General features: G+C 43.2%; 6 protein-coding genes across 14 annotated transcripts in view; all 6 read left to right on the forward strand.

The window, feature by feature from the left end:
- The first annotated feature begins 12,265 nt into the window (after positions 1-12,265).
- On the forward strand, positions 12,266-39,055 carry SLC30A5 (solute carrier family 30 member 5). 3 transcript variants are annotated; one of them, XM_068422858.1, is made up of 16 exons: positions 12,266-12,502; positions 12,779-12,901; positions 19,259-19,325; positions 23,276-23,361; positions 24,782-24,869; positions 26,611-26,698; positions 27,956-28,032; positions 28,877-29,047; positions 29,653-29,941; positions 30,304-30,512; positions 31,609-31,766; positions 32,415-32,544; positions 34,022-34,247; positions 35,659-35,885; positions 37,522-37,650; positions 38,270-39,055. In XM_068422858.1, exons 1-16 carry the CDS (start codon positions 12,429-12,431, stop codon positions 38,438-38,440), a joined length of 2,313 nt encoding a protein of 770 aa, XP_068278959.1. In that variant the 5' UTR covers positions 12,266-12,428; the 3' UTR covers positions 38,441-39,055. The 3 variants fall into 3 exon arrangements, with proteins under 3 accessions (XP_068278959.1, XP_068278960.1, XP_068278961.1); XM_068422859.1 differs by lacking the exons at positions 26,611-26,698; positions 27,956-28,032; XM_068422860.1 differs by lacking the exons at positions 23,276-23,361; positions 24,782-24,869; positions 26,611-26,698; positions 27,956-28,032.
- A 2,205-nt stretch (positions 39,056-41,260) lies between these two features.
- CCNB1 (cyclin B1) lies at positions 41,261-45,166 on the forward strand. Its single transcript, XM_068422218.1, is given in 9 exon segments — positions 41,261-41,354; positions 41,863-42,272; positions 42,502-42,667; positions 43,048-43,208; positions 43,591-43,843; positions 44,259-44,398; positions 44,677-44,696; positions 44,698-44,785; positions 45,056-45,166. Coding segments are annotated over 9 exon segments (1,443 nt in total).
- Positions 45,167-46,017: 851 nt separating this feature from the next.
- CENPH (centromere protein H) lies at positions 46,018-53,647 on the forward strand. Its single transcript, XM_068423620.1, has 9 exons — positions 46,018-46,134; positions 46,254-46,309; positions 47,094-47,142; positions 47,570-47,644; positions 48,298-48,354; positions 49,405-49,468; positions 49,759-49,810; positions 50,956-51,119; positions 52,720-53,647. The coding sequence occupies exons 1-9, from the start codon at positions 46,052-46,054 to the stop codon at positions 52,810-52,812; spliced, it is 693 nt and encodes a 230-aa protein (XP_068279721.1). The 5' UTR covers positions 46,018-46,051; the 3' UTR covers positions 52,813-53,647.
- Positions 53,648-53,751: 104 nt separating this feature from the next.
- Positions 53,752-58,066, forward strand: KGD4 (alpha-ketoglutarate dehydrogenase subunit 4). Its single transcript, XM_068423356.1, has 4 exons — positions 53,752-53,858; positions 54,685-54,748; positions 56,521-56,723; positions 57,976-58,066. Exons 1-4 carry the CDS (start codon positions 53,820-53,822, stop codon positions 57,991-57,993), a joined length of 324 nt encoding a protein of 107 aa, XP_068279457.1. The 5' UTR covers positions 53,752-53,819; the 3' UTR covers positions 57,994-58,066.
- An 866-nt stretch (positions 58,067-58,932) lies between these two features.
- On the forward strand, positions 58,933-90,428 carry CDK7 (cyclin dependent kinase 7). Of its 4 annotated transcripts, XM_068422748.1 has the most exons (12): positions 58,933-59,003; positions 59,464-59,523; positions 60,945-60,978; positions 62,836-62,903; positions 64,859-64,927; positions 66,522-66,632; positions 67,405-67,523; positions 68,586-68,685; positions 70,528-70,614; positions 77,661-77,810; positions 86,492-86,639; positions 90,210-90,428. In XM_068422748.1, the coding sequence occupies exons 1-12, from the start codon at positions 58,944-58,946 to the stop codon at positions 90,233-90,235; spliced, it is 1,032 nt and encodes a 343-aa protein (XP_068278849.1). In that variant the 5' UTR covers positions 58,933-58,943; the 3' UTR covers positions 90,236-90,428. The 4 variants fall into 4 exon arrangements, with proteins under 4 accessions (XP_068278849.1, XP_068278850.1, XP_068278851.1 ...); XM_068422749.1 differs by lacking the exon at positions 70,528-70,614; XM_068422750.1 differs by lacking the exons at positions 58,933-59,003; positions 62,836-62,903 and having other exon boundaries at positions 59,483-59,523.
- A 9,732-nt stretch (positions 90,429-100,160) lies between these two features.
- The window catches only part of SERINC5 (serine incorporator 5), a 42,653-nt gene continuing 1,406 nt past the window's right edge, over positions 100,161-141,407 (forward strand). The window contains exons 1-14 of one of the 4 annotated variants that reach the window (XR_011050090.1): positions 100,161-100,318; positions 110,064-110,207; positions 113,565-113,732; positions 120,717-120,895; positions 121,192-121,274; positions 124,201-124,294; positions 125,886-126,097; positions 126,930-127,025; positions 129,998-130,124; positions 131,757-131,823; positions 134,948-134,987; positions 135,623-135,770; positions 136,082-138,202; positions 139,894-141,407. The exon at positions 139,894-141,407 is cut by the window's right edge and continues 1,406 nt beyond it. Coding sequence is in view for 2 of the 4 variants with exons in the window: in XM_068423371.1 (XP_068279472.1) it covers positions 110,139-110,207; positions 113,565-113,732; positions 120,717-120,895; positions 121,192-121,274; positions 124,201-124,294; positions 125,886-126,097; positions 126,930-127,025; positions 129,998-130,124; positions 131,757-131,823; positions 134,948-134,987; positions 135,623-135,770; positions 136,082-136,229 (1,431 nt within the window). In the remaining 2 variants the exon portion in view is untranslated. Of the gene's footprint in view, positions 100,319-110,063; positions 110,208-113,564; positions 113,733-120,716; positions 120,896-121,191; positions 121,275-124,200; positions 124,295-125,885; positions 126,098-126,929; positions 127,026-129,997; positions 130,125-131,756; positions 131,824-134,947; positions 134,988-135,622; positions 135,771-136,081 lie in introns of all 4 variants that reach the window. The other 3 variants (XR_011050091.1, XM_068423371.1, XM_068423372.1) reach the window with 3 other exon arrangements.

The following is a 141,407-nucleotide window of genomic DNA, read 5'->3' on the forward strand; positions in this document are numbered from 1 at the left end:
ACTGTAAAGAACTGAATGAAATCCAAAGGTATCAAGAGGGACAGAGGGGAACTCTAGAGTTTGGCATGAATGAGCAGATGTCTACGGACAACGTGAACTGGAAACGTAAGAAAGAGCTGCACAAAGATGCACTGGCTGAGAGTTTGACTCTCAAGTGTTTTAAAAATATATCAGGGGTGAGTGCATGGCACTAGGTAATGTCACAGGCTTGGGTACCGCATTTCAGGTCAAGTTTTCCTGATACTCTCCCTCTTCTATCAGACATATCTGCTAGGTTAATTAAGGCATTCTCATAAGCAGCAGAAACATTGCAAAAGACAATACTTATTTTAAGATCTAATTCGGCTAAAGGTAAAATACAAATATATATATATGCCAGGAATATTGAACTGAGCTTGGAGCCATAATGAAGGGAATCACAGAAGAAGCCAGTGCTCTGGACCAGCAACCCCAAAAACCAACGGATTGTAAATATTAACCTTCTCCCACTCCAAGATGATAAAACATGCTTCCCTTGTCCCCCTGCACCTCTTCAGAATGGGAGATACTATAACCCTCAAATGCTTTAGCAGAAACACATACTACACTGTTTTTTTATGCTTCTTCGTGCCTAAAAATCACTATTCCAAGCAAAGCCTCTTGTGCACTTGACTTGGTTTGAGGCCCCAGGCAAGCTCTCCCAAACAACTTGCTCACATTCATAAAATCAAGAAATTCTGGCCTCTGAATTTCCTTGGCAATGGGTGAGCAGCCAGCAAAACATCCCCTGATATCAGCCCTCAGGACTTCACATCCTCACCAGGAAAACGTGGTACCAGGAAAACAAAACCACACTAACTCACCAGGAAGCCAGCAGCATTTTTCTTCTGATTATAGAGGCTAAGGAACAATCAGGCATTGTCCTTCACATCCAAAGGCACAAGAAGAGACACTAAGTTCTATCTTGTTGATGATTTGTTGATTAATGGCTTCCTAACAGTTGAGGTCATTTACTGCATATCCAACACAACTGATGTTATAACAGAGGGACATCAAAAATGAGCCTCGAGGACAGAATTCTCCCTTTCCTATTCCCACATAATGGCCATTTATAAAGCTACAACAAGCCTCAAAGTGCACCTTGAAACATCAAATGTAAACATACAAGCCTGACTTGCAAAGTAAAATGAATGTAGAAGAGTTTACTCCCTACATGTTTTAGCTTTAGAGGCCTCTTATGGTATCACTGTTAAAGAAAAATGGATAAAATTATGGCAATGACACAAAACCAGTAAAGCAGATAAATTTGCAGTCAAGGAATCACTCTTGCACTGCATCAGCCCCTAAGAGAATAAAATGCGTTGCTAAAATAAAGCCTCATTAAGATGTCATGTATTATTCCTGTTTTCCTTTCCATGGTCACTGGTTACCAGGGTTTCTCCCTTCTAATCAGTTCCTTTTTAATATCTTGCTCATACTGGGTGAAACATTGGCTCTAGAGCCAGTGTGAGATTTTCCATTTACTTCAGCAGAGCCAGGACCTCACACCCAGATTGTATTGTGTCTGTGGCTTGGCATAGCGCTGCAGTGCCCCTTCTGCCCTGCACCTCTGCCCACTACATGCCCTTCCCAACACACTGCCCACCAGATATCCCCACACCTCCATCACTAGCAAGAAATTCCTACCTCTTGCTGAGCACATGGCTCACGTGTATGGATACGGATACAGATATGGATATGCATAGGTATGCGTGTATGTATATCTCTGATTCCAAGGAGGGAAAGATAAAGTATATACACCTAAGCTAGAGATTTTGAATAAGTACAGGTCCCACTGCCATACTAGCTCCCAGTTATCCCGCCCAGGGATCCAGTTGCACAGCCCAGGCCACCTCAGAGCATCAGGGCACTGGAGAGGTGTCATCTCCTGGTCCCCAAGTTTTGCCTCCCCTCTGCTCTAAATTAGGTGGGACTTGGACTGCAGTCCTGGAGGTCCAATATGTGGTCAGGGCCATGGGGACATTCCTGTCCTCCCTTCACTGAGGGTCATGGCTCTCCTGGGGCTCTCATTTTGTGTAGTCCTCTGCTTGTCTGGTTGTGGGATGACACGGGTGAGTCACCACCACGGGGAAGAGAAAGATGTGGGTTTCAGCACTGGGGAGGGGCTGCAGGTGAATGTGACTCTCTCTTGTCACTTGTTGATTTTGCCCTTCTCTGTTATAACAATAATATGCTTTTAACATCTTTATAGATATATATGGAAGTGTCAATTCTGTTGTTGTTATGTATTGTTAAAGAAGCTATAAACGCCCTAGGACTCAAGGATCTCCAGCCAGAAGAGAAGAGCTTAAAAATGGAACAAAATTGCCATCCATAATTTAAATGGGCAGCTCTCCCACTGAAAAATGCTTTTCAATTTAAACTCTGTTAACAGGAAATTAGGAGATCTCCCATCACAGTGTTATTGTTTATTTTAAAATGAAAACTAAGAACATAAAAATACTATCAGCACAAACGTTTGATAGACCCAGATATAAATTAGATCATTTTATTACATTTTTTTTACCCCCAATGTCTATCTTATAGTCACCAGCAATTTAAATTTAATAGACAAAACTATTAAGAAGGTAGTGTAAATTGAAATTGTGGGCCAACTCCTCGTTGCTGTGTAATCAATGACAGAACTGCCATTGATTTCCATATGATCAGACTAGGGTGTTTGTATTAACAGTAGAGATACCACAAAAAGGGATGAACCTTTACTTTTTGCATGACCAGTCTTCCGCTAGTGTCAAGAGGAGAACACCACAATCATAATGTGTGAAAAAAAGGTTTCGTACTTGCTGTCTGGATTCACTTGTAAAAAATATAAAAAAATATAAAAAATACAAAAAGGAGAACAAAAAGGTTAGCTAGAGTTTTGCAAACCTCAAGAAAAACACGAACTGTAATTGCATTCACAATTAAAATGTTCCAAATCATTGCAAGACAGCTAAGAAAGCTCCTGGCTTTCCTTAGTTTGAGTATTATTTTTTATTTTCGTATGAACTGTATTGGCTCAGTCATTCCTTGATCTTGTTTTCATCAAAGTTTGCTTTTCCCATATTGTGTTTTTAGCAAAGAATTTCTGCATGTTTACAGTAAAGAAACGTGACTTCTTGCTGTATGAGGGTGCTTGTTTTTCTAGCTCTTATCCCTTATCATACACCCTGAGGGCTTGGTCTCCATGAACCAACAAAACCCCGAAGTGCACCAATAAAACCTGATAACAACTAACAGTGTCAAAACACTTAGGCAAATGGGACAATGCTCTTCAGTGAGCTACATCTTATAGGATCGCTCCTAAAGAAGGAAGCGAGTCTGTTGGATGGGGTTGGCTCTTCTGTGACTTCAGCAGCAAAACCTGCTCCATCCCCCAGGTTTGCTCCCAGTCCTCCTCTCCCTCTGGGCCAGCACCTCTGAGCCCAGTTCACAGCACACCCCCGACGCGTCAGCATGCTGCAAATCAGGAGAGCTTCTCCACGTGGTTCAGCTCCTTCAGTGCCAGGACACCCATGTGCCACAGACAAACACGTTCTCAGGTCTGCACGTCCATTAAAGAGAGGAAGGGAGGGAGAAGTAGCAACGGTAGCTGCTGAACTACTGGAGTCTGGTTTCCTGGCATTCTGCCTCTCAGGCTTGGGCATTCTAATCAAGCACAAACTCCAGGTGAAGCTTTCTTTTACAAGAAACATCCAAAATATCCCTTTCCCATGTAGATTTTCTGCAGGGTTCAACAAAGGATGAACACAGACAGGTGCCGACCCCTCAAAGGAGACCTCCATGGCATCTCTCCTCTCCTCTCCAAATAAATGAAAATTATTTGAAATCAATGTTTTCACATCTCTAGCTGAAATTAGCTCATAGGTCCAGGTGAGAGGTGCAAGTATACAGACATAGATGCACTCCTCATGGCTACAACAGCCCTCTTTTTGTGAGGAAAAGGGGCAAAAAGGATGGGTCTTGGCTATTATCGGTACTGATGCCAAATCTCCTGACAGGAACACATACAGGCAAAGGCATCTTGCTCTCTTGGTGCTGCAGAGGATATCAAGATGTAAGACGCGTTAGTTGTCCCAGTTAAATCCTCAGGCTTTTCCTCAGATCCTCTTGGGCAATGTGGCTGCCATCAGAACTCTGAAATCCCTCTCTCCTGGCAGCTCAGATGTCCATGTTGCTCTGAGCCCTGCCACCCTCCTCGCTCCATCCTCTCTGCAGCTTCAGGTTTCTCCAGCAGCTGCATCTCCAGAGGCTATAGGGTCAACAAGTCTCCTGGGCGAGGGTGCATGGCTCTGCTGAAGTCCCCACCTGTATGGGGGTATCTGCAGCATCTGCCAGGCTGAAGACAATTGTGCACTAGCATCATCCCAGTCACATTAGACATGTCTACGGGGTAGATCAAAGGGAGAAGCAGGCCTGCTTTGCCTCCCTGGTGGGACATGAGCCACGCCATCTTAGGAAGCATGTGGCCATGTTAGCCTGATGCTGAGCTGAGTAATAATCCTGCTACATGCATGCAGCGTACACTCGGTCTGGCTGAGCCTCTCACCACAGAATGCTCAGGCTGAGCTGCTTGGTGTCCGACCAGCTCTGAGCACAGGCAGAGCTAGCACTAGCCCTCCAGCTTGCCCGTGGCTGTGTTTTAATGGCTGTAAGACTCAAGCTCTCCATGTCATGGCACATTTCATGTGCTTCCAGTTGCTCCGGACATGAGAAAAATGAGCCTTGGTAGTAGGCTGCACTAGAAGGACTGAGAAATGACATCTCCCTCAGCTCAGAACAACTTGATCATCTCCGGTATGGACTAACTGCTTAGCCTACTGCTTTTTCCTGAATTCTGGTAATCTCCTACTTCCACATCCCAACTGTCTTTACACTCACTACCAAGTCCAGACTTGGCACAATAGGCCACTCCATTGGTTTCAATGGATCCACGCTTGTGGATGCCAGTGTCAGATCTTGCCCTTCATCATCCATGATCCTACAAGGCTATCCATCACCTGCTGCTCTCTGAGTGCACACAAAGCAACTGTTCGTGAAGGAGCACACGCTCCGAATGAGCTCAGTGATCTCGGGCTGTTCCAACAACCTTGACTAAATCCTTTCTCCTTTTCTTTGCTAAATCCACCTACTGAAAGAAAGGCCACTTCAAAGAGAGACTCTCGCCCTGCCTGACATCATGGCATGTTGAGATAATTCAGAAAAGTTATGATAAGTGTTCTGACTACTGGCATCAAGAAACAAATAACGGGCTCACAGCAACATAAGATTAAACATGTTTCCACAATTTATCTGGGGAACTGTCTTGCTGACCATGTCCTTTCTTGATATTTTTTACCGCCTGAAACAAACAGAGAAATTTAGAGGGTTGTGAGAAATACAGCTGCAGTGCTTTAGACCCCCCCAAAAGGCAAGGAAGCTCTGTTAGAAGAGGGTTTTCACTTGTCAGGTAAGAAAGGACATGTTTGTAGCCTCTGCATCACAGGCTCCTCTTGGTCCTTTTGAGAGGGATGCAGTGCTGCTTACAAGGGCTAATTCTTGCCGCTAGCAAGGTAATGCTGAAGCACTAGCTTGGTGGAGGGAGGCTACACTCAGTCAGGAAAGAACACGCCTGGGTAGCAAAAGCCAAAAGGATTTGCAGTGAGAGGAAGCACGGCCTGCCAAGGCAGAATGCAATGCAAGCCTTGATCCCGGCCACCAGCTGTGCCAAAGAGCCTGCTACTCTGTAGCCCAGCCATGAAAACACTCAGCCTTGCCAAAGAGCAAGTGAGAGCACATGGAGCAAGCTGAGGAGAACAAAAACATGAGCTCAGAGCTGCAGGCAGGACCAGATTATGAAAGAAAAAGAAGCAAGAAGTAGTTCGTCAGAGCACCTCCATCTTAATTCAACTGCTCCTTTCCTTGTAATGCCCCTCACTGCATTTCTTCCCTTGGTTACCATTTCCATTGTTTCTCCAAGAAGGACTGACCACTTAGGTTCCCTTTCTTCCAGAACACCAGGACAAGCTACCTCATTTGGCCCCCAGCAGCTCCACACACCTCCCTCCTTAAGCCAGCCAGCCACCCTCAATTGCACCCTGCCTCCAACCCATGAGATCCCACAGGGTAAATTAGCTGTGAGTAGTCATGCTGATGAGCTTCCTCGGGGTGAGAACCAAGCCCATACCCCAAGACAGCCCGAGGGAACCCACTGTCCACAGTCACATGTGCCAGAAGCCAGTAAAACCATTTCACAACTTCAGTTCAGTGCCCAGGCGTGTTCACCACTTGATTTCCTACCTACGTTCACTGCTGCTGAATGCGTGCTTTTCTACCAGCCTGCTTTCCTAAGCATTGCCTACAGGTAATTTCATTTGCTTCACATTCATCCCCTCCTAACCTATTTTGACTTGTTGGCCAGCCTTAGCTACTGACAGAGCAGTAGAGGTCCTGGAGACATTCAGTTCCCAGAGTTTTGTGAATATATGCAGTCAGGTGGAGGAGAGAGACCTAGACTGGCATCCCACTAGGGAAAAGTCCTCAGTATGAGTTTGACTCAACTACCAGATGACAGAGAATCCACATAGCTGAAGACCATCCTAAATGCCTCAACATCAGGAAAAGATTCATTCAGGCTTAATTAATGATTCAGTGGTTAGAAAGTCATCCTAGACAACCTACACATCATTAATAGCTATGGTTTTGGCAATAAAAATGTTCCTTTGTTTACAAAGCCTTTTTTTACTTCTCTTCCCTCTCCTCCTCACCTTACCTATAACAACGCTTTTTAAATCAAAAAAAGTCTTTCATTCAACCCTATGTTCCAATATGGGCAAAAATGTATCCTCAGCATAAGTCCTGGTTCTCCAGGGACCAGACCCTATCATACATCTTGTCAAAACAAGACCTGAGGAGTACCAGTATGGCTTTAACAAGTAACAGTATGGGAAGAAACACAATATACCCCAGGACAACATAAAAGAAAACACCTGCCTGTTCAAGCAGTACATATACATACACAAAAGAGCTCAACTATGGTCAGAAACCCTCCGCTCTGCATCCTGATAAAGTAGACCAGCTGTCCCCCAGGGGCTGGCAGAAGAGGAGATGAATGTGTAATGTGAATTCTGCCTTCAATTTATGGCTTAATTTTAAAATAACTGGAAATAAAACATGAAGAAGAATATCACCCACAGAGAGCAGTCTGAACTCTGCTTTCTATCACTTTCCTACAGCTCTCATTTATCTCTGTCAGCATGGAGAGCTTTCTGAATATGCCTGTACTATGAGTTATGCATCGGGCCAGGCTTGTTCCCAAGTCTGGGCTTGCCCACCATCCACATCGTTTCAAGCCCATACATCTGCAGTCCTCCACAGCTGGGAGCCTGAGGTCCAAGTGCTCGTGGGCTGTGAGCCTCACACAGTGAGGCACAGTCTACCAGAACATAGGCCAAATACAGGGTTTTTAAAGTATATTTTGCTATACTTTTTTTTAACACATGGCCAGGGGCTTAGAAAACAAGCCCCCCTGGGCAGTATCTGGGGAGAGGCAGGAGGACAGTGAAGGAGGTCACAGGGCCTAGACCATCTATTGCCTTGAATTCACTATGCCTCCATCATCTCCCCAGCCTGCATTACCAGGTCTCTTCAATTTTCTACTAGTGCTAGAAAACGTAGGTGGGCTGGTGCAGACCAACCATTAATGTTGTTATCTCCATATCATCCAGGAGGTTGAAGAGGACAATGTTTTTATTGCTAATGTTCACGTGATTGTGACTCCATAATTGCTGCCTTCAGTCATGCTGGGGAAGGGGGAAATTTGAGGCAAAATGCTGTTGAAAGAGGTTTATGTGGTTCAGCTTCTCAGCAGCATGTGTTCCTTGTTACTCAGGACTGTCACAGGAGAGGGAAGACAATAAGAAGAGCTAACTGAAGCTGCTATTTTCAGACGGAAAGTTAGCATCATGCATTAGTCTCTACTCAGACTAGCCACGCTTCATGAGTTTCCTAAAGCAGAATTCACTCCGTCAGCAAAACAGAACATGTGTTAATTTACATCCTTAGGAAGGAAAGCAGTGAATCATTTCTAATGGTTCAGGTGCTCTACTCATAGCACCTAATTAATTCTGACTGGAAAGTTGCAGAAAATTCTCTGAGACAATTTCAAGTATTTATTTCAACTTTATTATTAAATAAGTTGTAATGAATGAGGAATTGACCTTGTGGTTCGGTCCCCGACTCGGCTCCCTGTGAAACCACATCACTTCGCTGGCCCTTGCTGTTTGTGTTCCTTCCACTAAACTTTTTAGCAAACCACACACACGACCTTGGGGGATGCTCAGCTCCCTGCATGCATAGCCGCCATCAAAGGGCCAAACCCTGAAGGGGTGACGTGGAAGGGAGGACCGATCTCTGGGGTTTCCTGCTTTTCTTGGGAAAAAAACAGGGTCAGACTGCAGACTAGCTCTCAGCGAGGCCGTGCACCTGAGCACAAAGCGATGCAGAGGAGGCTGACTGCCCTCCAGACTGGAGGTGCTGGAGCCAGCCAGATCCCCACCACCGGCCCCATCTGTGCCGAGCATGGCAGAGCCAAAACCGCCCTGGGAAGATGGTGTCAGGGCCGCAGTGAGCACCGCTGCTTGGTGCCGACAGCCCACAGCGAGGAGAGGAGGGAAAACCATTGCCAGAGACCTGTGTTAATGAGTCCAAGTAACAAAAGATGCTTAAATCTAAACAAAAGCTTTCTGATAATGCAATATTAAGCTGACGGGAAGCAACACACGTGTTAGAATACAGTCTAACAGACGCTTTAACATTTGTTTTATGTAAATTCAAACAGGCACCAACCTCTGTGACCGGTTTGATAAGGAACACAACTGTCATTCCAGCACAGCAACCCTGTTTATGTTTTTTCAACTTTTATTTTCTGCTACACTGACCTCAGCTACAAATTTCCAAGCAAAAATACAATAGATGGTTTATGTCACATTACAGGAAATCACAAAAGCCTCTAAAGTGACCCTGATTTTCAGGCACTTTTCTGATTTTCTATCAGCCCTTTTTTCCGTCCTCACGCCTGCTACACAGTTAATATTGGAGCTTTGTAACAAGAAAATGTCATTTTTAAGTCACAGTAAGGCTTTCTTGCTATGTCATTTATCTTCTCTGAACTACTACAACAGAGGCTTTTTTTTTTGCTTTCTCTTCTCTCACTGTAGTTTCATTAGTTTACGTAGTGATATACACAGATATATAACAGCACCGCAAGAAAAGACAAAGATTCACAGCAATCCAAGTCACAACTTTATTTCAGAGACAGCTGCCCTCTTTTCCTCAGTTCCTCAGACACCAATCCTGAAATTTTCTGCAAATTGCTGTGGGTCAGTTTAGTATCACGACTGAACCAAAATCCATGGACTGCTGATGTCTGCACACTTCCCAGTAATGCCACTCTCTGCTCAGTTGCTCTTTGCTAGCTGAAAAATGAAAGAGCACAGCTTGCATTACAATCAGAAGGAAGAAATGGAGAAGCCAAGTCTCAGCAAAGTCACTGTCCTCTCATGCTGAGTCAGAAAGAAAATACTTTTTCTGCCATTCCAATTATTTAGTTAATCCCAGTGAGCTTTTCCTGGAACCGATATCTGTGTTGCCATTACTCAATAAATACAAAGCTATTAAGATATTTTCTAAACAAAACTCCTAATGAAAGCACAACTTGGAGTAAATGCCCATCGGCAGCACAGCTCTGCCAGGGCTCCCCCACCAGGACATTTGCCACCGTCCCGAGTGTGCTTCCCCGCAGACCCCAGTCCAGAGCCAGCTCCAGATAACCCCTCCTGCATTCAGTGGCACGAACACACATCGTTTCCTTCCACCCAGAAGGAAAATGCTTGACCTTTCTTGACAGACCAAAAGCCCAAACTTGAAATGACTCCGCAGCTCTTCATTGAGCACAAATTTAAGTAATTCTGCTTTCAGAGGGAGGGGATTTTTTTTTTTTAATCTACCATAGTTAAATGTAATCCTGAAATAGCAAAAAGAAGTACGTCACTCAGAAAGTGGCACAGGTCCTTTTTTGCTTCAATTGCCTCAAGATCTCATTGAGTGGAAAAAATCAAAAAATTTATCCTCCCAAATTTCTCCCAGCCTTTCTCTTCTGAGTTTCCCTTGGTCTCACTAGGTTGCAGCAATGATCATGTTTATTGTTTCACACGGACATTTCTTAGGCATGTGTTGTCCTTCTTACCACATCATGTTGTCATTGAGGAGTAACACAGACACCCTAGGACCACTGCTAATGTTCCATCTACACTTTTTCCCGAGAGCTCTAACCTTTTAGATAGTGTGATTTCACAGTTCAGGTCTTCAGGAGGATGCAATATTTAAGCAAACAGAAACACAGGCTTCGCAAGGCTCCTCAAAAAAAAAATTAAGTAGCTTAATACACACTTAGAACTAAAAGAAAAAATAAATGTTTATACATGATTTTATGTCTTGATTTTCTTACCATTTCTGCAGGTTTTGCAGGGTTTAAATAAGAGCCCTTCAAACCGTACTCAAGAACCCCATATCCTGCATATGGCTTCTTTTCAATCATAAAGTCACTGTGTTTGGGTCTGTTTTTTTCTGAGACTCAAGTTCCTCTCTCCTTCAGCTGTCCCTGCAGGGACTCCAGCTTTGCTCAAGTTAATAGTCATTTATTTTCACCGTTCCCTTGAACAATCCTAAGCAGTTTCAGCAGGTGTCTCTTCTTCTGCAATTTTGTTTTTTAGTTACCTGCCTCCTGTCTTTACAGCAGGGCGGTAGCCATCTATGTGTGCAGTGCTGCCCCACTTGAATATATGAACATCCACTTTTAACAGCCCTCACACTGACCCTGGAAGGGTCTAGTAATGTGTATTTTCACAACTAGTGGAGACACGATATGTTTTCACACATAATGGAGTTCACATGCTGACACCTGGCCAAACCAAGTACCACTGCATTAGGCTGACAAGCCAGGTGTGGATTTCCAGTGTGTCAAGACCACAGGCAGATCCACATGCACGTAAGCTCATGTCCTGGGTATGGTTCCATACGTACAAGTGAGGCAGGACCACCGATGTGGCAGGATATGTGCTCTGCCAGGGGGCTCCTTTGAGCCAGGTGTCCTGCCAGGGTGCACAGCCTGGGCAGGGGTGCCTGCTACCACTCCAACACAGGACACCCGGCACCACCGGCAGCCAAGAGGATGCCACCAGGCACGGGTGCCTGAGGCATGTGTTGAGGAGGTGCTTGGCGGGGGCCAGCTGAGTGAATCAGAGGCCAGCGTCGGGGACAACACAAGGCTTGTGTGTGCTGTCACCACCCAGGAGTCACAGGTGAGGCACTGATGGGCGGCAGCCTGTCCCAGCATGCCACCTATTCCCACTCTTAAAAAGTGTTGAGGATCCATGCCTACATCCCCTGGTCTTTGCAATGCTGTCATTTAACTCATACCTCTGTTTCCTGTGTTTCTTCCAATTTTCGTCCCAGAAAGCTCTCCCTGTGCCTCTCTAGCCTTCTTCTCTTTCCCCCTCTGCATTGCTCTAACCCAGCGGGTTGATTCTCACCCTCTGCCCGCTCCCACAGCACTTGGTCTCCCTACTCAGCTCCTTGGCCACGCACCCACCCACCCCTGCCTCTGGTTTGCAGTCCTCTCCCTTATGCTGTTTGCCAACATCTCCACCTCCCGGACACAGCGCACACGGCATGTAACTGAACATTGTTTTTTCCTGCATACAAACATCATTGACATCTTGTGGTTGAGCCATGGGCTTCAGGGAACTTCAGGCTCTGAACTGAGGGCTTTTGGACAGGAGGCTTGACCTGTGGATTAAACTTTTAAGGGGTCTTCTTCACAAGGCAGCTGAAATAGCAGAGCCAGCATCTCTCTTAATAGGCTTATGCTTGCCATGCAGAGGTCCCCACCTGCACTGGGAACAAACTGCAAGTCTGAAAAAAAAAATATCTTTTATTTCTGACCAGTGAAATTCTGAAGTTTTCATTTGCGAGCAGCCATACTTGAGGCAGACACCTCAAGCCCAGCATCAGAACCCCGCCCCGGCCGATGGCGGCCCGGCGCTGACACCGCCTTGAGGGGAGGGGAAGGGACCGCCGCCGAGTCCCTCCCGCGCCCCTCCAGCCCTTCCGGCGCTCGCGGTCGTGCCCAGCCACGCCCCCCCGCCCCCTCCGCTGGTGCGCCTGCGCACTGTGGCCGGCGCATGCGCGCAGGCCGGCGGGCGGCCTCGCGTCCCGTCCGGTCCCGTCCCGTCCCCTTCCTGCAGCGGCGGCTAGCCGGCCGCGGAGGATGAGGTGCCCCGGCTGCGGCGGCGGCGGGCCGCGCCGCGCCTGAGCGATCGCACTCCTTCCCTCGCAGGGGCGCGGGACCGCGCCCGCTCTCCCGCCCCGGCATGGAGGAGAAGTACAGCGGGCAGGCCTTGGCCGGCGGCGGCGTCCTGGGGCCCGTGGATGTGCCCAGCGCCCGGTAACGGCAGCGGGGGGCGAGTGGCCGCTCTGCGGGGTGAGGGGGGATCTCGGGCGAGCCCCGCCGAGGGGCGTGCCTGTTGCCGTCCATCCTTCTGGGGAGCAGCGGGCACCGCGCTTCAGCTTGCTGGGGGCGGCGGGAGCCGGCGGCCCGCTCCGCCTCGGGCACGGGGCCGCCGGGGAGGGGGAGGGACCGGCGGCGGGGCCTGGGCCCGGACGGCGGCGGCGGCAGCATGTGCGCGGTCGCAGATGGAAACTGCCCTCTCTCCTTTTGCAGGCTGACTCGGTACATCGTGCTGCTGTGCTTCACCAAGTTTTTGAAAGCCGTGGGGCTATTTGAATCCTACGATCTTCTGAAGGTGGTCCACCTCGTGCAGTTTATCTTTATAGTGCAACTGGGGTGAGTGTGTAGGGGTTGAAGCCTTGTCCGCCACTGTCACAGCACGCTTTGTCGATAGTGTTCTTTGTCAGCGTCAACTTTATGCCCTGCATTGTGTTATTATAGATTAATTAGGGAGCAGAAGTGGATCCAGGAAATACTCCGTTCATAACACTCTTTTTCCTTCATATATCTGCTCACTATAATTTCAGAGTCATAGAATATCTCAAGTTGGTAGGGACCCATAAGGATCATCGAGTCCAACTCCCTGCTCCTCAGAGGACTACCTAAAACTAAATCCTATGGCTAAGTGTCATCCAGGTGGTCCTTGAACTCTTCAATCTCTTCATGACCTATTGCTGGTCACCAGAGAGAGATCAGTACCTCCCCCTCTGCTGCCCCCTGTGAGGAAGCTGTAGGCTGCCATGAGGTCACCCCTCAGCCTTCTCTTCTGCAAGCTGAGCAAACCAAGTGACTTCAGCCACTCCTCCAAAGTCTTGCCCTCAAGACCCTTCACCATCTTGGTCACCCTCCTCTGGACACATTCTAATTGATGTCTTTCTTACATTGAGGCACCCAAAACCGCATACAGTACTTGAGGTGGGGCCGCACCAGTGCAGTGTAGAGTGGGATAATCACCTCCGTCAACCGTCTGGCTGTGCTGGGCTTGATGCACCTCAGGACACAGTTGGCCATTTTGGCTACCAGGGTACCCTGTTGACTCATGTTCAACTTGCCATCAACCCAAACCCCGATATCTCTTTCTGCAGGGCTGCTTTCCAGCTTCTTGCCCCCCAGTTTGTACCTATAACCAGGATTACCCCATCCCAGGTGGAGAATCACAGAATCACAGAATGTTAGGGATTGGAAGGGACCTCGAAAGATCATCTAGTCCAATCCCCCTGCCGGGGCAGGATTGCCTAGACCATATCACACAGGAACGTGTCCAGGCGGGTTTTGAATGTCTCCAGAGAAGGAGACTCCACAACCTCTCTGGGCAGCCTGTTCCAGTGTTCAGTCACCCTCACCGTAAAGAAGTTTTTCCTCAAATTTAAGTGGAATCTCCTGTGCTCCATCTTGCACCCATTGCCCCTTGTCCTGTCAATGGATGTCACTGAGAAGAGCCTGGCTCCATCCTCTTGACACTTGCCCTTTACATATTTATAAACATTAATGAGGTCACCCCTCAGTCTCCTCTTCTCTAAGCTAAAGAGACCCAGCTCCGTCAGCCTCTCCTCATAAGGGAGATGTTCCACTCCCTTAATCATCTTTGTGGCTCTGCGCTGCACTCTCTCTAGCAGTTCCCGGTCCTTCTTGAACTGAGGGGCCCAGAACTGGACACAATACTCCAGATGCGGCCTCACCAGGGCAGAGTAGAGGGGGAGGAGAACCTCTCTCGACCTGCTGACCGCACCCCTTCTAATACACCCCAGGATGCCATTGGCCTTCTTGGCCACAAGGGCACACTGCTGGCTCATGGTCATCCTGTTGTCCACTAGGACCCCCAGGTCCCTTTCCCCTACGCTGGTCTCCAACAGCTCTGTCCCCAACTTGTACTGGTACATGGGGTTGTTCTTGCCCAGATGCAGGACTCTACACTTGCCCTTGTTATATTTCATTAAATTTCTCCCCGCCCAACTCTCCAGCCTGTCCAGGTCTCTCTGAATGGCTGCGCAGCCTTTCGGCACATCAGCCACTCCTCCCAGTTTTGTGTCATCAGCGAACTTGCTGACAGTGCACTCTAATCCCTCATCCAAGTCATTAATGAATATATTGACTAGAACTGGTCCCAGAACCGACCCTTGCGGAACTCCGCTAGACACAGACCTCCAACTGGACTCTGTCCCGCTGACCACTACTCTCTGGCTTCTTTCCTTCAGCCAGTTCACAATCCACCTCACTACCCGATCATCCAGACCACACTTCCCCAGTTTAGCTGCGAGGATGCTGTGGGAGACCGTGTCAAACGCTTTACTGAAATCAAGATAGACCACATCCACAGCTTTACCATCATCTATCCACCGGGTAACATCCTCATAAAAGGCTATCAAGTTGGTTGAGCAAGACTTCCCGTTGGTGAAGCCATGCTGAGTGCCCCTAATGATCCCCCTATCCTTGATGTGCCTAGAGACAGCACCAAGAACAAGTTGCTCCATCACCTTTCCGGGGATGGAGGTGAGGCTGACCGGTCTATAGTTACCCGGGTCCTCCTTCCTGCCCTTTTTGAAGACTGGAGTGACATTCGCTTTCCTCCAGTCCTCAGGCACCTCTCCCGTTGCCCATGACTTAGCAAAGATGATGGCGAGTGGCCTAGCAATGACTTCCGCCAGCTCCCTCAGCACCCGCGGGTGCATCCCATCAGGGCCCATGGATTTATGGACGTCCAGGTTGCTTAATTGGTCCCTGACCCAGCCCTCATCAACCAAGACAGATTCCTCCTCTATCCTGACTTCTTCTGAGGCCTCAGGGGTCCGGGGCTCCTCAGGACAGCCTCCAACAGTATAGACAGAGGCAAAGAAGGCATTCAGTAACTCCGCCTTCTTTTTATCCTCTGTCTCCAGGGCCCCCACCTCATTCATCAGTGGGCCTACATTGCCTCTAGTGTTGGCTTTACCTGCAATGTATTTGAAGAAGCCCTTTCTGTTGTCCTTGACCTCTCTTGCAAGGTTTAATTCCATGGAGGCCTTAGCTTTCCTAGTTGCCTCCCTACATCCTCTGACAACAGACTTATATTCCTCCCAAGTGGCCAGCCCCTCCTTCCACGATCTGTACACCCTCTTCTTCCACTTGAGTTTGCCCAGCAGTTCCCTGTTCAACCATGCAGGTCTCCTGGTACCCTTCCTTGACTTCCTACCTGTTGGGATGCTCTGATCTTGAGCTCGGAAGAAGCAGTCCTTGAATGCTAACCAACTATCTTGGGCCCCCTTACCTTCTAGTACCCTGTCCCATGGGATTTCCCCTAGCAATTGCTTGAAAAGGCCAAAGTTGGCCCTCCTGAAGTTCAGGGTTGTGATTCTGCTAGCTATTCTGTTCCTGCCACATGAGATCCTGAACTCTACCATCTCATGGTCGCTACAACCAAGGCTGCCCTCAACCTTCACCTCTTCAACCAGACCCTCCTTGTTAGTGAGGATCAGATCCAGCAGCGCTCCTCTCCTAGTTGGCTCATCCACCATTTGCATCAGAAAGTTATCATCAATGCACTGGAGGAACCTCCTGGACTGGGGATGGCTGGCTGAGTAGGCCTCCCAGCAAATATCAGGGTAGTTGAAATCCCCCACAACAACCAGGCCCTGTAATTGAGAGACTGCTCTCAGCTGCCTGTAGAAGGCCTCATCACCGTCCTCATCCTGATCCGGTGGCCTGTAATAGACACCCACAACAGTATCACCCCTGCCAGCCTGCCCCTTAATTCGCACCCACAAACTCTCAACTCGCTCCTGATCCACCCCTGGACAGAACTCAATACATTCTAGCTGCTCACTCACATAAAGAGCAACTCCACCACCTCTCCTTAGCGGCCTGTCTTTCCTGAACAGGACATAGCCATCCATGACCACATTCCAGTCATGCGAGGCGTCCCACCAAGTCTCTGTAATTGCCACTAGATCATAGCCCCCCGACCGAACACAGATTTCTAACTCCTCCTGTTTATTCCCCGTGCTGCTTGCATTGGTGTACAGGCATTTCAGGGAGCGAGCTGGGCACACCGATTTCATCCCAGATTCACCCCCTGATTTCACCCCAGGGGGATGGGGGGCCTCCTGGTCTACCTCAACACTAGAGCGTTGCCCCAGTGGTACAAGCCCAGCTACCACCCCATCCCCCTTCGAATCTAGTTTAAAGCTCTCCGAATGAGCCCTGCTAATTCCTGTCCCAGAACCCTTTTGCCCCTACGACATAAACCTTTCCCATGTATCACTGTCACGCCTGTTGTCTTATAAAACCAGCCATTATCAAAGAACCCAAAGCCCTGCCTGTAGCACCAGTCTCGTAGCCAGGCGTTAATAGAGAGAATCCTACTATTCCAAACAACGTCATCACCTGAAAATGGAAGGAGGGAAGAGAAAACAACTTGTGCCCCAGACTCTTTCACCAACCGCCCTAGGGCCTTGTAGTCTTTCTTCATCCCCCTCAGACTACGGGATGCAGCTTCTTCCCCACCTGTCTGGAAGATCAGCAGGGGGTAGTAGTCTGTGGTCTTCACCAGGTTGGGGAGTTGCCTGGTGATATCCCTGATTCGGGCTCCAGGCAGGTTGCAGACCTACCTGTGATGGGGGTCAGCTCTGCATATTGGGCCCTCAGATCCCTTTAGGAAGGAGTCTCCAACCACTAAAACTCTTCTCTTCTTCCTTGTGGAGGAGGTAGCTATACGCCTGTCAGGTTTTTCTGACTGTGGTGGGACCTCTGATACAGGTTGCCTCTCCACCACATCCCCATTGGACCGGCTGTATTCCACTAGGGCTTCATATCTATTGCTCAGAGGCACCTGTGGAGGCAAGGTAGGCAAGGAGGGCACTCGCCTTTTGCCACGGCCATAGACTTGCCTCCACTCACTCCTCTCCTCTAGGTTATCGTTTTCCACCTGAGAGGGGCAGAGTACAGGGGTCCGTCGATCCTGGGAGCTCTCCGGCAGGTGCTCCCATTTTTGTTGCAGGGAGGGCAGAGCCTGACTCCACCAGTCTATCTCCATTTCAGCCTCCCGAATGCTCCTAAGCCTTTCTACTTCGGCTTGAAGCCTTTCAACCTGGCTTTGCAGCTGTGCCGCTCGGCCGAGCAGATCATCTACTTGCTCACAGCGCACACAGCCCCCTGACACCACAGAGACGGTGTAGCATTCCCTGCAGCCCGCAACCTGCACCATCGCCTCCTTCCGTGGGAGCTCTGTCTGGGTTCCCACATCCATTTTGGTCTTCTTCCACCGGGTAGATACCATTGTTCTTTCACTGAACTGGGAAGTACCTGTTGGTGGCACCCCTGGTTCACAGCTCCTTGGCACCTTCCTCGCCTTGTGCACTGGGAGGGAGTCAGTGCCCTCCCCAACGAGCTGCAAACAACTGCAGCCTCTCCTGCCCTGGGACACACCCAGTCACTGCTGACTCACACAGTCACAGCTGAGTCTCCCACTCCCTTCTGGCCAGGGACTAGTCCCTGCCCTCCAGGAGGCTCTTTATCAACGATAGCAGGGCGTGGAGCGTTTAAATCGCGCGCGGTGCCTCCGTGGTGCCTCCGGCTACGCCCCCTCCTCTCCTGATTTGTTGCCGGGAACCTCCGGGTCCGGGTCCGGGGTCAGAGGGAAGCAGCTCGGGGCTGATGCTCGCGGGGGGCTCAGGGGGGGCCCAGAGTACGAAAAACCGCCCGGTTAAGCCCGATGTCGCCCTCGCCCCCGCACTAACCTCAAGTCGCTGCCGCCGCTTTCGCTTCCAGTGTCGAATCCAGCACTTGCTCTTGTTAGCTCATATGGCTGGTGATTGCCCAGCTCTGTAGTCTACCTCCATGTCTCTGTAAAGGCCCCTCTACTCTAAGAAACTGCAATGGTTTTGCTGCATCAAAATTGAAGATACTATGACAGTATTGATCATCAGAAACTCAGGCGTGTCCAAATTTTCTTAAGTAGGGTTCAGAAGACAAGCTTTCTTCCTTATAATTTGTATTCCCGTAGTTCTTGTGAGCTTCAGCTGCTCTTTTTCCCTGATTAAGAGCTAAAGTCTAGAAACTGATAGCAAATACACAGAAGCAACCTTTGCAGACACAGTCCTGCTTAATGTTTACCTGATATTATGTGGAAAAGCATTTCTGTAATAAAGTTGGCAGAGTTGGAACATTTGGAACCTCATTTTTTTCCTTTTATTTCAAATTTGTTTACGTTTCTGCGCTGCTCGCTTCCGTGTTTGCAAGCACTGTAGTCTTTTTCCTCGTCACTTACTCTTGATCCTGGTTGAGGAAGATGCGTGCTGTTTCTTACCATTTCTAAGAAGACACTGTATTCAGCATTCCATATGTGAATAAGCTTTTGGGTGTATTTATCGTAGTAATAAAAAACATAGTATTATTTCTCCTCAAAACTTCTAAGATCAGTTATTTTGATTTTTGTAAATGACAGGTAGACTTCTCATTAGCCGTTTGCTGAAGAACTTGCACTTAAAGTTGACCAGAACTGAAGCTCACTGGTCACCACCTTTGCAGTGGCATCTGACACATGTAATGCAGCAGGGAAAATAAAACCAGTGAGTGTGGTTGGTGTGGCCTTTTTAATGAAAAATGTAGAGGAAGCCGTTTTGTAAACTGAGCCTGATGAGAGACCTAGTTTCTAGAGCTGGTTTGAGTAAAAAGCTGACTGCTAATACACTAATAGAGAAAACTTTTTCCTTTTAACAGGTCTGCGTTTTTTATGGTTTTGTTTCAAAAACCATTTTCTTCTGGAAAAGTGGTAACCAAGCGTCAGGTGAGTTGACATACGTAATGGTGATTCACATCTTTGTAGATATTCTTGACAACGTGGCTCTTGCCAAAAATGAAAGCAGAACCAAGGTTACTCCACTTGGAAGATGTGGTTGCAATTTCCAGAAGTGTGTAACTAACTTTGTGTCTAGTGCGCTGTAAAAAACAGTCAGCATTTTTAGCTTCCGTCAGCTCCTTTTGAGAGTATCATGAAAAGCTTGGTCCTTGGCTCCATCTGTTTTGAGGATTGGATTTTAAAAAAGAGCTTAATCTACGTAGCTGACTTTGACAGATTAGAAGGGCAATTTCTGGACTGCCAGAATGTCGAAGTGCTCCAGTCGTGTCCCCCATGCCAAAAGAGTGCTTTCTGCGTGGTGCATTGTCATGAGGGGCTAGTCTAACTGCTCTTCAGATCTGTGTTGAGTTCCCAGTATCCTGAGAAGAGTAGGACCAGGTTGAAACCTGCTGTTTTATAAGAAATAAATTTTCTTCACCTGCTGCATATTCATCTTGGTTTTATGTAATTGTGTGCACAAAAACTTGATCCGTGCACAGTGTTAGCAGTGTATATGCTAAGTAGAGATAATCTGAAGGATAGCCTCAGAAGTGTTGCAAATGTCAACTGCTTTCATGACTAGACATGTATGGCAGGATTCTAAAGTCTGAACAGGAATAAATTGCATTTTTGATTTGTGTTCAGAAAAATCTGTCCTTTTATGGTTTCACTATTGCTAAAAATTCTAAAATTCTGGATTTTGAATATCTGATATTTATCACAGGCACTTTGCCTTTTTTAATGTATTTCCAAAATTAATTATTTTTCTTCAAAAACTTGCATTTAAAGTTAATAATATATTGAATAGCTGAATTATAACCTGCTTCCTGAAGAAAGAATTTAACATATGCATGTTTCTATAGTCTCTTTATCTTGGATGTTTTATCTAGTTCACAGAATCACAGAACCACAGAATCAACCAGGTTGGAAAAGACCTCAGGGATCATCGAGTCCAACCGTTGCCCTGACACCACCCTGTCAACTAGACCATGGCACTAAGTGCCATGTCCAGTCTTTTCTTAAACACATCCAGAGATGGTGACTCCACCACCTCCCTGGGCAGCCCATTCCAATGTCTAATAACCCTTTCTGTAAAGAAATTCTTCCTAATGTCCAACCTGAACCTCCCCTGGCGAAACTTGAGGCTGTGTCCTCTTGTCCTATCGCTAGTTGCCTGGGAGAAGAGGCCGACTCCCACTTCACTACAACGTCCTTTCAGGTAGTTGTAGACTGCAATAAGGTCACCTCTGAGTCTCCTCTTCTCCAGGCTAAACAACCCCAGCTCCCTCAGCCGTTCCTTGTAGGTCAGACCCTCCAGACCCTTCACCAGCTTGGTCGCCCTCCTCTGGACTCTCTCCAACACCTCAACATCTTTCTTGAAGTGCGGGGCTCAGAAATGAACACAGTACTCAAGATGTGGCCTCACCAGTGCCGAGTACAGAGGGATGATCACTTCCCTAGACCAGCTGGCTTCACTATTCCTAATAGAGGCCAGGATGCCATTGGCCTTCTTGGCCACCTGAGCACACTGCTGGCTCATGTTTAGCCGGCTGTCGATCAGCACCCCCAGGTCTCTTTGCACCGGGCCGCTTTCTAACCACTCTTCCCCCAGCCTGTAGCGCTGCATGGGGTTGTTGTGGCCAAAGTGCAAGACCCGGCACTTGTTCTTGTTGAACCTCATGCCGTTGGTCTTGGCCCATCTATCTAACCTGTCCAGATCCCTCTGTAGGGCCTTCCTACCCTCCAGCAGATCGACACTCCCACCCAGCTTGGTGTCGTCTGCAAATTTACTGAGGGTGCACTCAATCCCTATGTCTAGATCATCTATAAAGATATTGAACAGCACCGGCCCCAGAACTGAGCCCTGGGGAACACCGCTAGTGACCGGCCGCCAGTTGGACTTTGCCCCATTCACCACCACTCTCTGGGCTCGGCCATCCAGCCAGTTTTTAACCCATTGAAGAGTCCACCCATCCAAGCCCTGGGCAGCCAGTTTGTCCAGGAGGATGCTGTGGGAGACAGTGTCGAATGCCTTACTGAAGTCTAGATAGACTACATCCACAGCCCTGCCCTCATCTACTAAGCGGGTCACTTGGTCATAGAAGGAGACCAGGTTGGTCGAGCAGGACCTGCCTTTCATGAATCCATGTTGGCTGGCCCCAATGCCCCGATTGTCCTGCATGTGCCGTGTAATGGCAGGATGATCTGTTCCATCACCCTGCCTGGCACCAAGGTCAGGCTGACAGGCCTATAGTTCCCTGGATCATCCTTCCGACCCTTCTTGTAGATGGGCGTTACATTTGCTAATCTCCAGTCAGCTGGAACTTCTCCAGTTAACCAGGACTGCCGGTAGATAATCAAGAGTGGTTTGGCAAGTTCATTTGCCAGTTCCTTCGTTACTCTGGGGTGAATCCCATCCGGGCCCATAGCCTTGTGGGTGTCCAGCTGGCACAGCAGGTCACTAACCGTCTCCTCCTGGATCATGGGAGGTTCACACAGCCCCCCGTCCCTAACTTCAGGCTCTGGGGGCCGAGTCTCCTGAGGACAACCGGTCTTGACATTAAAGACCGAGGCAAAGAAGGCATTGAGCACCTCTGCCTTTTCCTCATCCCCTGACACTACACTACCCTCTTCATTCACCAAGTGGTGGAGGCTCTCCTTGACCCTCCTTTTGCTGTTGATGTATTTGTAAAAGCTTTTTTTGTTATCTTTGTCCGTAGCAGCCAAATCAAGCTCTAATTGAGCCTTGGCCCTTCTAATCTTCTCCCTACACGACCTGGCCACGTCCCTATAGACCTCCCAAGTTACCCGACCCTTCTTCCAGAGCAAATAGGCTCTCTTTTTTTTCCTTAAGTTCTAGCCTAAGTTCTCTGTTTAACCAGGCTGGTCTTTTTCCCCGACAGCTTGTCTTCCTACAGACTGGGACAGCCTGCTCCTGAATATTTAGCAATTCCCTTTTAAAGCACGTCCAGCCTTCCTGGTCTCCTTTGCCCTTCAGGACCGATTCCCAAGGGACTCGGTCCACCAGCCTCTTAAACAGGCTAAAGTCTGCCCGCCGGAAATCAAAGGCAGAAGTTCTGCTCTTGCCCCTCCTTACTTCCCCCACTATCAAAAACTCTTAACATTTCGTGGTCGCTATTCCCAAGACGGCCACCGACCCTCACATCTCCCACTAGTCCTTCTCTGTTCACAAACAACAGGTCAAGCAGGGCCCCTCCTCTAGTGGGCTCATTTACCACTTGCATGAGGAAGTTGTCCTCCACACATTCGAGGAACCTCCTAGATCACTTCCTCTCTGCCATGTTGTATTTCCAGCAGACATCCGGCAAGTTGAAGTCGCCCACGAGTACAAGGGCCAGCGATCAGGCGGCTTCTGACAGCTGCTTGTAAAACGCCTCGTCCGCCTGCTCATCCTGGTTGGGTGGTCTATAACAGACTCCCACCGTAATGTCCGCCCTGCCGACCTTCCCCCTGATCTTCACCCATAAACATTCAACCTTGTCATCCTCACCATCTTGCTCAATTTCAACACAGTCCAAGCAGTTCTCTATATGTTTATAAAATATATACAATAGATTACAATATAAACAGCATCTTTGACAGGTCAATGGACTTCATTTTTTTCAGGCTTTTTGTTAAAGAGATCTCAGAATACACTATAGAATCTAGTACTGTGGTAGAAAAGAAATAAGTAATTCTGGTTCATACTATGTCCAGACACACCTTAGTTGCCTGGCAAAGTAGGTAAGAAGATAATCATACTCTAAATTTTTCGGAACTTGCAGAGCATATGTTTTCCCCTCTATTTCTACCGCTGCTGTGCTAACAGAGTGCTAATAATGAGGTGTTTGTTTTGAAACTGCGGAGAAAATTATAATGAAATAACCTTTCTTTTGTAGTGGATCAAAATTTTTAAGCATGCTGTTGTGGGATGTATCATTTCACTCTTGTGGTTTTTTGGCCTTACTCTTTGTGGACCACTGAGGTAAATATATATTTACTATAAAGAATGTTTTCTCTTTATAAGTTAATTTTTGTGATCTTTTCCTGTCTTGCTCCTTTGTTTTTTGTTTTCTGTCCATCAGCCCATGATGCCAGCCTCTTGCTTTATTTTTTGAAATTTTATGTGAAGCTTTATGCTTTTTCCTTTGAACTGTGTTGTACTTGGGAAAAACTAGATGTAATTTTCTGTAGAACTTATAATTTTCCTAATTCCTTCTTTGACAAGATGCTAGTGAAATTCTTGATAGTGCTTAAACTATTGATGTGAGTGGTACAAGATCACTGACTGTTTTACTGATGGTAGTTTTCATCGTTTCACTAGTCTCATTTGTGTAACCCCAGTTGTTTATTTAACTGTTTGAAATCCATGGCTTGACAGCTAGTGATAGCAGCTCATATTCCTGTGCCAGGTGACTAGAATCAATTTCTGCATTTGTTGCAGGGCACTGCTTTATCTGGTCATATGCCTGTGCTGTGTTGGAATTGGGTAGCATTAGTGCATGTACTCCGAGTAAAATCACTTGTGCTGTTTGTCAGCAGTGCTAAGTAACTACAAAAGTGTAACATTAGCCTTCCAAAAATGAAGGTTAATGTATTAGAAAGAATCTTTCATTAGAGAGAGGAAGGTAAAGCCTTAAGTGATACATTAATGAAGTTGGAATTTTATTCTCTACACAGGAGAAGGCATACCTGAGAATAATAGGATTTATTTAAGAAATACTCTAGTGCCTTTCTGAATGCTGGCAGTCTTCTCAAACAGAACCAGTAACGTGGGCCCTAGCAGGTTGTATTGCTAAGCAGAGAATGGCAGAAGCATTTGGTAAACTTGACAGCATTTATTACTTTCATGTTCTGCTCTGGAAAGCTGTCAATACAGCTTGTTAGTCAGCCTTTGCTATCTGAAGGAGATAGTATGCAAGTTAGAATTTCTTTTAGCAATTAAGAGGTTCTGAGGTTGCCTAAACTACTAGACCATCAGCACATCAATGAACAGGATGTAATACAGCAGAACAGGACTTCTTTTTTCTAGGAGCCAGAAACTTTGGTTTAGAGGAAGTACTGTAATGGGAATAATAATTCCATCTTGAGCAAGTTAGTATCTTCTTATCTTACTAGAAGAAAGTACAATTTAAAGTAATCTATAAATGAATAATTTTAATCTGTTCTTTGAGTTAGGAACTTTTTTGTTTTGTAATATGTCTACCTATCCGCAGCTAGATCTACTGCTGGTGAAGGCAAATAGATTTGCATTTGTTCTTTTGAATTATTTAAACTTGCTGTTGAAATCGCAGGATAAATCTTTGACTGCTGTGTCATTGAATCTTAGCTGAAATAATACATATCAAGCTTGTGAGCTAAACTCCTTGTAAGTGGACATAAGTGTTTATTTCACTTTTTTATAGGACATTGTTGCTGTTTGAGCACAGTGATGTGGTTGTGCTGTCACTCCTTAGTGTCTTGTTCACAAGCTCAGGTGGAGGACCAGCAAAGGTATTTAAAAATTTATTTTACGACATGTACAAAATACTGAATGCTATAAATTCAAGTACTTATTTACTCGGAACAGTGTTTTGAACCTATGTTCATAGAAACTGTACTTGTTTAGTTTAGTTAGTGGTGAGATAAGATATAATACTTGAAATAATATATACGTCATTAAGAGAGAAGCAGTGGGTGAAGCAGTTGGAGATCCATAGCAGGTATCAGAGAAGTTTTTCTGTTCGTAGCTGGAAAGGAAGCTTGAGAATGATTTTTGCACTTCAGCATTCTTTGTAATGGGATTTTGGGTTCAAACTGACAAAAGGACATAGGCGTATGTAGTGGTCCTGACCTTTAAGGATGGAAGTCCAGCAATACAGTCTCCAGATCCTTGCCTAGCCTCTTCAGTGTCTGTAGCTCTTCATATACTTTTATTTCTTCTGCCAAGAAGTTCTGTGAGTACTTTAATGTCTACGTGAGCCTGTATGTGCTGAGTACTTGGGCCCAGTCTTTCACTTAATCAGAGATCTATACTTGAAACATCCTTTATCTGAGTCCCATTACACACAATTTTGTGAAGTGTTCACTAACTGTGCCTAATCATCCCAGCACCTAGCAGTTTTGGCCACTTTCCCTCAAAAACAGTGATAGTTGGAGCAAGATACCTTATTATGTCATTTACCTGAGACTAGAGTACTTGCTGTGTAAGAGAAAGTCTGGCTTTGGTGCCGCCTCAGGCTGGGAGTTTTGAGATCTCTGTCTTGTAACTGCTTCTGGAGTCCTCTAATCACTTTTACACTGGCCTTAGGGTGAATAGCACACTCGTCTGCTCTGACACTCTACCCCCGCCCCCTCATTGAGATGCTTGGGGCATCCAGCATGAAGCTCTTCACCCAGAAGACAAATTTTTTCTCCAGCCGTCCACCCAAAGGGTAAATGTAGAGCTTTAGAGAGGTTCTTCATCAATCTGTATCTTAGTGGGCCACGCTTGGCCGTTAAGCTGCTTCTCTAAGGCAGCAGAAACAAGGGAGCGATAACCCTGTCCTCTGAATGTTACAGCTTTATGAAGTGAACTGTGGTAAAGAGAAGTCAGCTGACTTTCCAAAACAAGAATGATAGCTGTATTTGGCTTCAGAAGTTGAACTGTAATAGCAGGTTTTAGCTGTAGAACTCAGTGATTTGCCAGGATTATGAATACCAAAATTGCAGTGTTTGAAGTCAGGGTGCTGAAAGCTCTGGGAGCTGGAATTTCGTAGTTATCTCTGTCCCTTCCTCAAGAAAGCACTGCAGAGCTCTGCTTTCTCTGAGCTTTAGCACAGTGCTCTAGCCTTTACCTCCCATAACACAAAATTCTGCCATTTGTCCACTAGGTCTTGTTTATAGCTCCTTGACACTACGAAATATTAAATCATCTGTCTTAAGTAGCTCTGCATTCTGGCAGGCAGAGACACACCATGAAGAAGGAAGCAATCACATTTGAAGTTTGTAAGATACAGGCTTCTGGCTTGTTACAGTGCTGGATTGCCCTGAGTTATCTGGTAAATCTGAAAAATGGAATAAATATTATATTGTCAAGATTACTTTTTTAAAAAAAAAATGTGTTTTTTTCCTAATGTTTTTTTTACTGAACTGAAATATGCTTACATTGATTGGGGGCGGGCAGGGGGCTGATTTCCTGGATTTTTTTACATTAGTCTGTTACAGAATATTATAAAATATTTGGGGTGCTTTTTTTGTTGGTTTTTTTTTACAGACAAGAGGTGCTGCATTTTTCATCATAGCTGTCATCTGCTTACTTCTTTTTGATAATGATGACCTCATGGCTAAAATAGCAGAACATCGTATCCTTTGTTGCTGTGTGTAAGAGCAAATGCCTGTTATTACTGGAGCAGAGAGAATGTAAAGTTGAACGCACTGAATTAAATGTGCCTGCATTTTTTTTAATAGGAATTTTACCTTTCAAGAATATTGTAGCATAAGATTTTACTTTTACATCTAAGTACTGATATTTACAGCTGAATGAATGGCATTGCTTACTGTTTTGGTAACTTAGACACAGCTGTAGCTTTTGAGTTTTTGAGTTGTAGTTAAAGGCTCCCTGCCCATTTGCACATATCAGACTACTTAGGACTGCTAGAAGCTTTTTTGATCAGCACTCATTTTTGTTTGCGATACTAGACATAATGGCTGTAGCCTAAGTGTGTGCAGTAGACGGTTGGCAGCCTGGATGGAAGTCTTTTTGGTATATCTAGGAAGATTGTTTTGTGCTTTTGCAAATGGGGTAACCCCGGTTCATCTGCTAAGCCGAAAAGTGATGTGAAATAGCCTGCAGTAGCCCCAACAACAATGGGCTGGACTTCAAACTGCAAATGGAAGCTAGCTAGCATGCTTTCAAAGCCACTGAGTTAATTGGAAGTGATTCTGAAGTAAGCTTTCAATAGGTCTTCTCATCATAATGACAAGAAGTGGTACATCTAAGGATGGGCAATAAAAACAAGGTGAAAGTAAACTTAAAGAAGGATGAAAACATGGAATTACAGATGCAAATGGTATATTCAGGAATAGTATTGATTAATCCAGTGAGTTTTCAGTGAGTAAATTCATTGTTAAAGAACCCTCTAGTAGTTTTCCCAAAAGCTATAATTATTTTAATCTTTACTGCATTGTGCTTGTCAATTACTCTTTGTTTTCTAAAGTTTAAATATTTAGAAACTGGAAAGATAAAGATTGTATTTTAGACACCTGAATGTTTTAGTCCTTTTAGTGAAAATCAATCTAATTTTTAACGTTGTTGAGTATATTTTTCAAAGTGGTTACCAAAAGTAACATAAATCCTGTGTCATGACAACTGTGCAATATTTAACAGTGACTATGTTCTCATGTTTTAAAATACTTTTTTTTCCTTTCCCCCAAATATTTTTAACTATTTATTTTCTGTGGAAATATTTTCATCTTTCCTAAATTTTAAGGGTCTGATGACCCTTAAAGCTCAGTTTGCTTACTTCTGCTTCCCGTGGTCTTCTGCTACATCTACCTGTTCTTTGGTTTAAAAAAAAAATCATCAAATGAAACTTTTCCTTAATTTTTTTTTTATTTAGCTGAGGGTCATCATGATAGTGCTCTTACCCATGTTCTGTATACAATCATTGCTTTCCTGGGTGTTGCAGATCACAAGGTAAAGAACTTGTATTTTAGTAGGTTAATATTTATCTAAGTTTTGTAGGTCAGGATTTCACCAGTTCAGAGCTAATCCAAGCCTAAATCAAAACCAAAAATTTCAACATCCCCACCCCATATTGGAACTGAAGTAGCACTGTAATTTCCCATCTACTGTATGGGATTAACCTGGCTGATAGAGTTGTTCTGTTAGCTTAGTCTTGTTGCTGAAGTGGCTGCACTGAGGCCTAAAATAGGAAAAAAAATACATAGAGCAGCTGAGAAAGTATTAATATAAAAATAAATCAGATGTTAGAGAGACTGGTTAACTCCACAAAGCAAGTGTGATCTAAGGGAGATGAGATGCTATGTGTATCTTGTGATTCATTTATAGAACAATTTTGAAAGAAAATACTGTGAAAAAATATGGTGCAATTAAAGGTAAGTGAATGAAAAGATTATGAAAGATTAGAGGCCAAGGTGACATTACACTTTTGGGGTTTATATATACTTTCAACACTTTTTTAATAATGGAAGATGGGAAATCCAGCTTTGTGTGATTTTTTTTTTTTCCCCTCCTATGGAGTTTGCTACCAATTCACCACTGTTGTATGCCAATTAACACTATTGAGAGTTTTAAACTTCAAGTCATATTAGACTGTTGTGAATAGGGCTACGGTATAACCATGTATGCTATATTACTGTTTTTAACTAGCGTAACAATTAGAGGAAGTACCCTGTCTTTGGCTTTTGTTGATACGTTAAGGAAACTACATTAATTTTCTTTCACTTAAGTGTTGCTTTGTTTGGAGTGAGGTATTTGCCTCTCAAGAAATGCTAATGAGATCCTTCTGTGTTTCCAGGGAGGAGTACTGCTTCTGGTACTGGCATTGTGCTGTAAGGTTGGTTTTCACATGGCTTCCCGAAAACTATCTGTAGACGTAGGTGGAGCCAAGCGTCTTCAAGCTTTGTCTCATCTTGTTTCTGTCCTTCTGTTGTGCCCATGGGTCATTGTTCTCTCTCTGACAACAGAGGTAAGATAGCAAGTATAAAAATAAATCATTTTTTGTAATGCTTCTGCTTGTGAAGTGCGTTTTAAATCTTTCATTTAAAATTAACAAAGTTGCCATCTTTATTTTTCTAGTAAGTTCTGTTTGAAATTTCTCCTCTATATTTTGATGCATATCTGCATGATACCTTAATTTCCTCTTTTGTATGATAACTTTATTTCATCTTTCTAGCTCAGATATTATATCCTGCATTCATATACCACATTGCAGAAGTATTAATGACCATATAAATGCAGGGCTCTTTTATTCCTGAGGAGCAGATTATTGTAATTTAAAGACATGTTCGTTATGCTTAGGGAGAACAGACCATTGCAAACGTGGCGTTGCATATGGCATTACTTTTAAACACGTGAAAGTATTTAAAATAAGGTAGTGTAGTGCATATTAGCTGTATGTGTCTTTCTATAGCTGGAATGATGGTTTGATATGATAAATTGAAAGTATAAAATTGTTTATGTTTTGAGGGATTGCTGAAAACATTTGTAATGAAGGTGAACTAGATTTAACGCTGTATATACAGTCACATCTAATGGTGAACAATCCTGTTTGAAATGTATTTTTTGTTGCAGAGTAAGGTAGAATCGTGGTCTTCTCTCGTCATGCCTTTTGTAACAGTCATCTTTTTTGTTGTGGTCCTGGATTTCTACGTGGAGTCCATATGCTCTGTCAAGATGGAAGCTTCCATGTCTGCTCGTTATGGATCCTTTCTTATTTTCATTAGTGCACTGCTTTTTGGGAACTTTTGGACACATCCAATAACAGACCAGCTTCGAGCTATGAACAAACCACCACACCATGAAAGCACAGAGCACGTTCTTTCTGGCGGGGTGGTAGTGAGTGCTGTCTTCTTCATTTTATGTACGTATTCTTATTTATCTTAAGAAATCTGTTGTCTGTGTGACTGAGAAGCCAATCAGAAAATGGATGTGTGCAGAACTCTTTTGAGTGAGCTTTTATGGATTCCTTTGAATAAAACGGTCCTGTAACTTTGTGCCCTTTTACTGCTTGTCTGCAAAAAAAAAAGAATGTAATAGATCTGTTGTGGAAGTGATGATCTAATCTTACATAGCAATGAAATCTAATGGTAAACCTCAAGATGAAGTTGACAGTCACTTTGCTGCCTGTAGATGTCATGTAAGCTTCAACTGCTGATAAAACACATTATCAAATAGCTGTGAAGTTTAGAAACAGCAACAAAAACTTCAATACTTTCCTTGCAGCTGCCAAAATCCTGTCCTCCCCCTCCAGGAAAGGGCAGAAGGGTACCCTTATTGGCTATTCCCCTGAAGGCACTCCTCTCTATAACTTCATGGGTGACGCATTACAGCAGAGCTCTCAGTCGTTACCCCGGTTTATTAAGGAGTCACTGAAACAAATCCTTGAGGAGTATGATTCTAGGCAGATCTTCTATTTCTTGTGCCTAAATCTGGTAAGTGCATGGTTTTTTTCAAACCAAATCACAGATCACAGTAGTACATATGTAGTACAGTAAGAAGAGTTACTCTTTAAAAGCTTCCCATGATGGATTGTTTTTAAAGTGACCCTTGACAGAGTAGTTTCATTAGATGGAATGTTAAAATAGAAGATTCTTATGCTAATCTTACAGTAAGTGTCAGGTCACTTCGATTTCTTGTCACAGTGTGGCGCTGGTTCTATGTGTAAGTATTATACCAGTAAGTAAATACTTGTATGATGGTATGTTTAAGGTTGAGGTATCTCAATGTTACCAGCAGATAAGCTGAAAGTAAAAAGGCCTTCAAGGATGGGGACAACAAAATATTAAGTGTGGGGTTGAGTAGTGTTATTCTGGAGTAGGCTGGTTTTATTTCTAGCTTCTATCTTTCTCAAATATGAAAAGATGATGCAGTAAGCAAGATTGATAGAACCTCATTTGCAAAGATCTCTCTTTGTTCTTTGGCAGTTATCCAAGAAAACAGGGAGAAACTTGAAGTATGCATGATAACTTTAAGGAGTTCTATTATGGAATGTGAAAGATGGGAAAGAAAGTTTATAGGCAGACCAATTAGTAATAGTAAATCATACAGGGAAAATCTGTGTATTAAAAATGTTTCCTCATGTACCCTTCTCAAAACAAATTCACAGGATTTAAACGGTCAGCTATTTGGTGAAGACAATTTTTACAGAACAGATGTGTAGACAGCATTGCTTTTACACTAATAGTAGATCAGATCAGACTTGTTACCTTGTTCTATGTCAACATGCTTAAAACTTGGCACAACGTTAGTTTAAAATTCTAAATGCAAACTTAAATGTACTCCTGTAGAGGACTGTTTTCTTAGGTCTAAGGCTTTTGGGAGGATAGGTTAAAAAATGTCTCTTCATAGACTTGAAATTTATCACTTATTTTTGTTTTGTTGGAGGAGAGAGAAAATGGTCTAGAAATACTTTGAACAGTACCTTTGAAAACTATCAAGTGTCCTGTGAAAAGAGATTCCTGCTAGCTACCAAAACATTAAATTACAAGTTAATGTTCGAGGAAAAATTCAAACTCTCTTTCATTTTAGGCTTTCACTTTTGTGGAGCTTTTTTATGGAGTATGGACCAATAGCCTTGGTCTTATTTCTGATGGATTTCACATGCTTTTTGATTGTTCTGCATTAGTGATGGGGCTTTTTGCAGCTCTGATGACAAGATGGAAAGCAACTCGCATATTTTCCTATGGGTATGTATTTTATGTTCTTTAAGGACTATCTGAAAATTATTCTACTTGCTCATTTTCAAAATGCCCTGCTATAAAGATATGTTTGGGATGTTTTAATGGTGCATGCTTCTGTGGGGTTTTTGCTGTATCTCTTTTCTTTTACATTTGTGTTCATGCTATTACCCTCTTACCCAGCGAAAAAGTGTCTGAAATGTAATTTTCATTTATCTCTAAAAATAGAACTTTTATCACTGTGAATATTATGTGGAAATTGCCTCACTTTATATATGTATGTATGTCAAACAAAAATATATGTTGAAAGTCAGTGTTTATATGAGGATTTCAATTGTGCTGACATGATCAAAATTTGTATGGTTAAATTGCATAGAGGTTTAGCAGTTTGAAGCCCTGAATATGCACTATATATAAAAAATACTTACATTATTATAGCTTTATACTATTGGTGATTGGACAGTTGCAAACTAGCTACCTCTTGGTTAGAAATAAATAACCCAGAAATTAAGACATGATTTTGTGGCATTGGGAAAAAAAAAAAATCAAATCAGTCTTAATGTGTATTAAATGTATTACAACTTTATTTATTATAACTTTCAAATTTGTTCAGAGTACCCGTTCTTCACTCTCAAAAGTACATATGTTTGCTTTCAGGTATGGACGTGTAGAAATTCTCTCTGGATTTATTAATGGCCTCTTTCTGATGGTAATTGCTTTCTTTGTCTTCATGGAATCAGTGGCCAGACTGGTGGATCCTCCCGACATAGATACAAATATGCTAACTGTAAGTTTTGTCTTTCTGTTTAAATGTTGTTTGGCAGTTAATGGTTCATTTATGTTCATCTTAATTAAAAAAAAAAGGGAGACTAAAGTTGCATACTGAAGAGATCTAAACTGTGCCTTGACTTTTTAACATATTCTAATTTTAAAATCCAGAATATGTCTAATTTTAAAATATTAAAATACATGGGGTGAATATAATTTAATTATAACAGTTAATTTGAGTTTTTTTCTAAGATGTTGCAGCTCTAATCTTTTTAGACGGTGGTCTTTCTACAATAAATGATACTAAGGAAATAATCTATACAAGGCTAAATTTGGTTCTGCTTCTAGGTATACCAATGTCAATTATTACAGAAAAGAGTTTGTATTAGTCTCTTGAGAAACCTCAAAAATCAGCCAGCATTCATAACATTATGCTGAGTGTGTTGCTATGGCATAAACAATCATGAAGCTGTGCATAGCTGATCTTAACTACACCTGTGTGTCTCTACCTTCCACAGCCTCTTCAGGGGTTCCCCACTTAAATTTTCAAGCTTCCATCCCTTTCTTTCAAATGCAATAGTTTGTTTTCTTCAAAATAATTTTTTTTTATTATGGAATTCTGCAAATCCAGGCCTTCATTTATCACATTTCCAGCTTCACTTGTTTTCTCTCACACACACACACAAATTTGTGCTCTCCTGCTCTCTTGAGTAACAAAGATTTTTATGTAGGCACAATTAGAAATGTGCATTGCTGGAATCGAGGCCTGATTTTATTTTTTATTCTTTCTAATCTTCAATATTTGCTCCATTTTCACTACTGATTTTGTTTCTCGGGAGTGGGAGGGGTTACCCCCTCTACAGCAGCGCAATCTGCATAGACAAGGAAAGGTCTAATAACCCTCAAGTAGGACTTGCTTAACTCCTTTATTAGCTGGAATTACTGTTATGCTTCGCTGGTTATTCAAGAGAAGAGTAGAAAAATAGGCCGACAGATAAAAAGCGCAACTCAACCAATAAAGCAGTAGTTGCTGTCTTCAGTTAAGTACAATTTTAGATGAGTGTGCATGTCCTAGATAAAATACACAATTTTTTTTTCTGCCAATGAAAGCAAAGCAAAGCTTGTATTCAAACCACTTGATCTCTTTTTGAAAGTAAATAAAATCAATCACCCCTTCTTAAAACTGAATTTGCTATCTTGTCCTGTTTTGTGGATACTAGGTTTTGCATTTTGGTGGTGGTTATTGGGTGGGCTTTTTGGAAAGGTTGGGGAGAATTGGATTTTTTTAGAGGGGAAGAAAATACCTTTGAGACTAGCTTACATACAGAAAGGAATATGATGGGGAATCCACGTTAGAATAATCCTTCTGTTGATGTTAATGCTTCCACAGTTTTCCTTTATTAGGTGTACAGTTTGTCTTATTACCATGTTCTAGAAAATAAACTTGCACACCTGGGAAGATGTAGTGATGTTAAAGACTTTTCTCCCTCTCACAGCCAGTCTCGGTTGGAGGGCTGATCGTAAACCTTGTTGGTATCTGTGCCTTTAGCCACGCGCACTCCCATGGGGCTTCTCGGGGAGGTTGCCACTCACATGATCACAGCCATTCTCACCACGGGCACAGCCACAGCCATGGGCATGGCCATTCCCACAGTGACCATGGGCACAGCCATGGACATTCCCACGGGTTTTCTGGAGGAGGCATGAATACCAACATGAGAGGCAAGTATAGTTTTTTGAATTGCAAATTATGTGTGTGATTTCCAGCAGACTTCGAAGGTTTTCAGAATCAGACCCAGTGCTATGCATCATTCTTAAAATCTCCAGAAGTGATCTGACAGCCGTTTAATGTAGTATACATGAATTTCTCAAACTGTTTCTTCATTAATGAGTTTAACTTGAAGAAACATAACTTGAAATGTTTCTTTGCATGGCTTTCTTAGATGTGGGCAATACCTAAGGACTGATAAAAAGCATTAATCTACAGTCTTCATTAACATTAATAAACAGTCATTGTAAACCTTATTGAAAGAGCTTAAAGTCCATGGTTCTAATTTCCATCCGGAAATGAAAGTACAAGATCTCTATCTATAATGATATTACCATGCTTCTAGGTATCAGGTCACAGCTGATTGTAAAAACACTAGGGGAGGGGATACGAAGCAGAAGAACAAATGCAGACCAGCAATCTAGAATATGCTTCTATTTGTGATTGAGAAGATAAGGTGGTAAAGATGAAACTTTCTTTTTCAAATCTAAAATTAGAAGCTAACAGAGAATGGTAATATATATAAAATTTCAGCTTAGCTACTTCTTAGAAATTTTTCCCTAGTAGTTAGAAGATACTTATTTACCAACTGCCTGGCTTATAAAAAAATCTATAAAGGAGTGAGTTTTTTATGTAAGCGTGTCAGAGCATAAGCTTTTTAGCTAATAGTCTCATATTCCATTCGTTATTTTGCATCCTAATTCAGTTGGCTATTCTATTGTCTGGCATTTTTGTGAAGTCTGCCCATACTCGTTAACTATTTCAATATTCTTTCGAATCCTAGCACTTAACTAGCACTAGTCTTACGAATGGTTAGAGATTTTTTTTCTGTGCCCTTTGAGGGTATGCTGAGAACGCTACCCACCATCAAAGCAGTATAAAGGGTTATTCCTAGCAGTAGCAGGTAGACAATCTTCTTATAAGACTGGAGCAGAGTTGACATACAAAAACCAAATGATAGATTAAAATCTGTCTACATTAACAGGCTGAGGCATTTACGCTGATGTTTTTACCCTCTGTTAAGGATCAATGAGTCCCTCTGAACGGAGTTAAATGATTATGCTATATAGTACAAATCCCACTAACAATTTAAAGACTATTCACATTTAGTTTAATCTGCGAATGCCTGCCTAGATCATTGCAATGTGGAGTAAAAATTGTTTTTTACATTGATTTCTAATTAAACATTAGAAAAGCTGAACGTTTTGTTTAATTTTGCACCCAGTTAAGCAGATAGTTGCCTCTGTTTAGCTTGAGGGGTGTTCATTGTATTTAATAAACCCTACTGTGTTTCTGCTATTGAGCATATACATACATTTTAAACAGAACTATTCAACTTAATCACTCAGTGTATTTTGTTTTCAGGTGTGTTTCTGCATGTCTTAGCAGACACTCTTGGCAGTGTTGGTGTTATCGTATCCACGATATTTATTCAGCAATTTGGATGGCTCATAGCTGATCCGCTCTGCTCTCTTTTTATTGCTACATTGATTTTTCTTAGTGTTATCCCACTATTGAAAGATGCCTGTCAAGTGCTTTTGTTGAGAATACCTCCAGAACAGGAGAAGGATCTGCATGCTGCTTTAGAAAAGGTCAGAACTGCAATTCTAAATGTTTTCATATACGAGCATACAAAGCTATAACTGGTTTTAATAATTATTAAACTCAAGTAGTTCAGTCTGACAGCTTCCGTTGTCTCACACAACTTCATGTCTCAAGTTGTTCTAAATCTGTTTTGCAGAGATATGATAGGATGAAGAGTCTACTGATTAAAGTTGTTTTGCAGCTAAAAAACTTGTACTGTTTTTTGCTTTTATGGGTAGCTCATGATTTCAGACAAGTATGGTAACACTGTGGGAAAGGTACTTAGTACTAAGAAAGTAACGTAGCAATTCCCGAAAGCTTGTGGCCTTTTTAAATTTGATGTGTACAGGATTATATCTTGAGCCTGTAACTGCAGGTTTTCTTATTTGTCCGTATCATGAAGGGCATGCTGGTTCACAGTAGGTGAGATGGCAAAAGTACAGCTGTTTTTTCTAAATACTTTCATTATAGTCCATTCTCTTCCTGTCTGCTGCAGTACAGTATCTACTCTGAGGCTGTACCTAGTCTTCACTGTTGGCTCATTTGAAGTTCCTGCCCAGACTCATAGTGCAGACATCAGTGTGGAGAACTCTCTGTCAAAGAGCTAGTTACATGTTCTTTGAGGATGGCATGAACTAGAGTCAGCAAGGAAGACTATCCTGGTGGTGTCCTGTCAATTAGTAGAGGGGGAGATGTGTTCTTGTCTGTATGAGAAAGAAAAGAATAAATAGAAGTTGGCTGGGAGAGCCTTGTGTAATGAAAGATGCAGACTGGGGTTTCACTTTTTGATGAGGGAAGACAGAAAGCAATTCTGGGAGACTGAGGAAGAAGAAAGTACTTTTTGAAAACAATCAGAGCAATTCATTAAAAGGTAATAGGAAAAGCATTTAAAAAAATACATCACAGAAAAACAATATGCTTGCTGTAGGTTGATCCCAGCCAGCAGCCAGGCATCCACACAGCCACTTCCTTGTTCCCTGGTTTACCACCACTGCCAGTGGGAGAGGGGAGAGAACAGGAAGAGCAAAAGCAGGAAAAATCTGGGAGCAATATAAAGGCAGTTTAAGAGGTGAAGTAGAGTGAGGAAAAAAAAAAAAGCAGTGCACCACCTTCCACAAGCAGACCGATACCCAGACAGTCTCTGAGCAACAGCCACCTTGGAAGCCAAAAAAACCCCTTCTTCCTCTACCCCAGTTTTTATTGCTAAGGATGATGTTACATGGCATGCAATAGCCCCCTGGCCAACGTGGGTCAGCTCTCCCAGCTGTGTCCCCTTCCCACTTCTTACCCACCCCCAGCCTACTCACGGGGGCAGAGTGGGAAAAAGAGAAAGCCTTGACAGTGCCCAAGCACTGTTCAGCAATAGTCAAAACACTGGTGTGTTACTGAAACTGTTTTAAACACAAATCCAAAACACAACACCATACCTGCTGTTGTGAAGAAACGTTCAATCCATCCCAGCCAGACCCAGCAGTAGCAAAGTGACCTTTCAATACTACATATTTCTGTGTACGGCTTAGCTGGAAAGCTGTTTTGCTATACAGCTTCATTTCCCTGTGAAATATTTGCCACCAATATCCACGTACATACACAATTTTAAAATGTGTTCTTAAATTGATTGTTGCTAATGTAATTTCTTTACAGATTCAAAAAATAGAGGGAGTCATAACCTACAGAGATCCTCATTTCTGGTGTCACTCTGCAAGTGTTGTGGCAGGTACAATACATGTGCAAGTGGTATCGGATGTGATGGAACAGAGAATTGTACAGCAGGTAAGGTGCAAGGCTTTTAGACCCTAATGTCCAAATTTCTTACTCTGTAGCCCTTTTTCAGTCATAGACTGAAGTTTGAAGCTGCTGTTCATGATTATTTTTATAGCTGTTAGTTAATATCTCAGAGATGGTCTCTAATGCTGTACTTCCCCTTGCCTGCTAGCTTGGAATTCGTTGCGTAAAGAATTGTTTAATAAAACATCTTCCAAAACAACAACAACAAAAGTCTGGGTTGCTTTTTCTCACTGTTGAAAGTGGCACTACATCTGCTGTGAGAAAAGGAGGAGGAGGTGGATTTCATGCTGCAAAACAGGCAGTAAACAGTAGGGACGTCTGGATGCTAATCATGGATTTATAACTGGCTTACTAGTATCTGTCTACCTTGGGTTTTTCTTTTCCTTAAAAAGATACTTATTTCCTTATGCAAGACCCTGAGAACTACCCGTTCTGCAGAAGTTGCAAAGCCATACCCTCTGAAGCTAGTCTTCGCTTTCCAGAAAATTGAATTCTTTATGATGGTATTTTTTTAATCTACGCTATTTCAGAGCCACGCCATTGCAAGTTACTGTGAGACGCATATAAAGTGTAATACTAACGTTAACCATACTGTTCTATTCAGGTTACAGCGATTCTGAAAGATACTGGTGTAAACAACCTGACTGTCCAAGTGGAGAAGGAAGCTTATTTTCAACACATGTCCGGGCTCAGTACAGGATTTCAGGATGTCCTTGCAATGACTCAGCAACTGGAATCCATGAAATACTACAAAGATGGTACTTACATCATGTGATGCAAAGTTGTGTTCGCCAAAGGAGGAGGAAATGGTGAAGCTGTAGGATTCCATATTCGTATTACTTTTTGTCAGGAGATCTTGCACATACATGTACAGAAACAAATGTACTATATATTTGAGGTTTTTTAAGCATACTATCTTTACTAAAATTGAATCAAGATGCTTTTATAAAGGAAATAAGATGCACTTGAATATTTGCTGTATATGTGAAAATAATGGAAAACTTAAATATTGTACTTGGTGTTTATTAAACAGAAGTCTTGCAACTTGTGCATGAGCACAGTTATATTCCATACTTTCTCTTAAGTGTGGAACATCATGATTATAATGTCATGTGAGCAGTGGGGAATGGAAGTAGTTTATATTGGAATGGAATGCAAACATAACCTACTGAAAAATATTTTTCTTTCTTCCATACATAACTTGAAGACTTGAGTGAAAAAAAAATTTACACGTTTATTATGGGGATTAAAAAACAACATGAAGTCATGTTTTTTGCACACTTTGTTATATAATAGAAATATACAGTTTTTATATTATGTCTCAGCATACAAATCTGATTTGTAAACTTAATTTTAATGCATTAAAGCAAATAGATGTTACCATTTTAAATTTTTATCAAATTATTTTTTTAGGGAGAGAAATCTACAGGTTAATAGTGAGAAACTGGGAGGGGAAGAAATTGCAGACACTTTTCTGTTTCCTGGAAAGACTCATAATCAAAAAAACACTCTGTAAAATAATTTTTTGATACTTCTTGTACAAATAACTGCAAATGCAATAGTTTGAAGCTTAAAGTAATTCATCAGTGAGGATCCTAGCACTCAGCTAAACTTCACCTCTTCAAGATATGTTATTTTGTCATTTACTTGATTTTTTTCATCATACTATAACATAGCTGAAGGTGTGCTGTAGCCAGCTGTACACTGCAGTACCGTAGGAAGCAGTCCAGGTTTGGAGTGATAAACTGTGCCAGTTGTTTGGGACTTGGCAACTTGCTGAAACAAACTGTAAATTGAGACTTCTTGACTGTAAAGAGAAAGAGTGTGTTTAAGGAAGAATTATGTGTGTTGGGATCCGAATACTGTGAGGAAAACAAATCTGTCTTTAGTGAAAACCTGTCAACAAGGTAATAACGTGTCTTCAGCAGTAGTTATCCTTACATCTGTTTACAGTCTTCCTGTGTCCCCTTTTCTTCTTGTCTGAAGCCCTTAAATATTTTCCTTGGAATTCAGCAGATCAATTCAGTGGTTAGCAAGAATGAATACATCTTTTATCATTCCCTGTATCACGGCAGTCTTACTTTGTCATACTGTTTTCTTGTTCTGGTATTTAGGATCAATACCTGAATATCATTATAAAGACCAGCCTTGATGTTGGTGGAATTTGAGGATAAAGCGATGTAGGAATTACATGATCAGATCAGATTCACCAGTGACGCAGATTGAAATGTCCTTGAGCAGTTCTCCTTCTCATGATCGGACTGTTTATACAAACTGCATAGTTTCTTTTGTAACAAACAAGTTTGCATTCCGTTCTCTCCCTCCGATGCTGTCTTAAAATGCTATCTGCAGTACAGGGCTGACTTGAAAAACTGTGGTCAGAAAGTCTCTAAAGGCCGCATTGCTTTTACATAGTGTGATGAAGATTAACTGCACAGATCACAGTCCCTCATTTCTCAGGAGAAAGAGTTCTCAAAGCTTGATCCTGTTTTCTTCCATTTTATGCCTTTGGCGGTGTTTTTCTCACCTTGTCTCCTCCAGAAGGCTCAGGTCAGCTGAATAACAGTGCTACACTTACACTCAGCCTATAATCAGGGTGATCTTTTGTTTCCGAAAACCATTTTCAAACAAAAAGCTTCAGCTAATATTTACATGTGCCACTCATATTTGAGGTGAGCGTAATGGAGCTGACAGCATTTCACCAAACCAAGCGTTAGGCCCATCATCATAGGTAGGTGAAAAGAGGGGTGATTTTTTCTTTTCAAATCAAGTTAGCTTAATGTAAGTGAAAAGCCGCTGTGCTTGCCGCAGCTTTCTCTGAGCAAATGCTGATTTCCTACTTCAGCTGCTAGCAACAGGACCAGCAACAAATTAAGGTGGCTGGGACCACATTAGGTAATCATGGCAGTGAAGATGAGCTCATACCTGGATACTTCACAGGCAAGCCCACACCTGCACCTTAACAGGCATTCAGCAGCTTTTGTGTGTTCCCTGACACACATGCACGGTGGTTTTCCTGGCTACCCTGACAGGAAGACAATGCTAATAAACTTATACCTTTAATTCGTTTAACAAGAACACGTATCTGGCATTAGTCCTCCAAAGAAGGGCTCACGCTCCCTGCCTGCCCCCACAGGATCTGTTCAAACTGTGCTGTAAGGGCGGGTTTTCAACTCACAGGTGTATGCCAATTGATGTATATTTTAATAAATGCTATAGTGGAGGAGGTTCTAGTCTAGTCGCTTCATTTGTAAGCAGGCAGATGGAACAAAACACTTTCAAAGATGAAACAATTTAAAACAAACTGCATTTATGTATTGTACATCCAGCAGCAAGCAATATATGTGTGTATAATGAGGAAAAAAGGAATGTGTTTTCTGATCATTTTTTATGTGGTGCATCTTGGCTACTTCTGGTTAAAAAAATTACTGTGATGGAAACAGGCAAGTGTGTTAAGAGGAAGCCTGTGTAAACAGAGCACTCCGGTTTCATCGCCGGCTGGTTGTGCGGGAGCTGGTTGAGGCAGGCATCTGCAGAAATGAATTTCCCGGGCACCCCTGGATCATTTCTCTTGCCCGAAGACCCTGGCTCGGGCATGGCCCGGTGTGCCCGCGGCCCGGTGTGCCGCCGTCGCCGGTCGCAGCCAATAGGGAGGCAGCGGGCGGCCAATGAGCGGCGGCGGCCGGGAGGTTTAAAGCCGCGGCGGCCCGGCTGAGCCCCGCACTCGCGCACACGCCTCGCCGTGGCGCTCCGGGTGACCAGGGTAGGTGCGGGACCGGCGCGCCGGCCAGCGGGAGGGGAAACGAAGCGCGGTGTCACGCCGCGGATGCGGGGATCGCTGCTCGCCCTGACCTTGGGGAGGAGAGCGGGCTGTCCCGTGTCTGCTCGCTCTGTCCCTTCCCCTCCGCGCAGCTCCGCGGGCAGAGGGGCGCAGCCGCGCAGCCCTCCCGAGTTCTTCCGCTCACCCCGGTTTCTTCTTGGTGGGGAGCGTGGAGGCGCGTGTGCACAGTTCTCCTGGTGCACCCCCTCGGTTCCTCCTGGCTCCCCCTCAGCCCTCGGGGTGGGGGTGTGCAGCCGTGCAACCCTCCCCCCGACTTCTCTCCTCCAGCCCACCGGTTTCGGGCGGGCGACCCTCCCCCGGTTCCCCTCCTCCAGCTCTCCTGTTTCGGGGGTGCAGCCGTGCAATCCCCCCCGCAGCATTCCCGCTCGCGTGGTGCAGCGTGCCGGTGTCCCGCCGTCGTGCTGCCGCTGACCGCCGTCCCGTCTCCCCGCAGCCCACCCGGGCGGGGTCCGGTGCCGCGGCCAACAGCAGCTTGCAGCTTCTCGCCCGGAGCGCGGCGGCCCGCAGGCTGGGGCTGCGCCCCCGCGCCGTCCTGGGGGACATCGGCAACCGCCTCGATGAGCTAGCGATATGGGCTGTCGCCAAGGCGGTGCTGGAGCGGGGCCGCCGGAGGGAGCTGTGCACCAGGCGCCTGCTCGCCACCTCCCCGGAGAGGGTGGCTACCAGGAGGATGCTGAAGGCCGCCACCCGGGAGGAGCTGCTACCGCTGCCAGCCCCGGAGCCCCAGCTGGAGCCCAACCCGCAGCCCAGCCTGGAACCCTCTCAGGTACCACCTGGGACCGTGTGCCCCCTCCCCAGCCCTGGTCTGCCCAGCCCCTGCAGTGGGGCTGTGCTGACCAGGGGGCACAGCCTCACTCCATGCCCTAGAACAGAGGTCATGAGCCCCTGCAGTGCTCCCACACTCCAGGGTTGCTGGGGGTAGCTTGCCCCACAGGAGCCTTTACTTGGGCTGCGGAAGGATGTGCTGCCTGTGCTGATCCTGAATGTCCTTGTAGTTGGAGCCTCAGTCTCCAACCCCCATGGAGACATCTGGATCTGCCCCATCAGAGGATGTGCTGTGTCAGGCTTTTTCTGATGTCTTGCTTGATGTGGAAGATGGTACTGACACAAATCTCTGCAGCAACTACATGAAGGACATCTACAAGTATCTGAGAGACCTTGAATTTGGTAGGTCAGAACTGCACGGGACATCTGCTGACACAGTGAACCTGTCATTACAGGCATGCCTTGGAGCTGGAATTCATTTTCACCTATGGATTTTCCTGAGGCACTAATAAGTGATCCCTCCACTTAAAATATAAGATTAAACCGAGCTGATAACATAAACAGATGCTGGTTGTTAGACCAATCAACTAGCAGTACTAATACCATGCTCTTTTTAGCCCATGTCTAGTAAAGAAAGAAACTTTGTGCCCTGTGGCCTACACCTATGGGCTATGCCTGTACTGAATTCCTTGATGAGCCTTAAGATGCAACAGAGGCTAGGCATTGCAAATTCTTCAGCTAAGTGACTAGATCTATTAACGCTGTTCCTTCCACACAGAAAAATCAACCTGTCAGACCCAAATACCTGGCTGGCCAGGAAATCAATGGGAGCATGCGTGCCATACTAATAGACTGGCTTGTGCAAGTACAGAGGAAGTTCAGACTCCACCAGGAGACCTTGTACATGGCAGTTACTATCATCGATCGCTTCCTGCAGGTGAGTGTCTTGCCTGGTGTCAGGCAATGCTTTTCCCCCTAAGCTGAAGCACAAGCACTGATCGGTAACACCATACGTGGTTAGACATGTTACCCTTAACAAAATACAGTTGACCAACAAAGGGCATTTGATGTTGAATCGTATGCATCACACAACCCTCTCAGCTATGTACAGTGACTTGATATATCAAAAATGCTTACTCCTCTCCCTGATTTGATCTTAAAGCCTTCTAATACCCCTGCAGATGCCAATTAGAGGTAACAGGTGTTTTTATCTGCCAATATGAACATCCTGCCATAGCACAAACCTTACACTGGCTACCTTGAAAAGCTGTGTTCTGAGCTAAGTCATTCAGATAAATCTCTACTGCTTCTCACTACAGGACAATGCTGTTCCTAAGACGTTGTTGCAGCTGGTTGGTGTCACAGCTATGTTAATTGCCAGCAAATACGAAGAGGTAGTTCCCCCACATATTGCAGAGTTTGTCTATGTAACTGAGCACACTTACACAAAGTCCCAGATCTGCCAGATGGAGATGAAGATCCTGCAAGCCCTGGACTTCGGTCTGAGTCGCCCTCTCGCTCTGCACTTCCTAAGGAGGGCTTTGAAGATTCCAGAGGTAATGCTGAGAACGGGTGTTACTGTAAGCAGCATTTGGAAAATGCAATACCTGACTGTGGTGGCTTGTTAAAATTGTTCAAAACTTTTGACTACTACAACAGTTTAGCAACTGAGCCTGGTTGAGACCTGTCTCCCATGTCGAAACAGCTCTTGTTTGTCTGCTTTCAGTCACATAAGCCTAACCCACCTAACATCAGTTAAAATGCCTGCCTGGTACTACAGGTGATTGCTAGACTGCCATTGAAAGGAGTGGTCCTAGACTACAAGCAGCCTAATACACCTCAGAACTGCTCTGTGTTTAAGCCACTTGAATTTCAAGCCTATGGCTTTGAAAATGTTCACAAAGGACATATTTATTGACTAAACAAAGGCTTGACAGGATGCTCTTGCCTTGGAGATAGCCAATACTCAATTCTGACTTACTGCAAGTGGGCTTGGAACAGCACATTCTGGCCAAGTACCTGATGGAGTTATCCATTATGGACTATGATATGGTTCACATCCCTCCATCCAAAACTGCAGCAGCTGCTTGCTGTTTGGCTCTGAAACTCCTCAATGCATGTGAGTGGGTAAGTCATGCTTGTCAGACCACCTCCTAGTTTGGGACTCAGTGTGCCAGCTTAAAAGGCCGCTGTGGGCCAAGTGCGTGCTTTCTGCATCCCTTGTGGTATCGCAGCATGTTCTTGTCTCCCTATGGTCCATTACAAGGGGACAGCAGGAAAGCATAACTGTTAACCCTCCCTTGTGAGACAGGAGACCACAATTGCCCAAGCCCAGCAGAAGACAAAGAACCCAGTGCACTTGGATTGTTCTAGTAAGCTTGTCTAATGACTTGTCTTCCTTTCAGACACCAACTCTGCAACACTACATCTTACACTGAGAGTGACCTTCTCCCAGTTATGCAGCACATGGCAAAGAATATCATTCTTGTGAATGAGGGCATTACCAAGCAGCTGGTAAGAATCTCATGGTGCAGGTGGGAAGTGTGTGTGGTTAAGAGTCAATATGTGGCACTCTGAAGCTGACTTAGCTGAGCCACTGCTGTCAGACTTGGATCAGACCTGCCCACTTTAGCTGAAGGTCTCTGTCTTGCCAAAGTGGCATGAGCAAGCCGTGAACTGGTCTCGTGTGCTAGGATGGGCTTGGCTTGACCACCAAGCCTCAGGTGAGCTGGAATAGTGTAAGTTATGAACAGGGTAGACTTAATCAAACTTATCTCTCTGCAGACAACCAAGAACAAATATGCCAGCAGCGAAAACGCCAACATAAGCACCATTGAACAGCTGCACTCTTTGATCATATGGAATCTAGCCCAGCCTTTGATTACAAAGTCATAACTGTGTGAACTCAAGCAGACCTGTATATAATATATCTGTCTTCTTTGTGGGGGTGGGTTTCAATAAAGCATGACTGCCTTTGTGTCCTGGGTGGTAGAACAGATAATGTCCTCCTACAGCTGAGGCATCTCCGTGGAGGCTGTGAGCTATGTTGAGAGGTGTTAGGTAAACTCAGGGGGGCTTGCTGATCCTTCAGGCAGGTGTATGGGCACAGGCTCTGCTAATGTGGTGGCAGAGACAGCATCTGTGAGGTTAGTCACATTAGAGTTCAGCTCTGTGAATTTAATTATTAGATAATTTATTAACAAAAATACACTACAATAAATACTATTGGCTCTACCTCTAGAATACTGGTCAGAGAGCTCTATCTTAGTGATAATTGTTCTTTGCCTACTATTCTCCCCAGTTTTTTTGTCTTTGTTACAAATATTTAACTGTAGTCCTGCTTCCCTTCTCTTATTTATATGAAAAAAAATACCTGGGAGAAGGGGCTGCCTTGTGCCCACCACAGAGGAAGGTGGGTTGGTTTGTTTGTTTTTCTTGGAAGGCTTGGGTGGTGAATAACCAACATCCTTTTCGTGACTACGGGTCCCCTGTATCGAACATGGGGCTCTGGTTTGGGCCCGGTGCCGCCCGCCGGGCCGCCCGCACTCGGCGCCCACTCTCGCAGACCCACGGCCGCCCCCCAGCATCCCTGCCCGCCCGCCCTCAGCGCTGGCCTCCGCCTCCTGCCTGGCGGCCGAGCGCCGAAACGCCGATAGAGAAGAAGGGGCTCAGGATTGGCCGGGAAGCGCGTGGGCTGCTGGGGAGCCCCGCCCCAGCAGGCAGAAGCAATCGCCGGCCGCGCTGCGGCGGGGAGCGCGCGGGAGGTTTGAAGGCGCGGCCATGGAGCCGCTGCAGCGGGAGCCAGGCGCGGCGGCGGCCGAGCCCGAGCCGGAGGCGAAGGTGGACGTCCTTATGCTGCTCCGGTCAGTGCTGGGGGCCTGGGGAGCCGCTCGGGCGGTGACGGCTCCGAGCGGGCCGGGGTGGGCGCGAGGGGCGGTGGCCGCGGCGGGGCCTGACCGGTGTCGCTTTGTTCCTGCTGCAGCCTGAGGGACCAGATGAAGCAGCAGCTCATGGAGTGCAGCACCGCCGTTCACGCCAGTAAGCTTATCCCTGCCCTAACTCCCTCCAGCAACCCCCTGTGCTTCCTCTCGAGGTGATGTGGCAGTGATAAGGAATGTGTCCCTGGCCGTGGTCGGGGGGCTGGGACTAGGTGATCGTTAAGGTCCCTTCCAACCCAAACCATTCTATGATTCTATGAATGTAACGTGGCTAATATATAATTTGAGAAAAATATTTATTCAAAAGTGCTCGTTATAATAACGAAACGTTTTTCTTGGCTGAGCACCTTACTGCGTTTTCTAGGCAGCTCTTGGAGACGCGTTTCAATGCTTACAGAACTGCTAGTGATTATTGCCCACTGCCCGTTCTCCCCTTGGGTTTTCACTTTAGACCCCTCTAACGCTCTGACACATGATGACGGTTTTCAGCCCCAGTGATCAGATTCCTGAAGTCTTGCTAAAAGTCTGCCAAAGTGTTTGGCAGCAATACTGATTTAAGGTGTTTCTTCTTTTTCCCGTTGTGTTTCCGTTACCTATGTCCTTTTCCGCTGAACCAGCCAGCTGCATATATAGAACAATGCTGTGAGCCAGCTCTGGCATGTCTAAAAAGTACTAAATGGCAGTATTTTAAGGCCTAATTATCCCTCTGATATAGCTGATTGATAGTGTAGTCTCACTAACAGTGGAAGAGATGATAAGGTGTGGAGATAGGAATAAGAAATACCTTGTTAGTATAGCCATCAAACTGCTTATTCTTTATGCTCTGTAGATTGTATTAGAAAGGCTCTGTTGTGCTTTTTTTTAGTGACGTTCTTTCTTTGCAGGTCAAGAAAGTTACCTTGATCACGTCATTGAAGAAACGTTTATCGAGAAGTATGTCACTGTATAATTTCAAACTTTTGATGTATTTTAAAATAAAGAGGAGAAGGGTTGAGAATTGAACTTGGAGGTTCTCTTCTATTTGCTCCTTCTTAGTAAATCTCTGGATCAACGATCAGTAATTTGCAGGAGTCTGATGAAGTTAAAGGAAATGAAGAGAAAATATGGGGAACAAATATTTTACTCAGTCTCCTAATGTAGTTCTGTATCTGATGTAGCTTCTAATTTTGCAGTCCTTCTTGTGATGGCAAGAATTCACTAATATAGTTCCACATGCTAAAATACTCCTGGCTTTAATAATTCGTGGTTTACAGGGAGACTTCTTACTTCAGACACGTAGAGAGCAAGTTAAAAATGTGATATTGCTTTTAAATTTTTTGTTATCTTCACACTGTTTTGGTTTGGTTTCTTTTTCCCTCAGTGCCACACGAGATTTAAAAAGAGATATGGAGGAAGTAAAAGTCTCTTTCCAGAACAAGACATTAGCCTTGCAAAGGTAGAATTTTGTTTCTATTTATTTGGAGGTTTTCTGTTTGTTTATATATGCACACATACATACACATACATACAATTCTGATTAAAATAGGATTTCAATCTGATATGGTGTGTGTTGCAAATATGAGAGATTTTAGTACCATTGAACCAGTAGGAATGCAGATGGAGATACCACAGAGAACAAAAAAAAAAAAACATTACTAGTTGAAACCCAAAAGTTCCTGCAAAATTGTCAAAGTCTGACTGTATAAATCAGTAAACAGTATTTTACAAATGCCTATGAAAAGGTGGAAGTTGATAGGTGTTATACTTCCACTGTGTTACATGGTTGTTTATTTGAATTCCTACCTTTGCCCAGCTTCCCTTCTGCAGTGTCTGGGACTAATGGTGTCTCAGTATGTTTGGCAAGAGAGAAAGGAATCGTCGCTCTCACAAATAATCATTGATACATCTTTCTTGTCCTGAGAGTTAAGCCTCATTATTTAAGAAGTATGATATTTAAAAGGTACTGAGTATTTTATATACCTAATTCCAACGTGAAAGTGGACATAAATAGAACCTTGGAAATATCTCTTCCATTACTTATCTAAGTCTGCTTCTCTCCATTTCTTACCAGTTCTCATCAGTTAAATGTTTCTTCCTCACACCATGCAGGATCCAACTTGCGCTTGCCCTGAGAAAAAAAGTGAAGGAAAATGATAATGACTCACGGTAAGATGTTCTTGGGGAAAGGATGGCTACAAAGGAATGGATTTTACACAGTTTCATGTGACACGTTTCTACGTTACTTCATTGTACTTTTTAAAAGCAAGCTTCCTTCTAGTTTTGACTGAATGATTGACAGTCCACCATCTGGCTAGAATCAGCACGATCAGACCTTTTATACCCAACGTGGATTTACATTTGGGCTCTGAATTAACCAACCTTTGATTGCAGAGACCATAATTTTTGATTCCCTAGTGAGAACTGTTTGTAGTTAAGAGTTTTTATGTCTTTAATGCATGAGTTACCTGCATTTGTAATAGCCGGGCACATGCTACAGGCTTGTAATAGAGCCTTGCCTCTGCTTTGCTGCCTTCGTTAATTAATTGTGGAAGAGCTTAATGTCTTTGAAAAAGAACAGAAAGTTTCAAACATGTTTAAAATTAGCTTTTAATTTCCTGCCCAATATTAACGGGTGCATGCATATGAAGTGTAACACGAGAAATTTAATTTGTGTCAGAAATAACAGCTGAAAACATTGCATCTCCATAATGTCCCTGCCACGTGCCAAAATTCAGGAGCTCCTATGTTTAGCCATTCTCAGGTGGCTAGGCTTCCTTGATGCCTTCCAAGCTCTATGATTGGAGATGTTAAACAGGCTTAATTGAAACATTAGGGAAATAAGGTGAGTATTTGCCCCTACAACAATACTTAGTATAATAACTGTAAAAAAAGGGTGCGGTTTGTAAAAATAAAATAAAATATATATATTTTTATAATATTATATATAAATTTTATATATTTATATATCTTTTATAAATATATAAATATATATTTATATATTTGTATCTTAATATAAAGATGTATTTGTGTATTAATATTATATATTATATTATTTATATATAAATATTAATGTATATTTTATATATATATATGCTTTATTTTGGTGTTAGGGAAAAAAGGGGATTTTTTTTTAATCCAAATAACCTTGCTTAAAACATTTATGCTCTTGACTGGTATTCATGGTCTTAAGGTATGCAACTGTGTTTCTTTCCTTAGACTGATCATGGAAACTATGAAGCAGATAGTAACGCTCAGCAAGGCAGTAATTGAGTGTCATCAGGTAAGCAGCAGTTGTAGCTTCTGTTGCATTTTTGGGGGTCTACCAACCTCAACATGGGCAGCAGCACAGTTTGAAAGTAACAGGATTGTACAGTCGTCTGAAGCAAAGTATGTGGCCCAAAGGGTGCACTTTCTACTGGTGTCAAAATTACTCAAATGATTACTTAAAGTGAATATGTAAGAAAATCTGCTTTTAGAGCTGCCCTTAATTGCTTTTGTGGATTTAATTAACATCTCTCAATATTTTTTTGGAGCCAAGAGTCTAGGAAATACTTTTTTTTTTCCTTTCAGCAAGCACATGAGAAGGAACAGAAATTGATTGACATTAAAAAGAAAAGACTCTGTAAGTGGGTTAGTTATGTTGACTTTGTTTTGTATTTGCCTGTACAGTTCATATTTTAAAGTTCTTCTTGTAGCCGTATCCATTTACATCTGAAGTAACTGCGAAACTCTCAACACAGTTATAAAACTTCTGACAAGAGTAGGAAGTACTGTAAAAATGAGCTAATGTGTTGTATACTTGAGCATGAGACTGACACGTTAGAATGAGAGATGCAAGAAGATACTCAGAAAGAATGTGGCGTTTTATTATTTAGTGTAAGCTCCCCAGAAAATTACACATCATGTAGTAATTTAAATCAGTCCTACAACACCTAAAGGATTTTTTTTTTGTCAAACTGCACCTTTATGAAATGTTTGCAGAATAGGGGAGGGGATTTATTTACTGTGTATATGTTGGTATTGAGTAAGCTTGTTAGACATGAAGTCAATCTTTAGAACTTAATGAGATAAATATGTTTTTTGAATGTTCCTACTGTCATATGACCAGGTTTGCCAACAGTTTTAGCAACTATTGTTTGTTTCATGCATAGGAAGTGGTGCATATGTCGACAGTAACGAACAAACACAATGAAATATCTGTCTTCATAAGAAAATTCCCTAATATCTTTGGAAATAAGGGAAGGAATGCTGTGTCAGCATCCTTTAAACGTATGAACTGTCCCTAAATGGTTTTATTCAGTCTAGTGTTTAGCCTAGTTTCATATTAAAAACTGGTAATATTCACTGGTGTTGTCCATATGTCCCTTGTATGACTTTGGATTTGGGTTTTGATCAAATTTGAAAACGGGGAAAAGGTCTTAAACACCTCTGACTGTAAAAGTTGTGACAACTGAAGATGAGGTGTAGGACAGATGTTCAAATTACAGCCCATGTCTGATGGAAATGCAGACAGCATACTAAGTACTTTCTGTTTTGCTAGCAACCAGGGAACCAAGCCACATACTTTGATACCACGTAGCCACAGCACATGTTGCCTCTTGTGTGAAAGGAGTATCATGAGGTATACTGGAGGGAAGGGATGGTGTGTGAACTTAAGAGTTTTTGCGGTGGAAGTGCCTGAGATGTCTGTGAGGAAAAAAGCATATCTTTAGTTCTACTGCTCACCTAACTCCTTCTTAACGCTTCATTTTCCTAATAATGGAACAGCACTAAAAAAAGCCGGAGGACAGAAACTACTGCAAATTCATACTATGATGAAAAAACAAAAGGAGGAACAAGCAAGTACAAAAGTGAGCGAAACGCTGGAGAAGATACGTAATAACTTACGAAAAGAAAGAGACATGACTACAGTAATTCAAAATGTATTCCAGGTAATGTGTTGTAGATTTTAGAAGCAAGTTTGCAGTTTTGCATTATAGTCAAGATAATGTAGTGTATGGTAAATTTAGCTTCAAACAAAATTGTTTTCTGAAATCTTTAAGTAACGATTGTAATGGAAAAACTGCTGTATGAAAGGAAAACTTTATTGCTTTAAAGGCTAAAAGCATGAAATTGTCACAAACTTCTTTGGAATAATTATTTACAGAGTTTAGAGACAGTCTATCAATCTATTTTCATTCCTTTGTTCCCTTAAAGGTACAAAAATAATGCATTTGCTTGGAGAATGTCTGTCACAGCAGTGGCTGTATTTCCTTACACTGAGAGTCAACCCTACACCCCTCCAAATCAGTTTCCCAATCTCATGATTAGGAAAAATAAGTAGGTCTTAATCCCATGAGACCAGTGACCCAGGCTGCTGCTCCTCAATCTGCCCCTTCGACCACATGCGCTTCTCTATTTGCGTTGCCCACTGCAGCCTTGTGCAAGCCGTGGCCTGCAGCCATGGCCAACCTCCAAATACTTTCAGCGGTACAGCCTTCAACAGTTTGGCTACCCACGTATCAGATGCTGCTGACTAGTCTGTAACCATGCAGCTGGCTGGCAGTTCAGCTGGAGTATGGAGTCATGCAAAGTGAGGAAGAAAAACCTCATGGTTTGGGATAGGGTGGAAGGGCCTCCTGCAGCATCCTGTGCCCAGAGGGGTCCTACAAAAGGTCACGTACGCTGTGCTGCAGTCTGGTACTCTGCCTCTCACTGTGTGACTTGTCCTGGCTTCCTTCACCTGGCCCCACAGATCAGTGGCTTAAGTACAAAGATGGGAGGCACAGTAAATGGTAAATTGCAATTGCAGTGCCCTGCAGTTTATCTGCATTATTATGAAATCCCAGTTAAGCACGCTCAAAGCTTATTTAAAAAACTTAGACTGGGGAAAAGAAAGAACACGTTGGAGGGCTTCAGGTAGAAGACAGGATATAACCATGCTGTGAATTTGGATCATCAGAAGAATTTCAAGTACAGAAAGAGAGCCACATGTTTTTGTATTGCATGCTATGTCTGCTACTAGTTCACATTGATAACAGTGTTACATCTCAAATTGAGAATGAGAAATTAAACATTTTAGTGGGTTTTCGATTAATTAGATTCCTAGAATTATCTTCTGGTTTTGTATTCCTGAAATCTTCTGAGCCGTAAGTAGAGCAAATCTTTGGTTAAATTTAATAATTCCCATTTTCAATCCAGAATGGCAGGGTGCAAATGTTAACTGTGTTATCTTGTGTTTGAGGCAAACTTTATTTCCTGTGTTTTTTTAAAAAAAAAAAATCCTCTAAATTCCTATATTTAAAATAGGGATGGTGTGCAAACACCTCAAGGAAATTCAAAGCATCACTTTTTTTTTTGTGCCTATGTATTGACAGTAGGATCTCAAACAATATTGCCTTTCTCTTCTTTCCCCCCATCCTGCCTCCTTGAAACACGCTATGAATTTCAAGGGCTTCCAAATTAAAAATTAAAAAACAGACAGCTTTTGAGAGATTTTACTAGGCTTTTTTTTTAAGTGCTTTTTAAACCAGTAATCTTTCTTTCTTATAGAATATCATAATTGGAAGCAGAGTTAACTGGGCAGAAGATCCATCTTTGAAGGCAATTGTTCTGAAGCTTGAGAAAAATGTCTCTTTTCTGTGAGTCAGGAGAAATGGTGTTTGATTTTATACAGTGTATGTAATCAATGTACTAAACTTGATGGATTAATATGCGTCATGAAAGCACACTGTAAGAACTTGAAAATTTAATCTTTCTGGAAGTGGTTGTTCTCTCTGGAGAGTCAGAATGTGGCCACGCAACTCTTCAAAGTGAAATTTAATTCCTGGTACATAACAAATGTTTGAACAAGTAGTGTAGCTCAGGAAACTACCTGAAGATCCACTTCATAACTGTCCTGTCCCAAGAGCTCGTTTCCCTCTGAAAGGCAGCAATAACACAAGAAAGAATAATCTGTATATTTCAATCTTTCATGCAAAAGTGGACTTCAACCAGAGCTCTGCCGTTTCTGTCCTCCTCCCCTCTGCACCAGTAGGCTGCAGGGCTCAGACAGGATGCGTGACCCCGCTCTGCCCCTGTGGAAAGCCCGAACTGAAAAGCTTAGTTAAGTCAGTCTTTGTTCCCTTTTTTGCTTATTAAAGCTTTGCGTATAATTTTAAACACCGAAAAGCTTATACTCTTAATTGTAACAGTCGCTTTTGGCTTGTGCTATATGTTGATTAGTCAAGCAGAGCATCCGGCACTAGACCCACCTAGCAAAATGATAACCCTAGGGGACAATGCAGGTAAAAGTGGTTTTAAATATATTTTTTCATTGCCAATTGTGTTTTCGCTTTACGTTGAAAGAAAACTTGACAAATCATTGCGCGTGGTGCGTTGAAATATTGTCACTTTTAATTTGGTGAGTGAATACCAGCTTTTAAAAGGTGGGTGGGACGTGTTTTGAGCGAATAAAAATAAAACGCAGGCTTAACTTGAAGCGGTTCGGGTGGTCTATGTGCTTTTCATGCGTCGCTTCTGTGTTCCGGTGTTATTTGGTTTGGCTCAGCCCCACCGCCGGGCCACGCCCACAGCGGGCGAGGCACCGCCCACAGCGGGCGTGGCCCGGCGCTCAGGCGCGGGCGGAGGGGCGCGGCGGCGTGAGGGTCACCATGGGCAGTAAGATGGCGGCCGCCACTAGGGTCGTTCAGGTAACGGCGCTCGGCCTGCCGCCCGGGGAATGGGAGGCCGGTAGCCCGACTGGAGCGGTGGGCCTCACCTCACGTACGGCCGCCGAGGCCTGAGGCGCCCGGGGCCTGAGTCGCCCGGGGCCTGAGGGCGTACCGGCGGGGAGGCCGATGTCCTTGGCGCGGGGGGGAGAGGCGTGCGGTGGGGCCTGCCCCGTGTCGCCGGTCATTTGGTGCCGGTGCCTGGTTCTCTGGTGCCAGAGGATGCTGCGCAGCAGCCTGCGCCCTTTTGCGTGCTGTTCAAGAGGGGAGGGCGCTAGCCGGCATCTGCTTTCTAAGCCATCCCTTTTCAAGGTGAAAGTGAGACCCGGAGTCTTCTTCGAAAGACGTGTTTCAAAAATAAGCTGTGTGACTTCAACTACCAAGCTTTATAATTTTTTTTTTTTTCCTTAAACTCATCAGTCCTGTCCAGCCACCTGAACAAATAAACAAATACAGACAGAGCACAGCTAGCCATCCCATGTGCTGGAACTTCATAATTGTATTTATGCGGCTGTGGTAGCTGTTCCTGCACGCACACACGCACTGATTGCTGTGAGAAAAAGAAGTGAACGCTTTTTTCTGCTCAGGGCATCACGGTGGAGGAGTGCCTTTAATAGTGAAATTTTTCTGTGCGTGAGCATAGAACATTAATAAGTAGTAAGTTTATCCAAGTGGTGGGGCAGAAAGCAGTGGTATAGAAGTGGTTGTATAATACATTGTATGTTCCATTTTATTATTGTGAAGGTAATGTGTGTCTAGAAATATATTTTACTGTCCCTGTTTCTCCTACTATCTTGCCTTTTTCTAGGTAGTCAAGCCGCATACTCCGTTAATTAAGTTCCCGGACAGAAAAAGTAGTCCCAGACCTAAAAGTAAGTTATTTAATCTTTAGATACAACTTTCTTTGCATTAACTGTTTTATATAAGAACCAGCACACAATTTTTCTGCTTCTCCTACATGACTCAACTGATTTTGAGCAGGGTTTCTGAAACATGGTTGTTCTAGTTTGAAGGCAACTCTGACTCTTCCTTTTCAGACTCTATACAACTGTGGGAATACACGTAATACATGCATGTCTCTATTTCTTGGTCAAGGCAGATTCTTGAAGATTTCCAGTGTAGTTTTTCTACTTACATATAAAGTCCCATTTTTCGAAATACTAATATTTGCCTAAAATTATTGTGCCCAAGTCAGTCTGAAGCAGCTTTATGTATTCAGTGATATTTGCAGAAATGATGTTGCATTTTCCTCATCTTTTCTTAGTTGGAGTGTGTGATGTCTGTGGTATTTAAAACCCCACTTACAGCTGGGAGAGCCATCCCACTGCACATTTTAAGAAGTGTTTACTTGCGCTACTAATTAATGCTGAGAAAAAATGAATTTCATTGAAATCTTTTACATTAATTTTTATACCTATATCTCTGTTGATATTTGTAGGACTCACAATACCGTTACATTTAGACATCAAAGTTATATGAGTGATATGTTGTTTTAATACTCCTTTTGAGTCAACAAAGCATTTGAAACTAAAGTAGGAGATGTCTTAACAAGCTCTGTTGAGTTATTCACAATTGTTTAGAAATTACACTGTACCATGTTATTTGCCACAGCATTATCATGTTTATGATTTACCTTTAAGTTTAGTTTATCCATTAACATTACAACGTATCTACAGTGCACATCAGTGCCACTTCTGACCCCTGTGAACTCTTCAGGAACTATTTTCAGTGATAACTTTCTGTCAGAATTCTGCATGTTGTGCACAGTTCGGCCAAATGCACCACCTCATGCCAGTGAACTGCTTTCTCAAAGGCCTGAAAACGTGTTACTTACCTCTTTTTTATCTCTGCATCAGAAGATTTTTGTGACTATATCTTTTGTTAGACTTTTCTACCTTAATCAGGTTCTGTCATCTCGTTAGTAAATTGCAATCTACCTCATCTTGCTTGAAAGCTGTAGTAATAACTGCATTTCACTGTACCAGACTGTTGCTTCTACGTAGCCAAACAGAGCCCTGCAGATCAAGATGAAACTTTTAGGGACGTGTGTGCTTGAAAGGCCAGCCAAATTCTTTTACCGTATTACTACTGCAACATGATGGTCTCAAACACGGAAGGGAAAAATGTAGTAGAGACTGTATCTGAGCTAAAGCAACAGCAGTATTAAGTCTGATACTTTTTGAGCCTTGACTTCTGATGTTTTTAATTGGCTAATGCATCTACTCCAAGGACACTTCAGACTTTGAAACACAATAGAGGAAAATCCTTGGCAAATCTGTAGACATTTTTGTGGTGTATAAAACAAACTTGGAAAAACTATTTCTTGTTTTTTTCATATAGAACGTGTGTTATTTCTTGAAACAAAAATACTTTATTGTCATTACCAGCCCAAACTATTTCAGCTGTATATTATTAGGAAGTTGCCAAACAGCTATTACTTTTACTGTCAGAAGTTTTTCACTATGCTCTTGATATATTTCTCACCAATAAAAACAGGTTGTGAGAAGCAGAGTGTGTTAATTCTTTTAACTATTTGTTATTATGAAGAAAATCATTAATAACTGGTAACTTTTATTGGCTGCTCATTAATTTATTTTACAGTCTTGTTGTATTTCTGTAAATGGTTTTGCAATCTGGGTTTCAGTTCAGGAATCTCTACAAGCAAGTGTGCCATCTGTCCCTGCTTCAGAAGCACAGGAGTCTGTAGGAGGGAGATCACTGGCCTTTCAAAATATTTCACCTGTTAGTAGAGTACAAGGTACACCAGACACTTCTGAATTAGCAAGAACCTTACCTCAAAAATACAGAAGGAAACTTATGTCAGATGAAGAGATTGAATATATTCAAGTAAGTTTCATTCATTGGTGTGTATTGTCTCTACTTATCTGGCACTTAGCTTATTTCTACACCTTGTGCAAAGTTTCAAAGCTGGTATTGCATTGTAATTCTTGGTAAAGGTGCGCTCCCAGCTTTCATAGCTTTGATGCACAATACCCAAGCTACAAATTCTTAATACCAAAGGTACCCAGTTCTCACTAACTGGCAGCTTGTGGTGTCGCTGAGTAGAGATACGGACTTAAAACAGACATGCAGATAGCTAGCAATAGTCATAGCCTACGTGAATCACTGTCACTGCCTGTTGTGTAACAGCTGTTTAATGTGTAATTTGGATGTGCTGGACAGGAGCACAAGAGTCTGCTCTTAGGCCAGCGAAGGCTATTACCAGCTGATTGAAGTCCAAAACATTTCTCAAATTCTTTTTATAAGTGATTTATTAGCAAGTTAACTCTTGTATTTCTAGTTGTGAAAACATTTATTACACTTGATATCAATGTTTTCTGCAATATTTGCAAATATGGCACTGTTCATGAAAGGCAAGAAAAACGTGCTTTTGTTCTGTAACAATTCTCAGCTGTAAACACCAATGCTTAAAAAGGGAAAACACACAAAATTTGAAGAACTTGTGAGACAGGTGTGAGTTTGAAATGAAAAGACGCATAGCTTTGTTAAACGATAAGGATACCTACAGTGTAAGCATGTTAGCAGAGGAAGTCAGTTTTCCTGCATGTATGTGGAAATAAGATGTATTAGAAATAAGATGAGTTATTTCCCATAGTAATACACTTCTTGACCTCTAGGATAAATTTTGTAACGGTAAGTTGTAAAATAATTTTGTTGGGAAAATAAGGAATTTAATACCTTTGTGATTTGTCACAAAGATTGTAATGGCTCACCTTGGCTTTGTTTTTACTTTGCACTTTGGAATTTGGGCAGTGAAAATAATTCTAAAACTTGTGTTCACCACTGCTGTGTTTGTCAGACCTTTCTAAAGTGAGTAGGAGTCAGGTTTCTTCAGAGTGGGAGAAGTGGAAGCAGCCATAATTGTCGGCTGTGTGTGTTGATCTGAAAAAAATGGAGCTGTTACTGGTAGATGCTGATACTTGACACTCTTATGCATGTTCTTATATAGATTAAAAATCAATGTATAAATCAGAGATTAAAACTAGAACTCTGTTAGTCTCTAACAGTGCAAAAGATTTGATCTCCATTTCCCATTCTTTTAGTGGAATATATTTAACCGTCTGCTTTTCTTTTACAGCGTGGAGGTCCAGAATAAGTATGGACGATAGTTCATTGGCCACTGTTGAAGTGTTGTATTCACAATAAAGGCATTTCCTTAATGTTAAAAATGATTGTATACTAGTAGCTTTAATAAAAAACCCATACGAAGCGTGAGGAGGTTGGCAGAACACACTGTATATTAATTTGAGAAGGATTTTCTGTTGATGGCTAAATAGCAATAGAATATATTTGATGTCCACACTATTAAAATATTTTTCTAATTAGCCATTTGCAAACTTAACAATATAATTCAGTCATTTTGTTTTTCTACTTTAGAAGAGTAAGATGTCCCATCAGGAATGATTTTCGGGGCAGGACAGGGGCGCTGAAGCGTTCTCACGGACTGCCGGGGCCTAGCAGTTGTTCCTCGCAGTTACACAGCGCCGGCCGGGGGTGCCGTGGCAGCAGCCGTTTGCCCCGAGTATCAAATCTGAGCTTGGGGGCAGAATAAAGCCGGGCTGCTCCGGGCCCCCGTAAACCGCCAGCAGTGCCGGCGGGCAGCTCTTCGGGGCCGCGGCAGTCGGAGGCCCGCAGCGCACCCGGCATGAAGGCTTACTTGGTCACGGAGTGGGCCGCGCAGGCCTTCGCTGCGGCCTGCGACCCGCCACAGGCAAGCGAGCCCCTGCGGCCGCAGAGCCCCTACCGCGGCCCGCAGCGGCCGCCACCGCCGCCGCGCCCTCCCGTCCCCGCGGCCGTGCCCGCTCCGGCAGCTCTCGCGGGGCGCTGCCGCCTGCGCGCGCAGGGGACGGGGCGAAGGGCGCGGTGACGCCACCGGTTGCCATGGGCGGAGCTGGGTCGCGGTCCGGAAGCGGCGCTGTGCCCGGCGCTGGCCGTGTTAAAGACCCGTCTTCCGCATTGCTGCTGCCCGCCGCGCCTCTCCGCCCGTCCCCGCCCTTCTCTTCCCTTCCCCCCCCCCCCCCCCCCCCCCCCCCCGCCCCGGTGGCGATGGACGCGCGGGCGCGCGCCAAGCGCTACGAGAAGCTGGACTTCTTGGGGGAGGGGCAGGTGAGGGGCCGTTGGGGGGAGGGGGGGCAAGGTGTGTGGGGGGTGTGAAGCCCCCTCAGCTCGCCACGGCCCGCCAGGTGCGGGGATCTCCTCTGTGAGGGGCGGCCGGGCGGCCCCGGTGAGAGCCCTCCGGTGACCTGCAGCCGGGCCTGGCCCCGTCTCGCCTTCTGCGCGCGGCGGCGGGGCCCCGCTGCGAGGCCGGGAGGTGCCGCGGTTGTGGGGCGGGCGGGCAGGCGGCTGGGGAGGCAGGTTGTCCGTCACCAGCGTGCTGACAGCAGGGTTTCGTGGCCTCCTCTCGAGGGAAGGCCCCGGCGCGGGCAGCTCTCCCGCCTGCGGAGCTGGGCTCGGGGGCCGCCTCTGCCGCGGCACGGCCCGAGGCCCTGGGAAGGCCGCGCTGGCCCAGGCCGTGCGGCTTGTCTGTCAGCACCCCCAGTCACGTCAGCCCCTCTCTTTCTCCTAGTTTGCTACTGTCTATAAAGCAAGGGATAAGAACACCAACCAAATCGTGGCTATTAAAAAGGTGAGTGTCAGAATGTTTCCCCGTTGTGTGATCGAGTGTCTGATTGCTCTTGACCCACCTAACAATTTTTTTTTTTTTTGACTGACTTAATGGGTAATGGGAGAATATATATTTTTGCTTCTGGAGTGTTTTGTTTAAATGATCTTGTTAACCTGTCTTTAATGCCTTCCCACACCACCCCCAAAGAAGAGAGACTAGTTTCAGTCTTATTACGTTTCTGAGTTTCTGAAGGGTTACCTGGTCTGTAACTTGAAATTTCAGTTATTTGTTATATTTATTAAAAAAAAAACCCACACATTTTCAAACTTCAGGCTTTATTAGTCCTTGATAGTGGCTTTTTTTTTTTAATCTTTCCTCCTGCCATGCCCAAGTTCCTTCAGTCCAGTAGTGTTACTCCTGATGACATTCTTTGGAATTGATGGTAGTTTTTTGACAGAATTTGACATGCTGCAACTTACCTGTAAATGTTGAAAATGTCTACGTTATCGTAAAGTGTGTCACTTCATACTATCTGAAGAGACCTGCAGGAAGCTTTTGTATTAAAAATGGGTGATTGGCTGTGCTTTGTGAGGTATGAAAAATGCACATTACAATGCTCTGGTTAGTTAAAGAGCCTACTCTACCAGGTAAGTTGAACCATATCGATAGTAAGTAATTTTGTTTGATACACTAATCCATTTTAGCATTATAATACTTTTCCCATATGGTTGCTACTAGTAGCAGCAGTTGTGAAAAGCAGTCTTTGTTTTTATCAGAATGTTTTCTTAACTTTTATCATCTGGAAGTATCAATGGGAGGATTCTGGACTTGAAAATATCAGGGCGGTAGATGATTGAGGTAGAAGGACTTTAAGCCAGGCCCAGTTAACAGAGTATGCTAATTTTGCTGGAATCATTCTAAGACAATGATTGTCAATAACTTTACCCTCCTCTCTCCCTGAGGAGAAGCTCATTAGTGGTATGATAAAGCTATGTGGCCACAAAGCATTTTATGCTACTAGTTTGCATTATGTCTGTTTTCAGTTCCATCATGACTATTTTTAAGCTTTTATAAAAACTTAGCTATAAAGCCAATTATTTTTTAAGGAAGAAAAACCAGTGGATCTCCACATCAGTTATTATGTTTTGGTAATCTTCCTTACGCATTGTTTTTGGATTGGCAATAATCATTGCTCTGATTTTCTCAGTGTTGATCATGCAATAATGCCAAGGTACCAGGCTCTTCACGTTGATAGCTGGTTCCACAAAGCTAAAATAGCTTCATAGTACTGCTCAATTTTGGTAGCAAAACCAACCCTAGCTGGTAAAGTGCTTCGCGGTACTGAAAAGCATCCTGTCTTAGATGAGTAATACTAAAGAATATATCCCCTACTGTTGGGGCAGATGGCTTAACCTTATATAATATGAAACATTTCTTTTCAGATTAAACTGGGACATAGATCAGAAGCTAAAGATGGTGAGTTTAAAATAAATTGATGCTGCAGAAGCTGTGCTTTGTTTGCTTTGTTTTTGTAAATTGGTACATTAACTTCCTGCATCATAACTTGGCTGAGAAAATTGAGCTCAACTCTCTTAGTAGAGGATTGCTTCCCAAACTGCAGGGACAGAAAAAAGCAGCAGAGATATCTGCATGCATAGTATGTGTGTAAGTATGAGTATATAACCACTTAGCTTTGCAACTTAAGTGGAATACAAACAGGAATATACCATAGAATAATAATCTTTACAGCACTGAGTCTGTAATACCATTTTTTATTGATGCATCTCTGCATTAAATGTTTAAGACAGGTGAGAGTGTTTATCTCTGGTGTCAGATGTTTCCATTGTTCCATTTTTGTGATTTATGCTGAGACAAAAGTTGATAAAACAAGATCTTAAAACTCTTGTCTCTGTGTGGGTTTGTTTTATGTTGAGAAATCAAGTCTATAGAGCAGTGTCTTTTGATCGTGTGTTCTGACCAGCCACGTGCCTTTAGGCATGGATATTGCAAGTGAAAACCCAATAATCCTGGTCGTCTCCTACTGCACCACACAGGCTGTAGAAATTTGTGTGTGTAGGCTGCAGTCCTTCAAGGATCCTGCATCAGGTTACCAGCTTTCAAGTGAAGAATCTTTGCTCTCAGTTCTAAATTGGGTTCTAAGGGGAGAATTTTTAAAGGGAAACTGAGCACTCATCCCAGAGTCTCACAGTTGAGCCGACTGACAGAGAGTTGTGATCCACCTGGCCTTCAGTGGACTAATGTCCTCTAAGGACAGTCATTGCTTTTGGCCTATACAATGTCTAGCTATAGTTCAACGATTTTATTTAAAATAATGATCATGTCTGGTTTCCCTGTGTTATGTGATAACTTGGCATACTACTTTTTTGAATCTAAGGCTTTGCCCACCCAAAAGCAGCCATTGTCAACTTGATTCCAAAATAGGTAATTAAAACAGGGAAAGCAGGAGTGTAAAGTAATCCATGTAGCTTTGCCCAAAACATTGCTAGAGTCTTATGTGTTGAATGATGTCCCAGGTTTTGGGAGAACACTGTTTTTCAGCTCATGTGCAGCTGAAACTTCCTGCACAGCATGCCACAGGAGCATTTGCTTGCCAGTCAGTTTTCACACAAGCCATGCATACCAGCACTTTTGAAGGAGAAGAATTGTTACCCTGCAGGAGTCATGGTTTGATGCAGTGCAGTCAGCGTGACTGCCTAAGTGCAACATTCCCCTGCACCCATATCTTCCCCCTCGCCTTTTCCTCTGTGAGGTCTGGCCTTTAAAGGATTCAAGCAAGGGTGAGCAGGTTTTGGCCACTGTACCTTTAATGCCACAGCATGAATATAGAAAAATGCATGTGCCTTGCCTTATAAATACTGCTATGTCAAAAAGAAAAGAGATATATTCATGAGGTTTGTCAGTGTACCTCCCTCTGGAAGTGAGACACATTGAAGAACTGATATTTGCAAGATGTAACTTTTCTTTAAAACCAAAGCTTACAATACCCTAAAAAAGGTGATTTTTTTCTAGGCTTTCACTAGAACTTTCCCTTTTTGCCAAAAGGAGGATGTGTTGCTTCATAATCTAAATCCAGTTACTGTGGTGTAGAATTTATTTGCTGTGGAAGAAAGTGTATGTCCACTTTTATTCTGCAGCAATCTACTTATCTATGGCAATGTACATGTTATGTAACAAATTGTTGAGTGATGAGAAAGTAGTTTGTAGTAGTAAACCATCAGTGAGTAACAGAATGAGAGGTTTCTTTGGAGCTTAATCCAAAGTTTTAAATTTTGTTGTGTCTCTCGTTTTCTTTTTTTTTTTTTCCCAATGTAGGAATCAACAGAACAGCCCTAAGAGAAATAAAATTGTTACAGGAGCTAAGCCATTCAAATATTATTGGTGTAAGTAAAATGAATGCTACTTTTAGAATCAGTCCTCGAATACTTTTGGTACGGATTCAAACTGGAATTTAGAATTAGTTGCATCATGGAGATGCTACTTAACTTTATTTGAGCTATTTTTTCCAGCCCAAAAAGGGCAGTAAAACAATTGTTATGGCAGAACACCTATTTCAACAAGAAAGACAAAGTAGTTTCTTTTGAAATCGTATTATGTTTTAGCCTGGGGCTGTGTGGATATTGATGGTGGGGAGAATTGTGGAAATTCAGATTACGTGATTTTGCATCTCTCTGATAGACTTGCACATGAGTGCAGTGCTGAATTTACCTGATTGCTTGCTTCACATGAAACTGGTGACAGCCGAAAGCAGGCTTTTGTAAGCAATGCTAAAGTGGGATTCGTGTGGCTTATTACATTTTAGCGCTGATATCTAAAACCTCTATTGGAAGGAGTAAAACCTGTATCTTTTCAGTTCCATTTAGGTTGACTTCCAGCTACAGATACCCAGCTGGAGGTAAAGATATTCTAAAATCAGCTAATACTGATAATTTGAAGGTCTGCCATGGATATTAGACCAAATATGATTTTTCCAGATACTTTATTTAACTTTTTCAGAGTGGAAATATGGTTCTTTTCTGGATTGTGAACTTACTTTCAAAATGGTTGCTTTAGCTATCAAAGTTAGAGAATGTGCAGAGAGAGACAACTAAAATGGCAAAGGGATGGAGCATCTTCCTTACGAAAAAGTCTGTGATTCCTTGCTCTGGAGAGGAGAAGGTTGGGAGTGGGGAGTTGTACAAAACTGAGGTGGTAGGTGAAGTGCATGCAGAACTTATATTTGCAAAACCCCACAGTATTAGAAATAAGAGATGTGTTTAAAACATATTTGTGGCAGGTGGTGGAAATGGTACTGCTTGACACAGAGTGTAGTGAATTTCTTGAATGTGTTTCCCCAGGCATTATAGAAGCAGATAGCATCAGCAGTTCAAAAAGGAATTAGACAAATATATGATCAGCAGGTCCATAAGCAGGTACTAAAGGCAATAGACAAGATTGTACCCCTCTTAGCACTCCTGATGAAACTGTTGTGGATGTTGGAAGTGTAAGGGGCATGTATTACAAAAAGTGGCCAAGCCTGTAGGCTCACCTGCATAGTAACTTCTGTTACCATGGCTTCTGCAGAGGAAGAGCATGAGCACAGTCGATGCTATTATGAACTATGCAGATGACTATCTTGCAATTGGATAATTCACTTGGTCATCATACTGAGACTGTAAGGAATGAGCCACACCAGGGAGAGCATACCTTCCTGATCTTGAGGGTAGAATACCAGGCTAGAATATCTGTTGTTCTCACTCAGCATCACACTTGTGTTAACTAAAGTTAAAAACTGATTCTGTTGTTTCACAGCTTTATCCTCAGAAAGGGCCATTTGGGTATTCCTCAAAGAGTTTTATTTATCATAGAAAGCTTGCTACAAAGATGAATACACACCTAAAAATACTTTGAAAGGAAGTTAATAAGCCTAACAGAATTTCTAAATACTGCATGCTTACAGGAAGCAGATACACAGAGCTGAATCCATGGGAAAACTTAGTCTGGTCTCAAGAAAGGGTAGGCATTTTGTAGAACAGCAAAGTTTGGTGAGAGGACAAGGTGTGCATTAGATTATCTGTTGTAGCTAACATGGTACAGTTAATTCTTTCACCTTTTTTTTTTTTCCTAACTCCAGGAAGGAGGGGAATTGTGTAAAATGTGATTACCATACTTAACAGGGATTTTGTTTTTGGAGATTGAGCTAAGAAGCTAAACTGAGTAAGAATTTTTGTATTGCAAGTCAAAAAACTTAAACCAGTTCAAGCAAGCTGAAAATCTACATGCAGACTACAATGCTGCAGAATTTTAGAAAACTGGAAGTGTGAGAGTATGCTTCATCATAATGTATTTTGTTTTACAGCTTCTAGATGCATTTGGACACAAGTCTAATATTAGTTTGGTGTTTGATTTTATGGAAACAGATCTAGAGGTAAGATTTTTTTAAAGACTTTTTTTATTTCCGATGGTTTTTGAAAATGCTACTTTAACAGGCTTACATTTGCCCATGTTAGGTGATTTTCATCATGTCAGTTGATTAAGATCGTATCTTAAAAGTAGTTTGAATAATTTGACAATTTTTGTGAGTTCTCATGACTTTACTTTTAAATACTTGTCAGCATGATCTTCAAGAAACAGATTATGTTTACTATGTTAGTTTTCTGGTACTCCAGTCAGAGTGTAGAACCTCAGTCACAGATCAGCATCTCAGAGTGCAATTGCTAAGCATAATGGCATCAAACATGTTTAATGAAGTGTGATACTAAAGTATACCAAGTGATGAGCTGGTACTAAAATCACATGCATCTGAACCACTCTTTTAAATGTAACAGTGCTAGGTACTTGCAAATCAGCATCTTACAGATGTTTCATTCTCTAAGACCTTAAGTCAGTTTGTCTTTGTAGAAGTCGTTGTGTGAGATATTTCGATGTAGGAGTCTTCATTTTGGAAGACTGTCCTAGACAGCAATTCATGTCAGAGCTGCATATGCACACATCATACCTGTCTGGACTGAAATTAAAGTAGTTGTTAAGTGAGCTTATTACACATATGCTGTTAATAAATGGGGCTAGCATTTAAAAAGTTAAAAGAAAACACTGTCAGGCTTGCTGAAACCTAGATGAACGCAACACTGAAAAGGTTCAATCTTTTTTTGCCAATAGAAGTTGAAGTAATGAGTAGACTTTCTAGAGGATTAATTCTGTTTACTTAGTAACTATGCAACATTTAGAGCTGAAGAAGATACAGTGTACAAAGAGGAATGAAATACTGTTGTACTACATAATGCTGTGGTAAGCAGAGCTTTTAACTATTGTGGTATCACTGAGGCCACCATTTGGGACTGAAGCCTGTTGTGACTGGGCATGTGCTGCACACATGAAATTTTGTGTAGCTATTTTGTAAGTCTCAACCAACTTACAGCTTAGGAAATGCTATTACTCAACTGGACAGTAATATTAACAAGCAAGTTTTGGGGAATAGTGTAGAAAATACTTTCAAACAGGATGTTTACATAGAATTTTAATGTTAAAAATCAAAGAATGTAGAAAATGTAAGTAGATTTGTTAAAATGTAGCAAAGTGACCATACCTCTTGGTCTTCTTGGAAATAGAAGAGGAAACCATTGCGTTTACAAAGATTAGATACTTATGTTGCACAGAGAAAGAAGGAATAAGTGGGAACATAATTTCAAGTTTACTGACACATTTATCATTTTTATGTGTACATCTTTGTCTTACAAGTTTGGGTATTATCCTGGAACTGAGGTAAAATAATCAACTTGTGTTTCCCACCCATTTTCTCATTTGCTGGTTATGCAAAGTTCATGTAGGCTATCTGGACTCCCCATTTCAATTTCTGATCTCCAGAATAGACCTATTTTTCTGGAAAAAGGGTGAGAATGATTGAGAATATGTGACTGCCAATTCAAACTTTGTCTTAAAGGATGAAATAGCTTTTGAGCTGAAAGAATAGAAATAAGTTAACCTTGCATGGTAAGCTTTACTATCAATCTAACACTTTACAGGTTATTATAAAGGATACTAGTATTGTGTTGACACAATCTCACATCAAGGCATATATGCTGATGACACTTCAAGGATTAGAATATTTACATCAGCACTGGATTCTACACAGGGTAAGCGTGTACTAAATTGACAGCCTTTATCCTGTAACAAAAGTAACATTTGATAGAGTTGAGTCTAAACTCTAACAAAGAGAGTTTTGAAGTTCAGATGTTCTTAGTCTGTAAGCATTCATGCTAGCTGTTTTGGAGACTGTCTGGATATCGGTCTGCTTGTGGAAGGTGGTGAATGATTTCCATTGCATTGCTTGTTTGCTGTTTTTTTTCATCTTTCCTTCACCTCTTGAACTGCCTTTCTGTTGCTCCCAGATTTTTCTTGCTTTTGCTCTTCTTGTTCTCTTCCCTGTCCTGCTGAGGGTGGGAGGCTGGGGTGATAACACGGTGAGCAAATGGCTGTGTGGATGCTTTGCTACTGGCCAGAGGTCAACCCACAACACACTGTTACTGTATTAAACTGTATCACTTCCATGATTTCTACAGTTATTTGAAACATTTGCAAGGTCTTTTTATTCATTTGGCAACTATGCTATTAAGACAGAACTGCTGTTCCTGCAGCAAAGCTAGAATCTATCAAGAGGCATTTTTTTTAAACTCTCCAGCTTAAATATGCTAATATTCAAATAGGTGTGTTTCACTATGATTTTCATGTATCATGAAATACTTCATTTCCTTTTTTTAAAATTTTTTTTCCTCACAACGTAGACTTACGATAGAATCAAAAGCCTGCATTTTAGTATACTGTTACAGCATGCCTGCCAGGAGGTTCACTATATGTCTGTTTTTGTCAACACTGGTAAAATTCATTCTTTGCTTTCTGCACTGACAGGATCTTAAGCCAAATAATTTGTTGTTAGATGAAAATGGTGTTTTAAAATTGGCCGACTTTGGCTTGGCAAAATCTTTTGGAAGCCCAAATAGAGTTTATACACACCAGGTAGTAACAAGGTAAGACATTCTGTTTTGTTTCCTGCATAGTGATTGTGTAGCTGTTTTGCAGTGTCTCTTGAAATACGTCATGTCAAATCAACGTGTTCAAAGTTTGACATCTAGCTCATGTGATACGGCTGTAGTGGCAAAAGCCTTATAAAGAAAACACAAGAAAGCATTGTTTAGCAAAGTTGTCATAAGAACTCCTAGAATATGCATCCATGGGGGTTGCTCTGGGGTACGATACTCTTGAAATGCATGGAAATAATATGTATCTGCCTATAAGCGTGGCTTTCAGAGCAAGACAGCTGTTAGTTTCTGTTAATCATGAAACCTAGAATCTTTTTTTGTAGCTAGTCACATTACCTATCATGAGACAAAAGCTTGAACCAATTAAAATATTTATTAATGTTACTTATGGCATGCTTATTTAAGGTATATTTTAAAAAGCAGGACTGCAAAATAAACAAGGTATTTCCTTTTGTCTGCTGACATGCTAAAACTATTCAGGCAAAGCTGCTTTGTTTTGACACCTTTATTCAAATGGCAGAAATGCTACAGTAGTTTCAAATGTGTGTATACAATCATTGCATTAGACTTTATTGTTGTTAGGCAGTGGAAGTAGCTGTTTTAAACAACTGCTGTCCAGGTTCGTTTTGCATAAAACTAGTCTCTGTACTTAGGTCTGTTGGTATGGGGATTTTTGGAAGCTGGAAGGAGTTCTGTCTTTCTGTCATTTCTTCAACATAAAGTTTAAAGAAAACTTTGGTTTTTGTAACATGCAAACCTGCCTGTTAAATACTTTTTTCCTTTGCACATCTGCTGTTCTGTTGCTCGTTAATAAGCTCAGTTGAAACTGTAGTTAATTTGTGGTTATATGTGACCCTGTGGTGAGGAATGCACAATTTTGTTCAGTCTTTCTTAAACAAAACACTTTGCAGGGTACAGTACACCTCTTCAGTGTCTGAAAAATACATAGGCAGGAGCAGTATCCTCTTTGTAGTTCTTGTATTCCTACAATATACAGCATTTGACATGAGCAAAGCCAGGTGATTTTCCCAAAATGTGTTTTCTTTTCAGGTGGTACCGAGCCCCAGAACTATTGTTTGGTGCTAGAATGTATGGTGTTGGTGTTGATATGTGGGCTGTTGGTTGTATTTTAGCTGAATTGCTCCTCAGGGTAAGTCTTCAAATGTAAGCATTTTGTATTTGCTCTTCAGTGGATTACAAGTCTGTATGTGGGCTTCCTCTCTCCTGCTAACAGCAGCAGGTGAAAGCACTTACACTATTTACGAAAGGAAGAAGAGGAGGGGGGAAATAAAGCTTCCAAAAGCTTGCTAACTGTAAGGAAAGTGAAGTTTTGAAATAGACTGAGGTATAAGCATCACAGTCATGGGAAGTCTTTAAAAATAGCTAGGTAAGAAAATTGCAACAAACTGTAACAGTCTTGCCTTGGGGAAGGTCAAGTAGATAACTGTTCCAGTCCTCTGAAGGACACAGCCTTTCACACAGCCTTCTATCAGTTTTCATTTGCTACCTTTCTGGAAATGTGACATCATAGATACATGCATACTCTGTCCCTTATACATTGTTCCTCAATAACTGTAAATAATTATCACCAGTACCTTAATAGTGGGTTTATTTGAGTGAAAGACTGATATTTCTGTAAGCTGTAGTTAGTTGACAATACTGGAATGAAGCTGAAGGTTAACATCAGGCTAATCCTATGTCACTCCTGAGTAAGGTACACAGATGTAGTGGTCCTTAAGTATGTTTTACTGAAGTAGACCATTTATTATGCAGCTCTTTGGAGATGACATGAAAGTGGGAGGTGGTGAGTGGAGGGTACGGGCACAGACACAGCTGAAAGCATGAAGTAGCCTACAGTATAATTTATTTTCCATGAGTAAGTGGCTTCTGCTTGGTTTTTGCACCATACTTTGTTTGTGTGGCCACAACATGAACCAGATTGGGCAACTGGTCTGTCTGGAATCACCTTGAAAGAAATCTTTTGCCTTGGTTTATCACACACACAGGTGTGCCAGTACAATTTAGTTGGCAGTTCAGAAATGGAAATGTACAGTGTCTGTTTAAGCAGCCCTAGTGATGTGTACATAAATATGCATTAGACCTGCTAAAGTTGGATAAATCAAGGAAAGTCAGAAAGCAAATAAATTGTTGAATTCTGTTGATTCTTTGGTTTCTCATAAAGCAGAAAATGTTTTATGGTTCAGTTTTATCAGTGTGATAGATATAAATGTCTGAGCGTACTGGGTCAAGGGACAATGAAACTTCTGGGAGCTTTACAAAAACAGTTTACGTTCAAGGGGCTTTCATGACAGCAAAATTTAGTACACTGCCTAGTAGTCCTGTTCATTACAGTCTTTCTCTCCTTCTTAGTTAAATATTGCCTCTTAATTCTTCATAATTTTGCTTTGGTGACAAAGTCCCTTTTTTCTTGCATCGTGTGGCTGATGCGCAAGGTACAAGTTGAAGTGGGCAAATATCCCCTTTGCTCTCTTCTGCTTAGTTTAAATGAGACATGACAGTGATTGGGCAGTTCCTGTGCTAGTGGGCCAATGCTCTCCCTCATGTTGTGATCTCGTTCCATCAGTCTAACTGCTGCTTGTGTAATCGAGTCACAATTCACTTTTAAATGTTTTGAATATATATAAAACCTAACTTAAGGAGCAGATGATGGAAAGATCACTGTGACCAACCAACTTTAAACTGGCAACTGAGATGTAAAATCTTTCTTATCCTGTGTTTATTTATTTTACATTAATGTGGTGGTGGCTTAATCTTATGTTTAGCTCTGCTATCAAGTGAGTGATACCAAGCCAGGGTTGCAAGAAACCTTCAGAATCTATTTGGACATTGCTAGAAAGCCTCAAATATTCAGTGTACCTCTTTGTGGGCAGCTGGTATACAAAGATGTTTTGTCCTGCAATTATGAAGGGTATCTCAAAGCTCCTCTCTAGAATTGAAGTTAATTCAATCAAATGCTGTTGCCTTCTTCCAGGTTCCTTTTTTGCCTGGAGACTCTGATCTTGACCAGCTGACAAGGATATTTGAAACACTGGGCACTCCAACAGAGGAACAGTGGCCTGTGAGTCGTTTTGTTTAACAGACTGACGTTAGTTTTGCCTGATAACTATCTATTTTAGCTTTTGAAATTAAATTAAAGGGTATACCAGAATACATGAGTAGATTTTCAGGAGGCAGCTGCCTCATCTCACAAAGCAGAGGATAAGCAGCCAAGACTTATTGTTTCTCTTGGCAAATCCCTGTTCAATATAGCAGTGTTGTTAGCATTAAGCAACAGTAATGAAACTTCTTGGTTTCCTTTCTGTGTGTATCCACAGTTTCCCATGGCTATTGGTGTGAAATTATTGTTGTTGCTTCCTGTTTTTTGAGATGCTTGATTAATTAAGCATCTTCTGCTTTAAGCTGAAAAGCTTTAATCACTTTCAGAAGTAGGAACAATTTGTAGGGACTTAAGTTGGCCCAGATAAGTTATAGTTTTGGGATACAGTAAGAAACACCAGACCAGCAACTTTAGGGAGAAACAATTTATCTCAGAGTAATGGTACTGTAATAACTACAAATTAGTAGTACAGTTATCTCTGAGATGACAGTAAATTCAGTAATTCAGTAATACCAGGCCAAACTTAATGTCAAGGCACACAGTGGCCTACCTAACCATGGTTATCGGGCAGACTGACAGGAAGCAGGGCAGAACTTCTGATGAGTGACTTGGACCAGTGGACAGGCACGGGGAGTCCTGGATGCCCTAATCAGACCATTCTCTTTTGTAGTTGAGTTGTGGAAGCAATCTCTGGACTTGCTAACCAGTTATCACATCCTACCTCTGCGCTTCCTCTGTGCCAGTTTTCCTTTGTGTGAATGGTGCTCGGTTGCGGCCTTAAGTAGTATGCAATCACCAAATGGAGCTATAGCCATATAAGATGTGTGGTCACCATATGGAGGAGACGCTGTATAAAGCAATACTAGCCGCAGTTTTTCACCCCTTGCTTATGCAACTTTGTCAGGGAAAGAATTGTCTTGCCATGGCAGCATAAGGCCAAGACTGATGTTGACACTACCCAGCTCTTAGGAGTGTCAGGTATGGAGTGGAGTCTGGTCAGGGAGTGATGAAGGGTGGTTAAATTGAGACAAGACAGTCAAGGTGATGTGTAAGAAAGCATCAGAACAGCGCAGGCCAAAGCCAAGTACAATCTTTAATATGCAACTAAAACAAGTAAGAAGCCACTCAAAATAAGGATAACAACTAGGTAAAGAAGTAGGATGTTCCATATCCTCCTAATGGCGGGAGGCTATCCTAAGAGGAATTCCTGCCAACTATGTTTGACTTTTTTTTTTTAAAAAAGACCACTTCCCAGGATTTGTTTGATCTCTGGTCCCATGATTATTAAAGTTTGTTGTGCCTGCTTCTTTGCCTGTTTCAATAGTCAAGGCAAATCTTCATGTTGCAAAAGCCGTTCAATTAGAAATAAATTCATACTGATAAGGGTATGGATGATATAGTGGGTTTAGGAAGGGAAGTAGGAGATAGACTTGGAGATGTGGGAATAATATTACACTTGAGAGCTTTCAGAGCATTAGCCAAAGGCATACATTATCAACAGAGTGAGAAAATATAAAGGTCATGCTACAAAAGGATTAACATAGGCGTACCACATGCTCATTGTTGGTTCACTGATGTGTTGGTCCCTTAACTGATACAGAGGTATCTCCCATTTCAATTGTTTACGATCCCACAGTTAATGTGATGTTCTGCTTTGGGTTACGGAGGTATAATATAGTCGCAAAGAGAATTCCATATTGGGGAGCTGTGGGGTTTTTCCTCCTACAGTGTTAAAGTAGCGAGGTTCCATAAGCCAGGCTTTCCCATTTGTCGATGTGATTTGAACACATTCAGTTCACTACATTTGAAGTTGTATTCCATAGTGTGCTGCAGCCTGGGTTAAAGCTTTAACAGTGGGATAACTGCAATGCGCATGCAACCAGTGAGTTACCATGGTGGTTTCACATTCCAAGTTGCAGGTTTGGGCTAAGGTTTCCTCAGTTTCATCTGCTAGTATTAGGCTACTATTAGCTTATCATGGGTGTCAGCGTCCACTATCACTTTCACCCCTGATTGCAGCAGTGGCATCTGCTCATTCCACCTAGCCTCAGCCATGGGGTGAGCAGAATGAGGTCAACATGGCCTACAGCCAAAGTGTGCAAATATCTTCCTAAAGAAGATGGCCCCTAATTTCTGTGATAAGAGTGCAGAAGGAGCATGCCCTCCAAGAGGGAAAGCCACCAGTGCATCTAGAACAGCCCACAGGTCGGGCAGTATGGGCAGAGGAGCAAATGGCTAAGCAAAGGCTAGGAGTTTTAGCTGTCTGGGCAGTACCATGACAATTGGCCATAATGATTTGGCCATCAGTGGTACAGACAATGGTGTCACACCCAAACCAGGCACTAGTGCAAAGGATTGCTGAGCCATTAGTAAACCAGGCACCCTCCTATGGGGTGGTGAAAGGAGGCACTTATGTAACAGGCAAATCCAAGTGATCGTTGGTAGCTACAGAAATGGGAAAGGCGAGGTGGGTGAGAATAGAAGGGTTGGGGCCTGAAGGTTGGGCTCCATCAGTGATGACAGGGATACCAAGAACCCAATGTTGAGTGGCAACGGATTGAGTTCATCCTTCAGGGAAAGGAATGTTGTGAAGGATGTAATGAAGAATAGTATGTAGAACCCTGAGTGTAAGGGGACGATCCCCAAGGAGTTGTCAATGTCAGAAAAGGTAGCAAGTAAAGCATGCTCCGGTTTACAATATGAGGCTTGTGCATCTTGCCACCTCTTGCTACCAAAATGGATTGGTGTAGCGTTAGGGTCATCGGAACTTCTTTCCTTGAACAGGCCCTACCAGGCACCATTTCTACTCTACTGGGCCCTGAGTTCAAATCTACCAGTAGGGGTGAGGAGTCCTAAATATTGATACTGTTGAATACTTATCAGGAGAAGGATTAAGGCCTATTGATGACTTATGTTCCAGTCCCAGGTGAAATGTTTTTTCAGCAAGGAGTACAGAGGATGGACTGGCTGACTAAAACCAGGGACATGGGCATGCTGTAATGTATAAAGTGCCTAAAATCTCTGGAGGTTGTATTTGGAGGAGGGAGTAGGTAAAGATAAAAGGGGTTGCAAGATTATTTCAGGCATACTTCCGGTACTAGCAGACAAGGAGACTCTCACATTCTGGGCATGGCCCTGGCACTTACAGGGAGGAATAGAAATATCCCAGTGTTCTTTCAGGGCTGAAACTACAAGGGTCATAACTTATGCAACACATGAATGTGTAGGTGTGCCCAGGAGCCTGTCATTGGTATACTGGTGGCAAGAGAGATCAGGAGTGGAAGAAATTTCAGCTAATGCTAAGAGAACATGAGTAAGGGTATGATGATGGTGATAATCTTGAGGTAAATGAGTAAAGGTGTACTGAATGCTATTCCATGTAAAAGTAAAGTGACATTGTTCATTTAAGTGGATGAGGAACTGGAAGAACGTATCTTTAACATCCAAAACTGCCATCCATAGGTAAGAAGCAAGGCAAATGGTGTTGTGTACTTCAGCAGCTATTAGAACTGTTGCATGAAGCAGAGAGGAGGCAGAATGTATGCTACAGTAGTCAACAGTCAGATGCCAAGACCCATTTGTTGGGTTTGTCCACTGGCCAGATGGAGCTGCTAAACAGGGCATGGGTGTGAATGACTGTTTCCTGTTCTTCCAGTCCTGCGAGAAGGGAGGTAGGTGATGGGTTTTGAGCTCATGGTTTTACAGGGTGCAGCTGTAAACTAACAACATGGGTCATTGGAGGTACAGGAGGTACTTATTGGAACTAGCAAGTGGTTTCGTTCAGAAGTACCAAGATGCCATACCTTGCCTGGAGCATCATGGAAGGTTTGGCTTCCGAGTACGTTCATATCTAAGCCGTTAGAATCTCCAAAAGCTGCAGATCTTTGGGCTGTACGTCTACTAGGGAAGACATACTTGACTGTGACTACAGGAAGAGCTATGAGTGATCCTGTGAACCCAAGACTACTGCAGTATGAGGAAAGCGGTCCCCTCCAGTGTGTGATCTATTGATGACAGAAATTTGAGCACTCATATCAATGAGGCAATGCAAACACAATTTATCGTTGATGGTGACATCTAGCACTAGATTGGAAGTCCATATAAGCTGCACCCTCCATAGCACCTCAGAGGGACTGGTGGCTCCTGACCCGGCCCCTGTGGTGCTAACTGGACCTCTAATTAAAGTCGGGGTAATGCAAGGCTGGGGTTTCTAGGCTTCAGCTGATGGAATGGCAGGAGGAGCACTTGCGCCTTTACCTCTGATGGGAGAATGTGTGGCACAATGCAGAGTGTTGGCAAGAGCCAGTGACACTGATGCTGGGACTCTGTGTATTGCCTATTTGAGAACGCCCAGGGCCAAACAGACTTTCCATGTTTCAAGGTGCTTTGGGTCAGGGGCCTTTCACAGAGGTGTAGGGGTTTTTTTTAACCTATGGGGGCACAACAGGGTTTGGTGGTAACTATAGCTGCATCCTTAGGGAGACAGGAAGAAAACAGAATGGGCACAGCAGAAGCTACCTTTTGTACTAGCAGGGACTGTGTGGAGCTGGGTGCTGCACCTGTAAGGCCAGCACCTATTGGCATTAAATGTCCTGTGAGTGAACACTTTTTGACTAGTAGGCACTACTGTGTCTCAGTGGAATGATAATAGGTCTTCATCTGCCACAGGGCCTACATCTAAAGCATGATTGATAGCAACCTAGCTGTGCTCAGTTCTAAATCTGTGGGATTGGCCAGGGAATAGCCAGGGTCCTCAGTCATCTTGGGGCCCTTCTCTTTGAACATAAACTTCTGATGCCCAAAAGACAGAGTCTGTATTTTCTGGTGGAATTTGTAGTCAGATCTAGACCCTAAAGTGAGGGTCTGGGCTTCTGAATCTGAAATTTGGATGGTATCCTCTCCTCATATTTGCAAGCCAGGCTAAGTAATCCACAGTAACAGATATGCGATAGCGCTTGCTTAATTTGTCTAGGTGTACATTTGTGAAAGGGAGCGTAGAGATACTTGCGATGCTTCCATTAGCGTCATACTCAATTTCAATAAGTGATGGGATTCGTAAGTCTGGTTGGGCTTCAAGAATTTGATGTATCATTGTTTGAATCCAAATCAAACCAAATATTTCCTTTGCAGTCTTCTTGGTCAATATATAAAGCTTTATGTATTTTTGTTGCGGAACCTCCCTTTTCTGCAGCTGGTCAAGTTTTTCTCTGGCAGGGGCTGCCACTGCGAGGACCGCAAGGTGCTCTGACTTCTCCACGCAAGCCTGTATGCTTTTAACACAGGCAGTGGCAAGAGTCTTGTCTTCAAATGCAGACTGAGTATCCTGCTGGGCTTCAGCTAATTCAAATGGTGTTCAGTATTTCTGAGATAGTGAGCAAAGAGGAACAGGCAGAGTAACTCCCCCTTCATGTTTTTGTCTTTCTGAATTTCTCAAAGTAGCTAGGGAAAAGGGAACAGGTACTTCCCTCTGTCAGAGAATCTGGTATTGGGGCAAAACAACCAGTTAGGGCACCCACTACAAGTTTGGGGCAGGTAATGATGCTGTGGACCATATCCCACTTCTGACACCAGAGGTGGCCCAGCCAAGTTACAGGTTCAAGATGTGGTAACAGACAGCAGACAAACAGCTTTAGGGATAAACAGCTTATTTGAGAATAATGGTGCTGTAACAAATACAAATCAGTAGTGTCATTATGTGGGTCGAGATGACGGTAAATCCAGTAATTCACTAACACTGGGCTAAACTTAATGTCAGGACACACAATGACCTACATAACTGTGGTCATCAGGCAGGCTGACAGGAAGCAGGGCATGGCTTCTTCAGACAAGCAACTTGGACCAGCCGATGGGCACAGAGGGTCCAGAATTCCTTGATCAGACCGTCCCCTTTTGTAGTTGAGTTGTGGAAGCGCTCTCTGGACTTGTTAACCAGTCAGCACATCCCACCTCTGCACCCTCTCTGTGCGGCTGTTCCTTTGTGTGAATGGTGTTCGAATGCTATGGTACGCGATCACGAAACAGAGCTCTAGCCATACGGAGAAATATCGTATAAGGCACTACGAGCCCACACAGTTCTGTTGTTCTGGGATTCTAAATGAAACCCTTGAAGATTTTTGCAATGACATTTCTGCTGTCTTTGAGGAAGAAGAGTTAAGATAACAGGTGGGGAAAGGTGATGCATTCCCAAATTAAATTGCAAACCCACGTATTTCAATTATTGAAACCTTTAGTGTCAAGATTATAACTGATTGAGCACATTTTTCACTTCAGTGTTACTATTTTATTTTGCTTGGATAAACTTACTGAAGTGTGATGACGAGAGGTTTAAAATACTTAAAATACTATTAAAATACAATGTTTGGATAATTGTAACAACATCATTTTTATTATAGAATTTGAATACAATGGGATTGATTTCATAGCTAGAGGAGAAAAAAGTATACAATTCACCTGTTGTTTAACTGCTTGGCATATTTTCCTTCCCTTCGCCCACTCACCAAATAAAAAGTTTATCAGTTGTGCCTTTCAGAAGTACCTCAAAACGCTTATGATAATCTGCTAACTTTGAGTAGGAGGATAGTGTATTATTAACCTGGAGAAAATGCAGACTGGCTCTTTTGTGAATCTTGCCTCTTCCACCATGTCAGTTCACAAAAGAAAAAGGTGAAGCTAGTTTTACTTCATTTGTCTGCACCCACTCTAAAGTTCTTTCATACTTCCTTTCTTTGTTAGCAGTTTTTACTTTTGGACTGGTCACTACTAAAGCAAGGGAAAGACAGATCACTTAAAAAGGGAAAGTGTGAAACAACTCTAACAGTTAATAAAAAACCAAAAAGTAGTCCTTATGGCATACTATTCCTACATTTATTTTGGTGGCCAAGTATTAGCAAGGTCTTCTGAAAGGTAATTTGCTTCTGCAGAAAGACAGCCATATGAAGTTCCCTTTCTGTGAAAAGCTGAACTCTTTCTAACTTGAAAAACATACATTCCATTTTTTGTCTTTGTAGGGGGTGACAAGTCTTCCAGATTATGTCACATTTAAGCCTTTCCCTGGAATGCCACTTCAACATATCTTCAGTGCAGCTGGCGATGATCTGCTCGATCTTCTGCAAGGCTTATTCACATTTAATCCTTGCACTAGGGTTACAGCTACTCAGGTATAGTACACTTGCTTTATGTCCTAATGTTCATTAACCTACTGTTAATATCAGATAAATGTGCTTTAAAGCCAGTAAGCCAGGTTTGAAATGAAATGTCATAGCTCTATCTGTGAAATACTAGAACACTAAAGGTGTTTTATAGAGAGAACTCTGGAAGGCATTGTCACGGTTTAAAGCTGGGCTGGCTATTAACCCAGTGGCAGATGCTCTCTGTTAACCCTCTCCCCCCCCGTAAGGGAAAGGGAAAGGGAAAAGGGAGAGAGACTTATGGGTTGGAAAGTTAAAACAGTTTTAATAAACTATAATAATGAAAAAGAGTATAATAACAATAATAATAGAAATAATCAAACATATACAAATATATACAAATATATACAAAACCAAGACTGAGAGCTTGGAAAGCCTCCTCAGGCAGAGTTGCTCCCCCCAGCACGGGTAGAGGGGAAAATGCAGTAGCTCCCCCCAGCACAGGCAGAGGGGAAAATGCAGTAGCTCCCCCCAGCACGGGCAGAGGGCAAAATACAATAGCTCCCCCCAGCACAGGCAGAGGGGAAAATGCAGTAGCTCCCCTGCCATCACACCTGCAGGCTTTTAACTGGAGAATTGGCAAAGCTGGTACCAATCAGTGGGAGACAGGAGGGCCCCTCCCTCCTGGGCCCCATCTCCAGGAGGCAGTGGGTTAGTGATAAATAGGAAAGTGAGAATGACGTGTGTGGGATGGAATACCTCGTTGGTCAATCTTGGGTCACCTGCCCTGTCTGCTCCCCCCTGCAGCTGCGACCCCCCTTCGGCTCTTCACTCGTAAGCAGTGAGGAATTTAGCAGTGACCTTGGTTTCTCTAAGACTAATTGGCCTGGTTTGGGCCAAACCGGGACATTCCACCCCTTATTCCATACCATTCACATCATACTCAGATCACCACTACCTTTTCATTTTCAAATATATATACACATATCACTAGTTTATGATTCATCTCTATACAAAAAGTTCATTAAGTTCATTTGGTTCAGGATTGTGGGTTTCCATCTGGCTAGCAGTCTCTCAGCAGTCTCTCTGGCTAGCAGTCTCTCTTTTGTCATGGTTCGTGCCCATGGGTTGCAGGTTAAAGATGTCAGACTCGAGGAGGTTACTGGACGCCACTTGATGAAGCTAGCTCCGGTCTCATCACCACTGTCTTAACCTGAAAGACACTTATGCAGCAACAACATACAGTTCAGAATTAAGTAGTCTCACCCAGAATCAGATCACCTTCAGGGACACATCGGACTTCACCATCTTGCAACATCACCCACCAAGTACATCCATGTCCCTGAGCAAAAGCAATCCCACGAATGGGTTTACCTTTGCCCGTTGCAGGAAGAATCCAGACAGTTTTTCCCAATAGATTCCTTTCATGCACCACAGGGACTTTATCTCCTTCTACTGTATGTAGAAGGTCTGACTGAGCAGGGCCAGCTCGATTGATAGATCCTCTGGTGTTAACTAACCAGGTAGCTTGTGCCAGATGTTTATCCCAGTTTTTAAAGGTTCCACCCCCCATTGCTTTCAGGGTAGTTTTTAACAGCCCATTATACCGTTCAATTTTCCCAGAGGCTGGTGCATGATAGGGGATGTGATATACCCATTCAATGCCATGCTCTTTGGCCCAGTTGTCTATGAGACTGTTTTTGAAATGAGTCCCATTGTCCGACTCAATTCTCTCTGGCGTGCCGTGTCGCCACAAGATTTGCTTTTCAAGGCCCAGGATAGTGTTCCGGGCAGTGGCATGGGGCACAGAGTATGTTTCCAACCATCCGGTGGTCGCCTCCACCATGGTAAGCACATAGCGTTTACCCTGGCGGGTTCGAGGGAGTGTGCTATAGTCAATTTGCCAGGCCTCCCCATATTTATATTTCAACCACTGCCCCCCATACCACAAAGGTTTTAACTGTTTGGCTTGCTTAATTGCGGCGCATGTTTCACAATCACAGATAACCTGTGCAATAGAGTCCATAGTTAAGTCCACCCCTCGGTCACGAGCCCATCTGTATGTTGCATCTCTCCCTTGATGACCTGAAGTGTCATGAGCCCACCGAGCTAAAAATAGTTCACCTTTATGTTCCCAGTCCAAATCTATCTGGAACACTTTAGCAGCTTGATCCGCTTGTTGGTTGTTTCGATGTTCCTCAGTTGCCCGACTTTTAGGTACGTGAGCATCTACGTGACGTACCTTCACAACTAGTTTCTCTAGCCGAGCAGCAATATCTTGCCACAATTCAGCAGCCCAAATAGGTTTACCTTTGCGCTGCCAGTTGCTTCGCTTCCACTGCTTTAACCACCCCCACAAGGCATTTGCTACCATCCATGAGTCAGTATAAAGATACAGCCTTGGCCACTTTTCTCGTTCAGCAATGTCTAGAGACAGCTGGATGGCTTTTACCTCTGCGAATTGACTTGATTCACCTTGTCCTTCTGTGGCTTCTGTGACTCGTCATATGGGACTCCATACAGCAGCTTTCCACTTCCGATGCTTTCCTACAAGACGGCAGGATCCATCGGTGAACAAGGCATACTGCTTCTCATCCTCTGGTAGTTCATTATATGGTGGGGCTTCTTCAGCACGTGTCACCTCCTTTTCTGGTGGCATTCCGCAGTCTTTGCCTTCTGGCCAGTCCATGATCACTTCTAAGATTCCTGGGTGATTAGGGTTTCCTATTCGAGCCCTCTGCGTAATTAATGCAATCCATTTACTCCATGTAGCATCAGTTGCATGATGGGTAGTAGGAACCTTACCCTTGAACATCCAGCCTAGTACTGGTAATCGAGGTGCCAGGAGAAGTTGTGCTTCAGTACCAATTACCTCTGAAGCAGCTCTAACTCCTTCATATGCTGCCAGTATCTCTTTTTCAGTTGGAGTGTAATTGGCCTCGGAACCCTTGTATCCTCGACTCCAAAATCCTAGGGGTCGACCTCGAGTCTCCCCTGGTACTTTCTGCCAGAGACTCCAGGTAGGACCATTGTCCCCAGCTGAGGTGTAGAACACATTTTTAACATCTTGTCCCGTACGGACCGGTCCAAGGGCTACTGCATGCACAATCTCTTGTTTAATCTGTTCAAAAGCCTGTCGTTGTTCAGGGCCCCACTGAAAATCATTTTTCTTTCTGGTCTCTTGATAAAGAGGGCATACAATCTGGCTGTAATCTGGAATATGCATTCTCCAGAAACCCACAACGCCTAAGAAGGCTTGTGTTTCCTTTTTGTTAGTTGGTGGGGACATGGCTGTTATTTTGTTGATCACCTCTATCGGGATCTGGCGACGCCCATCTTGCCATTTAATCCCTAAAAACTGGATCTCCCGGGCAGGTCCCTTGACCTTGCTTCTTTTTATGGCAAAACCAGCTTTCAGAAGAATTTGGATAATTTTCTCCCCTTTGTCAAAAACTTCTGCTGCTGTATCACCCCACACAATGATGTCATCAATGTATTGCAAATGTTCTGGAGCTCCACCCTTTTCTAGTGCAGTCTGGATCAGTCCGTGGCAAATAGTAGGACTGTGTTTCCACCCCTGGCGCAGTCGATTCCAGGTATACTGGATACCTCTCCAGGTAAAAGCAAACTGTGGCCTGCACTTTGGTGCCAAAGGGATAGAGAAAAATGCATTAGCTATGTCTATGGTGGCATACCACTTGGCTGCCTTTGACTTCAGTTCGTATTGAAGTTCTAGCATGTCTGGCACAGCAGCACTCACAGGTGGTGTAACTTCATTTAGGCCACGATAGTCCACAGTTAATCTCCATTCTCCATCAGACTTTTGCACTGGCCATATAGGACTGTTAAAGGGTGAGCGAGTCTTGCCAATCACTCCTTGATTTTCTAATTGTCTAATCAGTTTATGAATGGGGATCAGGGAGTCTTGATTGGTACGATATTGTCGTCGGTGCACCGTGGTAGTAGCAATTGGCACCTGTTGTTCTTCAACCTTCAGCAACCCCACAACAGAAGGATCTTCTGAGAGGCCAGGCAAGGTAGACAGCTGTTTAATGTCCTCAGTCTCTACAGCTGCTGTACCAAAGGCCCATCTATACCCTTTTGGGTCCTTGAAATACCCTCTCTTGAGGTAGTCTATGCCAAGGATGCACGGAGCATCTGGGCCAGTCACAATGGGCTGCTTTTTCCATTCATTTTTAGTTAGGCTCACTTCGGCCTCCAATACAGATAACACTTGAGATCCTCCTGTTACTCCTGAAATACTGATAGGTTCTGCCCCTTTATGATCCGATGGCATTAGGGTGCACTGTGCACCAGTGTCTACCAAGGCTCGATACCTTTGTGGTTTTGATGTGCCAGGCCATCGAATCCACACAGTCCAATAAACTCGGTTGTCCCTCTCCTCCACCTGGCTGGAGGCAGGGCCCCCCTAATTAAGAAATGGATTCGTGCTGCTCACAGAGACTGGACCTTCATTTCTCCTATTCACACTTGGGAAAAAGTGATTTGAGGCCCATCTCCCCTGACTGGGGTCCTGCTCACTGGTAACTGGAGCAGCCATCCTTCTAGAAAAATTCTCTCTGGTATTTCTTTTAGCTTGCAACTCACGTACTCGTGCCTGTAGGGTACTGGTAGGTTGTCCATGCCATCTGCTCATGTCCTCCCCATAACCACGCAGGGCAAACCACAGGATACCTCATGATGTGTTCTGTTTCCTTTGAGCTGGTCCTGTAGGAGAACGTTTTCTCTTAACAGCTGCAACGCGCGCCTGCGTAGGTAGAGAGTCAAGTTTATTCTCGATCATGGACAGTTTGTCTGACAGTTGTTTAAATGAGTCCTTGTTCTCCTTAGTCAGTTTTTCCACAGCCGAGATGCGTGCCTGCAGTGGGGAAGAAATACTATCTTCATACTGTCGCATACAGTTAGCCATTTCGCCCACAGTAGAATGTGCCATATCATCTTCTCCCCATACTAATATTGACAATGTATGGGTGTATGTCGGTGGAGCATTCTTCACAACCTTCCGGAACATGGATCGGTTGCTTTCCACTTCATCAGGATCTACAGGATCTACAATGTCCCGTGGGTGTCTATAAATGATCTCTTGCACAGCCAGTTCTCTAAGGTAGTTAATACCTTTTTCTATAGTGGTCCATTTGCTCAGGTGGCTCATAACATCATCTTTATAGGGATACCTGCTCTTTACAGCTGACAAGAGTCGCCTCCAGAGACTGATAGTGTTTGACTTTCTTGCGAGCGCCTTATCAATACCACCATCTCTGGACAGGGATCCCAGCTGTCTGGCTTCTCTGCCATCTAATTGCATGCTGTCTGCCCCATTGTCCCAGCATCGGAGCAACCAGGTAATAATAGGTTCACCGTCATAACGGCTGAAGTCTTTCCTTATATTTCTCAGGTCCTTCAGGGATAAGGAGTGGTAGGTTATCTCTACGTCCGAGTCCTCCTCTTGTGATAGTTCTGCTTTAGAAGGACCTTTCTTCTGTGATGGGTCTGCTTTAAAAGGACGATCGAGGAAATCCCCATCTGTGTCAGGCCCTAACTCTGCCTGAGAAGGGCCCTCACCTGGGTCATATGATGGCTCTGCCTTAGAAGGCTCTGAGTCATCATCCTTCACTTCATGAGCTGATTTCTTTTGGTATTTCTTCCTGGTTACAGGAGCAATTGGTACAGATTCGATAGATGCTGGAGTCTGAGTAGATGCAGTGGCTGTCGTGGGAGTGCTGAGAGTCTGAGTAGCTGCAGTGGCCATCTTGGGGGGTGTAGCAGCTGTGGTACCGGCTGCCGAGGTTTCAGTGGGTTTAGTGGCTGTAGTGGCAGTACACACTGTAGGATCTGAGGTGGCTGCATAACACCTACAACTGTCCCTGCACCGATATTTAATCTTATCCCACATCAGAAACACATTCAGGACAACCAAAAATAAAAACATGCCACCTAGACAGCACCATCCTAATTTCGCAAAATCTAGTGGAATCAGCTTGGCAGAAAAGGAGAAGGTGCTATTTCCCGAAGTAAAACTGGAAGTGTAATCATTAACAGAATCAGCTAAAGGACGCCTGGAGCGTGCAGATGAAGTTGCTGCTACTGATTCGCGATTAAAGCTGCCCATCATTGTGTCATAGAGATAAGAGATCGGAATATTAACTGCCCAGTTTATCACAGCATAAATCAGTATCAAACCCCATACCAAAACAATACATTTCAACCAGCGCCCACTGCTAAACTGCATGTAAACATTCATAAGAAGCAAGCAATAACACAGTGCCCACGGCAGGTAAGGCATCATTGCAATACTCAACTGTGAAAGAAACTCCATAAAAAGATGGGATAACACAGCATTCAAAAATGACATCACCATCTTCACTATCTGTTTTAACTTTCCAACCCCTTGTAAATCTCAAAGGAAGAAATCTGATACTCTCTCAGCTGAGCTCTCCAGGTCTCCTCCCACCAGAGCCAGGATTCAACTTATCAGAGGAACCTGTTGGAGCTTCTCTCGAGCCCCACATTGGGCGCCAATAAATCTGTCACGGTTTAAAGCTGGGCTGGCTATTAACCCAGTGGCAGATGCTCTCTGTTAACCCTCTCCCCCCCCTAAGGGAAAGGGAAAGGGAAAAGGGAGAGAGACTTATGGGTTGGAAAGTTAAAACAGTTTTAATAAACTATAATAATGAAAAAGAGTATAATAACAATAATAATAGAAATAATCAAATATATACAAATATATACAAAACCAAGACTGAGAGCTTGGAAAGCCTCCTCAGGCAGAGTTGCTCCCCCCAGCACGGGTAGAGGGCAAAATGCAATAGCTCCCCCCAGCACAGGCAGAGGGGAAAATGCAGTAGCTCCCCTGCCATCACACCTGCAGGCTTTTAACTGGAGAAATGGCAAAGCTGGTACCAATCAGTGGGAGACAGGAGGGCCCCTCCCTCCTGGGCCCCATCTCCAGGAGGCAGTGGGTTAGTGATAAATAGGAAAGTGAGAATGACGTGTGTGGGATGGAATACCTCGTTGGTCAATCTTGGGTCACCTGCCCTGTCTGCTCCCCCCTGCAGCTGCGACCCCCCTTCGGCTCTTCACTCGTAAGCAGTGAGGAATTTAGCAGTGACCTTGGTTTCTCTAAGACTAATTGGCCTGGTTTGGGCCAAACCAGGACAGGCATGAATAATGCTGACTGATCATCTCCATTCTGAATGTAGAGCAGAGGTAGACGACTAGAAGGTGTATGAGTCGTGGCCTTCAGATAGTCGTTATATTTGATGTTCAAAATTCAGTCACCTGAAGCTTGGAAATTAAGTCTTAACATAGCGTATCTTATTCCCTGGTTTTGAAAGATTTTCATCCTTTAATTCATCCACTTTCTTCTCAATTTCATTTAAACTTTTTTGATTTTTTTTTAATCTGAAATTCTGTGGTGATTTAAACCAGCATTCTGATCTGAATATCCTTTTCCATTATACTTGGGTGAAACTGATCTTAGTTTCACTACTCCGTGATGCGGAGAAATGAAGGACTTTTAATGAAAATGTTCTAGTTCAGAACACTGATTTCTGCTATGAAGAAGATAACAGCAGTTGTCAATTTCAAAACTGTATTTCTGTCACCTTACACTGTTAGGGAAGCATGCAAGAAACAGAGATGCCCCCTTAAGGCCAAGACTCACTCATTGCTTGTTAGACAAGGCAGATCCCAGTCCAGGGGATAAGTGCATGTGTTACGTATCTTTATACTAGAAGGCTTTTTCAGAGCACATTCAAGTTTTTTTTGGTCGCCATCTTTAAGAACTTTCAATATAAGTTTCCAAATAATTCTGCTATGCTTGGTACACCTCTGTAATAGTTCATGTGTATGAAGTCATTTTACAGGTCATATTGTAGGATGGTGGCTTGAATATTGAAATATATTATTTTTCGATTCTAGCCTTTTTATTGACAACTTTGCAGTTTAAGGCAGGAAACAACTTGCACTTACTGTATTGGCTTGATTTATAGCTGGCACTGTATACCGTGTAACTGACACAAGCAAGAGTAATGATTACCTAAGAAATAGCTTAGCCTTTTTTCCTTAATCACAGTTTATAGAAGATGTGGAATTCCTAAAATTTAAAATAGGGTATGTAATTCCACTACATGACATGAACCCTGCTTGCTTGTGTTTCTCTTCCTCTCTTAATTCAAACTACTTTTTTTCTCACAGTTTACAGTGTAGAAACAGCACAATTAAAGAAATTTTGGGGAAAGACCTATCTTAAAAGCTAGCAAAACAGATGGTGTCCAGGTCCTGGATCCGGTTGAGACTTCAGATATATTCTTTTCATCTTTCTTTATTCCTACTTTCTTCTTTATCCTCTTGTCTCATCTGTCTATTCAGAATGTAAGCTCTTCAGAGATAGAAACTTCTTGTTTGTACAAGACCTCCTGCAATGTAGTCTACAGTCTTGTTAGGATGTCTGAGCACTAGTTAAAAATAGCAGGACACAGTTATCTTTTGGCTTACAAATGAAAGTGCTTTGGATAGTCATTGAGAACACAAAATCTTGATTTGCCTTAAGGCCACCTTCTAATACACAAGTGTCCAAGTAGTTTTGAAGTCCCAATTGCAAGTGTTATATTTCATTATAACCTCTTTATAGATGGTGTTTTGACACTTTATACTAATTACTTGTTTATTTTTCTTCCATTATTATTAAGGCATTGAAACAGAAGTATTTCAGTAACCGACCTGGACCCACTCCAGGAAATCAGCTCCCAAGACCCAACTGTCCTGCAGAAGTTGTAAAGGAGCAACAAAATGCACTTTTAAATTTAAAAAGGAAAAGAACAGAAGGAATAGATCAAGGTAACCTCTTAATGTTTCACCTGTTTTAAAATAGGAGCTACATGCTCAGCGAGAATGTGATACTTCCAGAAGTATTTTGTTTCAGAACAAAAATCTCTGAATGGACTACATCCCTGGGCACCAGCAGCAGCTGAAGCCCTTTAATAATTTATGTTTTAGGATAAATGCTTTAGGGTGAGAATAACTTAATTCTGTGTTCTAACAGAATTGGTACACAAAAGGCTCTTCTATGAAGCTTAGGAATCCATTTGTTAGAAGAAATACCAAATTCCATTAATTTCTGTAATGGAGTGTGGTACTACCCAGTAAACTATAGACTGTTATGATGCTCTTTATTTTTTTTCTGAGACATCTTACTGAGGTGGAAATAACTTTACATCACTTTAAAAAAAGTTAAGGGGGTGAGAAAGAAAGAAACATAGCACGTCATTCTTTCATATGACAGACTGGAGAATGTAAATCAGATTCAGAAGAGACTTCTGCTTTCTCTCTCTTAGATTAAGCAAGTTAACTGTTAATGCCACTCTGGGTAAGGAATATTAAGCACATTTCTGTGATCCTTTTAAAAGGCAAGCCTGTCCCCTAACACTTGCTTCTATATGGAGCCTCCAGTCTTCCCCAAACAGTAACATGTACTTCTTATCTTATCATAGAATCATAGAATGGTTTGGGTTGGAAGGGATCTTAAAGATCATCTAGTTCCAACCCCCCTGCCACAGGCAGGGACACCTTTCCACTAGACCAGGTTGCTCAAAGCCTCATCCAATCTCGCCTTAAACACGGCCAGGGAGGGGGCATCCGCAACTTCTCTGGGCAACCTGTTCCAGTGTCTCACCCCCCTCACTGTAAAGAATTTCTTCCTAGTATCTAATCTAAATCTGTTCTCTTTCAGTTTAAAACCATTCCCCCTCATCCTGTCACTACTTGCCCTTATAAAAAGCCCCTCTCCTGTGAAAAGCTCTGAGGACTCAAGACCTGTATCTGACACTAAATTATTCAGGCCTTCTAGTAGAGAGGCAAATATTGGTTCTTAAACTTGGAGTTGGTTGTCTTAACAGCTAGAATATGCTAGACAGCAGCTGTCAGGTTAGCATCAGCTTTTTGTTATTGCGAGTATGAGACTCTGTTTTGATATAAGAGTGGTATCTTTTTGGAATGGAGATGCTTTCGTGAAAGTGCATTGTCTCTTAAATTCAGAGAGACAGCTACATTTTTAGAGTTTAACTTACTTTTTAAGCACTTTTGACTTGTTGTTTCTTAGTCTGTGTCAAATTAAAAGTAAAATGCATTAGTTCACTAGCTTAAGATTCCAATCTCAAAGAAAAATTTAATCAGTTGACTACTTGCATGCTCTCTGCTAACCTCAGGCTCAACTGACATGTGGGAACTTGTCAAGATACCGTAGCTTAGGTAATGAATATAAGCTTTAGCTCCTTTTGCAAGGACCACATGAGGGTCTGTGATTAGTGTTTTGGAGTATATTTCCTAAAATATGCCTGTTAACTGAAGGATAGGAAAGAGGAAGAAATGCTTCCTTGAGTTCTTTGACTTAACTACTTGAAGTCTTGCATTTGACAAAGAGCAGTTTCCAGAGCTGTATCAAGCTAGAACACTAATTGCTTTAACATCTTTCTGAAAGTCTCATCTTCAGCAAGAGGAAATCAGATTCTTCTGTTAAATGTCAGGGGTTTTAAGACTGGCTATAACTAAAGCATTTAGGAAGTCAATGTTACTTTTTGAGACATTTGAGTATCAGTATAAAAAGCAGTATCATTTCCACTAAGTGGAAATGGAAACATAATGGATTTTCTTATGTGGATTTTCCATTATGTTCTGTTACTGCCTTAGCTGGGCTGACAGGATCAGAGGGTCTCAAAGGTAGATCCTCTAGTGCCAAGTAACGTTAAAGGAAAGAGCCAGTGTTAGAGCTAGCAAATCTGCTACCCTGGATTTCATTTGACATCCTTACGTGGCATTATCATCTAAAGTTAAAATCTGAATATTGGTTTGGAAGACGTCACGGTTTAAAGCTGGGCGAGCTATTAAACCTGTGGCAGATGCTCTCTGTTAACCCCCACACACACATACAGTCTTTGTTTAAATAAAATTTGAAGCATAGCATGTTTTTATTGCTATTGAGGGTGGAAATGTGCAAAAGTCATTTCAAAGAAAAGTAAGTTGCATCCCCTGAAATTCTTAGGCTGGCCTGTGGTTGCATCCTGCACAGTACATTCTCTTTCCCTCAGCCCTGTTGAAGTAGCACGCTGGAACTCAGCAGAATGGATTGAGTGATTACTGATAGGTACCTCTTAAAAAATGTTGGCACCAGGGGCTGGCTACCAGGAGAAAGAATTTATGGCATCCCCATAAGTGCTGCTTTTCCACAAGAACAAAACCCTGTAGCCTGTGGGGCATGTTCACCAAACTGAAATGTGCAGCAGCTGTACTTTTCAAAAAACAGCCTCTTTATTGTCAGGGGAAAACTATCACTAGCTGGATGACTGCCTGTGAAAAGTATTAAGCATGCATCATTTCTAGCTATTGCTACCACTTATTTCTGATCAGTGAGGTATGCGGAGGCACTGATTCTATGATGACATCGTTGTCCATCTTCTACACTCTGGCAAACACTTAATCAAAAGCAGCACTCCTTCCCCAGTACACCAATTTCTAGTCCTATTAATCTGCATTTCTACGGAGCCATAGGTTCGCAAAACTGAGTATAAACGATACAGCACTCAACTTTTTCGTGAGTTAACGCAGTACTAGGAATCTGTCTAATTTCAGAACTATTCTACATTGGTTTGAAAAAAAAAACCCATTGTATTCATATTTAAGGTTAAGAATTTGTATTGTTTGGCATTCATTCAAAGTTCATGGGTGTGATTCAATGTCAGTGTATTTTAGAGAACTCTGCCTATAGGCCCGGCAAAAACAGCTGGATCCTTTCATAGTAAACTTCATATCCATCCCAGAAGGCAACCATGGTTTATTCTACCTACATTACAAATAAGTAGCATATGAAGAAATGAGAGGACAAGATCTGGAATAGAATCAGAAAAGTTCTACAGCCCTCATCATCTCTACAGCTGATACTAAACAAAGACGTGGTTAAAAAATGAGGCAGAGACTAAAAGGGCTATTACTTCCTGCAGACAGCATATTGCTGGGTGGTGACCGCATGCTGGAAAAATCGTTAAGAGGGTATGTGTGGTGGGGCAGGGTTAAGCCTTAGAACAGCTTGCCTTTCATATGTTTAAAAATAGAAATAACTGTCTGGCTTTTTATACCAACAGAAAGAAATACTCAACATATATCCCAAATGCAATTAACACTTAATTACAGAATTTGGGACTCATTTGGAGTACACGTACTGATTCAAGTGAGCTTTGATTCTATCAGTCTTTCATAGATTCATTGGAAAAAGTCATCATGTACTGCCATTGTAGCAAACAGCATTAAGCAACTCAGAGCAGATATATCTCAAGAACAGTATCAAATGAATACTAAAACGTTGAGGAGGGGGCTGGACCTCTTTGCTTTGGTAACAATGTGATTTACACTTTTCAGGTTTACCAAAAAAACTGGTTTTTTGATTGCTGTGGATGAAAATCAGTGAAAATGGCCCGAGTCCAACCATTGAAAAAACACTGTAATAGTCCCTGGATGGTTATTTTGTAATATTTTCATTATGTAAAATGTGAATTTAATATTTCCTTACTGAAACAGAGGTTTCATTAACCCTACTGTTTTTTTTTTAAATAAAAGCATTTATAAGCAAAACAAGAAGATTCCTTTCTCTGGTTTACTGTCTCATTACTTTGACTTGTGCTTTGAGGTGGTAAGTGTCAAAACTGCTTGCTGGCTACAGATTTACACAGACTAGTTTTGCAGAATATTTATGCTGAATCACATGCTATCCTCTACAGATACACCCTAAGGAGGAAAACTACAAATAACACTCTTCTCACCTGGAGCTTAGATGTACATATGATTGTCTGCCAGCCCTGTAATAAATGGTGGAAAAAATGTATCATTATAAGGGAAGGGCAGGATGCTTTTTTGTTCCAGCTAATATGCCAGTGTATAAAGAAATGAGTTTGCATGTGCTCTCTCAGCAGTCATGCGTTAAGACTTTCCAAGGACACATCCACTATATTGAAAACCATATGATGCACAGATTGAATATGAAGTGTTGGGTGGTTTTTTTTCCAGACTCCAGTTTCTAGGAGAAATTATCTGAGAGCATATAAATACTGTTTCCTTCACAGCCTCAAGATTGCAATAAGAGATGGGGGGAGATCTAGCTGGGAAAACTATAGTAGCCGTCCTGTCAACCTGTGGCTGTTGAGCCCAGTATTTGCACTATGAATGGTTCAGCTCTGTTGCATGATTTCCAGCATGGCTGTGTTGCAAAATGGCTGCTGGGTAACCAAAATTCTGCAATGGAGAAAAACAAGCAAGTTGGTGCTGTTGTTGCAGCTTAACCCCACGCCCACACCTGTTGTGCAGTGGATCTCAGGGATACCTGGTGAGCCACTGTCATTTTCCCACCTGTGAACTGCTTTCAGCATTCCATTTTCTAATGTATGTGGCAAATGTATTAGTAGAGGACTTTGAAGCTTGTAGAGGAAAAGCAACCATCTTCTTGCTCCTGTGTGACTTAATTTTACTCCTGCCTTCAGCCAATGTGAAGTATGCTGGACTTGTAAGGGAGAACAGTTGCTAGTCTCCCAATGCCCTACTGTGTTCTGTATTGGTTGTTGGAAGTTGAAAATTAAACTTAAATTTCCTACTAAGATCTAAGTAACAGTGCAGAGAAAATGTTTATCAAATAACATTAGTTACAGCAGTTTTTACTGTCTGTGTAATCAAGCATCATCATCCTGAATGCAGGCTGGGGGATTAAGAGAACTGCAGTCCGACTTCTTACAGCCACATGTACAAAAATACGTTAATCTGAATAGGGAAGACAAGAGTTAGGAGTACTGTAAACTTTTTTGCAATGAACTTATCTAGGGCAGTGTTCTGACTGGACTTCAAAGCCTGGAAGCCGTCAGCCCCTAAAACAGATACTGCGTTTTCCAGTGAGTATCCTAACTATTGGGTGTAGCAAATAGAGTTTGCATGGCAGTGGCAATTTTAAGTATTCTATAAGCTCCGCTTGGAGAGTAACACCATTCCCTTGTCAAATGCTGCGTGTGTGTAGACCATACCCTTCCCTGAAGGAAACCTTTTCCAGCAGAACAAGTAGCAATCCTCTAAGCTCCTGTTGGCACAAGTTGTAGAGTAGGTACTGAGTTAGATGGGCAGTCACTGTTTGAACGTGTAGAGTATGGTTACTGTGCTCTGTAAGAGTGGGGTGCAAGAGAGGATATTTTGTGATCAAGGCTACTGTCTTGTGTGCTTCAAGTCATGTGTTTACCACAGCAGATGCTCAAAAATAGCAATGCTTCTGTATAATACAAGTTCAGGAGCTGTTTGCTTCCAGCTCCCACACCACAATTCATTTGGAATTGCACTGCATACTGTGCATGGCGTGTATGGTTGGGGCCTGTTCTGTACCATGAGGGTATACAGAAAGTCTTGTTTTCAGCTGAGTTCATGAATGAAGCTGCCTGTGTCAGGGACTAAAACTGCCTTGATCTTAATGGTGGTGGTGTGCATAAAGTGTATGTACATCACAGAATAAGATACTATTAGAAAAAGGATCAGCACAGTATTTTTTCTTAATCTCAGGCCTTTGGATAGTTTGATTTAACTTTTGTGACGTATGTCAGAACTCTGGAAGGAATATTTGGGACTCCTTGTGAATATAACTTAATATGCGATCATATGCAATTAGTCATCTAAATACTGTTTAATTTGTGACTTGGTTACCTTGTAAGCTTTACGTCATGCTAATCATGTGTTAGCTTTGGCAATCTGTCTTTTATCACACCAACTCATTGAATATACAGCTGCTGCAGTCTACTTGGCTTCTGTTCAGAACCACAACAATCAAAGATGGTTTGTCTTGAGCCTAAAATGTGCATGCTTGTGCAGAGGTCTAAGTTGTATGCTTGTGCAAACAGGAGCATGATCTAAATGCCTACTCTCCTAAATTGAGACAGTTCTTCTGCCCTTACCACCTTTTTATCATGAGTTACTGCTGTTTCTTCCTGAAAGGTTAGTACTCCTCTTCGCAAACTTGATGGCTCTTACCTTGAGGCTTAGTGGAATCTGAGTAACTTATATGCATTGTACTGATACTGTTTATATAATTGAATTAAAACTTTGTTTTCTTCCTTCCACTTTGTTGCCACAATAAATGTAGCAAAACTCATTGTATGAGCACACAATACAGAAGGGGAGGGTGCTCTCTGTTTTAAACAAAACTGATTTCATTTTCTCACAGATACCAGGATTACTTGTGGTGGCACGGAGAAGAAGGATTGCTAGCTATCATGTCCTCATCTTGTCTCCCTGGTTCTTGATTGGCGCCAATGCTGCGTGAACCCTGCAGCCCTTTTGCTTTGACAAAGAAGGCTCAGACCCAGACTGAGTTGTAACACACAGTTGTTGCTTTGCATTTGTGGTATCCTGTTACCCATGTCGTGGCCTTGATGCTGTCAGCACTCCAGGCAGCACTGCCAGTTCTTTGCTTTTACCTGTGTTTCTTCTTGGCTTTTGTGACTATTCTTGTTCTCTTGTCTTACTGCATGTACACTGCTCACTTAACTCCTACTCAGCCGTTTCTTCTGGTGCACAAATGTTTATGCTCCATATGCTCCAATGTAATGGTTCCTTTACAGAGCTGGTTTCACCTGTGACCTTTTAATACTCATTTGCTTCTCTGAGAGAAGGGAGGGATTGTTACAAAAAAGGCCATAGTTAGGCCTGCTTTTCTTTGAATCCCTCTGTTCCCCCTTGCATTTCATACACAGCTATGTCAGCTTCATCTCTGAGGTAAGGTGTTCTCTAAACATGCCTGTAATAAGAACACAGGATAAAACAGGGATAGGTCTGGATATAGCTTGTCAGGTTGAGAAGGAGGAACTTCTCAGAGAGCTAAACTGAGTGCTTTGAACACTTTTGTCAGGCTGTGTTTTGACATACACCTTGCTGATACCCAGTAGTGTGAGAGGCTGGGGAGAAGACATGTATGGCTGCAGACTCTCTTTGGCTCCTGTACAGCACAGCCTAGGAAAACCTTCTGTTGATTCTTATCTTCCCAAAGACCTTCTGGGAATTAGATTTGTTCCTTCTGTTGCCCACCACCACTACCAGGAAGGCTCCAGAAGCAGCTCTGTTCTCGCTACCTTGAGAACTCAGCTTGGCCAAGCTTTGTTTGTCATATAATGCCAATTTCTCATTTTCAAGCTTCCCCAAGTAAAGCTGGAATAAAATCTCAGTTTTGATGCTATTGAACTAGTCTTATGTCATCTCTGTGTTCAATTCTAGTATTTTCATTTTTTTTCTTCTATTTGTGACCAGCTTATTCAGAAAATTTCTATTTATTTCCTTTTAGAAACTCTTACTCTTTCAAATAAAAGGACAAGGGATTGGAGCGGGGAGGGTTCTGTCTTTTCCTTCCAAAGAATCAAATCCACAGGCAGGCAGGTCCTGAATGAGGATTTTCTGAGAGACTTGCTGTGTGGTCAGCACAGAAGCCATCAGTGTTGTGACCATTTCCTCTAGCACTGTCAGCTCAAATTCTGCCTAGAAACCTTCACACTAACAGCAGTCATTACTGCGATAAGAACAGAATGGTATTCAGAGAAGGGAAGCGGAGAGGAGTCATTTCACTCTTACTTAGAAAGCATTAGTTGAATGTGGGTTATTGCCTACTACAAGAGATTTGTGCCCCTTCAGTAGTGTAACTGACAGTTACACTAAGCTGACTTTGACAGCAGGTTGTGAGTGATGTGCTTTGGTTTTGGGAAACTCCAGTTTGGGCCAGGCTGGTAGGCAGGTACCCTCAAAGAGTATTTATGCCATCCTGCATGGACTTGCCATCCGTGAATGAATCTCTCTCTCTCTCTCTTTTTTTTTAAGGAAAAAGTTCACTGACAATCTGGCAATTCTGAAGAAGTCTACTACTGGGTTGACAAATGTAAAACTGTTGTTTTCTTGCTACTTGAAACTTACCCATATGTTCAGGAACTTCTTCTGGTTTTCTCACATCAGCATCCTGAGGAGGTCAACAGTGCAGAAAGACAGTGCCACCATGTTTTTTATCTTTATATGTGATAGTAGAAACCGATTTTAATCTCGCAGACATAACTGCAGGAGTTGAAATACTCATTTACAAGCGGAGCACTTTTCCCTGCCACTAGAGGCAGTGTCTGACAGAGAAATAAGGCAGATGGTCGGATGTGGTATCAGCTGTCTGATTTTAACCTAACACTTGTTTCGCCGAGAATCATCACTGCCAGCTTGAAGCTTCTTGTAAGGACAGAGAACGGGGCTGTCTCTCAGCACGCAGATTGAGCCTGCTTAACTTCATATTCTTGTAGAACTACTTTAATAAGACCCCTTATATTGACCTCATCTAGTAACTCGGGGGCACGCAGGCGTCCTTTCTTCCATCTTGTCACTCATTAACTCCAGTAAGACTTAGTGCCTCAAGCCAGCACCAGACTCCCTGCTGCTGGCTGGTTACCTGAGTGTCACAAATGTGTAAATGTGCTGGGAAACACTGCTGTCTCCTCTCTTCCTAGCACAATGTTTCCTTAGTGTCACGTGAGTTAAATGTCTATGTCAGTTACTGGTAAGGTAAAGGTATTAGCTGTGATTAAGAAACCTGAGACCTCATATAATAAAATTCTGCTTTAGGAATGAAAAGCTATACTGCATACAGTTGCTGAGAGGTCAGAAAGAATGACATTTATAATTGACATTACATGGTATTGTGCTAAAAAGGGTCAACACAGAACATGCAATGCAGCACCTGGAGAGTTCAGTGCAAAGCTGTGTAATATTATTCTTCTGTACTTTGGTTACAAAAATTAACCTACTCAGAAGGGTTTAGTTGGTGCATTTCCTTAACAGACAATGCAGATTTTAATCCACTTTAACACTGGAGTGAAAAAACAACTAAGCAACCAGTTTATTAAACTATCATTCTTGAAATAAAAGGGGGTTTTAAAGCAGATTTGCCTGGAAATACCAGCCTTGTAGGTTTTTTAATACTAAAATCTTCAAATGCTACGAAATCCTTTCTTTCAAGTCCAACAAATTATTTAAAACATATCATTTGATCAGAATCTAATCAGATCTAACGAAATTTGACTACTGAAGTGCATGGAATTTTTTTTTCCTTTTTTTTTTTTTTTTTTTTAAATTACTACTACCAGCTGGAAAAGATTAGTGTGAATTACAGAACACTAATAAAGACATAGTGGAAGATACCACCATTTTGCATTGTGACCAACCTGATATTGTGGAAGGGCTAGTTACATCTGCATGTCTGGCCCCATGTGCACTGACAGCCTCTGTCATCAGCCCCATCTCAGAGATTTATAGTTGCAGGTTGCTCTTGCCTTGCACTGTCAGGTCGTTCAGTGCTCTCTTTGCTATTATAGTTGCTCTGTGTGCCTCCCCACACCTCCACACACAGCCTTGAAAGCGATCATCCAATTATAGCAGTCACAAATAGTGGGATATTCCCACTTGCTTTTGGTCAGGTCTACAGCTGGGCTGTACTGTGCTGTGGCAGCTAGTCCTGGTGTGATTCCTAGATATACTGGCTTTTGGAAGATGTCCAAAGGTCATGGCTTCTGGAAGCCCTTGACTACCTAGGGGAATCTGGGGAGAAGTGGTCCATAATCCAGGTGCTTGTGTATACTTAGAAAAAAAATGAGAGGGTCATTGGTTTATTATGGGCTGCAGCCACCTAGACTGCAAGACAAAGATGGTCTTGCAGTCACACACAAAAAAACCTCACAGGTGGTAAATAAATTATTTTTACTGTCTGATCACACCTTTGCATGGTGCTCCCCTTTACTGGAATACTTTTTCCACAGCAGTTAAGTCATTAGCTGTGTAAGAGGTCCATTTGGGATCAGAGTGGTGGTTTCTAGAACATATGCATGCACAGGCACAGACTTTTCCCCTCCTTCCCATAACCACATTTTTGACTGGTGTCTAATTGCTAGGCTCAAGTAAAATATACATTTACCGAAAAAGCAGTTTCACATCTTTTGTATTTTAACAGGCATATAAAGTCTAAATTTACACTATAAAAATGAACTAATTTTATGTAAGTGGCCACCATGATGTGTAACAGAATCTGGTTTTGTTTTCTTTCTGATTGCATTTACATTTGGAAAGGTTTTCTGTATTTTATTTCACCTGAAAAATAGCCAAGTGGTAGATTTCTCCTCATTGGATGCAGACTTTTTGTGCTCTTCTCTTTGCCAGCTGGCACAAAACAAAATCCTTTAATTACTGAAAAATCTTGAAATTACAGAAGATTGAAAGCATCATTCCAAGTTGCAGCTTCATTTCAGAAGGTGTGAACAAAACGGCACAATTCCTAATATTCTTACCCTAAAATACACTGAACTGGATCATACTATGCGAGTACTGAGGAAGCAGAGAGTCCTTGAGCATTCCTGGTAAGTTATGATTTCCCAGTGCTCTGCCAAGAAGCTTTCTGCTTCACCACTAACATCTTTTGAGTTCTCTATACAGGTAGTAATACTGCATTCTTCACACAGTGAAAGGGGACAGTGAGAACCTCTGCTTCTGTTATGATAATACATGTAGAAATGATTTGGGAATGAGTAAAGCAGATGCATGTAAAGGTGCAACATCTGCAAGTGAAACTCCAGTTGGGATCCAAGGGTAATGCCTTTCCTGGTGACTTGAGCAAAGCTGATGTGCCGGTGTGTACGAAACAGGGCTGGGTATCTTGCAGGCAGAGTTTTGTAGGTTGCCTAAAGGTAAGTGGCTCAAAGAGACATGCTTCTGGGGCTTCAGGTTCTGCTCATCTGCTCTGCTTGCCTGCATGCTGAGTGAGGAAAGTGGCTTGCTCCCAGGGCACAACTGGCTTCTTACCAGGACTTTTTCTGGGAAGTGCCACATGGTTACAACTTCTAACAGAGTGCTTTCCTTTGCTCCTTGCTCCCCAGTACCTGAACTGAGACCAGAGTTTTAACCCCATTCCCGGGTACTCCTTGGCTGTCTTACTTCCTACAGGGACAGTTCTTGCTCCCATTCTGCCTGACTCATTAAATCTCTGTAAATCTATGTTTGTAAAATTCCTTATACAAAGGAAGGCCAAAGCATCCTGCCTTTCTCTACTGATGCTATGGATTCCTAGTCCTTTGAAAGCCCTGAATCAGAATTAGCATCTCTTCAAAGAGACAGTCTTTACCTTGCCAAAAGGAAAACTTTGAGGCAGGAATTACAGGTTGAAGATTTCTGGCCAGTAAATCACATTAGGGGAACACAATAGCCTTTTTTGATTTCAGAATATGTATTTGATGGGTAGACCTTATTCTAAATGCATGGATAGATTCAGAGTGACAGTTCTTTTCATGCAGTAACATCTGCTCATTGCTTTGCTATTAGCCTGCTTAATGCTTGCCAGCAGCACAGCAGGAAAGTTCAAGCCTTTCTGCTGACGAATTTTTCACTTAAAAAGCCAAGTCAGAGCACCCCAGGGCTCTGCGGGTGCTTTGACTAACTGATTGGAAAGTCTGTTACAGAGCTCTGCTGTTTTCTTCATTGCAGAGGCTGGATTTATTCGTGTCAGTGATAACAGTGTTGGCATTAACAGACCTGCACAGAGCAGTGAATTGAAATGGGGTTCCCCATCCAGTGAATGCTTGTTGCTATCACAGACATGCTGACGTGGGGTACAGCCACTTGTACTCTTCCACCGTACCTGTATGTCACCTTCACCAGCTTCTCTTTGCAAGACAGTTTCATTATTAAAATAAACCTCAGATTATCCTTCATGTTTTGAGTTGATTTTTGCAGATGTGCAAATTAAGCGAAGCCTGACTAGTCAGATTCTTGTGATTGATTGTATAAGAAATCTGGAACAGAAATAGAAGATGAACGCAGTTTTGCTGAGTTCTTATTATGCTGTGATGCTTATGTTTCCATGTCTTAACAACATGCTTCAAGAACCTGACTACGTTTCAAAGTTAAAAACACCAGTGTTTTTCCATTGCTTGTTTGCTGGCCACACTGCTTTCCCATCTGTTGTTCAATTCTCAATTCTTTCTCTTCAGCACTGCCTCTGGAGAGAAGAGCTGTAAATCAGAGAAGGTGTGCTGAGACTCCAGCCCCCAGTCCTGACTTGAGGAGTCCTCAGCTGGGGCTTTTGCTGCTCCTACAGAGCAGGAGTGTCAGCCGCACCAGTGCCTGAACTGTGGTGGGGTCCTCTGGGATGCCCACAAGCTGGTGTCTTTTGCAGCTAAATAACCATCTGGTTGACAGAATTAATATTACAACAGTGGTAAATACCCTGTCTCTAACTGAGTATATGCAGATGGTAGAGCACCATTAAAAATAAAAGCACGTCTGCTTTTTATAAGCTGAACCCTTATGGTAACCCCAGTCTCTTCAGTCCCCAGTATAACACCAAATTATGTCATGCCGATTCATCATACGAGCTGCTTCCTAGAGCATCGAGTTGCTGTTTGTTTGCACAAAGGAAGGAAGAGGAAGGGGTCTTATGCAATACATCCTGCAATCCACACGGATTTCCTTTTTGGTAGGTGTAGCTATGTTATCTACATGTACGTACCCATAAACGGTTTAATAGCTTCTGGTCGCACTGAATTCTTAAAGCTAGGGCAGTTTAAGACTAGAAATAAAGTTCAAAGTAGTCCTATATTAAATGTTATAGCGTACACGCACAGAGAGGCGACAAAGCAGCCAAGGCGAGGGAGTCTTTCCACAGAGACCTTCATTGCTACTATTGGTAGCTTCATCTGCAATAGCAAAGATATCCTATTGTCACAGAGGAAGCTGAGGAAGTGAATTCACTGAATTCAACTACTAATACCCCAGGTGTTTTGGAGGGTATATGAGCGGGCAAGTGATCTTAGCAGCGTCCTGGAGAGCAGGACAGCCTGCGGAGGGCGGTCTGCACGCATTCACCCTGCCTGTCCCCGCTGCAGAGGGAACTGCTGCTTCTGCTGGCTCGGGCAAGCGAAACCAGGACGTCCAAGCCTACCGCACTGACTGCGGCGGCCCACAAACGCGCTGGCGCCTTCCGCCCGGGCCCGGCAGGGAGGGTGGGTGCTCTCCCCACCTGCGGACGTGGGGGTCCCGGCTGGGAGGGTGTCCCCTCGCTCCGGCGGGGCAGGCCGGCTGGCGAGGCCGGCCGGAGGGAGCAGCGACAGACGCAAGAGCCGCTGCGGGAAAGCGGGCACCGCGGCGCCCCTTACGCGGCGATCCGGGACGCGGAAACGGCGCGGACCCCCCAGGGCGGCCCCCCCCGCCGTCCGCCGCGCAGGCTGACGACAGCGGAAGCCGGCCGGCGGGGCCGAGCCGAGGGCGTCGCGGCCGGCAGCCGGGCAGAGGCGGTGCCGCTCCGCCCGCGGCGGCGGCGAACTCCGCGCTGCCCAGCCTGGCCCTACCCAGCCCGGCCCTTCCCGCTCCCGCATGAGGGAGGCAGCAAGGGATCCAGGCCGCGCCGCGCCGCCGGCATGTCCGCGCCCTGCTGCGCCGGCCAGGTAGGGGCCGAGGGGAGCGGGGAGGCGGCAGGTGTGCGCGGCGGGCGGCGCGGGCGCCGCACGCCTCCCCTGCGCCGGGCGGGGGATCGCCCGGGAGGACGGCGCTGGGGGCCCGCTCGCAGGCTCCGGCGGCAGTCACGGAGAGAGGGCAGCGAGGTCCTGGGGGAGCGCCCCGCGGGGCCGGGGTGGTGACAGCCCCGCCGCGGGGACGGGACGGGACAGGGCCGGGGGACCGCATCCCTCCGCTGCTCCTCGGCCGCAGCTTGGCGCTCCGCACGGCCAGCCTGCGGGGAGCCGGCCTCCCCAGGGCCGTGAAGGCGATAAAACAACGGCAGCGCTTCCAGAGGGGGCTGAGCCGAGTGCGGCGGGGGTGCCTTTCTGTAGAGCTTGTATCTTCAAGTGTTTACAGTGGTGTTTTTGCGGAGTTCCCTGGGTGAATTCCCCTCGCGTTCGGGAGGGCAGGCGGCTGCACGCTGCCGGGCTCCCCAGGGTGCGTGCGGGGAGCGGAGAGCGGCTCTGCCCGTGGGCGCCCGCCTCGGGAGCTGCGGTGAGGGACGGGAGGGGACGAGGACGTTGAGAGGAGCCTTCCCAAACACCTGCGTTGCAAGGGGTAGTTCCGAAAGGGGTGACGGAGACCTCTTAAAGCGATGAGAGGCTGTTAGATAATTGCTACTGGTGCCTGGTGGTCGGGAGATGAGACCCCACGGTGTAAGAAATGAAATGGTCTTAACTTCTCTCGTGGCTGCAGACTGCCTGGCACACCTCAGACCCTTTCACAGACTCCTCTAAATTTGGCTTGTGGAAAGATTCAGCAAGTGCAGGTGCTGGCGGAGGAAGTGAGAGATGAGAGCAAGTGGTGATGGAGGGTCTTGCAGGACCTACACCCTTCAGCATCCATGGGATCATGCACCGGTGCTCTGCATCTTACCGCGGTGCACCTGTTATCTTGATTAAATCTGTCCTGATGGTTGAAGGACTGTGGAATTGGAGGACAAGGGTTGTCCCGAGGCCATGTCCAGATCTCCTCCTTGGTTACACTGAAGGGAAGGACTTCTGTTCCTACTGGTTGTCTTTAGCCTGGTGTTAGACTGCATCTCCCCCAGACACTTTATTTTGTGCTTCATTTTCCCAAATCTCCACTTCTGCAATAGAAACCCATTCCTATTTGTCCTGTCTGCAACAGACTCGCCAGCGAGCTTATTCCTGTTGTTTTACATATTTAAACACCTTACGGTCCTAATTCTGTTGATATTTCCTCACTGGTCACTCTGCCCAACCTCAGCATCTGATTATTCTCTTGCTTTTGTGTGCACCACCTGCAAAAAATCTCAGATCTTTCCTGAAGGTTGAAATCACGGGCTAGATTTGCTCTTCTAGCTGCAGTTCTTTTAATCTTCAGTGGGCCGGGAGGAGTACTGAGCATGCCTCCACGTGCCTGTCCTCCGGGTGCTCCCGTGCGCCTCACCAAGCAGCCCTGGGTGGTCGTGGGGGACAGCAGTATCTGCATTTGCTGATATTCCTGTTAAAGCAGGGGGTCTCCCTGACTGCTGCTTCACATGCACTTTGGCAACGTGTGAAACAAGTTTTGGAGCAGCTCAACAGAGTGCTGTTAGTAGGTGCTGTTACTGCAGTGGTTCACGGCTGTTTGCATTTTCGTTGCTTTTTTGGTGTAGCTCCTGGAGAAGTAACTTAATACCAAGAGGATGAAATCGTTGTGAGACTCGTGTGGTGAATGGCATGGCTTTAGCATGACCAGACTTTGAGACATTCTTAAAGCCACTATTCCTACCCCTGGAGTAGTATCTAATAGTAATGTGTTCTATTGACACTGATGTGTCACTTTAGAGTCTGTAAATAAATTGAACTCCTTAGTGATGTTGGAGCCGAAACAAAAGCCCTAAAGTGGATGCAGTCATAGCGCCAAAATTATGCAGTACCCTGGGGAGATGTATTCTGCTGGCTCAAGCACTATTTTTGATGTAAGACTTATCTGTGCTAAATATGGCGTAATTGCTGGAGTTACACCAGCGAACTTAGTGTGGATAACCTTTTTATAGGCTAAGATGATAAATGGCATAAACCATGTTTCAATAGCATGCAGTGTAACTTTTTTAAAAGGAAAAATGGCCTTTGCCTTCATGACTTGATTTATTCCAACCTTGATGAGGGGATGTTTGTTTAACATAATTAATAACAAGAAAAACAAAAGGCATAGAAGTTTTACTTTCTCTCTCGACCCAACTTCCTCAGGCATTTTGTGGATACTGTTAATCAAGCTGGAAAATCAAGAAGGAATTTGGCCTCTACATAAATGTTCCCCCAAAGATGAAGTTAACCCTGACTCCAGAAACAGAGATGATGTGTTTGAGGAAAGATGGAGCTTTATACGAGTCCTGAAAAACAACACTCATGTTGGGTCCCTCCTTTTTCCCTAAAATATACTAGTTTGTACTGGGTTTGATATCCCATGAGGTGGGGGGGTTTTGTATGAACTATTTTTGCCCTGTACGTATCTTACCTCTGCGTCTCTGTTTCTGTGGATCAGCTCTCCTAGAACTGAGAACTTTGGTATTGTCCTTCTGAACTGTGAAAGTGCAATTATCTGTGGCTGATATCAAAGTTTTGTTGTGAGTTAACATCACATGACTATCCATTTTTTCTCCATTCGTAATGCCAGGAAATTTTCCTGGTGTGAAGAAGACGATGAATGATTGGTACTTTTGGTTTCGGGTCAAACTGTGCTCAACATCTAGTTGATGGTGCCTGTCAGAATAAATGCATTCAGGTTTCGCTGCCCAGATTCCTGCTGTTAAAGGATGCAGCGGCAAGCTGCCAAACTTCAGTGTACTTTGGTTATGCTGATTTTGCACTCAAAAATAATTTAAAATAATCTTAATTAACATTACTGTGTGATTTGTATCCTTGCCAAGCAGACCCTGGGAACTTGCTTTCAAGGAACTTGGCCATTTGTAAACTTTAATTTCTGCAGTTGGTTTATATCGGGTGACGTACAAGCTTGTTTTGAAGAGAATTGCAATTTTTAGGTTTCTGAGTTGTAATAAGCTTGCTAAATATTTCTTCTTTTGCTAGTGCTTCGTTGGTAGACCTATTTTGAGAATGCAGTGAGAGTACAGTTTGGCTTAGGCCTCCACAATGCTTTTGATTACATAAAAACATCTGCTTAAATTGACAGGAAACAGGATTTTACATTTGGCTTTTCTTAAGAAGTTATTCTCAAGTGAATAAAGTTGAGATCATAGTTAAGAAAAGCAGCTGTTGCAGAAAATCTTTATTACAATGAATATGTTTTTTTCCAGAGTTAAATAAATGTAATTAGATAGTTACCATTAATTTTTGGGGGGCAGTATGTTGTAGTTGGGTTGTTCAAGAAGATGGATTTTTCAATTAGAACTGGTAGTTATTAAAGCTTATAAAGCTATTTTTGTAGATCCGTTAAATCTTGAGTGCCTTCTTTTATACTGTTCTGCACTTAGAAATCATATCATGTAGTAAATGCAGTAAGATGTGCCGCAAGTTAGAGTATCAGATTTTCTTTTTTTTTTTTTGAAAAAAAAAAAAAGCTTTATTTGTAACATTGGCCTTGGCCAGTCTTATGACTTCTGGGGCTCATGGCTTTTGGGGCAAGGGAAGGAAGCCCCCCAAGTGCTTTAGGGCTGCCTGCCTCTCTGGCACTGCCTGTTTGCATCTGCAGGTTGAGAATGGGGCTTGCAGTCCTGACCTCATGGTTTCTTTCCATTACATGGTGAAAAGGGTGGCTCTGTCATCCTCGTCCAGGTTTGTGTCCTCTGAGGACGCCGGGGCATTGCTGGGGCATGTGCATGGTGTGATGTGCTGCAGCACTGTGGGATGGTGCCAGCAGTGTTCCTGGCTCTGCTCCTCGTGGTGCTCCACAAAACATGTCTCTCCTGCAACTGGTCTTCCTGGGTGAGAAGGGTTTGGTTTATTGTGTTTAACCTGAGCCAGTCAGTTAAAAAAAGAAAGAGAAATTTAGCTCTGGGTCTTACCCCTCTCACCTGCCTTTCCATGCGCCTGCCACTGCTATTAATCATGACTGTAGATGAAACTAGCTGTCTGAGGTCTGATGTGGAGTATTGTAGTGTACTCCACTTAAATACAGTTAGGAAAAACAGACTGGGGAAGGACTTTTTCCCTGTTTGCAGAGACATGGAGTTTTTGTTTTAAACAAATGGTTACCTGAATATCTGAATTAGCAAAGCGTAGTTTTCTGCAGCTTTGTTCACTGAGGTTGGTATCTTATGTTGATTCCCTTTCTAATAAATACTGAACTTGTGTTGCAGCCTTTTCCTTGCTCAGGGTTGAGAAATCATTTTTCTCTGCTAAACCTTTTGCCTATTTTCAAGGAAATTGTAAGAACATGGTATCTTTGAGGCCCCCATCTGCCTGCCATACCTTGATAAAATTTGCTGCTGGATTCAAAAGTGATTAGAAGGGGAGGGAAAGGCAACCAAACGACAGTGAGATCCTCGAAGCGTTGCATCACTTGACACTTGCATTGCTAGGTTGGAATCCTTTCCCTGCCACTGCATAAGAGGCAGAAGATACTCTTTCTAATTCTAGGCAGAAGATAGTCTTTCTCAGTCCTGCTTAATTTTACATTGCTGCCTAATTTTTTCTTAGCCTTTTCCTCTCAGGTCTCACAAGTTTGTTGCATTGTGTGTTTAAATAAACAGCTTAAATACCCACGGCTCTATAGCTGTGGAGTAAAGGCAGTATAAGAGCAGGGCCTTCACTTATAAGGGCAGGGGGATACTTTACTGCAGAAGGATATAAATCCTACTGTTGCTTTTATTTTAATTTTTGTATTGATACAAAAATCGGAAATCTCTGAACCCCCTTGCTTTCTAACTTTCCTCACTGAAGTGGGAAGCTAGGTGCGGCTAGGTAAAGAGTCCGAAAGAAAATTCAATAACTCCAGAGTGTTATTAAGCAGGAATTCTTTATTGCAGCGCTGGGCAGCACTGGGGATTACCCACCATGAGTGCTCTGCCAATTTCGCAGATTTTCAGAGTCTATATACTGTAAAGTCATATATAGTCATAGGATTTCCGAGAACTCATTTACATAACCATGAGATATGCAAATGTCTGCTTCGCATGCGCAGTCGTTTTCTCTGGTGGTCGTCAGGGGTCTTCAAATGAAGGCCGTTAGTCTTCCTCACTGTGTTCGCTGACTGACCCCTGTTTCTGCGCAAACTCATTCCGGGGATCATGTAGGCCATGTCCTTCGAGGCAGCTGTTGCAACTCTCTTATCTTTAGGTTTCTGTGCCTCTGTTTTCCCAAAGCCAAGTTGTCTGAAGTGAAATGCAACCATCTTAATTAAAACTATATTCTCAAGGCCCAATTCTCTAAAGTGAGAACATCCCAGAGCCTCCTTATCTTACAGCCATTACTGCTCTCCAAATTCAAAGGCTTTCCTTTGTTTAGTTGAGCACACAGGATAGTTGAGCAATTGAGGTATTTACAACATCCCCCTTGCTCTTGGGGCCCCAACCATTTCAGTATGTATAGGTGTTCCACGGTGTTTTTCCGTTATTGAGACTTACAATGGATGCACTCTCAGTTGCAGGTGCAAGACATACTTGTTTCAGGAGAGCGATTGAAGAAAAGCCTGAGCTATGACTGCAGTATAAGCTGAAAGTCTCCTCCGGACCTGGCAACTGCTGTCATCCCAAACGTGTGCTGAGGCTGGATGGTGTTCTCAACTTAGCCATGTGAAGACACTTAGACCTTAGGTTGCTTCCAAGGTTCTTCTCATACCTGAGTTAATGGCGCTTCTGTTTCTTTCTGTTTTGACGTGTTAAATGCCTGGCCTCCTAGATTTTTAGGCTGTGGTCAGCCATTCTGCTGACTGAATTTGACCTACTGCACTGTTCAGGTCACCCAAGAGACAGGCTTCAACATCAGCATGTGCTACAGCATGAGGCAGGGGGGGACAGAGCCAGACAGAGCTCTGGGGACTGTAGCATTTACCCATGACAGCAGCTGTGGGAAGGTGGGTCCATGTTTATTTTGAAGGGAGTCCTGACACACCTAGCAATCCCATTGTCACTTTGATTAGTGATAACTATGCTGGGATTGGTGTTTGCAGTTTAGTGATTGGAACTTCCAGCAATTAGAGATGGCATATGGTCAAGTATTTAAACATGCAAATGTTCACAGTCTGAAAATGGAAAGTTTTGCACTTCTTTCTGTCCAGTAGGGCTGATCCAAAATGTGTCAAACTGTCATCTCTCACACTGAGTTCTAACAAGAACCATTCTTAACATTTTCTGAAGGGACCTATCTCGTGTTTTTTTTTCTTTGGCTTTGAGTACTGGCAAAACAGTGGTTTAGGAATACTATTCAAGATACTTCTTGAGTAGTCATTGTATTTAAAAATGCTGATCAAGAAGTAAGCAATGGGAAGATGTGAGCAGGCTCTGTTTTGAACCTGCCAATCGGGAAATGTGTGTAAGGTTGGCTGTTGTGACACTGATCTAAAGTGGGACGTCTTTAGCAATGATTTGAGCAGGTAGATTTTTTTGTACTCTCATATGGTGCGAAATAGTTAATGTTTTGTACCAATTTATTGCCTTTTGTCACTTTGTACAAAATGTTAATGGTTTTTTTTCCCTCACCTTAAAGTTCTCTTGAACTCAGTACAGAAAGCACCTTTTAAAGACACAACATCTTTGTGCAACAGCTCAGAGCTGTCTGTTTATTTGGAAGTGAAGCAGCTGTTCCAGCTACATGCTTTTAAGTCAATGCATACAGAAGTTTCAGTGGTACATGGACTTAAACAGTTACTGTCCTGCACTTGGTTCTCTGTCCCTGACCATGCACCATGTTGCATCTGTGTGTACCGTTCTTCTAGAGTCCTGGTTTTGAACATCAGAGCTAACCTGGAGAAAATCTTCTTGCTGTATGAAGTGATGGACTCAAATTGTCAGACTTTGCCGTTGCTGACTTGTCTTTCATCTTCCAGTTGCTCTGTTAGTAGCTTCTCTGCTGTGAAAGGCGGCGAAGTGGCTGCAGCATGAGCTGGAACAACCTGCACATGAGAAAACTGTGAAATATGAAATGATAGAAAAGGACCGTTGAACCTGTCACCCAGTGGAGGTTGCTCTCAGTGAAGATTGTCAAGGGATCAATGCAAAGAAGCTTCAGGATCAGGTCACTGATGAGAACAGTGACCTGTTTTCATCAGTGACTTAAGAGTACATTTAAAATTGCTCCCAAAAGCAGACAGGCGTGATGGAAGGACTGGTGTAACCCAGATGGCATGACCGCAGTGGAAATAAACCACACCTTTTAAGTACATCCAGCTGGCTGGTTGCCTGCGCAAGGTGTGCATGGAGGGCAGGCTGCTCCCACAGCGTGGGGTGCTGCGGGGCAGAGTCTCACCCCCTCTTCGGCTGCGTGCAGGGGAGAGGAGTGAGGTGACTTGCTGGGCTGATGATGCTGCCATGATTTTGTAGAAGGGGCTGGGGAAGTTTGTGGGGATGCAGGAAAAAAACCTGAACAGCTTAGGTTGCTGGGAGGAGAAGTCTTAAAGCCTTCAAATGAAACTGAGGGCAAATGGTTTGGATTCCTTCTTTCATAAGCAGGGAGAAAAGACCAGGTAATTCAAAGGCTCTTATAGCTAGTGAAGAAAGCCTCACCAAGATCCAGGGCCTGGGAACTGTAGCAGACAAGTTAGAAGGGCACGGGGCGGGGGGGTTTGCTGTTTTTCATGACAGGTGTAAGTAACCAGAGGGGCAGACAGCCCACCTCATACTGCTGTCAAATCCAGATGGTCTATGCTAATGGAAAATAGCTGTACCACTGGGGAACTGGGTGGTGGGATACACTGCAAGGCTCAGGTCAGACTAAGCCATTCTCTTGATTTTTCCAAGATCATCAGGAGAAGAGTAGTTGGGCGGTCTTTAATTTAGACGTTCTGCAGTGACATTATTTTCTAGTGCTGATCTGAGTCACCACGTAGTAACATTTGAGCATAGAGACAAGTCAATCATCCTCAGTTCAGCTTAACTTCAGCTCTGCCGGCGCCTGGCAAAGGCTTGCCCACGTTTTAGCTCTTGGCATAGCTGTCCTCGACACTGCTTTCTCACCTAGGTTTTGAGCTGCTTGGTGCTGTATGGCAGTTCTGCCCCGTGGTGCAGGGCACAAGCCCTTCGCTTTGGAAACTCAGCCCCGGGCAGGAAAGCCTCACTGGAAAGTGGTGTTCAGGCAGTGACTAGGCTGACGTGACTTTCCTCTGAAGTCGGTTTTAATTTTGCACAGTTTGCAGTGTGAGGTGTGCTCCCAAAAATAGGTCGTCAGTTGATTAACTGGTATGATGGTCACAAAACCTTTTGGCTTAAGCCACATGATGAGTCTTAATATTAAAGAAGAAGCAGTGAAAAGCCTCTTAAGTCAGACAAAGGGCAAAATAAAGCCTCTTCAGTGAATTTAATTACTTCACAGGGACAAACCACTCTGTAATCATGTGATCAGTTGAAGAAACCTTTGCAAAATGTGCATGCGTAAAAGGTGGGGTTTCAATAATAGTCTGAGCCCAGCTCCTAACGCTTGGGATACCTGGCATCAGGTGTCTCTTCTTTTCATGAACCAGTGCACTAACAAAATGGTTGGCTTCCTAGACATTCTTCCCTGAAACTAGAAGTCCAAGGGCAGGTGTGTAGCCAATGCAGGACATTATTTGTGCAGGGCTAGCTGCTTTGCTCTTCCAGCCTGTGTTGATGCTGCATGTAGCTGTGAGAGTAGGTGTTTGGGTGTTTTTGATAGACGTTGGTGTTAACAGCTCAGTGACTGCATTATCTACAAATCTTATGGCCCAGATAATGCTGGTAGTCAAGTAATCAAGCTGTGCATGAAAAAAGAAGCTGCTCTAGGCCCCCTTAAAAAGAAGCTTCAGCAAGGCATATTCCTGTGCTCCTGGACAGGCCAGAAGGCATGTGGTCTTCCTGGCCACTCCAGCTGGGCGGTCAGTTAGGAGGGAAGAGATGAAACGCTGCTAAGTCTTCGTTTCATTTAAGTATGCACTTTTTTTTTTAATGTGCTCTTCTTCCCTCTGATTTTTACCATTTCTGCTGAAGTCTCCCAAAAGGAAGAGTGTTTTGTTGTGATAAGCTTGATACTTCCCTATGGTTTGTGTATTTTAAAAATACCATAGGCTATTTTGGGCAGTGATTCTGAAACTCCTCACTTTGTTTTAATGGCTACGCAAAATATTTTCTAAGACCTTTGAGACTTTTTTTGGAAACATCTGTGGAAAATACCTTCTAAAAATGTCACTGTCTCTACAAAAGCAGTAGACAGGACATGTTCACTTTACTTCTCAGTCTTGTATGTAAATAGTTAGGTGTGTGCTTAATATTACTGTCACACCTCATTCCACTGATTTATCAGGTTGGATCCCAGCTTGCAAAAATCAAGACTTGTGTGCGTGGCAGATGTTAAGTGTGTGTTGGTGAAGTATTCATTGTCGGGAGCCGATAGCTCGCGCACTAGTGGGTAAGCCTGCTTTTATCCTGTTTTGTAGTGTGTCTAACTCTTGTTAACCATAGGTACTCCTCAGGCTGGCTTAAGATGGGAGCGTGCAAGCGTGTCCAGGCCTGCCTGTACTTGGAGAAGTGGTTTGCACAGACTAGGGCTGTTATATAGTCTGATTGCTTCTGCTCCTCACTGGGTGGATGTAAAAATTATTCCTTTGCATTCGCAGGAACCTACGGCACTCAGATCGAGTGAGGTGGTAGGAAAACGCCACTGAAACGTCTGTTCAGAGAAGGGTTAAAGCATGGAGGACTGCTGTGAGGCATTCATCTCTGCTCTCCCCTCCCCGCGCACTGTGCCCTCACGTGAAATGGTAAAACTGTTTCTGCTGTTGCATAATAAATCAGCAGCTGAGAAGGATTGATATGTCATTTTTCTTTTTTTTTTTTTTTTTTTTTTTTTTTTAGCCAGTAGGTTGCTTTGTTTGATCACCCCCCGCAGCAGGAACAACTGTCAGGGCCAGTGAGGTACTGGTGCCAGGGTAGGAGAGAGTGAGCAGCCGGCAGAGGAGAAGGGCGGGGGGGAGCCAGTGGCTGTTAAGCCAGCCTGGCTACCAGGAGAAATGTCTGTGAAACGGCGCTTTGAGTATTTTTTAACGCAAAAATTTCCCACGCAGCTTTCCACAGCTGCTGTTGTGAAACCAGTCAGGTCAGCCATCATCCAGGCAGTTCAAATCGTGGCGCGGGCTGTTTTCAAGTGCACTAGGTTTTCAAGTTTTGGGATCTCGGGCAAGCTGGCACTGCACCCTCCTTCAGCTCTGAAAGAGTAGTGCCAAGCAAAGCAAGCAGCCCGTCTGATGCTGTGGAGGCCTGGCGTTGGGGTGGGTGGCGTGAGGGGGCTGGCTGATCGTCAGTATTTGTGGAAAGCATAAATATTTGCGTAGCGCTTGTAGTTATTGTCAGACTGTGGTGTTCACCCTGTGAGGAGATATAAAGCTAGAGAGGGAGCCGGGGTGGCTGTATTTGCTGCCTGACTCATGGGAGCCTTTGGATGAGAAAGACTTGAAGCCAGAACCTGCTGCAGCATGGCAAACTCCTGCCAGAGCAGCCTGGCTTTCGGGCGCCACTGCACTGGGCTCTTGGGGACCCAGGACTTGGAAGGATCACGGGACTTTGAAGGAGCTCTGTAGGTACGGACCAGGATTTTCAAGGCCTTGCCTGCTGGCAGCGATCGCACACATTGGGTTGTCTGGGTTGTCCTGAAAACCACACAGCGCCTTCCTTCTGCAGAACCCGTCCTTTGGAGGAGCTTTGGTTTAATGATAAGCTAAAGCTGTAGAAGATTTATGACATTGCTTGCTTTTTTCCACAGCCCAGTTTTTTAACATCGAAGAATTTGTTACCAGTTTGCATCTCTGCACCGGTGGGTCCTGATCCCCTGGGCAGACCCTCGCTGTGGTCAAAAGGCAGAGGCGAGGTGAGATGGGCTGTGCCCATGGCCAAGCATGCGGCATCAGAGGGACCGCGTAATTCAGCTGTACGTTGACCGCACCTTTTAACAGAGAACTCGTTGTAGAGGGAGTCTGTCACCCAAAGATAACATCTTTGGAACCTCTCTGATCGGTAGGTTGTGGCCAGCATCTTACTCTTTGGGACAGAGACTGTTTTCATCTATTTTTGGATAACACCTATTTCATTGCAGCCCACTCTGGAATGTAGTTAGTCATAACCAGAGTTTAAAAAAGAAAAAAATAACCAACAAAAAAACCCAAACCCACCAAATTTGGGCCTGTGGCTGAATAACCTAACCAACTTTCAATGGTTTCCACAGCTATTCAGAGTGCTTAAAGAGGAGTACATTTGAAAAAAGATGGAGACACTGGTATTTTTCACAAATGTTGCGAATTTATAGGGTATGTGCTCAGTCTTAGAAACTATCATTAAAGCCTCTCTGAGTCATATGGAACAGTGCATAAACAAGCTGTATATTCTATTTAAGTATTTGTTGCTTTAAATAGCAGCTCCAGGGACCCAGGACTGGAATAGCAGACATGTTGCTGGACATAGATGAGGTTTCACTGGCAGAGCTCTCTAGCACCTGGTTTAGGAAAATGTTGTTCCCCTTACAAATGCCAAGCTGCATACCTTTTTACTTCTGTACTGTGGTTTTTAACATTATAGTGAGTATGGCCAGCAGTTGAAGTTCATCATGGATACTTTGGATTTGGCAAAGATTGACAGGACCTTTAGTCTTACTCTTTTCTTTTTTTTCCCCATAATTCTGAAGTGGATGGATTATACTTTTCTGCTACGTTTTCATTTTGAAATGTTGTTATTCCATTTGTTTGCTCAATCGGTAACTTGCCATAGCTTCCTTATTTCTTGGACTTGTAGTTGATGCTGTAAAAGTTAACTTAATTTCACTACATATAAAAAAATAAAATTGCCATTCAACCACCACTGCCTTCTCTTTTGAAAGTATACTCGCCTGATGTGCTTATGCATGTAGTATTTTTGATTTCCAGCTTTGGTGCCAACATGAGCCCATTCTGTTTATTCCTCACAGTTGAGCTTTGTGTGTTTTGGGGAGGATTTCTGTTTTGCAGCAGCAGCAGTTTTAGCAGCTGCGTGCTTTGAGGCCCGTATCTCCTCTGGTGTGAGATGCAGCATTGAACTGAGAGAAGGGCAGAGTTGGAGTCGGGTTGGACTGTCCTCGTTTTATGTCTTCTGCAGACTGAAGAGCCATTGTTGAGTGAGGCAAGGTCCCGTCCGCTACCCCGTTTCTGCGAGGCTGAAGACAGGAAGCCTGAGATTAGGTGTTGCAGCAGATAGTCATGGCAAGGAAATAATAAGCTGGGAGTCTTTTCAAGACACTTCAGAACGATTTGGGGCTCTTTGATTAACCAGTCTGGTTGTGAGACTCTGTGGAGTTATATCAGACACGTGTGTCTGCAAATACATGCATGAAACTCCCTTCACGGGGTTGGACAGTCATTGATGCTGGAAGAGGAGGTGTCCTGGAAGGAAAACAGCGCACGGTGGCTTGGTGTTGTCTGTTTATAAAGCCTTCAGCACAACTATCCCAAAGTGTGTCTTCAACAGTTTTCCCTCCCTCCTTTAATTTGCTCAAAGTCTTTAGTAACATAAAAAGTTCCGTAGCAAAAAAAAAAAGGTTTTTTTGTCTGTGTGTGTACCAGGAAGGACACCTTAAAAAGGACAGTATGGTTCTGGTGAATTGAAATGGATCTGTACAGCTTGTTTTGAAAGAAAACCTCCAGCTTGTCTTAGAAACAAAATAGTTTTGTCTGTATGTTAAAAGCAAACCGTTTTGGAGTCTGTGCCCTTCTTGTGCAGATTTGTTTTTTCTCTACGGAGGCAGGGAAAGTGTATTGCAGGAAATAGAGCCTTACCATTGCCATGCCTGTTCTGCTGGGTGAAACGAGCTGCACAGAGGTAGCAGAGAGCAGGATTCAGAGATCGGGAGCAGTTCCTCCTCATCCTCTTCGCTCTCATCCTTAGCCTGTGGGAAAGCTAGAAACTGATGTGCTTAAGCCTAGTGACTTTTGATAAACAAGACAGTCTGCTCCACTTACATGCTGCTCAGCTGGTAGAAGAGGACTTAAGAAATCCTGGAGTTTTACAGGAAGTCTCCCGGCTTCCCTGTCTGACTTTTGCAACAGAAACCTAAAGGCGGTGATAGAATGACTTGTGTTTTTTGTCTTACTTTCCAGTTGGCCTGCTGCTGCGGTACTGCTGCTTGTTCCTTGTGCTGCAAATGCTGCCCCAAGATAAAACAGTCAACCAGCACCCGCTTCATGTATGCGCTTTACTTCATCCTGGTGACTATCATCTGTTGTGTCATGATGTCAACAACAGTAGCTAACGAAATGAAAATGCACGTAAGTAAAGAGAGATGAATCCACTGCTGCCCGCCTGGAAGGAAACAGTGCTGCTTCCACAGCTCTTCATGTACAGGGGCGCTCCCTCAGAAGAGGCAGTCGGTTCCCTCCACCCATCCACTTCCAAACCCAGATGGGATGATTTTCTGTGCTCAGCCTCTTCCTGTCCATCGCTCACCCGTTGAGTGTGTTTCACAACAGGAAGAGTCAAGGATCACAGTACTAGCAGCCTTCCTCCTCTTTCGTTGTGTGGAAACCTGCTGCAGTGAACCAATCCCAGGTTTGCTGCACAGGGAGTGTCACTAGAGGCTGTTAGGGAACATGTTACAGTAGAACAGATCGGTTCAGTCTAAAGTTAAGTTCCTCTCTGGCAAGTCATTTAGTAGCAGAAGCAGCAAATTAGAAAATAACTCTTAAAGTGTTGCATTTATATTTTTAATTCTCTGTTCTTGGTGTTGTGTGACAGACTACTGCAATGCACAATGCTGCAGATCCTATACAAGAGTTTTTCTTCAGTGTGCGTATAGTCATTGCGCTCATGTGGCCTCTAACCACAGCAGATATTGTTCATATCTAATTGTCTTTTTAATTAAAAAGCTTCAAAAGCATGAAAGGAGCTGTGGCTAAAACTAGATTTTAAAACTGAAGTTTCTTTCAGAGTCTTAATATAACTTCCCTAAGCTAAATGCTCACCAGCCTGCTTACGGTCACACACCAGACCTGTTGTACCACATCTTTGGTTTGTTTTTTTTAAGCCCCCCAAGTTGCTCTCAGTAACACAAATCCTCTCTCTCGCCCTTTACAAACTACAAGAAGAGAAGTCTGGTTTTAAGTAGAGGGAACAATGGCTGGATTGCTTAATTCTTAAAAACTAAGCTTCTGCACCAAACTCGTCATCGGGCCTGCTTCTAGGTTTTGAATGTCCTTGCTCTGGAGGTTCAGAAGGCTTCCCTTGCTGCGGACATCTAGGTGTTCTGTGTTACCCTCCCAAGAGGAAGGGTAACACACATGAACCAGCAGGCTTATTATGGGGCTAGTTTGAGGGTTTCCGTGCTCTGCTGCCAGTGACCTTTCTTTCCTCCCATTGTACCTTCTTTGTATGTTCTGTCCTAATTTTCTTTCATTTAATAGCACTTTGCTTGAGTTATCCTAGTGCCGCTTTCTTACCCTGGCCACCAAAAGCTGCTGACAGCCCTGTAAGAACACCCAGTACAGACATGATGCTTGCCAGTGAGTTGCGACTAAAAACTGTTCAACATGTGCGTGCTGAAATTGTTTGCCAGGAATTACTTTGACTTACTAGATGCTTAGCTTGGCAATAAAGTGAATAACCCAAGGAACCAGAGTGTGGGAGACAAATTATGTGCTCATATCCAAATTTCACAAAGTCCTTTTCCGTCAGTAGTGTGGTTTTAATGCAGCTTGTATCCCTAACAAAAAATACTCACTCTTTATCCAACAGAAAAGCGATTCAAGAAGCCTTCAACAGCATGCTTTTCAGTATTGCCAAATTTCTTTTCCAGTTCATAGTCTTGCAAGCTCAGTGTGAGAAGAAATGGCACAGAGTAGCTGTTAGTGTGAAGTGGAAAGATAATAACTCTCTTAATTTAGAGCATTTGATGTCGTTGAATGGGAAATGGACCATCTGAAAGTAGGCTTTCTTTATCTGCTCTCTAATTTAATAATTATGTTTGGGGCTGTTCAAAGACTCCTGAAGCTAATTCAGCCCAGTTGTAATAGAGTGCACCTTCAAAATATTTATTCAGACTAACCAGTCTCAGCTTCCCAACGATGAACTGTGTTTTGAAAGTGCTGGGCACTTACTGATTCCTTTGCTTTTGGCTGGATCATGGAGCACTCCTAGCTCCTGAAGCCAGATTGTAAGCAAACACTGCATGATCCTCCTAGGATCTCACCCTCTCTTTCTTGAGAGGAGAGAGAACTTTAATTAATTTTAATTAGAATTTTTAAATTTTTGTATTAAAAAATTAAAACTTAAAATTTTAGTGCAGTCCTTTATGGAGCCATAATCTTGGCAGGGAACTGTGTGTCTGCTGTACCAGTTTAGAGATCAAATACCTATGCTGATGTTATGTGAAAGGAATTTCTCCCTTGTCAGTGAGAGGTTTTTTTTTGTTGATTGGCTATAAATTCCCAAGTCTAAAGCAGTTCTGAAAGTATTTATTGTAGCACGTGGTCCTTTGGCATTATTTTGAGAGGAAGCAACAGCAAATGTACATCTGTTATGGACATCTTAAACAGAGACTTCAAAAAAATGTTTGCATTTGTTTTGCAGTATTTATCTACCCCTGTGGTCATGCATTCTGTCAATTAAAACGCGTTTAGTTTTTCGGTTCTCAATGTGCCAGACTTTGCAGGTGCCAGCTCAGAGCTGAGGACCTGCTCTGTGCCCTGCAACATGGCTGGAAAAATAAGGCACTGTCTCAGGGAGCTCAACTTCCACATCCTCACCAAAGCTGGTAGGTAGACAAAACCATGTGTGAGTGGGAGGGCACAGTACCTGCGGAGTATTTGGTTGTGGTTTCAAAACCTGAGTTCCTGATCTAACCAGCAGCATTTTGAAGACCTTGTGTTTTGTGGTAAGCCTTAAGAATTGAACAGTGTCTTTTGGTGGGGAGATTTTTCTCTGTTGTTTTCATTCTTCTTCCCCATCTTCTGAGATGTTCTCAAGCCCATGGGACACCAAGGGAGAGAGGCCCAAAGGATTGAATTCTAAAAAATGTGCAGAGAAACCAAGGCATTTGAGTTTGATTTCTGGGGAAGAAGCAAGAGGCAGTGGAGGGGTAGGGAAGGAATGGATAGTTTTGACAGGGAAAATATTTCTAATAGTAGCGTGTAGAATAGATTTCAGAGGAGCAAGGTTGTGTATCAAGGCAAAAGATGGGGTAGAACATCCACCAAGACATGAGAGCCTCCGTGATGAGGGCAGAAAGACAGAAAAGACCAATATGCAGTTACCCAAAATGGTTTAGAGACTTTGCTCTGATACTTTTTTTTTCCCAGTTATTCTGTTTTTTTTAAAAATTGGTACAGCTGTGCTTACAAATATTCTGTTGAAACAAAACCTTGCATTTCAGAGGCTTTGAAGGGATAATTGAGACAAGACAAGGGAGAGAATTGTTTTGGTCTGTTGAAATAGTGTTTTGATTTTTTTTTTTAATTAAATTTTTAATATTAAAGCTGTTTCAGAACCAGTGGTTTCACCCTGAAAATATCCATGTCCTACTTACTTAAATAATGAAAGGAAAAATAAGATGTTTTCAGGAAACCAAACACCAGTAAAAACCAGTTCAGTTGTGTCAAAGCATTTCAGTTCTAGATGGTTATATGTTCTGGCAGAGCATGCTTTCAGGCTTCTTTCCCCAGGCAGGTTTGTTTCTTGGCTCTTAATGGCATTACAGTATGTTAAAACCCAAATTTGCTACCAAAAATGAGTTTTTTAAGTACAGATGCCCATTGCCTATTTCTGATAAGAATTTAGCCATGGATGCAAGATGGCATGTCTTTTGGCCTGATTGTTTTTAGTTTTTCTGTTCCATTTCTCAACTGCTCAAGACAGATGGTTTTACCTGTTTTTTTGCCCTTGTCTCCCCACCTACACAGATTTTCTTTCATGCTTCCCCCATGGTCATAGCTAAGTTCGTCTGCCATGTTCTCCCTGTGTTGGATGAGGACATCCAGATGAAAGCAGTCTCCCTTGGGGCTCTTCAGGCCCATTTCTACACACTTCTCTCTTCCTATTCCCCCCCTGCTATTTCTCCTGCATTCATGTTTGGCTGCAGACAGACCCAGGCTTAGAGGTGGCCAGGCCCCAGCCAGCTGGAGCGTGGACGCACTGTGGTCATGTTGGCTTGCTTCTTGCACTGCATTTCTGCATTTGTTTTGGGCACCAGCAGCTCACAGTGAGGGGTAAGCAAGTTTGGGGCAGTCTGTCCTGGTTGCTGTAGATGTTGCCATAGTTTCAAAGGGTTTCACTGCACTCAGAAAATTACCCACTTTGCTGTGATAACATCATTGCTTGCACAGCAACCGAGGCGTTTGTTATCTGAGCGGATACTAAGTTTCTGCAGCAAGAATGCTTTGTCCTCTACTCAGAGGCCAAAGAATTCAGCTTATGTTGCTTTTAAAGGTATAAAAGTAGATATTTCACTGTATCAAACTTGCAAATAAGTAATCCATGACTTTTAACAGCTGGCAAAACTACCCAGCAAATGGAAAGTCTGGTAAATCATGTAGGCTGGGCAGGCTGCTCAGCAGCTGAGCATGTTTCAGACATACACAATTTAAAAAAAAAATAGTGTTTTTTTGGCTTTCAGTGAAGAAGTCACATAAGCCTTGATAAATTGTTCCCAGCAGTTGACCATCCTCTCACAAAAACATGCCTGTTTCATTACATCAGCCCCTTTGTCCCCAGCATTGTGCTTGTGTTTGTTATCTGCCGGGGTCCCCAAGAGTTTGGTTTTATTCTTCTTTTGTTCATTCACGATCATGGGTCTCCAAAAAAGGCGTTCAGTCCCACAGGACTATTCCTGTGGCCATCGCTTATTACTGCATAGTGTTGCATGTACTACATGACGGCTGAGCTCTTTGTTGCTTGTGTAGGCACAAACTGAGCTATTGTTCTTGTGAATCCATCCATTTTCTCTCAGCCAGATCTGTAAGGAAATTACTACTAAATGGAGAAACAAACATACAGGGCAAAAATCCCATCAAGATCTCTGTAGAAACCTATGCAATTAAAGAAGATGCCCATCTACAGTTACCCAGAGATCTGTTTTTAATTAGCTAGTCGATTAATCAGGTTCCATGGTATTTTTTTCTATAAGTCTCATAAGCAAAATGCTGCTGGTATTTTTTTCTGTAAGTCTAATAAGCAAAATGCTGCTTGGTACCAAGTACAGATCTTAGAGAACTCTGTCTCCTGTCAGTACTATCATCTATAGTCAGTACTATCATCTATATCAAACCAATATCCAATTATCTCAGAAATATTGTTAGTTCAATAGTATGCATCTTTTAAATCTCTGCTGACTGCTGGTTATTATAAGCAAAGAACTGGAAAGCATTAATTGATAGCCCAGTTGCTTTCCTTGGCATTGCTGTGGCCCCTTGGCTTGCTCTGTCATCGCTGTGGCATGGATAGGTCTCTTAACTATTCCAGTAGATCCATTTGCTTGTTTTGAATGCTGGCACGTTTGCCCAGTCTGACGTTTCATTGCCTTTCTAGACCTGGGAAGGCATTGCTGATGCTCCAGAGAATTTCTCATGAGCTCTCTAAAAACTCTTGGATGCGAGTTAGCCACAGCTACTCGTTTACTGTCCAGCTTCTTATGCAGTGGCTACTCATCTCTGAGTTACTTCTGAAAGAGCATCTCAGAGTAGCTCAGCTTGAATCCATTCTTGTAACACCATGCAGCTGCGTTGAGACCTGCTTTTCATCTCCTTGGCTGTTTCTAGCCCGCCTAGGATCTTCTCAGTACTGTAGTTAGATTTGCTACCCTTAGCACAGCAACTCAGTGTTGCTGTGAGCTGCTAAAATATTTGCTCTTTTGGGAAACTGCTAGGAGTGTTGTTGAGCTCCTGAGTGGTTTGGGTTGCTGGCGTTGGATGGGAAGTTGCATACACTGCTGAGGGAAGCAGGCTTTCAGAGCCTGGTGGCTGGAAGCCAGCAGTTTACGTGTTTATCGCTTGTTTCCTGCATCTCAGATGGCTTTCTACCGAGCTGGGAACGTTGCCTGATCGCTTGCTCTTGGGTCCTGTTTGTTCTTTCGCTGTCCTTGTTTTGTATACTGACCTGCCTGCTGAAGGAAGGAGAGACTCCTTTGCTAGACAGAGACTGTCTTTGCTAATTTCTTGGAAATGTTCAAGGATGGTGTTGCCCACAATCTTTTTATGTTTTTCCTAAGCAAAATCTGGACTGGCTGAATACTTTCTGAAGTCTGATTCCCATTTCCTTTGCCCGAGTTATTTATTCGTGCGTGTTGTGTCCTGGAACACATTGTCTTCCGTCTCCTCCAGCTACCTGTGCAGGTAGCAGCAATCAGCTCCAGAGGGTTTGGTGTGTTGCTTGACTGGTCTCACCAGCTTTAGCTGAGGGCTGTGAGCATACAGAGAGGCTCTTCTTTCTTTGAAACTAATGGTGGTTTTCTAATTAAATGCCGGTATGTCTGCACAGCTGAATGGTTCCCTGTCTGCAAGGGGGGGGGAGTGTCTGCACAGAGGCATCTTACAGGAGTGGGTCCTGGCCACACAGACCTGCTTTTTTGAGCATCATGTCCGCCTGGTGAGACTGAAGCCAAAATGTGCAGCTGTTTGCTTTTCCCTCCTGGTGAGAGCAAGGCCTCAAAGGCAAATATTTAATGAGTCAAGGGAAGGGTGGAATTTTCCTGCCTTTCTGTTAATTTAAAACAAAATCAGGGCTACTGGCACAACTCCCTTTCGGAGGCTGTGGTGGAGGGGAGGGGGCTTGCTGCCCCCGTGCCGCTTGGGTGTGCTTCGGTCTGCATTTCCACTGAGGGCAGCACAAGCAGAGTTTCCTGCCCTGCATCCCCATTCGTGCCCTTTTGGCTGTAAAACTGCCGGTATGGCTCATATAAGATGGATTACTGAAGCAATCCAAGTCTTTTACTGTAAAGAATGGGAAGAAGGGAGAGATCCCCAGGGTGAGGGGATAAGCAGTAAGGGGCAGGGATGGCTTAAGCCAACTGAGCTGAAAGAAAGGTAGGTGAACTTGTACCCCAAAGCATTTGGAAGGAGTTGAGAGTTGAGGCTCTGGAAAACTCCAGTCCCTTGTGTTTTACATTTCTTTGTCCCTTGAACCCTTAAATCCAGGCTGAGGAGTATCAAGAGTGAAAGGTGTTAAATGAAGCCAGTGAAAAGTTGGTGGTGCATACACGTAGACATGCGTAGTTACGAGGAGCCTTGTGCCCTATCTGACGGCCTGTAATGTGTTGTGCTTTTCAGATTCCCTTCTACAAGCAGATGTGCAAAGGTATTCAGGCGGGTGAGATGTGTGAGAAGTTGGTGGGATACTCTGCGGTGTACAAAGTCTGTTTTGGAATGGCCTGTTTCTTCTTTTTGTTCTTCTTGTTCACCGTCAAAATTAACAGCAGCAAAAGCTGCCGGGCATATGTTCATAATGGGTGAGTATTTGTTTGGTTACTCAATTTCCACTTCTTTTCACAGGTTTGTGCTGCCTACTTTCCAGATGGGTGTAGTACTAGGGGAAAAAAAAAAAAAAAAAAAAAAGTTGATCTTACTGCTTTTGTCAGGTATAATGCAGTCAAGTGAAAACTAAATAAAGTGGCAATCAGTCATCAAAGGCTGTTTTTTCTCTTGTTGGGCTTTAAATAGAAATTTCTCATGGTACTTGAGCTGAAGACCTCTAATTCCTATTATAACAGATGATTTATTTTTTTTTTCTTCTCCTCTTGTCCAGGTTCTGGTTCATTAAACTTATACTTCTGGCTGCAATGTGCTCAGGAGCCTTCTTCATTCCTGATCAGAACACTTTCCTCAATGGTACATCCTTCTTGTTTTATTATGCTGCTTTATTCTGTACTACCTTGTGAATGGTTATAAATGCTAAAGGTCTGATCAACGTCAATATTGCCATATTTCTTCAAGTAAAGTCAAGGTGCAAAAGGAATGTTTGGAACTGTTTGGGGGGGGCCTGTGTGCACAGAGTATGTGGTCTTCATGTGAATGTGTGGTAAAGGAAATGTTTTTTTCTGACCAAGAGCAGGCCAAATGGGTAGGAAGAAATAACACTGCGCTGCTGTCTTGCAAATTCTTTAAGAAGCAGGGAGCTGTAACGGTGCACAAGAAATTGTTCACTCAAGAACAGAGAGCTGCATGCTAGTTTGGCTTGTGCAGGTAGCTCTGCCATAGCAGAGCAGCCAGAGTCTGTGCTGCAATGGTGGAGAAGTGCCAGTGCTCAGGGGGGCATGGTGACCTGATGGGTGCTGGTGTTCACTGCCTGGAAAGCTGCAATGCCGCAAAAGAATTTGGGATGTTGTTAGCTTTCAGGCTGGTGGCATAAATGCAGTAAGGTAAAATGAGACTTCTTGGGGTGTATTCTGAGTGCTTTGCTGAGGATGCTGTGCCTGAAGCATTTCCAGTTTTGGAAGACACCCTGACACGACACAGGCACGCTGGTACTGGCCCAGTACTTAAATGCCAGCTCTTGGGGGGATTTCTCACAGGCCTCTTGTGGGCTAGGAGCAAAAATCCTGGTGATACCAAGATGAGTTTATGCTCTTCAGTTTGCCAGGTACTTGTAAGCCCTTAAGCTGTTGAGTGTGGGCAGGTGGAAGGGGGTGGGATCAGTAAAGGAGCAGTGTGTCTGCTGCCTGCTTCCACTAAGGCTCGCTTGGTTACCTGTGTTTTCAACACCAATCTCCTCTAGCTGGGGTGTTTAAAAAATGGAGAGGAAGGAGTAACAGGGAAGGGGGAGAATAGAGTGGGCAGACATCGTATGAGCATACAGCTCTGGGAAACTAAGGTAAAAACCACCTCAGGTAAACCACTGATAGGTGTAATTCAGCTTCTTGCTCTTACTAGCTGTTTGTTTGGTCCTGGTTCAGTTTGATGCCCCAGAAGTGAAGGGCTCCTTATCCCTATTCCTCTCCTCTGTGAAGTCTCAGGATGCCTGTATGTGCTGTCCTTAGTATCTAATCACTGTTTGGATTAGAAAGATGTAGCGGTGCAATGCATTGTAGTCATGAGCAAGTGAGACTGCCTATCGTCTTCGCAAGCGACCCTTTTCATGGTGAAAACTTGTCAAGAACTGAAGTGTTTGGTGAAAAGGGAAGACAAAACTTTTTGTGCTGATTAGAGTGCTGTTCTCAACAGCAGTTTAACCTACTGTGGAGATACAGCATAACAAGCTTTCTTCCCAAAATTAGCTCTTGACTTATCTCTCTAAAACTGTATTCTGCACTTCCTGCTAAACTGTCCTCATGTCAGCCCCTGAATTTTAAATTTACAGATTGCTTGGGTATTGTGTGGTTTTGTTTTCCCTTTTTTTCCACCTCCCAATAAGAAACTTACTGTCTTTTTTTTTTTTCCTGAGCATTCTCCCAGTTTGCTTATTTTTGTTTAAAAAAAAAAAAAAAAGCTCTTGCCATGCTTCCCGTGCTTAGCAGTTTGTTAATCATGGAGGAGGAGTATTACATGCAAGCACTAGGTTTGTGTGGGCTGTAGTGTTAGATCCACGTTGGCCATGCTAACCTTATCTGTGATGGATCCATGAAACACCCTGCAGTGTCTGCCTGTGGAAGTGGGAGATCCTAAGAGTCTGACTATTTAGTTACTCACTCCATTGGTGGTCTGCTTTTTCCTGCTCTGCCTCTCCCAAACACACATGCACGCCTTGTTCCCTGCCAATTTTTTATGTACTTTATGTACTTTTTTACATGCTAGCTTCTTCTGGTTTTTGTTCTGTTTGTTTGAAGAACAGCATGCTTATCAAGTGCATACAATACGTTTAGCAAAATCAGACAAATGGCATTTTTGCTACCTTTCAAATAATGAGCTCATGGTAGAGTAAAAAAAAAAACCAAAACAAAACTCTACATCACCTGCTAAGGGTAATGTGCCCTGAGTGTTCTGTTCTTCCCTTCACTTTTACAAGCTTCTTTCAAAAGGAAAACACAATGGTTGGATATGACTGAACTGTGCTAATGCACTTCCTTCATCGTCATTGAAATCAGCTGCACACTTGAGAGTCATTTATGGGCTATGCACTGCCCAGCAGCACAAGCTGTATATGCAACTAAATGTTTACATAGGTATCTGTATTTCCTCAGAGACTTCTGATGTTGCATATAAGAGAGGTGTTGTCTGAAGTATCCAAACAGCTACCCAAATACAGTATATATATGTTGGTCAATGGTTAAGTAGTCAAATAACCTGTCTTAAAACTAGTCAGTGAATACCAAGTGTTCCCGTCTCTTTGGGAGTGTCTCGGGACAGCATTGTAAATAGATAAGCTCCACCTTTGTTTTTCTGTGATACTGGAACCTGGAAGGGAAGAAATTGCCCTTTTTATTACTGGGTTGCACTACCTTGCAATTTCAGGGTTTAGATTCCTGTGAAATGCCTTCACACCACCTCCCTGCTGCCAGTCTCAAATAAAGGTTTCAGTATTTTCTGTCTGAATATAGTAACTCACAGTCTCCACAAAAATCCCCTAGGTTAGGGAAACTCAGTAAATGTCCTAACAGGCTTATTTTGAAAGTGTAGCAGGTTGCAAGCTGAATTCATCAAGGAGCTAATCCTGAGTTAGCTGAGCTGGCCTTTCAGCTGAAATCTCTCATCTCCTGCTACATCTGTGGGCTTGAGATATTCAATCTGCATAACGGCTTCACTGCATAGACGATAATTCCATTTTATCTCAAGGGAAAGGTGACTGCAGTTTGACCGGTTTTCTGCCTCTGCCTTGCAGCCTGGCGCTACGTAGGAGCAACAGGAGGTTTCCTTTTCATTGCCATTCAGCTCATCCTACTTGTTGAGTTCGCACACAAATGGAATAAAAATTGGTATGTGTTGAGCAAGTACTTGTTTGCATAAAATTCTGGTGGACTCCTGAACAATATATTTCTCATAACAAATAATTTAAAAGTAGCATGGATGTAATTTCTGAAATTAGGCACTTTAATGTCAATATTTAGAGCTGTTCACCTTTGCTACATCCACTTTCTCCTTCCCCAGCGGAGATGTTCCCTCCTTATTCACTTCTACTTTGCTGATTTATTCTTAACCTGAATTGCTCGGCTTCCAATAAGTAGTAGCATGTTGGGATGCAAAAACTTCTTACTTTAAGTTGTTTATATGAAAATATACCTTTTAAGAAACATAGTGGTGCAGGAGAATAAAAGTGGATTTGTAAAATGTAACAGTGAAACTGTGTGCAGTGATGTAAACTGGTAAATCCTGCTTTTTGTGTCAGCTTAAGGCACATCCATTTATTTTGTTTTTTGCAACATGAGAAGTACTTTCTTTTCAACTTCTTTGCTTTCATCTAAACATGCAAGATTCCATTATCAACCCACATATACCCCATTTTGGCATTGACTTAATTTCTGTTTTAAGGATATTTGCTATTACCTTCCTAACCCTTAGCCTCTCATAAATTTAAAATATTTAAATTGTCCTTCCACATATACACAGGAACTCCTGCCTCCACCTCCACCCTTTCTGTCTCTCATTTCTTCCCCTACAAACCTTCGCAAGTCCTCTCTCGTTCTAGTTAGCATACTGACTGCTAAGAAAGAGTTTAGCAAACCTTTGGGCTTTGTTAGATACCTGTTTTCAGGGAGGAAGAGGTGAGATCTCCTTATACTATAGATATTTTTACTGCTGATTACTGTAGCTGCTTTTCTGTGGATGAAAGATTTCCAGCAGCAGCATTTAACTTTAGCACTCCCTACATTCGATATTCCTTTAAATAAGTCATTTTTCCACAAAACGAAACAAAACAACAGCAACAACAACAAAAAAAAAATCTTCTATGCACCAAAAAGCCCTTTGTGCCTAACAACTTTTTTAGTTGCTACTCCTAAAAAAAAAAGAGTGATCTTTGCAAGAGGTGTTTGGAAGGTGAAGAGAGGAAAACAAGATGGGCCACGCTTTAGCTGAGGGAGACTGGTGGGATAGATCCAAATGGAGAGGAGGCTTTTTGAGTGAAAAGGTAGTAAAACTGTCAAGGTAGTGCAAGGGGGAGAAGAGAGGCTGTGCCAAGCAATATGCCTTTGCTGTCCTTATGAGAAGAGCACCACTTGCTAGCTGAGCATGGGGCACTCTGAGTTCCTGCTGAGGAAATCCCTGAAGTATTGAGCTGAGATGCGCTGATGGGCTGATCCCAGAGACTGGGAGTTCTAGGAGTCATGCTGGGCTATAACTACAGAAACAGCTGGGCATGATAATGCAGAAGATAAACACTGCTAAGGAATGTCTCCCTCTTTCATGAGAGGAACCTTGGAAGGGCCTGTGTTGGTGTAGTGAGATACACATGACTCAGGAAAGTAAGCACTGTCTTTTGTGTTTGAGGATATGAACTATTCAGCTCTCAGAATTTTATTTTTTTGGGAAGGGAAGACATTGATAAGGTGCTTGTCTCTGTCTCCCCAGGACTGCAGGTGCAAACCACAAGCAGATGTGGAATGGTTTGCTTGCCCTGGTCACTCTCATCTTGTACTCCATTGCTGTGGCAGCCCTGGTCCTCATGGCTCTTTTCTACACGCGCTCAGAGGGCTGCATGTACAACAAGGTCCTGATTGGTGTTAACGGTGGCCTGTGCCTCTTTGTGTCACTGGTGGCCATATCACCCTGTGTCCAGAATCGTGAGTCCACTGACCTCTTCTCCTGGCTTTCTGGTGCTGCCACAGTTGTGTGCATGGAGACACAAGCCATGTTCTGAGCAGAAAGTCTCATGGTGATTCTGAGCTGGTGCTGCTCTTGCCCCTGTCCCTTCATCTACACTACAAAGTGCTCTTGCTAGTCATCAGCTCAGCTGCTAAAACTACAGAGGTGTGAGACACTTTGGGTGTGCCATCAGGCAGTCATACTGTCAAGAAGGCTCACATGCTGATGGCTGGTAGTGTGTTGTGGAGCTTACACAACTCTTACAGTTGTAGCAGTTGAGGTAATAGCTGTCAAACTTATTCACCATTGTTTTATCATTTATTTTTGACTGCTTGTGATTTACCATCTGTAAAGTTTGGGCCTGGAGGAGCTGACAGCAGTACTTCCATGCTTCAGAATATTTTATGTGTATCTTTATGTGATCTGCTCGTATCTTGCATACATTGGGCCTGGAAGTAGTAATTTGAGTGACTCCAACACAAATTTTACAGGCAAATAAAACTCTCATGGCACCTTGTCAGTAGCTTTTGGAAAGCTGGTGCTTTTGGCAAGAGCAGAGGGGTGATTCTTTACTTACGTGGGCATCCTTAATGCCTTTCTAAAACAGCCAGCAGAACTAAAGGACAGACTTTTTTCTCTTTACATGCCAGTGGAAATGTATCTAAACTGCCTCAAAGACTTAGGAACTGCTTTAAGTAAAACATAGAAGATACTCTTCTCTTCTGAAAGATACTAGTGTGCTGTTCTTTAAAGGATATTAATTTCTTTTTCAGTTTGCAAAAATCACATATTTTCCTCTTTCTTTTAAAGGCCAGCCCCATTCTGGTTTGCTGCAGTCAGGAGTTATCAGCTGCTACGTTATGTACCTCACTTTCTCAGCACTGTCCAGCAAACCACCAGAAACTAGTAAGTTCTCTAATGCTTTATGTAGATTCTTTTAGACATGCCATGTATTAAAACCAAGAGTTTAGCAAACCCGAATTAACAAATTTAGTGATATAGGAGTGCTGCGTTTGGTCTGTTCTGGCCTATGCAGAAGAAATTGCAAATACTAAAAATAAATCTGTGCAACAGAGAAACCGTGCAACTGGCGCTCTCCATGTACTTAAATGTTTTGGTCTAGGGGAGCTTAACTTACCTTGGGTGAGTTGCATCTGTTGCACCAGAGCAATTCCAGCCTGTTTCCTATGGACAAATTTCCCAGAGTCTTGTAGCCTGTTCCTCATGTGGCAGCTGCATGTTCTGGTGCGATAGGACATGACCAAACACATAATGTGTTTGGTCACATGATGGGAAAGGAGTTGGAACAAATGGCTTTTGGATGCCTCTGGAAGAAGCTGGATGATAAGTTCCATATGGAAGTTTACTAGGTCCACCACCAGTTAGTAAGTGCTGGCCGTCAGAGTGGGTACTAAAATCACTTCTTTTCTCCTAGAATTGATATGCTAGATAGCCTTAGTTCTGGACTCCTAGTGGAGCAAAAACTTGAGTACCACTCGTCTTTTGTTTTGAGAGGAAACACTCTGAGAAAGGGCTTGGAGTTATGTTGCAGTTGTTTGAGATGATGCTATTCTTCAGCGGAGTTCCTGTACTCCACTTGCCTTGGAACCACTGGCATTGCAAGCCAGGAGCAGGGAAGTCCCTAGAGTTTTTTACGTTTTTTATGCTACAAAAACCTCCCTACAGCAAGACTTTACAAGGACAACTCAAACTGTTTCCTTTTCCAAGGTAACCATGAGATTCATCTGTGTGGACAGGGAGCATTCTTTTCACTTAAAGAAGACTTTTATGGTTCAAGTTAGTAATGCTAAAACCCCTTTCTTTATTGTTGCTTGACTTTTAATGTTGAATAGTTCAAACAACAATAACTAGAGGAAAATGAGTCCATTGGCAGGAAGGTGAAGTTTTTACAGACACCTCCCAAGAAGAAAGGGGAGAGATGGGGGAAAGAATCTCTCTCTATCACACTTGTGTAGGTAGAGGCACACATAAAAATGTATTCTAAAGCTAAGAAGGAAAACCAGACAGTATTTAGGTGGAAGATTTACTTATGGAGCTTCAGCAGTGTTTTTGAATGAATATGTAAGTTAATTCAGAAGGCATCTGAATTACTCATAAGACTTGACATAGTGTAAAAAAAAAGAAGAAAAAAAGGGGAAGAAAGTGATGTATAGTATCAAATCATTGTCCTCATGTTATTTCATGCTTGTGACAGTGAAAGCCTTCAGCAGTTAAGTGAATGCTCTGATTCTTCTTGTATGTAGTAGAAGTGTGGTTATTGCATTGGTCAGAGTATGCATCAATCTCACTCTGTCTGACCTCCTGAATCAGATGTTTCTTGTTGGCTTCCTAGGCCAGAGAACTCTCATGGTTGTCATCTGCTCTCAGAGATGCTCCTTTCTCCCTTGTCTTTGTGATAAGGACTTTCATACTGGCCTATGTAGCTTTTGCAGTGGCATATGCTGGAGAATGTATGGGGTGCTGGCACTTACTAAGGTGTCCCGTGCCCTGTCACTCAGATTTGCCATGAATTTACCTAATGTTGACTCATTCCTCAAGGAGGGACTTTAAAATTGGCCACCTTGCAAATCGACCACCTTGCAAACCAGGCCTGAAAAAAATGCAAGCTACAAGTATTTATTTGCAACACCCAAAAAGCAGAGTTGCAAATGTCCTTAGAAGGAATGGGCAAACAATAGGATTAAATGTCTGTTGAACCTGCACTTATCATAGTGTGCCTTAGCTTTTTGGTGTCAGACTTAGCTAAAAGGTCTGCCAAACAGTGGACCTACATTGCTGCAGAGACATCCCTGATGGACGCAGGTGGGGGATTCTGCACATCTCTGGCCAAGGTGTTCCATAAAGGCTTGTCCGCCCTTATTTTGCTCCCACCTCTGCACAGTCCCTGCTGTGTGCCAATAAAGCTGTTTGTGCAGCCCTGCAGAGCCATGCAAAGTCCTTCCCCACCAAGTCAGGGGACTGACTTTGAGTTTATTTTTAACCTGGGTGTAGCCTTTGCTGCATTTTGCCCTCTGCCCCATTGGGACAGCACAGCTGTTTGTAGGAGATGCAGCATGGCTGCTGGAAGGAAAGAGGAGGTAGGAACACAGTTTGTCTCAAACAGCATTGGCTCAAAAAGCTCATGACTGGCGATAAGGTGCAGGTGTAATCTCTTGCTTTGGAGTGATGCTGCAGGCTACTGCTCTGCCTTGCCTTGAATCCAAGCAGACACCAAAAAGCCAGATGCATCTTGGAACATTAAGGACTGAACTTAGGGTTTCATTTCAGGGACCTAGAAGTAGTATTTGCTTAGATGTTAAGATGAAATCTTGCCCGGGACCTAAAAGTAGTATTTGCTTAGTTGTTAAGATAAAATTTTGCCTGTAACTGGTGCATCTCCTTTTCTTTGGTCATCTGTGTATCAGTCTGAGAACAGGGCAACTGTTTCACTGAGTATGAATTTCATAGTTGTTCTCAAGGCACCCCTGCTGTCAAAGAAATTTATGGTCTCAGGTCTGTACCATCTCGGTCTCATATGGCTGTGTAGTCTTGGCTGAAGTGTTGGTAAACTTCCAACTTTTTATTTCTTAGTATCGCCAAACAGTCTTTTTCCTTGTTTGTCTGCTCTGGTCAAACAAGAAGTGTTAGTACCCTACTAAGTTGCATTTTTGTTTTGCCCAAAACACAGAATCTGCCAGGTCAGATTTACAGATTTTTTTTCTGTATGATCTTTTTAAAAGATAGAAACAACTGAAATGTACCTACCCAGTGTCTGAAGTAATAAAAATATTTCGCTGAAACCCCTCAGTCTGAAGACTACTTTGAAATGCAGAGAAATGAGCTTTGCTAACTGTTCTTGTTTGTTTTGTTTTGTCAAGTCCTGGATGAAAACAATCAGAACATCACTATCTGTGTACCTGAATTTAGTCAAGGCCTGCACAGAGATGAAAGCCTGGTTACTGGCCTGGGCACTACCATTTTGTTTGGCTGCATTTTATATTCTTGGTAAGTCTGGGGGTTTGTAATTGCCTCACTGTAAATGCAGTGTTGTGGTCCAAGTAGCGAAGGCTTATTGCAGGCCTCCTGCAGACAAAGTAACAGGGAGAAGTAGAATAGAACTAAGCTGGAAGGTTCATATTCTCCTCAGCTTCAGAATAGTTAGATGTTGTAGCTAAAAATGTTCAACAAGATAATATACCTTTTGAAACAAAGATGTTTCATTGAAACTAAATAGAGCAATTTACATCTAGAGATGGAGGGAAGTAAATTCCAGCTGTTCATGATCCCGAGCAGTCTCAAGGTACTTTGATTCTGTATTTACTCTTTCTATATGAAAAACTCTATGCAATTATGTCCATGTAAAAAAGCTATCTGAAATTTCTGTAGCCTCCTGGCAGGGGCTGTGACTGTTCTTTGGGGGTCTTTAAAATAAAAAAAACTGTTTGGGAGAATTTGAACAAGTGATGAGAACAGTGCTGCCATCAGGATTTGCCAGCTATCTCCTGCTCTAAAAAAATCTGTTCGTGCCCATACAGTTGTGATGCTGACCCGGTATTATTGCAACTCACATGAATAAATTTAAGTCATGCTCCAGGACAGGGATGGGGGGAGTTGCTGATGATTGAAAGGTGATGTATCACTTGTTTTAGCTGTTGCCAGGAGACAGCACTGCCTGTCAGCTGCAGGTTTTTGAGCAGGTTCTGCTTCTCAATCAGTCCACTTCAAAATTCATGTACTGAAACTCCTTCATAATTTTGAAGTGAAAGAGAGAGTTTCTGAAGAGGTAGCACAGCTGCTCTTCTGCTATCAAATACATATATGTGTTCCATTTAATTCTGATATCAAATATATGGATACCATGTATCACGGATTTAGTTCACATTAGAACAGTATTTCCAGTGCCTCAGGAAGGTGTTTTGTAGCCTGCAGGGAAGTGCACCGTGTAGCTGGGGAGATAAGAAGGCCTTCAAGGGGAATGTTTTGAAGTGTTCTTACTAAGGCTCAGTGTGTACAGCAAAGCATTAACACATGTCTCCCTGTGGGTAATGGGGAGTTTGCATTACACATCCTGAAAGGGGAAGACTGGGTGAGAAATGTTTCTGATCAGAAGAAACTAGAAAGGATTCCCCCCAGACAACTACAATCATGCAAGAAAGTGATTTCCAGCAGCTGGTACACTGACAGTAGTGGTTGGTAATTTACTTTTGAAAACTTACTGATGCCAGTGACCTGTTACTTTGCTGGCAAAGCCTTTACAGTAATGCTGAGCCAAAGCGATGGCTGTGAAGTTAATATAAAAGCATAGGTTGTGCACAGCAGGGGAGATCTCTTCTGAATTGCAGATTGGAGCGCTTAGCTGTTTACTGCTGTCTGATGGTGATGAATTCACCACCTTTCAGGAGTGACCTGCTTTTAAGCTGGTGATTCAGCCTGAGTTGGCCAGTGGCTGTCTGGCAGGCTGGTTTATACTTGTGCAGAATGAACTTTTCACATGCTTAGTGCTTGATGCTATATCCGGGCAAATGCTTAGCTTAGACATAGGAACAGACTATTTATGTTTGCTGTGGTGTTGAAAAATCACCCTGTTGGGCTTATACTTATGCCGAGGGTTTTGACACTGTCTTTTTTTGGTCCTAGTTTGACCTCAACAACACGTGCAAGTTCAGAGGCACTGAGGGGAATATATGCAACACCTGAAACTGAAGTGAGTTCTTGCTTCCTCCCACAGGATTTTTGTGCAGACTTCCTCACGTGCTTTTCTTGTGGTTGTTTTCATGGCTAAGTAATCTGTAATTAGGTGAAAACAAGCGCTTGTTCATAGCATGCATGCTGCTTGCCTCTGGGTATGGACTCAGAACATTTATCAACGCTGGCCCTTCTGCAGCTCTTGCTGGTCCTGTGGAGGTGCCTTTATGTACTGAAATAATTTGCTGCTCTTGCAGTTTATTTAACATCCTGCAGACTTCCTGTAAATCTTGTTGTGCTCCACACAAGCTCATGTCCTCTCATTTAAAGGAAAAGTCTGCTGGGAAGCTATCAGAAAAAAAAGTGGAGGTGTTCTTGAATGTTTTCAGTCCTGGTTGCCTCTGTTCTCATAGCAACTGACTACCACCCCAAGTTCCACCTGCCTATTTCTTTGGCCTTCTTATCATGGGAACACCCAGAAACACTGGGGAATTAGTGGGTTTTTGCTAAGTAACAGTTACCCCTTACTTAGGTTTGCTGGTGTCACTCTTCAAATGTATGTGTGTGTTTGGAGGATGAGTCTCCATCCCTAGCTCTCTCTATGTTGGTGTTACTTGCATCTGCAGTTTTAACTTATATTTTTCAACTCTTTAATCAGAGTGTTTGTGAGAATCCAAAAATGCAGAAGTATCTGCTGAGGGAGTTGGTCTTTGCAGTAGCTGGGCGTGGGGAAGCAAAACGCGTTTCACTGTGGGAGCATGTCACTGCTGCAAGGAGCCAAGCGCCCGGTGGCTCCTTGCTCCGGACCCACCCCTCGCAGGTGGGCAGCCTGCCAGCAGGCTCAGCACCGAGCACCGAGACATGGCCTGGCGCGCCTTGGGCAGATCCAGGCAGGACCTGCACCCTCCCCCTCTGTGCTGAGGGTGGGCAGGCCAGGGCGAAAGGGACCGGAGAGAACACAGCCACCCTTCACGCCTGCCTGCCTTCCTCTGCCAATGTTACGCCATAGGAGGTCTCGTCCAAAGGGCTCAGGGCTGCGGTGCGTCCTGCAGCAGGAGCAGCAGGCAGCTTGGGGGCGGCTGGCACAGCACAGGTGCTGGATGTGGCCCCCTTACCAGGAATGTCCATCTCATCTGCCGCAGTGCTTACGACAAGATTATTTCCAGACTGTTTGGTTTTAAAGAGCAGTACAAGAGCTGCTGAAAGTAAATGTAAAGAAATGGCTGGTGAAAGGCAGCTACTTGCACTCTGATTGCCTTCCCTGTGGCAAAGGGCCTTTGTCTGCTGGCCAGGAGCATCAACGTAGCTCTGCAGTTGCTTGTGGTGTACAGGGGTCTGTTGGCGTCTGTGCTGAAGACAACCGAGCATTACAAGGGGCTAGCAGTATGTGTTCCAGTGTTGCTAATGTCAATACTCTGTGTGTGCAAGGACTTAATTGCAACTGATTAAAAAGTTTGAGGGAACTCAGCACTTGCTTCAGAGTGTGAGTTGGGCCCCAGGGAGCTCAGGCTGGCACTGTAGATGAGGCTTGGCACAGCAGTAGGAGGAGATACGGAATAAGGGTTTTATTTAAACTCTCAGCCAGTCTCTTAAAGAAGAACGAGCTTTTTGGCTTTTCATGAGTTTTTGAACCCAGTGAGTACATGTAATCATGGATATGCAGGGTAAAAACTGCCATTTGATGTTCCTGTTGGACACTTTATCTTAAAGGCTTACTATCTGATTTTGGGGGGTGTTAGGAAAACCTGCAACAGGCCCGTGCAGACCAAGGAGAGAGGCTGGGATGCAAAGTATAGAATTACAAGGGTAAATATGCGCATGAGGTGTCCCAGCCAAATTGGGACATCCCGAATGTGGTTTTACACAGGGTCCTTCTACCCTACAAGCAGTCAGGTATAGCATGATTTGACTAATCACTAACACACACCACCTATTACTAGTCATAGTAAAACTGCAAAGCAGCTATATTTCTGCAATGTTCTTGCTTCTAGTCTATTGATCCAGATGTCCTTGGAGTCAGTCTTGCGATATTTACTTGTCTATGATGCTGGTAGGATTTCAAAGATGTGTTAGAGGGGCTAGGGTGCTGGCATTATCTTGGTTGTCCAGGGGTATCTTTTGTCCTTCATGGACAGCTGTAAGCTTCAAAGAAGCAAAGTCCTTATTTCCAGGGCCAGGCTGTCCTTTAATTTGTTTTGCTTAAGTATGAACAGTACCAAAGTCTACAGTAAAACCCCACTACCTCAACATGTTGCAGTGTATACTGTGAACAAAATTAATACACTTTCATACTATAAAGACTGATTGATACAATAGTTAGGGAAGGGAATTTTCCTGACAGGGTTCATTGTCTTCATCAGACCACAACCAAAATAAATCCCAGAGTAGGATTTTATCGCAACAAGTAATGTTGGTGATGCACTGCAGAAAGTGCTGACTTGTGCTGTGGTCTGGTGCAGAAAATGCCCTTACTTATATATTTATTTGATGGTCAGCACCCTTTTCCATTTACATTACTACTAATCACAAGAAGTGTCAACTTCAGCTTCCCTTTTCCATCAGTTAAAAAAAAAAAAAGAAAATCTTCATTTAAATAAAGCAGTAAAACCAGCTTTCTGCTTTTACTCATTCTGCTAGTACTCATTTGGCTCCATTTCAGCAAAATCTTGCAAAGGTAAGTACATTTCTGACTTAAAATTGTGCAGTTGTGATTTCCAACCCATGCAGTAGGGTTTTAAAAGTTCCTTATACTTTCATTTCAATAGAGAAATTTTTTATTTAACAAGTACTTAGATGCAAGTCTGAAGAGGTAAGTCCCCTCTGAACTACTAATGTAGTTCCACCATTTTGTCATAATTATTTGCACCAGTGTTTGACCTTGAGTTATGTAAAATGGGTAGAGTAATTCTTAAAGAATGGTTAATTTGCTCCAAATCTTACTGAGTGAATTTTTCCAAAGCTTAGAAACTGCTGTTTTGAACTACTTGGCAAATCCTAATTTGAGTTTTGTGCTGGTTGGAAATACAAACCAGACTTTTCTAAATTAGTGTCTGTAACACAGACATAACAGACCTTCCTTCACCAACTATTCTGCTTCTTTGCTGTAGCACAGACTCTTACCCTTCCTGTTGTCTGTTCCACAGGTAGCTCGTTGCTGCTTTTGCTGCCTGCCTGACGGAGACGGTAATTACATTTTTCACTGCACAATTTACCTCACTTGTGGCTTTCAGACCAAAGCCAAGAGAGTAAGGACACAGCTGCAGATGGAGAGCTGCTTCTATCCTTGCTCTGTAGTACATCAAACTGAAGCAGCTGAAGTGCTTGAAGTTAGGCTTGGGAAGGAAGCAAGAGGTATAACAATACCATTTTAAAACAACAAGCTAGTTAGTAATTCTTAAAGGACATTTAATTGCGTGCTTGTGAGTGTGACTGACTGCTGGATTTTTGGCTCTGCAAGGACTGCGGTTAAAGACTGAGTTAGGGAGTGACCTGTTTGCAGACCTGATAAAATCAGGGTTATCAGTGTGGACTTGCCAGAAGAATATCATACAGATAGAGCAGTTTAAGTGGCCCAAATGCTCAAAAACTAGCCAGTAGGCCAGGAAGTTGATACAAGGCAGGATTTTAGTGGTAGTCCAATTTCTTTTACTAAAGGTTTAGGCCCATGCCCTGAGGGCAAGGAAATGTTCAAGTGTTGCTCTGTATCACACTTTCCTAAATCACACCATAGATGTTTTGCTGTATTCTTCGTGAAGCCAGCTGCTGTTTTCAGTTCTCATTAAGTTTGCAAAAGCATTCTTGTTTCCTGTCTCTTACAGCTGATGCTGAAGAGCACATTGAAAAAAGGGGAGGCCAGACTGTGATTTATGATGAGAAGAAAGGCACGGTGTACAGTTATGCCTACTTCCACTTCGTTTTCTTCTTGGCTTCTCTCTATGTGATGATGACAGTAACTCATTGGTTCCAGTAAGTGTATTTCTTTAAAGCTGAGAAATTAATGTCTCTCTGCATTGAGAGGGGAGATGTGAATGGAAACTTATGCTATTAGTGTGTCTCCTCTCCTTAAGAAGCTGGAAGAGATGTTTTAAGTCTTTCCCAGGCAATTCTTGAGGAAGATCTTGCTTTATAAAGGGCTGCTCTCCCTTGCTTTGTGTCTGGGTTAACCTTGTTGACGTCTGTGACCCACTTGGAAAAATAGAGGATACTGCAGACTGAGATACGAATAGTGAGTTTATTGCTTCTTTTTTTTTTCTTTTCTTTTCTTTGCTCCTTAACAGTTATGAAAGTGCTCAGATTGAAAAATTCTTCACCGGAACCTGGTCCATCTTCTGGATTAAGATGGTCTCCTGTTGGGTTTGTGTCTGTCTGTACTTATGGACTCTTGTTGCTCCACTCTGTTGCCCAACCAGAGAGTTCTCAGTGTGAACACTCAGAAGGTCCTTCTGTGATTTTTCTCTTTTATTTTTTTCTTTTTTTTTTTTCCTGTTACACATAAAATACAACAATCATTTTGTAATGAGGAAACACCTATTGCCCACTTACCATAATGTACCAGTTAGTAACTTCTTAGTCAGACTAAACAAATGATTGAAGACTTTTTTTATCTTTTTTTAATTGTAATGAACAAGCATTGCCCAAGGGAACAAATCTGTTACAAAACTTTATAATGCTGATGTGTGGAGTGTAGGAAACACAGTTGTTGCATAAACTGGAGTAAGTGAAATGCTTTTCAGATAACTTATAATCTTTCTCTGGCTTCATTGGCAAGAAAAGAAAAAATCGTGGTGCAGATATATCTTCTTCTTTCCTGTGAATGTTGTATATCTTCTAGCCAATATGCATTCCTTTTTATACTCTTTTATTAACTGTGTTTTTTACACTTTGCAGTGATGATTTGGACTGCTGGTTTGTACAGCAGGTAGTTCTTGTAAGTAGGATCCAGATAATTTTTTCCAAAAACATAACTAAATATTTCTGTAGAAATAGATAATATGTAAGAATTTGACTGCCAAAGCATCTACTAAAAATTGTTTATCTAAATATTAAATATATTAAGTTATTGTATACCTAGATTGAGAAAGGAATGTACCAATGATAATAGAGTATTTATTCTATTATAACTTTAAGAGGCACCTGAATATTTTATGCAATTCAGATCTGGTCCAATTATTAACAGAAGGGGATTTCTACACACAAATTCTTAAACTCTGAATTTTGTCCAACTTTGCGTGGCCAGCTCACTTAAACTGCAAGGTGTGTGTACTGCATGGGGATTTAAGATAAGGTACATTCTTTATTCAGAATGTTTGCTGTTGAGAAAACGCTAATTAGAGGAGCACTGATAGTTGCTGTTGAATTTAAAAGTGGAGTGCTCATTTACTTTTCTACCCTGCTGTTTCAACGTGTGTCTAATTATGTCCTAGGATCTTCAGTTCTGTTTCCATTACTAATTTTATAAGATTTTAAATGCATTAATGGTCAGAAAAGGACTGTAGTGCATCATCTTCCATTTCTGCCTGTGTGTTGGTTGGAAAGTATTCTTTCTAACTGCTGTATTTTTATACTCCTCTGCTGATGTTAGCTTTGCTGTTGGGATTGGACTTAGCCAACCAATCCGTTAGCGGAGACTAAACTTCTTTTGGAAAACTCCTATTCCAAGCAGTGGGGTAAGCAGTCAGAAAAACAGACCCAGAAGACACAAAGGTAACAGCAGCTGCCTTAGTACAAATGACTGACTTGACAATATTAAATCTTACCATATCACTTTTATTTGCTTTCAGGAGATGATTTGGTGGTAGAACAACAGCTCAGATGCCCTAAATGCTGAATAAGGTTGAACCCACTATAGTTATCTACATTCCAGTGGGATGAATTTATGATTTATGCTAATCCCAGAGGTTTTGTCTTCTCTCTCTCTCTCTCTCTATATATACACACATACAATGTGAAATATGCAGGATATAAACAAAACAAACCGATATAGCAGTTCTTTTTTTGAAATATGATTGAGCCTTAAATCTTCACCCAATGCTTTCTGCAAAACAAAGAAAAGCACAACATAGAGGCCAATGAGATGTCCAAAATATTTGCATGCCTTATGTGTTCTGTTGCAATAATTGATGGCTAATGCACACCTGGTGAGTAATCCGAATGTAACAGATCTCAGTTCTGCTCTTGTTTTCATTACCATTTTTAGCTGCCTTGTTGCTATGGTATCCTAGGACTTCTGTCCCGCTTGGAGCTTGCTAGGAGTGTGATCTTCCCAGCACTGTGCACTCTTACCTCAAATGAAATTCACAGGTCTGCAGTCCTGTATACTTCTACCACCTACCCCAGTGATTAGGAGCCTCAAAATACATCTGTCATGAGATCTGAGGGAAGAAATAGTCTGTCCAGAGGTGACTCTTCTGCTGCTCTTCTCCTTGTTTACACCTAGGGGAAAAAAAACCCACTTGAAGCTTAGCTTTGACATTGAGTTAGAAAAGCAACAAATAGTTCTGGAGAAGGGAGGCAGGTGTTTTTTTTTTTCCTTTTGCTTCTTCTGGGAGGTTCTGATCTCACCAAGAGCTCTGCTAGCATGGAGGCCTGTCAGTATGTCTCTGCTTGCAATTGGAGTCCAGCCACGCAGACCCTTCTGCAGCAGAAAAAGGCCTTTGTTAATGCATTCGCAATCTAGAAGCCTTTATCTGTCCCATCTCTAAGATAAGAGCTTATGGGCTGTGCAATGATGACTAACAGTTGTCTCGCCTAACTCATAGCAACTATTCTGACAAACAATCTTGATACAGTGCTAGAGCTGTGAGCTGCAGCAGAGATAGTCCAGGCTCTTGTTCCTCCCTTGGTGAATGCTGTTCCCTAAAGTATAGAGGCTTGTAGGAATTGCCTTATAATGCCATATGTGTTGTACTATGAGAAACCCAGCATATTTTTTTTTAAATTAACAGTGTTTTTTATAACAGAACAATCTGGGCAAGGAGCTCTACAGAAGAAGGCATGCACTATGTCAAGTTATAAGGCAAAGAATGGCGACTGTTCTTTGGTTCTGATAGCAGGCATCCCAGTCACAAATGTGGATTGCTCTTAATACATATTTTGGCCAATGGATGTTCTTACTTGTTTATGAAAACACTTATTTTATGTAGGCAGTATCTGCCTGCATAAGGACTTCCTGCAGCTCCTTGTGCTCATTTTTGTTATAGTTTTTGTTTAAGGAAATAGGTTTTGCACAGAGCATACAGGGTTGTAAGAGGGAAGTCCACAGTGAGGCATGACTCCAGTCTTCTTACGCAGCACTCACCTCACTGAGTTGCTCCTTCATCCTTCGCTTCCACCAACTATTGACCTTAAACATCTACATCTGTGGGGATACATAGGGTGGGAATGGGGCAGTGCCTGACTACGCTGCTTTATCTCCTTCTGAGCAAACATTGTGGGAAAAGACACAGAAAATAACTTAGAGGACCTGTGTGTCCATGCTATGACCCCAGATCCAGCTATGGGTCTCCAGACCTTTCTAAGGAGTCAGTAACCGGTGGCATGTGGGTGTGCAAAGCCAGGTTCCTCAGTGAGGCACGGCTTCCTGCTGGCCAGGCAAATGTTACAGCCTTGGTATTCACTGTAAGATCTGTACTGTGAACTTCCATGTGCAACTGCTTAATAAAATCCTTGGCTAGGGTTGAGGATTCAAATGCCCAGTTCATAGATTCTAAACAGGTCATGCAAATGGGCTTTTAAAATCTTTTTAAGAAGTGCCTTCATACCTACTGCTGTGATAGTCAATAATTCAGGTGGCACGGGAACTGGAAAACCTGAACTGAGCCTGTGACTGGGTGATGCTGCCTTGTACATTACACCGATGTGTACAAGACACAGTCAGACCCATGGTGCATGTGGAAGACCAAATAATCTGTGCTTGACAAACCTCTGGGGATAAGACTGATTCAAATATTACTGTGCAGTGGACGATGAACTGGGAAAACTCACAAATAGCCTGATGCTTTTGTAAATAATTGAGTAGTTGTTGCTTATATTTACATTTACATTTAAACTGTAAACAGTTAACTTTCTCTCCCCATACCTGAAACTGCAGGTAACTGCTCTGCTTGAGGCGGTTAGCTGTGCCCTGTCTATCCTGCCTTGTGCCACGGTTGTTCATTGAATTTGTTCCTGGACGAAAGTGAGTAGTGCAGCATTTCTTGCTCCTGGTATTTTTGGGCTGTGTGAAGTGAGGAAGCTGTTGTTACAGAGACAGGAAGACTAGAGAACACGTCCTTTACTAAGTTTCCTCTAGTTAAACTTGAATTTGAACTAATGCTATTGTTTAATGGACTCTTGGAGGAACAGACAGTGTTGGCAGAAGTTAGTTCTGCTGGGGATGTGAAACAATTTTATTGGTGTTCTCCTACATTTTCAAATTTGCTATCGTAAGAAAGGTTATTTGGAACCTCACTGCTGCGCTGCTGTCTGAGACTGGAACAATTTTGGGTTTTCTCATGAAGGCAACCGAGAGCTGCAATTGTGACTGGTTCTTGTTTGGGGTAAAATCAATGGGACAGACGCGGAGACCAAGTCTCTGAATCCAGGTAGCTGGACTAACAAATGAGACCATAAAATCTTATGAAGAACATGTGGAAAGCAGATGGATATGCTTGTTTGCTGTTTATCACCTAGTTTCTCAAAGCATGCAGGCAGCCCTTGCAGCTGGATGCTGAGTAAGGAACTCCACTGTGATCACACATCAGAGTTATTAGATGTTGGTGATACTCATAGCTTTGTACTTCAAGCATTTCCATGTGGTTCAAAAAGCTCGTACTTCCCTAGCTAATTTGGTAAATCCTGGCTGGGTTGGGCCACTTTCGTCTGAAACGGGTAATTCAGTGTTGCTAATGTATGCATAGTCCAGAGAGAGGGGTTACCCCCTCACAGAATCATAAACACTGCATGTCTATTTATTTATTTTATTTTGTGTTTTAGCACCTTTTTACAAATCTCGAAGCGCTTTGAGATTATATGCACGTATACCTGCTTTATCAGCCACTGGTGCAACCATTTCTGGGCTAGAACATTGCTATTAATGAAGCAACCATTGCACTTGGGAAAAAGCTGGTGTTTAAAAGTTCTCTGCATTTGTCAAAACCATCAGGAAAATTTGAGAGCTCATGACAGCACTGCTTGAACTTTGGCTAGCAGCCCACAGTGTCATGGCCATCTCTGAACAGATTGGTAAAAAAATAATCCACTAACTGATTTTAAAACATGCTATAAAGATTTTATGCTGTAAACTGTTAGGCTTTTCTCCTAAATAAGGTGATGAAGCAAAATACCACGAGACTGTACCTGTGTGGCTAGATGAGCGAGATTATCTGCAGCTAAAATTTTGCTCTCATCTTTCCTTCTGGGCTTTAGAAGCAATGTCTTTTGCTTGCAGGCTGTATCTCCTCATTTTATTTGCCTTTTTCTCCTTGGATTTGTTTTTTAAAGGCATTGTAAACCTGCTTCGCTGCCATTCTGCTTCCTGTCAAGTGGGATGTCTTTGGTGCTAGAAATTAGCAAAGACTTCTTTGCCAGGTCTTGTTGATCCTTTCCTTTTTATAGCAGGACAAC

This window comes from Nyctibius grandis, chromosome Z (assembly GCF_013368605.1).
Source record: "Nyctibius grandis isolate bNycGra1 chromosome Z, bNycGra1.pri, whole genome shotgun sequence".
Classification (NCBI taxonomy): domain Eukaryota; kingdom Metazoa; phylum Chordata; class Aves; order Nyctibiiformes; family Nyctibiidae; genus Nyctibius; species Nyctibius grandis.

Excerpts from the sequence above, each read along its gene's own strand:
- SLC30A5 (XM_068422858.1), top strand. The coding sequence starts at position 12,429 with ATGGAGGAGAAGTACAGCGGGCAGGCCTTGGCCGGCGGCGGCGTCCTG. Across the intron at positions 19,326-23,275 it reads AAGTGGTAACCAAGCGTCAG|TGGATCAAAATTTTTAAGCA; the intron begins GTGAGTTGACAT and ends TTTCTTTTGTAG. Across the intron at positions 24,870-26,610 it reads CAGGTGGAGGACCAGCAAAG|ACAAGAGGTGCTGCATTTTT; the intron begins GTATTTAAAAAT and ends TTTTTTTTACAG.
- CENPH (XM_068423620.1), top strand. The coding sequence starts at position 46,052 with ATGGAGCCGCTGCAGCGGGAGCCAGGCGCGGCGGCGGCCGAGCCCGAG. Across the intron at positions 46,310-47,093 it reads CAGCACCGCCGTTCACGCCA|GTCAAGAAAGTTACCTTGAT; the intron begins GTAAGCTTATCC and ends CTTTCTTTGCAG. Across the intron at positions 48,355-49,404 it reads GAAAATGATAATGACTCACG|ACTGATCATGGAAACTATGA; the intron begins GTAAGATGTTCT and ends TTCTTTCCTTAG.
- KGD4 (XM_068423356.1), top strand. The coding sequence starts at position 53,820 with ATGGGCAGTAAGATGGCGGCCGCCACTAGGGTCGTTCAG. Across the intron at positions 53,859-54,684 it reads CCGCCACTAGGGTCGTTCAG|GTAGTCAAGCCGCATACTCC; the intron begins GTAACGGCGCTC and ends GCCTTTTTCTAG. Across the intron at positions 54,749-56,520 it reads AAGTAGTCCCAGACCTAAAA|TTCAGGAATCTCTACAAGCA; the intron begins GTAAGTTATTTA and ends TCTGGGTTTCAG.
- CDK7 (XM_068422748.1), top strand. The coding sequence starts at position 58,944 with ATGGACGCGCGGGCGCGCGCCAAGCGCTACGAGAAGCTGGACTTCTTG. Across the intron at positions 68,686-70,527 it reads TAGCTGAATTGCTCCTCAGG|GTTCCTTTTTTGCCTGGAGA; the intron begins GTAAGTCTTCAA and ends GCCTTCTTCCAG. Across the intron at positions 86,640-90,209 it reads AACAGAAGGAATAGATCAAG|GTTTACCAAAAAAACTGGTT; the intron begins GTAACCTCTTAA and ends TACACTTTTCAG.